At 30.9% G+C, this 144179-nt stretch overlaps 1 protein-coding gene, 1 long non-coding RNA gene and 1 pseudogene across 3 annotated transcripts; 1 reads left to right on the top strand and 2 right to left on the bottom strand.

Moving 5' to 3' along the window:
- Positions 1-54497: 54497 nt before the first annotated feature.
- Positions 54498-84244, top strand: LOC121118417 (uncharacterized). 2 transcript variants are annotated; one of them, XR_011780330.1, is made up of 3 exons: positions 54498-54676; positions 55945-56254; positions 83971-84244. It is a non-coding gene; the product is annotated as an uncharacterized lncRNA (long non-coding RNA). The 2 variants fall into 2 exon arrangements; XR_005864438.2 differs by lacking the exon at positions 83971-84244 and having other exon boundaries at positions 55945-56882.
- Positions 60515-63862, bottom strand: LOC121118416 (uncharacterized). The gene is made up of 2 exons (XM_040713000.2): positions 63488-63862; positions 60515-61428 (listed from the first exon to the last, which is right to left on the bottom strand). Exons 1-2 carry the CDS (start codon positions 63752-63754, stop codon positions 61045-61047), a joined length of 651 nt encoding a protein of 216 aa, XP_040568934.1. The 5' UTR covers positions 63755-63862; the 3' UTR covers positions 60515-61044.
- Positions 84245-88286: 4042 nt separating the features above from the next.
- LOC121117590 (eukaryotic peptide chain release factor subunit 1-like) lies at positions 88287-104055 on the bottom strand (annotated as a pseudogene).
- Between the last annotated feature and the right edge of the window lie 40124 nt (positions 104056-144179).

Raw genomic sequence — 144179 nt, 5'->3', positions numbered from 1 at the left:
TACATTTTTTTTAGGTAACTCTTTTAGATACCTAGTTGCAAAATATTAGACAAAATACCGGGTTTTGAACTTTTTGAGGACTTAAAAAACCAAAACGTGTATCAACTTACCTCACCTTCCCCTGCTTACAAAAAAATAAAGAAATGAAAGTTTTTATATTTTTTTACCTCTTTAAAGATGATTTTTTTTAATGGCTGATAAATCAAAGACATACTCGTGGGAGACTTATTTTGAGCCATTAGCACAGGATAGGCTCTTATCGGAATTGGAACTCTGCTGCTACTATGGCCTTGAGCCTGGGCCTGAAGGTTGTACACAACTTGACGACCTGGCCCTCGAACATAGTCGCCCAATGTGGAATGTATTGCGTCGACGCTGGGATGGGGGATAGCACATAGCCCAGATGCCATAGTCGAGAGGATTCATGTCAGGTTAGGACGGAGGCCACAAATCGTGTTTCCAGAAATCGGAAAAATTATATTCGAGCAGTTGTTTTGTGTGGTCCTGGTATTTTGCAGTTGAATGGAGTCCTGCTAGAACTCATAGTCTCCCTTTGGGTAGTTGTACTACAACCAGGGCAAGATCACCTCATACATGGCGTCATGGTACTCCTGGGCCCCGATTTTCAGTCCTTTCAAAAACAAATATGAGGCATCCTCTTCCTGTCTGATGCCACGACTCCCAGTGTCATCGCAGAGGCTGGGAACTTAGTCTGCTAAATTGGTGGAACCTCATTGGCCGCATAAGCGAGGTAGAGGTCGTTCCTGGAGTTTCCTTATTAGTCCACGGTCCAGTATTTCTTGTCTTTGTTGCTGTGCTGGGCGCTAATCAAAGCGGCTATATTTTGCGTTTTGGCTTCCATCTGGACAATAAAAGAACCGAGTTTAGTCAGTTGTAGTTCATTTAAGCGCTAATACGCACCGGATACTTGTGTTAAAAAATCTTGGAACCTAGTTCTCAAATGAAGCCTTCCTGACACTATAAAAGTGGAAGTCGCGGTTACCTCTCGTACAGTGTTTTACCATATGATCTGAACGCGGAACGGAAAAGAAATAATGCCTAAACGATTGACAAAAAAGATTTTTTTTTTGGACAGAACGCTGTACGGAATGCCAAAATAGCTGAACGGTTACAAGTCTAAAGTGAAAAACAATTTTTGTTTAAAATTGTTTTTAGATTGATGCAGCACATATATCATAAATGAAGGATTCATACTGAGTAAGTGTTAGTAAAAGGAATGTTTGAAATACCCTTCTAACACAATAATATTCTTAATATGTCAAAAAAAGTAGAATTTTTAATGAGATGTATCACTGTGTTACATATCTAACAGAAAATTGCACACTGTATTTTGTTTGTCAGCTATAAATGTTTCTGCTTATTTCCCCCTAATAGATTTTCTGAACGTTTATTGGGCGAATTAGAATTAACTCTTGCTAAGCTGTGAGTAATCCCCAAAAATTATGGAATTAGAATTCCACTCTTGGAAAGAGTTGATTAATTATTACCAACTGATTTTTGGACTTTTTTCCATTTCTTTTCGGAGAAAACGTTGAACAAAAGTGTCTGCAGGGGGTGGACTTGAGGAACTGTAGACCCATCTCCCCCAAATTAATGAATTTTTCATTTTTACTAGATTTTTTTGGTCACAATAAACAAATTTTGCAAGAATTTTTTTATTTTTTGTAAATAGCTGTAGATTTTGATTATTTTTTTTCAAAAAATTATATAATACAAATTAAATCTTTGAAATTTTTTTCATAAAATTTTATAATTAAAATTAAATTTTTGAATTTTATTTCAAAAAAATTAAATTTGTAGAAAAAGCTATTGACTTTGGAATTTTTTCCGTAAATTCAATTTTTGTGAATAGTATATTTTTGTATTTTTATCAAAAATTAAATTTTGTGTAAAAAGCTGTTGACTTTTGAAAGTCAGAATTAAAAAGTTTAATATTCTAAAAAATAATTTAAAAAAAAAAATCTGAATTGCCATAGATACGAAATATACAAATACAAAACCAAGTTCCATTATCAACTAATTTTATAATTAAATATAAAGGATGTACACTAATTAGTCCACCTTACCCAATCATGCGTGTTTTGCTCTAGAATGCACTTATGTTAGGTTCATATAATGTAATTTTGAATGTTGTTGGTTATTTTTCTGCTTCTCCCTCTTTGAAGTTGCTGTAAAAGAAAGTTTGTATTTTTTATATTTTTTTTACATGTATGTACTCTGTCCTTGAAAATGTCCTTTTTGATTGTTGTACAAATAATTATATATTTAAAGGTTTCAACATGAAAATAATATATACACTCATACGTACATAAATATGTATCTATTTCAAATAAATATATAAAAAATTAAGGTCAGTCTGCATTAAAATCTTGACTCAAAAACAACATGTTGTTATAAAAAAACGCCATTGGTTTTCTGCACGTTCAGGTCTCTCTTTTATTTATGGGCTACGTCAACATAAAGTCAATATTGAACAAAATCAAGAAAAGGAGAAAATCAAAATATACTTTGTTACTTTATAGTTACATAAATACAAACAAATATATCATAGACCTTTTTGAGTCAATTATAGGCTTATTAGTCAAATTTGAGAGATGCGCTACGAGACTCAAAATTTTTGTGTATAGTTTAGAAACTTTTTTGGAAAATAGGGGCTTGTATTTGTCTCAATATGGACCCTTTCAAATAAAATATATCAATTTCTAATTTCTGTATCTGTTGACCTTTTATTTATTAGTCACCTACGGTAACTATTATGGATCAACTTATATCTAACTTGGTACGAAGATTATATATGGCCATAGTAAACAGCTGTTAAATTTTATGGGGTCAAGGTAGCACAAAATGTTCAAAATATACAATCGACAATAACTTTGGAAAGTATTGCAGAGCTCAGAGGCGTCCACAAAATTTTATTTTAGGGAGGGCTTGGTTTTTGGATTTAAAAAATTTAATTTCTTATATTTTAATATGTTTAAAAAATTCAAATATTAGATTTTTCGAAAAAAAAAACATTCAAACATCCATAGTTATTCACGTAAAATTTCAAAAATTAAATATTAAATTTTTTGAAAAAAAATTTCAAAACATCGACAACTTTTTAACAAAATATAAAATATTTTATAAATAAATTTTAAAAACTTAATTTCAAATATAAAAATCACAAATTTTTTGGAAAAAAAAATATCAAAAAGTAAATTTCAAATATGAAATTTTTTGGAAAAAATATTTCAAAAATCCACAGATTTTCACAAAGTTTTGAAAAGTTAATTATTAAATTTTTTGGAAAAAATTTCAAAAATCTACAACTATTTCAATATAGAAAAGTTGTGTTTGTGTTCTTCAATGTGCCCATTTTAGTTACTTCCACCAACAAAGTTTTTTAGCAACCGGATTACGGTAAAAGTTGCAGTGCAATTTTTACCAAATTTGGTATGATATATAGTCACCGTAGGAGGCCATTAAGTTTTGAGAGGTCAAAGGTAAAGATAACAGAAAACCTAAAAAAATGCATAATCGACCATCTCTTTGGAACAAATTCAGATACATAACTCAATTTGATTTTAGGTGGAAGTTTTGCACTCTACCGAGTGCTAATTCTAGTTTATACTGTGACAATCAATTTGGGCTACTTTAAGTGCAACTTGCAGCACACCCAAACAGTTAATTAAAATTATTTATTGGTATTAATTGACAATAATTCATATAAATGCAATCCAATTACAATATAAACAAAAATGATTATAGTTTATATTTTTAGTTGATGGCCACATATGTGTATATAAAAAAAATATATGAATAATTTTTGATCGACATATAATGGTAATGACAGATCAATTAATATTTATGGATAAGGGAAAGAGAAGCCTGATTTTTTGTTTTTGTTCCTACGTCATTTAACCGCAAATTATTATTTTGTAAAATTATCTTTTTACTTTAAAAACAACCTTGATAAAAAATGGCTAATTGATTTGAAAAGAAATACAAAATAATACCACGGCTACTACATGGATAGTACATAGTGCCATACTTCAAACCAAGAAACCAAGGGAAGGAAAAAAAATTATGATGCATTCATGAATATTATAAAATTACTTGACCATACCTTAATGAAAGTTATACCTAGCTAGATAGATAGATACTTATGTATGTTCAATAGTATTATTCTTGTAGCTATTACATATCTATATATTAGTGTTGATACTCGGTCCGAGATCCAAAATTTCCCGGGTTCAGTCTGAACTGATTTTTTTTCTAGACTGAAATATACCGAGTTTTCGGTCCAGACCGCGATATTAGACTGTAGACCGAAATTTAATCGTTTTTGGACGGATGTTTTCGGTCTCAATCTAAAGACTGATTTTCAATGAGTTGAACAAATATGAGACAAATTACCTCACTAAAAAAAAAATGAGTGTGTTGTGTTGTCGGCTGTCACTTTTTCTGCTTCTTTTTACCTAATCAACCTTCTAAACGTTGATTAGGTATATCAGAATTAGCTCCTTTAATCTTTGAACAATGATTAGATAAAAATTTCATAGTTAGGGACAATTGCTATCTACCATCTGATTTTGGGCTTTTTTTTTCTTCAAAAGAATGGGTGCGTGATAGAATAAAGGTATGATGATTTGTGCAACACATTACACGCTTGGAAGAGATTTAGATAGAGTTTTTCTGTGAGGCCGGTCCAGACCGAGTTATTTGCATGTAATAAAACTATACCGGTCTCAGGCTGGTCTAAATTTCAGACCAAAACACAACACTATTATAAATATACAATGTACTTGTACTACGAATCACAGGTCTGACTAGGTTTGCAAATTGCTAAACTGAGAAAATCAGGTTACTTGCAAAACTCCGGTTACAACTACGTTCGCTGTGAATATTGAGTTTGTAGTAAAAAATAAAAAGAATGAACCATGACGCTTAATTCTCAGTGTAAAAAATCCGGTGTATTTTTTAGGTACCCCGTTTTTTTTTGGTTTTTTTTTGTAATTGGTAATCTATAGAATTAATTTTCTATATCCTAGTAGTTGTCATTCCTGAGCATTGAACATCCTTTCTTAAATAGATTCAATTATATCAAAAACCTGATAGAAAGGCGTGTGTACTCATAAAAGACGGAGCTGATGATTAGTTGCGGAGTTATAATTGTAAATCCATGTTGGACTCAGAGTAGAATTGAAGATAGCAAATGCCTTTGTTTAAATCATTTTATCCTTCCTCCCTTGTCAGAGCTGATTGTAGTTGTGACAAATGGAACGACCAGGGCATTATTTATTCTCCGTTTCAAAACATTCTTCACGTGACAAGGGTTTAGCTTCGGTCAATTTTTTTAAAATCCCCATTCTACACTGGTTTTTTTATCTCTGGTCATGCTTCATCAAGTGCGTGCTCTTCTTCATTAAAACAATAGAGTACCACCTCAAGCGGCCCGCATTTTTGGCCCCCTAGGCAATAAATAAAATTTACCTTATATAAAAAATGAACAAAATTTTTGCTATCCCTCAAGAACCCCGTAACTCATATATAAATAGGAACGCCCTGCATTTACTACTTTCTGTTCATCCCTGGTATATAACGGGTAGGGTAGGAGGGTGGTACAGAAAATCAGTTAAGAAAGAACTGGATCTCTAACCTAATCGAGAAATCAGTTTTGATGATGATCTGTTAAAAACCAGGGAAGATTTAGAGCAAGGACTACATATAACCTGAAACTGCAATTTAAGGATCTGTTCCATCACTAATATATTGTACATACATACATATAGCAAGAATACTCCTGTCATATTGAACAATTTAAAATAATGATCTGATTATTATTAGCTATGGATTGGTCCCTATTTATTGACTTTTTTACATTTCAAATTTCTCTTTTTTTTGCAAGGAAATGATTTAAGAAGTCCATTAAGTCAATGAGAAAGTCAAAAAATAAAGTTGGTCTCACTGATTTTGTACAACGTTGTCAAAAAGGCTAACAATGCATTTTGTTGCATAACTAGATATGTAGAGTTGTAAATTCTAAGCAATTAAAGACCGAAAAATGGCATGCCTTCTTTCTTTTTTTTTATTTCAAAATTCTACAGCTGTTTACAAAACATTAAATTTTTACCCTTTATGTCGTGTAAAATTTTGCCAAATACAAAAACTCGGATCCTAAAAAATGCATGGGAGATACAACTCTAGTTATTAAGACTCAAATACCTACCTGATCAATGATGTAAATCCGGTGTGCCTTTTAGCGGGCCTTTTAATTTTTATTGATAGAATAAAGAAGGAATTTTGTTTTCCTTGGCAGTTGTAGATATTATTTAATTCCTGAATATTGAACATCCTTTCCTAAATAGATTCAGTTATATTCAAAACCAGTTTGAATGTTCGTGTGAGCTCATAAAAGGAGGACCGTAACCGTGAGTATTTTTGCGGCATTATGATTGAAAGTCCTTTTTGGACGTAAAGTAGAATTGGGGATCGACATCAGGGTAATTCTTGCAAATGTCATTGTTTATATCTTTTTCTCCTTCCTTTCTTGTCACAGCTGATTTTAAATTGTTTTTCAATAAGAGGTATTATTTGGATATTCAAAGAAAAATGACATTTTCTGAGGTAAATGATCGGGTGTTTATTTCAATGTAAAGAGAAAAGTACGCCATTAATAATGGAAAACAATATAGGCCAAATAGCAAAGTGGGTGTTGTATGCCCTCAATAGCTTCACGAATGCAATCTTTGAGATCTTGAATCGAGGTTGTTGAAAAGCTTCTCCATCTGATTCATTCAGGTAAATCTGGACTACCTTTAACTGCATCCTGATCAATAAATTGAGCAAGTAGATGAATTAGTAAGTAAATTCTATTAATACAACCGAAAAAAATCATTGAATCTGTTTGTCATTCCATCGCTCGATACATGAACTAAAGGGAATTACATGCCTTGACCACGGCTGTGGGAGAGACTTTGTTCCAATACTTGATGATGGAGGCCTTTAAGGAGTCGATACTGTTGCTTAACCTTCCTCTTTGACTCCTCCAAAAAGAAGTAATCAATGGGATTCGCATAGGGTGACATAAAAGGCCAAGTGTGAGGTGTCAAAATGAAAACTTCTCTAATTTTAACCAGTTTTGGGTCTTGCAAGCATTTTGAGAGGGTGTCACGTCTTGTTGAAACAGGAACTCCACACCATTGGCCTCAGCTTTCATCCAAGGTATCATTTGATCACAAAGGAGTTCACAGTACCTGTAGGTAACAACCTTCCTTTTTGGCCCAAAAGAGGATGGCACTACTGTTGCTCCAAATGACCCCACAGATTATGAAGCTGGCTGGAAACTTGGTTTTAAAGACGTGGAGGAAATTAGCCTACCATATGTCGTTCTGGATTTTGTGAAATATGTCGAAAGTTCATTGTTCCTCAACCGAATAAATGATGATTCAGTTTTCATATGGGACTTCAAATCTTTCAAAAGTTTCTTCCGTTTACAATTCGGTTGGCCTTTATTTTGTCTGTAAGGATATATCTTTAGTAGAAGCGGTATGAGTTCATCCTTAGGTCAGTGTTTATGGTCCTGGAGACAGTTGCACGGCTTACTTGGCGCTTTTTGTCAAAAGTGTTAATCGGAGTCCCAGGAGATGAGTTTCAGGAATGTTTTAGGTCTTCGTGGAATATTGGAGTGCATTTTTTATCACTTAGAGACTTGTACGCTTTTTTCCTATATGTATCTCCTCCTTCCAGTGGTTGTATCTTTGCATCTTCTTCATGTACACTGGGATAAGCCCTCATGGTGTTCCTTCGGGTCTCCTACATTTTAAATACTTGCTAAGGCTCAACCTCTCACTTTAAAATTGAAATAACCGGGCTAAATGTTTTCCTTATTGTTCAGGATGTAGTTAAAGATGGTACGGATTTTCCTGAACTACCCGGTAAATACAAATCCTACTGTGTATCCAGCAAGGACATAGGCAAGAATTATTCATATGTAGATTCTCATTTCTAATTAAAATCCAACAAAGACATAACTTTATATCTCTCTAACAAATTATCAATACTACTTTTCGCCTTTCATGGGTACATGCACTTACTTCTTAAATGTTCCCTCCTCAAGAATAACAATAGGCACCTTTTAAAAAGAAAAAAAAGAAAAACATTGTTAAAATTGCTTAGTTTTTTATATAAAAGAAATATATATCATTTACTACAAATAACGTTTAAGGTCATACTTTTTACAATTCTACCTATATGTAACAAATTAGGTGTTCACCTTGCGCACCTTTATCTATCTCACTATTTAATGGGATTATTGATTAAATAATTTTAATATGTATATTCCATTAACATAAAATCTCTTTACGTAATCTACGTCTGAATTATAATAATTCAAGCTAATTAAAAACACATAAATAATTAATTACACAATCACTCGATGTCTAATTATTTAATGATGATTTTGATTACTATTTTTGGAATAAAAATAAAAGTTTATGTTTATTGGTCCATGATACAATTTTCACTTTAGTCTTATATTGTTTGAATTTGACAAATATTTCCGTGCAATCAAGGTGTGTGGCCTTCATGCTTTTAAATGGAAATTATTTTTGAGGAGTACACTCATCTCATATGTATGTATGTACATACCTAGATGGTTTAATATTAAAGGGGAAATTGCTGAAAACGGTAGCCTTGTGGTTCAATGAATGATTTTTGTGTCCTTCTTTCAAGCCAATGAGGTTAATTTTTTTTTATTTTTTTCTTTGAAAACCAAAAGTTTCATAAATCAGTGAACAAATTTAATTTGCTTAAGAAATCCTTCATTGAATTTATTATATTCTACCTATATATAAATCTTGAAATATTTAAAAAAATTTAATATGTGGCTGTCAACACAAAAACAAGCTAGAAAAACTTTCTCATAATAGAGTGTGGATAGCATGTGTATTCTTCGAATAATTATCTGCAATTCCTATCCACACATTATTCTGACTAACCGTTTAAGTGTCTTGCAAATTGCAATTAAAGTAGCCAAAAGGGATTTTTGCAATAAAATATTGATAAATTTATATACAATCATCTATCACCACACTTTTTAAAAGTGTCGTCATAGAGTATAACTGATACAGAGCATAGCTATATATCACCTTCCTTGACTGTTATTGCTAGAGTACCGCTGTTATACTCTATGATACTGTACATCAAATTAGTAAATTCTAGAAGCCCCAATTACATGATGATTTAACCTTGTAACCTATTAACATTGGGACAACGAAATTTTTAGTATAAAATTAAAATATGGATTTATCACGTTTTTATGTTATTATAAGTTTTTTTCAAGGGGCAATCATGATAAGTATCTAATTGATAAAAATATGGGGTATCCACTTGAGGTGGGCTGGAGGGACTGTAGCCCCTCCCCCAAATTAAGGATTTTTTAATATTTACTAGATTTTTTTAAAAAGCAAAACATACCTGAGCTGTCTAGTTAACGTTCAAGTCTAGAAAATGATACTTGAACGTGTTCGACAAATTTTCATTTGCGCTATCCAAATAGTTGGGCGTCTCCAGGTCCAGCCCTTGCGCCGTCAGCAAGTCTGAAGTGTTTGAGAAGAGGAAGGGCTCTCTCAAAAAAGCCAAAGTGGACCTGGAGGGGTATAGAAAACAGCCCACCACCTATTGTGGGCATGTCAAGTGGAAGGCCTGCATCGAAACACAGTGGGCCTCAAAGCAATGGGACGCCATGACAGAGGAGAAATCCGCTGCGGGTGTCAGGTCTTCCACCGCCGCCTGGAAGCCATCATTGCCACAAAGGGCGGCTACATTAATTATTAACAGAGCTTGGACACCCAATGATTTACAGTATTTATTTGTTGTTATAGTTTAGAATTGGATCCCTCGCTATAATATATGAAGTTAACAAATAAATAAGGATTTTCTCTTTTTTTTTGTTCAAGATTGTTTTTATGTTGACCCATCATATACAAAGTAGTACGAAATCACTCATATAAACATCCATTCCTTCATCTGTAGAAGAAGAATTGCAAATTAACTTTTAAATTATGGAATGACTAATTAGGAGAGGAAATGATTTATTGATTCATCATCTTATGATTGTAGAATGTAAACCCATTGTCTGAATAAGAAAAAGATCCATGAAATACAATGGGAGCTTCATGGTTAAATCATCATCGATTATAACTTTATGTTTCCTTTGTGTAGAAGACTCTTGTTATGACTTTGATTGTCCAATCATAACTACTCAATACTCATAGTACAGTGCGTTTAAGGTATCTTGCCTTTGGGTACCAGTATCATCGGAGTAAGACCACAAGAGCCAAAAATAGTGTAATTAGTAGAATTGGATAGTTTTCCCTCTTAACTAAAGCTTCGACCGGGTAGATATTAGTATGTGGTTAGAGTTAACTACAAAACTGATTTTGGGCCTTTTTTTTAAATTTCTTTTGGTATGAAAAGTTGTGCGATACAAAAAGTTAACGATGTGCTAAGGTGGCTCTAAGGAAAGGGTCAACATGCTGGTTTAAAAATAATAAATCAAAAAACATGTACCTCAAATGTATTCACTCATTCACACACCCCCGCTCAAAAAAAGACTAGAGTGCGAGGAAACTAAAACTGTAATACTTTATACAAAAATCCTATCCTAACAATAAGGCGAGTGAAAAAAAGTTGTTAGAGTTTGTAGACAACTTTATACCTATCAGCAGTGTTGTATAAAATATGTCCTGCCGGTATGTAAAATATAATAAATTGAAAATGAACCTAATAATCCTGACAATTTAAAGATTTTTTATGAAGGGAACAACTTAGCTGTTATAACATTTTATCATATCAGCTGCATGCAGCCTTTAGACGAAGGAAATGAATACAAATCCTACTCGGCATATAGCATGGACATATACCCCGGAATTACTCCGATGTCGATCCTCAATTATGCTCTCAGTCCAGCAAGGATCGCTTCAGACTCCAAAGTCCAAGAATGGTGCATATAGTAGTAGATGATACCTTTCCTTCCACAATAAAGTTTCAGCCGGATAGAACCAAGTATCTGCTGCCAACATACAATAGAATTTTAAATCTGCTTAATAAAAATCCACTTTGTGCTGATCTCCTTTGGGTCAACCAGAAGTTGGATTCCGACTAATTTAACATCACTTGAAACATATATTTATGTTCTTTTTGAACTATGAATTGGACCTGTAAGTCCTAGGGTTTTTATAAAAATGCCCAATTTTCGTGGGTGAGTGAATTTTTCACTTTTTTTTAAAGTGCACTATAGTCTTTGAAGTGTTATGACGTCAATTATTGCAATTTAATTCGTGGGAGAAATTTGAATATTTTTTTATTATTGTCATTTCGTTTTATTTTTGTTCACTCCATTGTAAGGTTAATCAATTTTGATATAATACATAATGTGTACAATGTTCATAGGTCATGGGTTCGTCATTTAACGGATGAAAAGAGAATATTGAATTATATATTTTTCCTCCATAATTCTACATGGAATATGTGAAATGTTCCCTAAATATCAAAATTCTTCTTCAAAGGTCAGTTCACCGATTCAATTGTTCTAATATGGCCAGGTCAATAACAACTACTTTCTTATTGACTTTACTACAACTTTAACCAATATGTTTAATCTGAAAGGATTTAATTTATTTATCATGTCGTTATCTTTATTCTATCACAGAACCTTTCCTCGGATAAGAAACTGAAATAAGATCCAAAATCTGTTGGTCGTTAGCCAAAACTTATCAATTGTAGAAGACCTAATTTGAAATCAACCAATTCACATTTAGAACACTCATATGGAAAAAAGAAGCTAAAAAATTGGCAGCTGGCAATAAAATACACTGTATATTTTTCTGTTAGCTAGGTAACTCCGTGTTTTGAATAATATAGAGACATAGTTTGGATCTGGAAATCATCTTAGATCCGACTGAGACAAATATAACTTTTGTTGGGGCAAATTTATGCGGTACTATAAAGAAGTTTTGTCTGAATCAGTCACAATAGAAAATTTTCTCTATATTGGCCTCATTGATTTCTCGGTTCAAATTGATTATGTTGGTAATGTCTTATGTATTGATGTAAATCGTCTGTATTTTATAGCTGGTCTACTTTTTTTTGGAATTGAAGAATGAATTTTCTATTCTTGAGCTGTTCATTATTATTTAACTCCAGGATGGCCAACTTCCTTTTTCTACTACATTCAATTTTATTCGAAACCTGATTGAACATTCATTTGTTCTCACTAATAACTGAGAGTAACTTTGAGAATTAGTTATGGGACTATGATTATAAGTCCTTGTCGGACTCAGAGTAGAATTGAAGATCAACATCGGAGTAATTCTTGTTTATTTCCTTCTTCCCCTCCTCCCTTGTCACAGCTGATTGTAGCTGATCAAATAATACGTCATCACAGCTAAGATGCTCTACTCCGAGGTATTCTTCAAATTGTCAGGGTTACCATCTTAATTGTCGGTTTATTTGTTTTTTTTTTTTTATGCCGAAAAACACACCATTCTTATCACTCTTCATATGAGCTTCTAAATTGTGAACATAGGTACAATGACGTGCAAGGTTGTACCCTTATCTGTCTAACAGTTATAGCGGTTCCCGTTCTTGAACCGCTACAACAAGAACCGACAAAGTTGAACGAAGGCCGCAATATATTGCTTATCGGTATCGGTATTGTGCTTTTGTTCCTATATAGAATATAAAAAGAAAATACATGCCTAACTCCCTAGCCTCCCTCACGACCCCATATTGAAACCCATTCTCTTAGGCAATCATAGTTTTTAAGTTTCCGCTGGAACTTGGGGCACTACTGACTCAGCCGTCCTGTTTGTATCTGTGGGCCCAAATTTCCCTGCAACTCTCCTTGTTATAATTGCCTATCACAAAATTGAGCCTGTATAAAAAAGAACTAAGACCGAAGACTGGAACCGAGACTGAAACTGTTGAATTAAAAGAAACGAGACCAGGACCAATAGAACCGCGGAATTAGAACTGGGCACAACCTTGATGATGTCATATTATGTTTAACCTGTTTCATAAGTGTAAAGATTGCATAAATGGGTAGAAGAGAAAAATGGTACATGAATTGAAACCGAATTTCTTCTTTTCCACGTTTAAAACGATTAATAACTTTCTGTACACGTTCTAAGATCGCGTGTTGTCTGGACCAAAATATCAGTACAAATCTGTCTAGAAAAATCAATTATGAATAGTGTTGCATTCAATTATTAGTCGAACTAAAAAAATCCATATTACTCAAGGTCACAATGTCCTGAAATCGTCTGAAATATTTGTTGGAAAATTAGACTTTATTAAACTCGAGTAATTATCAAAATTCGTAACAGTCCCCTTGTCAAATAAATTTCTATTATCACTCTAAAGGACAGGAAAAAACTACTACAGATTCTCCTTTACTCATCGATATCTTATCAAAAAGAAGAAACCACATTACGAATTATGTGGAAATTCTAAAAAAGTCAAACTCGCAGATTTTGAATTGAATCCACACACTGCATAAGACCGAATCGAAAAAAATCAATCTCGGAGCGAGTTCCAACACTAATATACACATCTATATGTACATAGATCAGATGTACCTATACATAACAAGTTGTACATACTTGTCGTCTTGGAGGTTATCTGACATTATTAATTTGGTGCTTATAATATCCAAATACAAATAAAATACTTGACATTCCATGTTCCAATTCATTTTCATCTCCTCCTCCTCCCAAAATAGGTAAGAAGAATAATGTGATAATACTAATGATAATAACATCTCCAGACAAAATGATCTCATATTACTCAGGATAAAAGCCCACCCAGTCAAACAACCTGCATACCAAAACAAAACAAAACAACACAACAAAATACCATTTATGATTTATGAATATTTTCTCCCTGGTTTTAAATAGATTAAATGTCTTGGAATAGCAGGTACATCATTCAAAAAAAAATTGTCATAATATTAAGAGTGGTGTCTTCTGTACAAGAAGGTTATACATATATACACTATACACGAAGAAATTTCAGTAATATATAATACTTATAATCATTTATCATATTTATATATAAATAAACCTTATAAGCTAATAGATGAAACAATTGACCAAGGAATAATAACCTATACTTGGAACAAGAACTCTTTTTTTCTTTCCATTTTTAACCTTTTTAGTCTTAGTTAAAACTAGTGTTGGGTGGGTCCTTCTTTAGGACTGAAGACGGTAGTCCTGTCCAGTTCAGTCTCGGTCCGGTTCAGTTCAGTAGTGGATATACGTGGTAAAATTGAAAAAAAAGTGCTTTAAAAAAAATTAACAAATCGTGCAAGTTACTTGAGAAAATACATACATAGTCGTAGTCAGTAGCGCAGGTACCATAGGGGATAAGGGGTGATTACTACCCCTCCCCGCAACACTTTTGAGGAGTGTTTTTTGCAATAGTAATTTTTTTTTTAAATTGTCTTACCTAAATAATTTTTAATATCAAAATTTTCGAATATTTATTAAGTTTATTTATTATATATCCTTAATGAAAGAGGGGTTTTCATTCCAATTACTCTGAAAAACTTGAAAACAAAAAGATTTAGTCAAAATTGTCACCCGCCCCCGCCCCCCCCAAAGAAAAAAAAATCTGAGTCATTGCCCCCTCCTGAATGCACTTCTGACGACATCATCATTATTATTGACCTACCCTCATGTATATATTTTTCCAGTGTCGGTGGTCAAAATTATATCTATTCTCATGCAAGAGGTTGCATTTTATGATAGCACAAATGACGTCACTATATCATTTTCTGTCCTTTTCTCTTACCTCTTTTAATTCAGTTAAAAAAGTGTGTTATTTTTGGGGTTATATTCCTTCTAGCGGACAAAAAAAAAGTGTTGCCACGACTACTACTTTGTACGAATATTCATCACGCGGTCTTCGTTTTTAAAGGTTTAGTCTTATAAGGATATATTGGGTCGAATTACTCCAATGTCATTTTTCCATTCTATTCCGAGTTCCACAAGTCTGAACCATAGCCTTATCGTTTCTCTTCGTCTTTCATAAGCACATGAACTAGTTATTAATTGATACTTAAATGTTCCTATCTCAAAAAATTAATGGATTATGATAATAGACCCGATTCACAGTCCAGATGAAGTGGACTCTATTTTTCCATCTAAGCTCATCTTTCGTTGTTAAAGAACAGATCTTCGATATTCTTTTAGGAAATGAAAGTTTACAGAAACAAGTCCCTACAGAAGTATGTGCAGTCTTATACGATGACAATTATTGTGAAGGACAGGAATTGTGAATTCCAGAGGGTTATACGAAGCTAGGCAGTAGTTATGGTATTGATGCTGAAGCTGGGGTTGTTAAAAAGGGGCATACCCTTACGGAATGGAGTTATGCTGGAGAAAAGGAGTCTGAACATGGTGAAAAGGTAACTTTTGATGGACACAAGTTTGACCAATCCTACAATTATTGGAAGAACATGGACCGTAAATGTACAAGTTCGTCCACTGGAGGTTTAAAGACTTGGTCAACTATTTCATTTGGTGAAACGGACCCCAATTCGAATTTAGGCGCAGGAATTTGCCCGCCAGTTTCCGAAACCACTTGTGCTGTCTTTTATGACGATAAAAATTGTGAAGATAATGATTTTAAGGGTCTCGTTATCAATCTCAGTTAGGAAAGATCATTAAATCATTTACTATTTTGAGGTCTCCATTAAATTTTAGATATAAGAATGTAATTAAATGATTTTCTGTTAGGGATGGATATACACTTGAAGCTTACAAAGACTCAAACTTCTCAGATGATTGAATCAGAGCTACAGCTCGTAATGGGGATCTAATTGTCAACCCCAATGATTATCATAATGATAAATATGAAGAATTTAATGGTGAAATCGATTCTGTACGTTTTTATTGTTAAACTATATATTTAGAAATTGTGAAAATGTATTGTGTTTTTATATTTCTTGACATACCTTTAACGACATAAATATAAATGCTAATTTATTCAATACCTTTATTCCTGATAAGGAATAATTAAAAAAAAAAAAAAAAAAATGAATAATAATGATAGCAGTTTGAGAAAATAAAAAATCATGTCCAGGTTGCAACTACAAAAAATCACTCCCTCTTCCTAGGACAAATTTTACACACCTCTACCTTTTTTTTTTTTCAAGGTGACATTTATTTTCCATTTATATGTCTGTCGCCTCTTTTCCAAGAGTATCTTTAAGTTGATTTAAATAAAGGAATTTTGTAAATTAGAAAACAATCGTGTAATAAATGTCTTAAAAAGATAAAGGATTTGTTTTGGTTGATCGATATATTTTATGTCTTCAGAATAATAATAAGCGAAACATTTCTTTTAATTTCTTAAAACATTCATTACAAGATTGCTTCAATTCAATTTTATATTTCATTTCATAACTATTCCAATAGTAGAAAAAAAAAAAAGAATGCATGCTACTTGAATAAGAATTAAAAAAAGAATTATCATACATATATCAATAATTAATTTAATTTGAACTTCTGGGTTATATTTGGATATTCAACTTTGTATAATATATTTCTGAGACATAAGATACACAAAACTATTAAGCGACACATTTCCTAATTATTTTAATGATCTCACTTTTTAGTCAAATGTAATGAAAAGGGCGTCCACTGGGGGTGGGCTGAAGGAGCTGTAGCCCTTCACCCAAAATAAGAAATGTTTGCCTTTTACTAGAATTTTTTTCCCTAAAAAATTAATTTTTTTGTCAATAGCTTTAGATTTCTGAATTTTCTTTCAAAAAATTTAATTAGATGTGAAAAACTGTGGAATTTTGACTTTTTTTCCGAAAAAATATTATTTAAATTTTGTTTACGAAAATCTAAAATTTGACAATGTGTTTCCTAGAATTTTAATTTTCTATAAAAAGCTTTGGGTTTTTAATTTTTTTTTTGAGAAAATTTAATATTTGATATTTTTTTCAAAAAAAAAAAAAATTGTGTGAACAAAGATGGATTTTTGAACAAAAAAAAGATCCAAAAAAATTATTATTTAAAAATATTTTTAAAGTTTTTTTTCATAATTTTTGGTGAATGACTATGAATTTAAAAAAAAAAATTCAAAAACATTTATAAAACCAAGCCCCACCTAAAAATAAATATATATAATCCTACGGATGCCCCTGAATTAATGTACGGATTTATTTCAAAACAGAGTTTTGAAGTAAATTGATTTAATCTTAGTTACGCTTTCAGGTTGGACACTAGCAATTTTTTACACATTTAGAAAGACCAAACATTTTGTAATCAGTTGACTTTTATTATTTTAAAAAAATAACAATAAAATAGCAATAAAATAAATGTATTCAAATAAAAAATAAACCGTCATCAAATAATTGTCTTTTATGTAAACACATCAAAATAAAAAGTTTTTACATGTAACAAAATCGTAATTTGTATTGAATTTGTTATTCATATTCGGGTAAAATTGAAATCGTCTCCCTAAAAAATTATAATCTCCACAACCTAGGGTTGAATGGCGTAAAAGAGCCTCAACAAATGGTAAAAATATATATATTTATCACTATTTCAGAAGGAATAGTGTCAAAACCATCTTATCCGAGATCAAGAATATTCTACTTTGAGGGTACGAAACTAAGTATAGTCAATTTTTAGAATCGAGACTAACAAGTCAAGACCAAGAGAATTTTTATTTATTTTTAGAGAATAACATTTCTTAATGTATTTGCTTTGACAACGAATAAAGACTTTCAGGCGATTTGACCAAAATACGAAGTCGAAAACAAGAAAATACATAAACTGTTCGTTAAAACAACATCACTAATGTTGTAAATCAATCATTTTTTGGCCTACAACTTCTGTTGTTTTTGTATGTTAACCTAAAGAGTATTTTTATTTTATTAGGGAGTATTGTACATATTCTTTTACTTTTCGCCCACAACAGTTGTGAGTGCGAGGGTGAAGGGTTTGTGATATGATAAATATCGCGTTGCAGATATATTAATATATATATGCATACATGTAAATCCGGTGTGTGTTTTTAGCTGGCCCGTTAATTTGTAATTGGTAGTATAAAGAAGGAATTTTATATTCCTTGGCAGTTGTCATTATTATTTAATTCCTGAGTAGTGAACATCCTTTCCTAAATAGATTCAATTATATTCAAAACCTGTTTGAACGTACGTGTGTGCTCATAAAAGACGGAGCGTAACCCTGAGGATTTGTTGCGGAGTTATGGTTGTAAGTCCTTGTTGGACTCAGAGTGGAATTGGGGATCGACATTGGAGTAATTCTAGCAAATGTCCTTGTTTATATCTTTTTTCCTTCCTCTCTTGTTACAGCTGATTGTAGCTTATCTAAGCAAATGTCATGAGCGTTATTCTTTCTCTCATCCATAACATTTTCAAATTTTTAGGGTTACCATGTTAATTTTCGGTTTCTTTTTTTTACATGACTTTTTCACACTGGATTTTCACCTGTGTATGCATGTATATAAAATTGTGTTGGAATTGAAATAATTTAATCAACACTTTCAAACTATATATAATCATTGAAAGTTGTAAATACTGATTCTAATAATTAAATTGTGTTATGTGCCCCACCCAAAAACCATACATAAATGTATATTTGTATTTTATTCACCATGTTCATAAATACCAAATGTTAATTATATATTTATTATTGTATGAGGTATAGTATTTTATAAATAAATCATTGGGGGGAGGGAATTTTGAGATGCGTATTCTCTGAAGTTTCAGCACTAAAATAAGTCGTTTTTTTAATTACCTCAGTTATCCATTGGTGTAGAACCCAACTTAGCCTCAGTCGGTGTTAGCTGATCTAATGAAACGTCGTCATGTCAGCTAACATGCTCGTTTAACAAAAACATTTTTCCAATTGTCAGGGTTACCATTTTGATTTTCGGTTTCTTTTTTTCTTTACAGAGTGGGACCTGTGTTTAATTCTTTCATCTTACATCTGGAGGCAGCTAACTTAATGAAACGTCATGACAGTAAGCTGTACTGGCAGGTGTACACAAGGGGTGGCCCTTCTCCTATCCGCAAGTAAGGAATTTTTGTCTATATCACACCCCAAAAAATCGACTTGGCAGAATGGGAAAATAAATTTTCCAAAAAGATTAAGCCCCTGCCTCTCCTCTAGATTTTTTAAAATTGCTAGGCTTTTGCTGTTCATTGCTTTTTTTACATACCGAAAATGTTACAATTTACAACACTACACATGGCATTGGAGGAGCATAGTTAATGCTGTTTACGAGTCTTTAACTTTCATTTACTCCATTGGATACAAGACAAGTATGGATGGGTCTCGTGCACTACATAGTTCAACGATTTTCTCCTCCTTCTTTTAGGATCCCTTGTTCTCACTCCAATCCGTCATGATACTGATCAAAATCTACGGTTGCATTCCTTCATGTTAATCAAAAGTATTTCCATCTTGTTTTGATTTCCTGGACTGAAGGGCGTTACTCTTACTTTACAAAAATAGGTAAATAGAGGGTTCCTATTGTACCCCAAATCTGTCTAATCCAGTTACATAACAGAAAATATCGCCATATGGCGATATTTTATAATCTTTTAAAGCCCCCAATCCTTGTTATCATATTAAACCACTCAATTTTCGACACTTTCTTTTCAAGCATCATAGGTAAACATAAGTATTTCGAATATTTAATCTTTTTAATGCGACCATTTTCTATGTAAAACCACATTAACTCACACTTTATCACTCATAGAATCTATCATTATAGGAATCAGGCAATATTTCATAAAAGAAGAAAACGACATCATCTTAAATAAGTACGCATTTTCCATTCTTCTTTCCCATTTGACCTTTCCTTTTCTTGTGTGTACCTATGTAAGTTATGTTTTAAATTGATAATATTTTGATGTTTTATTATACCGAAAACAGGGTTTTTTGGCTACCAAAAAAGAGGGATTTATGTTGTAAGGTTTGATAAAGTAACATGAAGTCCTTCATAAAGGTTTATTGACTATTCTTCTTTTTAATATTATTTACAAAATAGGAATGCCATGGCTCTTATCGGACACTCTCTCCCAATAAAGAACCATTTAAGTAGTTAAGAATATATTGAGTAATACTTAGGGGACATTAGTATACTACGTAGTTACTTAAGAGAGAGGAAGTAAGGCTTAAAACCACGTCTATCCTCGTTTGGTGTGAATCTAAAACGATGTAGACTTGATTTTACTAAGTCAAAATGGCATGAATGCCATCGTAGGGAACAGAGGACAGCATTACAAATGTGTCATTTAATTTTTTTTCTACGAAATCTTATCTCTCTAACACCATTTAGTGTAAACCAGTTGCACTTAGACAAGGTTCGATACACAAGACTAAATTCAAAAGTAATTGATCTCTTTTTACTGCACCTATAGTATTTATCCCTTTAATACTACTAATTGTCAAAATACAATATTTACATATATATATTTTCAAATAAAGAAACAGAGAGTGACACCGACTTGTGGCAAAATAATCCAACACCCAGAATGATAATATTATCTGTATGTATATATATATATAAAGAGATTGTGTGCGTGTGTGCCTTTTAAAGGTACACCATAGAACCTAGGAGGCTGAAATTTTGAATGGGTGCCTCATTTGAACCTGGTTAGAAAATGTAATTGGCGTCTCAAAAAACAACTGTACGAATAAAAATGTTTTTTAAATTAATATTCATAATCCAAAAAGTCATAGGCAAAAAAAGAAATAATTAAAAAGTCCAGTTTCGTCTTTTTATGTGCAAAAACTGGATTTCCAATGAAACATTGGATTCGTAGATAAAATAAAGATTGTATAAATTTGTCTGAAGATTAGTTTCTATATAAATATGACGTATAATAATTTAGGTTTAACTGAAATATGTGTCATTTTCAGAATAATTTTTCAATTTTTTCTCTTTTTTTCATCAAACGTCAATTTGACATTTTAAAGAAGATATTTTTTTATACGATGTATTTTGGAAATAAACTTAAACACTATACCAATACTATCTGTATTTCTAATTTTCGTAACTTCATAATTATTGCAATATTTGCAAAAATAAACCAGTAAACTTGGGTTATTTTTTCGATGACACTATTTTATATACATTTTTTTATTTTTGTATGTACGAAAAAAATCTTGGTTGGTTTGCGTTTCTCTTTACAATGCCAATAAATGCTATTAATTACTGATTTTGAAAAATTAATGTTTTTGGAAAAAATTTTTACGAATTTCGATTTGGTAATTTTTCGACAAAAATAAAAGATAAACTTATCATCTAGACAAATTTTTCATGCATATATGTTGGTATGCTATTTGAAGTTTATACCATTTTTTATAATGATATATAGATATATATATTATAAAGGTACCATGTTAAAATGCTCATCCGCAACAAAAGTGTCTAAACATTAATAAGAAGAGTGGGATCGACATAGCACATTAACTACGCGTTTGGGAGATACTCTCTTGAACTTCTATTTTAACTTTGAAATCGTAATTAGTACCTTAAAATAAAATATAGAGTAATCCAAGGTTAATAGAAATATCCGGTTAGACCATCATGTAATAGGTCTTGCTAGAAATTTCAATCTGATGTATTGTACCGACTACTGGTCAACACAGGCAGATTTTGACAAAACACACAACCACTCATAGTCTATGACGTCACTATTTCTAGAATTTTTAATTTAATGTATCGCACAGACTTTGACAAAACATGCAACCACTCATTCACTATGACGTCAATATTAAAAGCGTGGTGGAAGTCAAACATCAGTCGTACACGCGTTATGCTATAACCTTGTATTTCTTTTAGCCTTGGGCTAATCTAAGAGCTGTTACAGATAGTGGAAAGCCCACTAGGATGCCTGTTGGCATTCCAAGGGTATTGAGCAACAGATAATGCCTTGTCTTGCCGAGTTTTCTCGGGCCCAGTGTTTACATGCACTGGTACAAAACTAAAATTAGTGTTAAGGGTTTGGACTACGTAGGTTCGCTCCCCAGTAATTTATTAAAGAAAGAAATATACGATTTGTATATAGACTTAACACAAGATTCCTAGGTTATTTTACTTGTATTTAATCAGTGCAACCCTATCTATCCAATTAAAAAAATATAAAAAAAATTACATTGTCAATGTGTCAATTCCTGCTTCTTCTTGGCCCAAGTAATTTGGGGTATCCCTTTGTTAGTTTAGCATAAAATATAGGTGTACGTGTATGTAACCTGGAGGAAGGGAGTTGTGAAAGCATGTTTTCAGCATGCGACCTTTTGTTAAACAACAAGCAACAGACTGTCACACAACCTTGCGGAGAATATATATTTTTTAGTTTGCTCATGTCATATTAATTATCTGACAAAGAAGTAAAAGGCAATACACCAAGGAATTATAAATATTAAGAATTACAGTAAATGTTTATATTAATCTTATTTCATATTAAGCTCTGTAAAATTTTGTAATAGTAAAAAGATATTAACATAAAATGATTTAATATTTGACCTTTGCTTCAAATGGCTCCGGAGCTAAATTTCTAATCAAAGTGGCCCCATTTTTAAATGGGAGTTTATTGTTATTTTTCAGGAATTATAGGGCGGAAAAACGTCACGATAAATTCAAATTCATACGTTTTGTTTTACTTATGTAAAAATTATACGTCGATGCAAATTTTGATGTAAATCAATCGAATCGTTTGACTGTCATTTGCTAACGAACTGAATTGAAGGCTGTTTTCTTTCAAAAAAAAGGTCTAAAAGTGAACTCCTCCTGAATGTTAATATTATGTGATATAGGTTTGGGCAGACTGTTAATTAATGTTAATCTTTTCATTAATATAAGAAGGTTTAGTAATTGTTTTTTGACATTTCGGTTCAGCCATCATTTTTGTACTATATAAATTATATTCGATTTGGTAATGGATTTGGACATACCCGATGAAAAATTTCGTCCTCTCGTCATCATGAGTGAAAAAAAAAGCCACAAGACAGCGCATGTCAGATCTCCTAGATACTGAAATGAGTTGACGAGGATTATGGACATTATGAAGTGTCCAGGAGCCTGGTTTTTATGGTGGCCAAGATAAGAAATGATGGAGAAGTCCTCTTTAGGAAAGCAGAAAGTGGGGGGGGGATACAATTTAAGAGGGATGCGGAGGTCCTGTGGAGCTAGGAGAAGAAGATCAAGGAAGACCCCTCCACATCTATAAATCCTCTCACCAACTACTTCTCGTAGCTATTAGGATCATCAGGAGGACTGTGAAAGGCTCGAAATTCTAGGGTTTTACTGCCCAACCCGCTATAAAATATATGTGTGACGCTGTGATAATTTTTCTAAGTATGTGAAAATTTTTAAAGACAACAAGCTACAGGCTGTCACACTAACTTGCAAAAATACGGGTTTTTTTTTTTGTACTAGGAAAACTGCCCTGGGGAAAATTTCCCGCGGAAGATTGCCTTGGAGAAAATTGTCATGCAGGAAAAGTGCCCGTATTTATTTCAAACTTCATGATGAATAATAACACATTATAAATTACCTTCAAGTGTAAGTAATATTATTGCAATATAGGAGTAATGGGGAGGAATAAATAGCTTGGAGCCTCTTAAAATATGGTTGAATACCCTGTGACCCCACCCATTCCTCCAACACATCCAAGGAACTCCTCAAATACCAAAAAATAGTTCCAATCCCTTGGGTTGCTCGGGATACTTAGGGGTACCACAGTATCCTTAAAAACCACCGCCAATTCATCCAATACATCTAAGGAATCCCTCTTCCTTGAGTAAGACAGCATTCTCAAACCCAAATGTCAAAGGGGAAGGAAAAATTTAAAAAAAAAAAACATATTTGTTATTAGCTTTCTGAATTTTATTGTTGTCAACTGCTAATTATTATTTAAGACAACTCCTATGTCATACCTTTTTTGATTTCATAATACACAAGTGAATTAGTGGAGCTGAAATGAGACCAATAAATGAAAGGACCTAACCCTTACTGTCTATCAAAATTATATCGCTCTATTACATAGTTCTATTATATATTTTCAAATACAAATGTAATAAAAATATGTTACTACATCGCTCTACGATCTTAGTCGTATGTTGAAGATGAAAGTTAATTATAAAAATGGACTGAATAAGATATTTTTCTCTAATTATCATATTTTTCTCTTCCCTAATCAATAAAAAAAAAGTACAGATTTAGATATTTTATAAGGATTTTCTTTATATATTACTTTGAGTATTTTTAAATATCACAGTTTATCATTGGAATCACATGGGGTTAAATTGGTGTATTTTTGGATTTGGAGGCCTGTCACAAGAACTGGGATGAAAACTGAATAAAATAAAATAAATATTATTTTTCAATATAATCCCCTTTTGCCTCAATAACGGCATCGATTCGACCTTAAAAACGGGAGCGGATCTTGATGACATCCCTTTTGGTGGATTCCGGAAATCCTCTCAGATACTGGACACCAGATAATTTTTCATTGCAGGAGAATCTATTGATGTGTCCTTAAACTGCACCCGACACAAAGAAGTCCATCGGGTTGAGGTCCTGTGAGCTTAGATGACACACACTGTGTGAAACAAATAAAAAAAAATGACAACCTGGTAAACACTTCCTTTGCAATGTGGCATGGAACAGAGTTATAATCACCACCAGACTCTTTCAGTTCCTTCCTGACCCTCCAGACAAGGAAAAGTTAACAATCCCAAAATTGTCTCGTCAAACGGGGATCGCAACAAGGGCACTCTGCCTTTACCACAATTTTGAAAATAATAAATTTTTGATCGATGCCGTTTTTTAACTGACACCAAACACTTCTGGCTAGCCTCCAAGACAACATCCTACCTGCTCTTACGTAGCTGTTGCAGGAACTCAAATTTGTTTGATAAATGAAAGCTGCACGCTGTATTAGAGTAAAGGGTGTGTAACCATTTTTGAGGCACACCACATATATAATATATATTTAAATTATTTTACTGAAATATTACCCCTGTTTGACCCCGTGTTATAAAAAGTGATTTTTATGTGTTAAATTCGTGTAGATAAGGAAAAATCTGTATAGTTCCTTAAACTTGATACTTAGATGGATTAAATGAACATATCCAAAAAGTTTTACATATATATATATATATTTTTTTAGTTTCAGGAACTTGAACTTGGTTGATTTTTATACAAATTTGATAAAATTTACACTGTTCGTTAGCCAATAGTACGGACTACATTTAATTATTTAAATAACATTTGATAATTTTTGAAACTGAAGAGTTAAGACCCAAAATCTAAAATACACACATTAGACCTCACCCTACCGGAGTATTCAATGAATATATGAAGTCTTTTTTTATTCATAGAGACAGTTTAATGACAGATATGTGTCTCTTTTATGAAGAATGAATATCAACGTTGAACTCCCAAATGTCGTCCTCTTCAATAATGATGCAATTTATGACGTCAGTGAAAATGCTCCATTAATATGAAATTGCAACATTAAGCATTTGACAATTAAAAAAAAATATTTTATTTACTAATTGTAACTATTGTTACGAAAAATTAAAAAAATATGTTTTTGTTTTCATCTAGATTTTCTGTGCTTTTTCTGTGATTTCTAAAGTCTAACATACGAGGAGTACATATGTATATACTTAGGAAATAATATTTTAATTTATGCAGCTAGGAAGGTTTTTTTATTCTATTCATTTTCGCGGTTTTTAATAAATAAAGTTGTTTTTTCCATCTCTCAAATTACACACAAATTCTCACGATTTCTTTTTACATGCTTAAAAGAATTTTAAACATAAAAGGAAGAGGAAAAAAAATATATACTGAGGGATTTCAATTAATTCTATGAAATTATTGAATGTAATTATAAGTTTAGTAATTTTAGAAGCTTTTTAGAGGTGATTGATTCATTTGTATATAGATATTTACTACTAAAATGAGTGAATATTAGAGTTGGATGGAGTATTACTATAGCTAGAAAAAAACTCTACAATTTGTTTTACTCTAACTCGCACAAAATATTATTAAAAAAACACCCTCAATTCGAACTTGAACAATGAAAACTCGAAATATTCAACATATATTACTCTCATGCAAAAATCAAATTTATAAACAGGGTGGGGATTTTAAATCCGGAAAATTTAAGAATTATGTATATTACAATAATTTTCCCAAAATTTATCATCAATTCAGATTTTTTTACTCTAACATGGAGGGTTCCATAGTTCAGTTAATCTCTCAAACAACCCCCTCCAGCTTCAACCACAGCCTCCAACCTGGCATAGGCCTTGATGAGGAACCCCTTGTCCATGTTAGCCACTACCTCGAGAATGGAAATCCACAAGGAGTCCTCAGTGTTATGTGCACATTTATTGGACTTTCTCTCCAAAGGTTTGGGATTGGCGTGCTATGAGGCCCCATTTCCTTTGCCCAAAAAATAAAGGTCTTAAAAACGTTGGTTTTTCCAGAATAATTCCTGTTTCAATTACGCAATTTGGACAAACTGCACCAATTTAAAATTCTACGATGACACTAAATCTATTTAAATAAAACTATATATCTAGCATCATTATCTATGGAGTTATTTGAGTCCTTTGGGCGTGCACCCGGCCCGGAGGTACACACTAAAGGCCTCACGGCGTTCGTATTTTGTTATAAGTGTGTTTTGTATAATGTTTTGTTAGATGAATCTGAGGGTTGCCAAGATATGGAGATCTAAATTTGTTCTGGACTTAAAATCCCCAAAGTTTTTTATTTTTGTTTCATAGTCATATTAGATAGGTGACGGGACGTCACCTATTGAATCAACTGTTGAATAATTCGAATTTTGGTATTTAAATATCCAGTCATTTTTTTCATTTTTCTAAAAATAACTTTTAATTTATCGGTTTTAAAGTGGCAGGTTTTTTTCATAAGATGCAACAATTTACTGGCAAGATATCTTAATTTATAAACATTTATAATTAGTAATTTGTAATTCAGCAAAGATATTAAAAAATTGGATTTCCGGAATAAATCCGGTTTCAATTACCTAATTTGAACAAATGTAGAATTTTTGTATAACACCAACTCTGGCAACACCAGTTTTAGCTCTCTAGAATTATTATCAGTGGAATTATTTGCGTTCAAAGATTTTTTTCAAATTTCAAATTAGGAAAATATATGGAGAAAATATCATTTTTTGTATTAGGAAATTAAACCAATAAACTGATTTTCATAAATTGCACCAATGAAAGTCAGGATCTAAATTGCACTTAGTTTAATTTTATAAAATATTCCGTTAAACCATCTTTTGGAAATATTTATTTTCGACGGCTAACGTACGTTCCTCATTACACCAACACATACTAAATGTATTTCTAAAAAAAAATACAACTTTAGAATCTCGCTTCTATAATAAAACCATGCCTATTGCTACTTCTACAGCTTCACTGTCATGCATTATAATAAAGGAAGTTATATTGTTGTAATTTGTTTTAAAGAAACAAAATTGGTAGTGATCATTCAGGTCAAAATATTATTCAAATTGGGTGAGCGTAAAAAAACAAACAGAGAGAATGTCAAAAAGAAAGAGAATAAAAGCTTTAGTTAACTTAAAGATTTAATGGGAACAGTGAACTATATGGGAACAACCAATCAAACCACTTTTTCCATAAAGACTATATGCAGACAGTTTAAGACACAAGTGTTTGCTAAGTGCCGAACAACCTACATATCCGACAAATTATTGTTACAATAACAATGTTACGATAATGTGAATTAAAATTCTTTAAAGTAAGGGATTTCCATCCATCTTTGAACAAAATAAGTAGAAATAGTAGTAAAAACTTTACTAAATTTAAAGTAAACTGATCCTAAAAATATTGATAAATTTGCTAGTTCGAACCGAAACTTTTTCTAAAAAGGAAGAATTGCGTTAATCTGCAAGAAAAAAGAAAGAGAAAAAAAGGCAGACAGGAAGAAAACTTCCCTTTGGGAAGAAAGAGAAAATAATCAAAGCAATAAATATGCTTATAGGGCGTTGCATTATGCTAATATTATTAAGAGTTCAAACTAGTCGAGGTATTTCTATAATCTGCTGTCTCCATATAGTCCCTTTTCGGACTATATGGAGGTAGCAAATGTATAGATACAAAACTGTACCCATAAAGTCGAGGAACCAACATAAAGGGACAATATAACTGCTGACAGAGATCCAGTGATGGGCAGTTAGCTTATCTATTTAACTAGTTAAGTTAATCTTAATTATAATTTCATTTTTTAATTAGCAGTTGAGTTAAAGTTAATGTCGATTTCTATGAAAATTAACCAGTTAAGTTAAAGATAAAATTCGAGTTTAATTTTTGAAACAAGTTAAGTTTCAGTTAATTAACTATAAAGTATCTTATGTTAAATTTAATCACCCAGCCTTGGTTACGTCAAAATTAATTTCCATATTAAAAAATAACTATTTAAGTTTGTCCATTGAGAGATTTATCATGGTTTTATAATAAAAATTATTCTGACGGTCTCTATGACTGGGATTTTCTCTGCTTTTAATTGAACGATCAAGAAAAAAAACCAAATTCAAACTCCCAACAATTTCAGTTTCGAAACAAAAGTTGCAATGCAAGAGAAATTAACTAATTAAATGAAGGACAAAGAAAGCTAAAATTTTAGATTCTTGAATTTGTATGTAATTTTAAACTATATGTAAAATTATAAAAAATTTCGGAGATAATATAAAACAATTTTGTGTGGAAATGAACAGTTTCAAAGTTCAGTAAAACAGATAGTGTCGACACAATGTTTAACTAAATTATCGGAGAACTAACGGTTATTGGAAGGAAGTTTTTTAGTTTTTCAACTGAGAATAAAAAATTAATTTAATTTTAACTAATTAACTTAATCAAGATCAGTTAAAGTTAAGATAATGCAGTTTAAAAAATTAATTAATAAACTGAAAAGTTAATTTTGATAAAAAAAACAACTAGTTAAGTTAAAGTTAATATAATGATGTTTAAATAATTAACCAGTTAAGTTGAAAGTTATTAAACTTAACTTATTAAAGATATGTTAAGTTGTATTTACTTGCCCAACTCTGCAGAGATCACTATAAACTGTGGGTTTCCTTGGTATTATGGGTATAATGTTCAAAATAGAGATGAATAATTATAAAAAGCATTGCTTTTACCAACATATACTTTTTAATTTTAATTTAGGCCCAAACCAATTTAGAAAATATTAACATCCCTGTAATTAACTAGGATTGTTAATCCTATTTATTTTCTTGTGGACGAATTTTTGTTATTCGTAACCTGAACAGTGTTTTTTAAGGCTGTTAGCATTCTTCTTTCATTTAAGTTTAAATTGCAAGTGGCTATGAAAGAGGGAGAGTAATATTGATGAATTTTTGTTGAGTTATAAGTTTAAGTCCTTGTTAGACTCTCAGTAGAATTAAAGATCGCCATCAAAGTCAAACCTAACTTTGCCCTTGCTTTAATTCGAGTGCGACTTTTGCTTATTTCGTTCCTCTGAGAATTGATTAAAGGTATTCACCGATTTATAGCCCTATTAATAACTATATATATATGGGAACCTAAATTAATTTAATTTATGTTTGTTGTGATACAACTCTTGTAAATAATTTCTTGTTATGCAAATAAATATTTTCTAAAATTACCTGATTAATAACTAATTAGTAATAATTGACTGCCATATGTAGTGAATGAAACACACATAATTATTTATCTTAGGTATTGTCAAGCTCAACACGACTCAATGCTCAAAAATCAAACTCAATGCGACTTTATATTCAAATGCTCGAACTTTATAAATATAACACGAATCCAACACTACTTACTATTAAATGTAAATAAATAACTATCTATAAAATTGATATAAGCACATTAAATTATTTAATGATATTATTATTAGTATTAAATATAATACTAGAATGTTTATCACAATTACATATTACGTTATGCAATTTGTATTTTAATGAAATCAAGACATGAGGTTTTTTCCTTATGAGGAAATAATACCTTCATTTTATTACACATAATAGTAGATTTTTATATGTAATTTGCTTCCTTTCTTTTAGTGTAGGATGTTTTTCAGACTTTAAATAGCCTGTCAAAGACCTAAAGTAAAACACATATAAGAAAATAACAATAACCTCGAAAGAGTGAAGTGAAATTACTTGAGGAGGTTTAGTTAACTTTTAAAAATGTTGCGAGGATTAATCAAAATTTCTCCGCCAAGTGATTATTCATTTTGGCCTATGTATGTATGTAAGTTTTTGGGTATTTAAGTACACCCCCTGTTCGCATTTGGTACTCATAATGTATGTACCATATTATAGCTTGTGTTTGCAATTTCAAACCCCCTCTCTCTCTCCAACCTACGTAAGTACTTTGAATTAAGCTCTTTAGAAATAATAACATTAATATATATTTTGGGCTCACACATTGTAAAAGTGTCAAAAGTCACTTTTAAAATCAAATTTGTAAAAAACCACAAACACAAAATTGAAGATTAATTAAAAATGACAAAATTGGAGTTAAGAGTTGTTATCTTTAAGATTTTTTTTTTTTTTTGAATTTTTTTTTGTAGGATCTTTTCCCAATATATTTTATACTTGTCAAAAAAGAGATTTTCATCTAAAATTAATCTACACCATGTTATAATTATCCATATTCAACAAGTTGTGGGCTTAGAAGAAAAATGTAGCAAATGGGAAAACCAAAATAAAATATATTAATGAAGAAATTTTTTACATACAACCAATATAACTTATTATGAAGATAAAAGAATATAATCTTTTTTCTTCGAAAATCCGTTCTGCTAAAAACATAGTTCTGGAATATCTTCGTTTAAAATGCAAAGGCTAAATTACTTACAGTAATTTAATGATTACTGATCCCATCAAATAAGAAAATCTTAGAGCAATAATGATTGAAGCAAGATATGCATAATTCTTTATTAAGATTCTTAAGATTGGTTCCACTTTTTGGAGCCATGCTTGTGATCTAGTAAAATATTATCTCTCTTGTTCGGTTAGAAGTTTAATGTTTCTGTATCCTTTGGTTCGTAATTTTAGAAAGATTTAAAATAAATATATCTCACATAGTTAGGGTTATTGTTGTACAATTATTTTTTCCAATAGTTTTTTAGATGCTTGATTAATTTCAAAATATAGTTATATTCAGTTTCAAAGTCTTGAAATGAATTTATATATATATTACTCATGATATTTTATTAGTCTCAAATGTAATAAGTGTTTAAAGGGTATAACTTAATTCTTTAAAGACATAATTGTAATTTCTCTAGAATGAATCAGCTTATAAAATAATCGAAGTAATAAGTTTTTTATACTTATGCTCTGTAGTCAAAGAGACAGGAATACAATTTCTTGTTAATTCCTCGTAGTATATATGTATGTATTGGTCTTCTTAGTATTTATATAAATAAATTTTGGCTATTTTATATAAATACAAATGTAATCCTAGTAATATTATAATACAGTATGGAAAAAAAATACTATTTAGAATTATATATTGTGAAATATGTATATGCAATTCATTTGAAAAATGTTGCATAAATAATATTCAAATGATAATCTGGGAGTACTTGGGAGATAAATAGCAGCTGGTATGATTGACTTATTTGGCTAACTACCAGATTTCGGCCCTTTCCCTGTTTCTAATTGGAGGAAAGGTTGCGTGATACAATAAGTGAACGACGTGCTAAGGGGGGAAAAAATCATTCTTCAGATTGCCAATTCCGAAAAAAAGTGTCAGCTAAAAAATACTAACAATTTACATCACTAGAGATACTAAATTTATTTTAACAGACTCATTCTTGCAAGAAGAAAGAACTCCTAAATTGATAAAACATCTGGAGTCCAAAATTACAAGTCCACTGTTCTTCTTCTAATCTCTAGCAATTCGAAATTACTGAACTTGCTCATTCTCCACAAGTACAGGGTAGGGCAGCAAACCATAGACTCGAGAGATTTTAGAAATACATCAATAATTTTATATTTTCAATAATAGGCAAAAAAATAATGTTAACAAATATGTAAACAATGTTTTTGGAAATATAGAAAAGTCCAGTGGATTCAAATCTGGTGAGGACGGGGGCCATATCTCTTTGTACCAAAATCGATACATGTTATCTGCGTAAAAGTATTATTACTTGACCGGCGTGTGAGAGGGGGTGCCTTCCTGAGTCCACACGTTGTTACCTTTCGGGTCACTGGTCTACAGCTATGGGCAATAAGTACCTTACAGTAGGCCTCCTGCCCAATTTTTTGTCCAGCCTTGAAAAGGACGGATACATCTTCTTTCCATCAGAGGCCACAACGCCATGCACTTGTTTGGGTCTGATATTTGGTATAGTAAACCCCCTGTTTCTACAAGCCAGCAGTCGTACCTGAAGTTGTGAAATTGATCTACTCTGAAAATCTTCTTGTGCGAGATAACTTTCTCAATTGACCCATTTTTCTTCATCCATGTGAGGATTTTCTTGCATCTCTCGAGTCTTTTGAACTTCATTCCCCCAGTCAGAAGGTGGTGTGGGATCATTGTGAAGGAAACTAATCCTAAGTTGTGCATTATAGCGCTCCTGATGGTCCTGGGAGTCACAGAAAAAATGTTGGCAAGGCTATTCGTCTCCAAACATAACAAGAACTTCGTATCCCTCTTTAAATTAGGCCTTACACTTCCTGATATCCTGGAGAGGTCTTCTCCATTTTTTTTTGTCAACTTGACCGACATAATAAAAACAGGCTCCTAGAACACTTAACAATGTCCCTAATTTTCATCACATAAACTCCACAATCTTGGCAATTTGAGATGAGCTGCCTTTTTGCTTGCTGATCGCTCGTGATGATGAAATGACTAAATGATTAGTATAGCTTGTTCATGTAAAAAGGACGACGGAAACAGAATATCAAAAATAATCACAAAACCTTTTCATAGTAATGAGAAAATAAACATTAATTAACAGTCCACGTTTTGCGGCCCTACCTTGTATATTTTTTTATATACCTTAAACTTCAAACATGCATTAGATTCACTCACTTTCACTAGTGTAATTGCTTCAATTAACCAATGCTTGCCTTCAACAGTTATGTAAACAGACATTATAATCAATAAAAATCAAAGTCAATTTATAGTAACCATCAATTACGACAATTCCTTTCTGAATTATTAGACTAATATGTTGTAGCAAGTGGCATAGTAATGAGTAATTTACACGGCAAACATTTCAGAAACATATTCTTAAAACATTGCTTTAGGAAGTCTCATTTCCCTTGAAACTAGACTTGCACAGAAAAAAATGTATCCATGAAGAACAATCAAAACTTCATAACAACTTTCTTTGATTAATAAAATTACTACATAGGATCTTTTGATTCTGATCCCACGAAATACTCACGGAAAATATTCCATATTTTAATTAGTAAAAATATCTTTACAAAAATATAAAATATATATTATTTGGTTTTGAATATGTTTATTTTAAAAACTTCATAGGTGACATATCAAAATAATAAAGGTTGATTAGCACACTGTTATTAAAACAAAGTAAGACAACAAGAAAATCGTAGCGCAAACAAAACAGATTTATTAATTAACTCTCTCTTTTCTTTTAATATTTAAGTCATTGGGCGCATTTGTATGGGTAAATGTAATACATAAAAAGTAAAGAAATTAGTAATTTAATTTTTTTTCCCTTTGATTCCTTATTTATTAATTCTATATTTAGGTTTTACAATTATTCAATGAGACGTCGCCCGTTATGTTATTGAATTTTGAGTGAGAACTGAAAATTCTTGGTGACTAACCTTTTTATAATAACATTGGATCTACTTATCTATCATGCTTGTACACGTACATAATTTTGGAACAGACCAATAGACAATTTTTTTAAAGAATTTACACATTATTATCTTCAGACCTCAACAATTCTCTCTTTTTTTTTTTTTTTTTTTTTTTTTAAATTAAATTGCTTTAAAATATGTCTTACGAGGGGGGTCTGAAAAGTGTACGATCTCAGCATGAAGATGGAAGCACCCGTAAATAAAAGCTTCATACATCTGTTCAGCATCTGTTGACGGTTACTCACCAAAGTTTCACCCATTTTGGACAAGCAGTTGTCATGTAACAGTCATATGAGTGCGTTGTCACATGTGTGTGACTTTGTGAAAATGGGCAAAATTGAGTATTTAGCAGTCATTAACTATATATATATATATATTGAAAGTGTAACCTTATATATTCAAACAATAACAGACATAGAAAGGGGTGTTGCGTCAGAAAAACGGATCCAACTCAATAAAATTTGGAGTAATCAAGCCAAAAAAAGTGTCTTGTGAACAATTAATTTGTAGAGAAAAATGCCGAAAACCATTTTGACAGGTTAAAAAGATGGGAACATCGTAGAGAGAAAGTTGTGTAGAGCTACAATGACAGTGAATTAAAAAAAAAAAAAAATGGAAAAAATGTATTTTATCTATGTTAGGTCGGAAACTTTTCAGACCCTCCTCGTATAAATTCAATTTTGGAAGTTCAAAAATTGCTAACAGGGCATTTAAATCAGGGCCCTCTTTTCTTTTTGAAATGGAGTTTTTTTCTATTAATATATTCAGGGGCGTCCGCAGGATTACATTTTTTTGGGGGAAGTCTTGGTTTTTGGAATTATTTTGTAAAAAATCCAGGAATTAATGTTTTTTGATTTTTTGTTTCCTTATAAAAAGTTGCATTTTTTGTATTAAATTTCTAATATTAAATTACATTTTCTAAAAAAAAAATCTAAAAACTATGGACAGGAAGTTTGGGAAAATTAAACTTTTTACATTAATTTTTTCAAAATTTAATTGCTCAAACAAAATTTTCTTTTTTTGTGAAAAATATTTCACAAATTAAATTTCAAATATAATTTTTTTAGAAAAAAAATAGAAAAAATAACATTTTTGGAAATTTTTTTCACAAATTATATTTCAAATATTGCATTTTTTGCTCAACTGCATATTTGCCCAAGAGATATTTTTTAAGAAAATAAGTCTTTCAAAAATAAATATTGACCCTTGTTTTTGCTAACTTTTTTTATCCGGACCAAAAAAATTATCGTAAAAAGAAAAAAAAACACTTCATTTTTTTGGGTGGGGGCGGGGCTAACCCTTCCACCTTACCCCTGCAGACGGCTTGATATTTGCCCCCTCTTTCCTTACAGGTTTTTTACATGTGATAACCCACCTGAAGACTGCACCTTAATGCTGAGCCCTGGAATAGTTTTCTTGCAATCTATTTAATTGATGAAATATTAACTCTGTAATTGAACACATATAATAATTATTTATTTTGTAGGATTGTTTATTACATCTGTGGAATATTTTTAATATTTTATATACTCATTAGCATCATGTTTAATAGCCCTAATTAAATGATGTATGAAATACATCGTTCACTAAAAACTCCGTATTATATTTCTAATAATATTTTTCAAAGTCATGTAAATTAATTCATTGATGACTTTTGTCACGAATGCCTTTAACGCCTCTTTTTATGTTTTGTATATAATGAGTTACAGGGTCGATCAGATACATCCAGACCATCTTTAACTACATCCTGAACAATAAAGAAAGCGTTAAACTCGGTTATTTAAATTTTAAAGTGAGATGCTGAGCGTTAGCTCTAAGTTAATAGCATAAATTTTAATTTAAAAAAGTATTTACGATTTACGATGTAAAAATTGTCGAAATCTTCGTTTGTGTAAATCTAATGAAAATTATACGACGGCAACTTTGATAGACGTACCTTGCATTTAAATTATCAAAGTAAGGATAAATGCAGGGGCGTCCCCTGGATGATATTTTTTTGGGGTGGGGATTGGATTTTAGAATTTTTTGGAAAAAAAAAAAATGAAAAATTAAATTTTTTTGGAAATGGATTAAAAAATCCAAAGCTATACACAAAAATTAAAAAAAATTTGTAGAATATTTCAAAAAATGAATTTCAAATATTAATTTTTTGAAATTTAATCGGAAAATTATTATTTTTTTTGAAAATTTACAAAAATCCACAACTTTTCACCAAAATTAAAATTTTGAAAAAAAATTTAAAATATTAAATTTTTTGGAAAAAAATAATTATATTTAAAAGAAACCATTCCTTAATTCGAGGGGAGACTACAGCCCCCATTTCCTGTTGATGGGCCTGAAATAATTATTAATAAGAGCAATATATTTAGCAGACCAGACTTTAAAGAACTAATTATGCACACAACAAAACAGAGTGTAAATTTTTGTGTGACGGAAGTTACGCTGTGGTATATGATGTGAATCAAATTAGTGATTAATAATTTCGGGCAAAATTGAAATCGTCCCCTACAAAATTATCATTTCCTACGCCTATGACTGGGTCTTAAATAACTTTTTTCATGGGCTTATCAAGGCACAATATGTCTTATGCATCAGGGGCCTACAGGGGGTGGACTATAGGGATATATCCCCCCCCCCTAATTAAGGAATTTTTAGTTTATCCTATTAATATTTTTGTTATTCGGGAAAATTATTCAGAAAAGAAAAAATTCCATTTTTTGTAAATAGCTGTGGTTTTTTTTTACCATTTGAAATTTCATGTTTCAAATTTTTTTTACAATAAAAATTAATTTTTTGTGAGTAACTATTGATTTTTGGAAATGCCCCCCTCAAATATAATCCTGTGCATATTATTCTCATAATTCATAAATTCTTTTGAAAGCAATAAGCTTATATAATTTGTATCAACCAATGTTATTCAGATTTGAAAGTTTTTATACATTTCTTTTAATGAAGAGCGAATTTCAATCCAGCTACCATTATTAATAAAAGTTACAAATAATATGACATAATGTAGTAAGGTGTTTTAATAATTTATTTTTTGGAAAGGCAAATTTATTTCGTAATACATTGTAATGTTCCCCCATATTTCCATTCATCCATATTTCCAAGATAATAAGGCCAACTGCTTTAATGTATAAAATATATTGATTGACCTAAGTAGGTACTATGAATGATCAAAAAACTAAACTCAATTTTTTATCAAAATAAAATTCAGTGGATAGAAAATATAATAACTTTGAGAATATGAACTAATTAATTACGCTATTAAATATATTATAAACAATAAAAATATATTTTAGCATCTTTTGGTTTCTAACATATGCATCATCATATGATACATGAAGTCATGAATTAAGACAATGTAAGCATCTGAAAAGTTTAACAAATATACATGTTTAACAGTATTAAGAATGAATATGATGTTTGGATCCATTATTGCCAGGGGCATCCGCAGGGGGTGGCCTTGAGGGGCTGTAGTCTGAGCCCCCAAATATCCAACAATAATAATTTTTCAATTTTTGGTTAACAGCTGTGGATTTTTGAATCTTTAATCCAGAAAAATTAATATTTGACAGTTCATTTTTGAAATTTTGTTCTAAAAAAATTAATATTTGATTTTTTTTCATCAATAGCTACGTATTAAAGTATTTTATTTCAAAGAATAACTTCTAAAATAAGTGTAATTCTTGATTAGTGGTTCCGAACCTTTTTGCTACCGTGAATTCTTGATAACATTTACCGAGTTGCGTTGACTCCAAAAAAAAAAAAATTAGTTGAGTTGATCCTACTTCACTGCATTTTTGGAGCTAACTAGTTCCAGTCTTCTTACACAAGGATATTGTATTCAATTTGTTAACATATTCAGCTCAAAAAATAGCTCCAACAATGTATATGTAGCAGCAAATCCTCAACAATGATGAGAGGTTTCTTGGCTTTGGCGATTCTACAGGCTACCAAATTTTGAAGCTTCAATTGCTACCATACTTTTTTGTTAATATTTGCCTCCAAAATTAAGCCTGTTTTATTTTTTGATGCAATCAGCCTGTTCTTCAAATACCTGACTTCTGTGCTTACAAATTTAGGATATTTAGCGTCAAAATGGCGTTTCATCTTGTTGGGCTCACATAATTTTATTGCAAATAACCCATTGTGGCTTTTCAATTCCTACTTCAACTATGACAGTAAATTCATACTTTAAAAATTCCTCACTATATTCATTAGAGTCCTAATACTTGTTTTTCGATTTAGCATGGGCAATCTGAAATTTTACATAATAAATTTTATTTTAGTGTGATATTATAGTTAGAGAATAATGATATTAACACGAGAATGTAAGACAAGGACATTCGGTATCATACAACATTTTTTTGAAAGGTCATTAAAACGCAACCCCTCAGAAATTGTCGGGCGACCCGATTTGAGGTTAGCGACCCAAAGGTTGGGAATCATTGTTCTTGATTATGACAATTTATATGCATATTAATAAAACAAAGTTTGTCTGACTGAATGCGGGGTGGACATTATATTTAGTACTCCTCTGGATATTAAATATGAGAACTTTGGTAGAAGTGGTACCACCCATTTATACATTAAAAACTATGCTAATTATCAATTCTGTAATGTGATGTTTACATGCAAACGGTCATAACTTTTTATGAAGCATTTTCTCTCTAAAAAAAAGTTCAGCTTTTCTACAAGTGTTTGAGCTAATAGTATCAAAACACATAACATTCATATTCTGTGCTACTCCTCAATCTTGAACGGCTTCAAAAATTGCAGTAGCTTGCGCTTCACCTGTACCAGGTGGAAGCTTGGAAACACAAAGTAATTTGGGAATTCCTCTTACAGATATTATTATTGGGAGATGATCGACCATATCTTTTCTAATTAGATTGGACATCATTTTACCATCCCAGGGGAATGTTATATTGGAAATTTTTCTTAATATTTTTTAATCCATATTCAATTTTCTTACTAGGAATAGTACTTTGGTTAAGAGCAAACTCACTAATTTTTTTGGCCATACTCTTGACAGATTCTGCTAATATTATAAAAACAGCTTTTTGATTTGACACTTTTCTGCAATCAATAGCTGATACAACTTCTGGAGGACTTTTTAAAATTTGATTGAGTAGACCCTAGTTCTTCTCCTTCCTTAATATTTTTGTTGCATAAATATAATACGAGTAGAGTTTCTTGACAAATGGTTGTAAATTGTAAAAAAAGGTACAACAGAGAGCTTCATAGAGTGTGCTGTGTTATTTAGGACACTTTTGCAGGAGTGATATATGTGACTAATTTAACATCAAATTAAGTACAAATACAAATAAAACAAAGAATCAGGATTTGCAGAAGGAAAATAGTAAAAATGTAAAACGCTCAAGAAGTTGTATATGTATTACTTATCTCTTCAACTATTTAGCATTATAATTCATATTATAGATATTTTTCTCAAAATGACATAAATATGTCTTAAAGTAAATTACGTCATCTTAAAAAAATTATATACATAAAAAGTTGTATTGTGAACTATTTTCAAGATAATCGATGAAGAAGTAACTTTTTTTTTTTAAATTGGCAATTTTCAAAACTTTGCAGCCGTTGAGACACCTCTAAATATTTTTCAATTTTGATGAAACTCTGCCAACTGTATTTTTTATCAATAGGAACGTATTTTGACCCGGTCACCCGGACATTTAAATAATAAGAGACATCCTAATATATAGGTGGGGAATTTTAAATGCAGAAAATTTAAGGAACATATATTAAAATTTTTTCCCAAAATTTATTAACCATTTTACAAATATTTTGCTTTTACATGTAGGGAGCCATAGTGAAGTCAATCACTCAAACCAACCAGCCTCCAACTTCAACCACAGCCTCCATCCTGGTCTTGAACCTGGCACCGGTCTTGAGGTTCATGTTGGCCACTACCCCGAACGTTTATAGAACTCTTCCTCCAAGGCAGCCTAAAACTAGTAGCTCAATGGGTTCAGATCCAGCGAGGTAAGAGCCCGCATTTCCTTACACAAAACATAGAGGTCTTAAAAATGTTAGTTTTTCTGGAATAAATCCTGTTCCAATTATACGATTTGGACAAACCACACTATTTTAAAATTCTAGTGTAACACTGAATTTTTTTATCATAAATTTCAGCTCTCTTGTATAATTTTCTACAGATGATTTTATGTCCTTGAGGGTGTCCAAGGCATGGAGAGACACAATAATGGCCACACGGCATCTGTATTCAATGAACATGCCAAGGATATGTATTTTTCTTATACAATTTTGTCAGTTTCATCTGATAAACACATTTTAATAAACATAGATTCAAAGGTTGTTAAGATATTGAGGGCTAAACTTGTTCCGGATTTAAAAAACCCAACTTGTAAATGTATATTACACATACAGTAAATTTACATATTAATTTCTCATTTTCTACTTTTCTACAAGGAGAACAAATGGATATAATATTTTTCAAATGAATTCTGTAAAATTATTCAATACTTTTTCAGGATTTTTCGTTCAAACTGCATGAAATATCAATTCTAAGTATAACAATTTATGAGTTTTCAGAGTAAATATTTAAATATTGCACTGTAATTGGAGTTACCTATTAATATCCTTCAGTCTTAATAACAAATATCCGAACTTAACTATAGTTTCATATGTAAATATTAGTGTTTTTAAATATCATCAGTTTTAACGGTCTTCAATTCAGTTTAAAATAAATCAATTGATAAACAAGATCGTCAAAAAAGGAGAACTTTTTCAAATTTGTTCTCTTATAATAATGATTTTTGTGTTGGTCATTATTTAGGACCTCGGTTTAGTTTAGTCCAGTTCCATCCAGTAGAGTCAAGTCCCACTTGTCGTTCCTTAAGGAATGTAAATTGATCCCTCGTGACGTCAATGAGGGTGTTTTTCCTTTTTTTTATTATTAACTAATATAATATAATAAATTAGTAAACTAATTCACAATTATTCATAGTATACATAATAATTATGTTTGTATTATGTAAATATTTTTTACATGATATGTGCAAATGGGCAATAAATAATCTTAGAACATATTTCATGTATATTGTTTATTCCAAATATTTCCAAGGACCAACAGTTAAGGACCGGTCCTTAAGACCAATGGTCCTAAGAATCGGACCCAAGGATAGAAAGTCATTAAGACCAATAGGACCGATCCTAAGACTAGATTGGACTGATTTGAATAAGTAAGGACAGACACAACACTAAATTTAAATGACAGACTACAATTTGAACACAAATATACTTCATAGATAATAAATTGAATCATCAGTAATTATTGGGATTTTGAAGAAGACGTAAAGAAGGCGAGAGCGAGACTGGACATGGTTTTCTTAATTAATAAATATTAATTCTTTTTTTATTATCCAGGTTAAAATTTGCTTTCTTTTATATATGTTGAGTACAATTTGCAATTTTTATACAAGTTGTAACTTGTATAAAAAATTGCACAAAAAAAATGAAATAATAATTTTAAATGCCGGTTTTACAGTGCCTGGTAATAAGATTCATGGAAAAATTGAATATTCCATGGATGATCGAGATAATATTCGTCTTATTTTTGACTTTTTTAATAAAAATTACTAAAATATAAGTATTCTGTGGCATATCATATAATTCAAATGTTATATTACCCTAATAATTTATTGATTATTCATCTGTTTAGACTGTATTAGAGAAATTGGGAACCATTATTTTCAATGTAATTCTTCAACACGTCTGTAGTTGCTAATCTTTCATAAGACTAAAGATATTTCAGAAATAATAAATTAAATTTAGATGAATACTTTTAAAATTTATAATAACTCATGTTCTGTTTCATTTATTTCAAAGTAATTTTAATTTTTTTTGATATAAAATAACGCAACAATTTAAATAATTTCATCAACTTTGTTAATTGTGAAATTCTCTAAGTAATTAAATACTTTTTTAAATATCAATCTTTACATAGCTCTTTTGTTGACCCCTTATTTTTTGTGATATAAACTTATCATTGAGCTTGATTTTTTCACTTTCATATCCTTTTCAGTCATAATTATCGATTCAAATCCTATGAGGGTTTCATCCGATACTAGCGCTGTGCATATGCAGACAAGTTGTGCCGGTCGTTAACCAATCCCTATAAGAGAAGAATTGAAAAAGAGAAGACAGTTAGAGTATTCAGGAGTTAATCATCCCAATAGTAGGGGATGGTATTAATTTATGAAAATGAACAAATTAAATATTAAGCATGCTAGAAAACAAATGTACAAGATACGTTCAAAAACCTAATTCCATAGTACAATACATTAAATTCTGACCTATTTTGTCTATACTTTTCTTTTAAAAGGATCCATATTTACCATTGGAAATAAATCGTTCAATATTAATAATGTCATGAAATGTAACACTTTGCACATGGTTCTGATACATTGATTGGTTCCAGTTGATTTTATTTATCTTTCAATGTTCAGGAGAAAGATAATCATATCAAATAAATAATGTTATTTCATTATAGTTTCAACTTTGTATGGCAATCACCATCATGGAATAGTATCTATTGATGCTCTGATTACTTTCTATAATAAATCATTAAATACATGTCTAAACTTTTTTGGTTAGATATGATCAATCAACAGTTTTTTCATCTTAAATACTAATTTTGTGTATTAAACATTTGTGGATGTTGCTAATCGGAAGAAAGTAGAGTGGTTCTGATCATTTGAGTATCGCAAGTATTTCGTTGCTCTACAATTTATTTTTCTTCAAAATGAAAAATAAGGATTATATTCTTATATATCAGTTGAGAAAAGGGAGTTTAATGAAAAAATTAATTAACCGATATAATTTTGAAAATGAAACTTCTGAAATTCAGCCATATAACTTTCAAGTTCAAACATCTGAATCCCTTTACAAATGGAAAATAGTGTGAAAAAACTTCATTAAAATATAATAGAAGATCGAATTAACTAATCAACCTAAAAATTGGGCACCCTAGTACACGCACCAAAATATTTTTTTTTTAGAAGCTGACCATATTGACCTTTAAACTGTACTTTTAACATCAAAATGTTATATAATTATTTCTTTAAGCATAAAAAGGCTTTAATGATCACGACATTCCCAAGTTTCTTCTTATTACTTTGAAAATAGATTAAAAATACGTATTCATGGGTAAAAAAAGTAATTTATGGTGTAGGGGTTTTTTTTGGCCCAAAAATTAAAAAGTATTTTTTTCAAAGTGCTTAAAAAATGTTCTTGCATCCAAATATATGGGCTAAAATTGAATTGAATTTTAACACCCCCCCCCCTTCCCCACCTACCAAAAAGGAGTCCATTTTTTTCTTCCTTTTGGGATATTGTTTTGACCAATTAATTTATCAATTCTATGAACTCAACTGATCTGAAATAACCAATGAGTAAGTTTAACGTTAAATAGTCAAACTTTTTCTCCATACCAGGAACATTCCTATCGAATCTCTTTGTAGAGTAGCTGAATTATTCTACTCGAGGTTTATATTCAAAAAGACGTCTGTCTCCCACTCCCAACCTGTAACTTTATATATTTCTGTATCTATGTAATTTATAATGATAAAATTTAATCAAGATAATGTTCTTCAAGGATTTTCAACCTTCTTACTTACTCATATCAAAATGAATCTAACTAATATGTAACAAATCTCATAAGGTTGTCATATCTTGATACATAAAGATTTACTTTTCTTCAATATAGGACTTCAGAACATTTTGCCACCCTCATATAATTAAACATTTCCTTTCATATCACCATTTTTAAATAGATTTTACTCGGCTTGGGATCTTCAATTTCAGGAATTTTGTGATATGACATTAATCTCTTACATCTAAAAAATATATTGAACCATTCTATATAATTATTATTATAGAATAAAAAAATTAGTTATCAGTTTATTCATATATTTCGAATTGGAAGATTTTATCGGTACAAGTGATTTGTTGGAGTATAATTCAAATGAATAAGAACTATATAATATAAGTAGGTCTGGAAATACTAAATACATTTATTTGAATATTCCTTGTACCTGTAGGTAGGTTTAAAGAGACAAACATTGAACGAGGCAAAAATCATCACTTTGAATTCTGAAAAAAAAATTGTCTACTTCCGCTCTGTTCATCTTTAGACTGGTGTCATTATTAGGAATGGGATTTTTGTAGATAAACCTTACATTTTTATTTCCCTTCGTGCTCTGTAAAAGTCATATTCACATTCCATAGTCCTTTTTGAGCAAATGTGTTTTTCGTTGTATTATTATTTCAACTCTTGTTTCCTCTTCCCTTTGAGTTTCTTTAGATAGGGCTACTTGTTATATTTAATTAAAAAATTGAATAATAAATTTACTTAGTCATTAAGCCACCGAGCAAAGTCTATCGGAAAACATTATCAAAATGCTCACTAAACTATATAACTAGTTAATAATTAGTAATTTTAGCTATAAGATTAATCAATCACAATTCAGTCAAGTGACTATATTTTGTAGTCATTTAATGTATAATATATGATAAACACATAGACAATATAGTTAGATATATAAATTATGAGCTTCAGAGTTCTTGTAACGAGCTTATATTTCCAATTGTAACCTCGACTATCAAAAGAAAAGGGAAATAAACGACAAACACTGCTAATAGCTATGTTAAGTTTTGGCATACTAAGTACTTACTAATCTTGAGACTCGGTTTTTTTTAGACCAATTTGTACCAATTTTTCGGTCCAGACTACAGTCTCAGACCGTGGATCGATTGTTTTCGGTTTCACTTTATGAACCGATTTTTTTTGGCCTCATATATTATGAGAGACCCAATTTCTTTTTTTTCTAGATCAATCGTAATTGATTTTTTCAAAAAAATATCAAAAGTACATTATATTTTCTAGATCAAATACTGTATACCTATAATATAAATCTATTCATTCCATTATACAAACAAACCAGTTGAGTAATACTTAATGAGTCTTATGATAATAATTTTATATGTGGACTTTTATGTTCTCCAAGAGTAAAGACCAAAGGAAGATAGTAAGAATCGAAGGAAAGACTTCTAACTTGATCATCTATCTCAAGGGATGCTCAATTCAGAATTCCGTATTCCACGAGAGACGGTGATATTAAAATTCATCTGAACTATCTATGTTTAAACTTTGTATGACGTCATTGTACTTGAAAATACTATTTTTTGTTTGGGCGAAGAAAAAATATAACGGTCCCAGACTGGTATAATATTGGCATAGCAAAGATAGATTCATAGTCTTTATCATTTATAAATAAATAACCTTCTTTAACTCAGAAAGAGTCTACTCACGACAACAGCTGAATAGAGAATACATCATATCTTTGTTTATCCCAAAAATCGATTTGTGTATATGAACTAAGAACGTCATTTATTGACTAAACATACTATTCTAATATAAGCATAAAAATATGAAATTACCTTTCAACTGTCAAGTGGTACATGTCAAATACTATATGTTATCTCTTAATGTGTTTTTTATGACATTCTTATATTTCTTACACTCACCGAAATTTATACTGTATTATTAAAGCAAAGTTTTCCCGTCATTTTGTCTGTTTATCACCGCTTAATAACTCCGACCAATATCGGGTACTTCTGCTAATTAAAATAATTATGCTATTATTATAATATAATCTCTTTTTTATCGAGGAAGGCATCATGTAATTCTTAAATTAATCACAAAACTACTTAAGTAATTATAACTTTAATTATTGGCACATTAAAAAAAAATACAAAAATTATACATTTTTGTAAAAAATTGAGGACTGAATCGTTAAATCAGCAGTTTTACAATGATTTGATTATTCAAATCTTTCGAGCTCTACAGAAAAGCTTTGAATAATTTTGCTTTAAATTAAATAAAATGCAATAAAATGTATTTACTTGAGTTGTAAAAATGCCTATACTTGGGATTGGCTTAGTTTATGAAGGGTTGGTTAAAAATGTCAAAATCTTGGGTTTGGTTGGATAAATAAGTTGAAAAGCTTGGTAAATAAAGTTAGGGCTTGGGTCTTTAAAATAGAGGTTTGTTTTTGTAATTTATTTTGAATTATAGCATTAATTCGTACTGTTACCAAATGCTCCGTATTTAGAGGTGTGTTCTGGGTGTACATGCCCCCAGAAATGCACAGCATTCTGTGGCATAGTCAGACTTATATATTTAGTGATGAAAATCGTGTGAATTTGGGAATGTTGAAAAAAGAAACCAAAAATCAACATTTGAATAATGTTTTGAAAGAGAGCAGTTTAGCTGTCATGACGTTTCCTGACATCAGCTACAATCAGCTGTGATGACAGAGGAGGAGGAGAAAAAAATAAACAAGTAAATTTGCAAGATTTACTCCGTATCAATCCTCAATTCTACTCTGAGCACAACATAGACTTATAATTATAACTCGACAAAAATCCTAAAAGTTACTCTCTGTCTTTTATGAGCACACACGAATGTTCAATTAGGCTTAGAATGTATTGAATGTAGAAGGAAAATTAGTTCACAACCCAGGTGTTAAATAATAACGACTATAGATAATGAAAAGAAAATTCATTCTTCATATTACCAATTCCACAAAAGTGGACCAGCTAAAAAATACACAGGATTTACATCAGTATATATATATATCTCAGTCTTTTACGTCAATAATGACGTCATGTAGTAAGCAATTCTTATTAATAGTGTTTATTGATCCTAGCTAGCTTGTTCCACATCAAGTCACATTGGTTTCGATGTGACAAGAGCTAAGGCAATGGTAGTATCTTAGGGCTTACTTAAAAGTTCCTATAATTTGGAAGATTTGACATCATTTCTGGCGTATCGAATCATCAACTTTAATTCTTTATAAGCATACTCATGAGAAAATGTAATAAATGACTTCGGAAAACATTCAAGTCTTCGAACATCTAACCTTTATGAGTATTTTGGAACAAGAATAGTTTACTATGTTCAAATATTGAATATGTATTATTATTGGCTTGGTAAATTGCTATCAAACTGAAAGATTGTGCTTGTTTGAGCTTGTTAAAGGCCGGATTATTTACATCATTAATATTTACGACTGTTTGTATGAGTATAAAAAGTTTGGTCTAATAAGTTCTAAGAAATATTTACATCCCTGAAAAATACTGTTGAATCACTTTTTTATAGTAATTCATAAACAAAAGTCACTGAAACAAAATTATATGGCTAAGCATAGTTAATAAGGTGTTAAGAAATCCTTAAAACCTAATAATTCTATTAAAATGGAACCAGAACATCATAAAATAATTTCCAAATAACAGCTACTAATAAACTAAATATTGTAAAATTCACTTACAATTTGATCAAGCATGTATTCAATGATCATAATAATCTATTGGCAGCATAATTTTTGTTTCAACTTTCAATTGTTGTATGCACCAGGGTTTCTGTCCTGGGATTTATGTGGGTTTTACATTTACAAGAAACCCCACATTTACTTATTTCATAGTACCTATAAGTTTCATTTAAATATATCTAACTCATTAAACGAAACGTCAAATCCTACATAATGAAGAATTAGTTAGTTTTTAATTATTAACATTTTATGCTTAGCAAAGGATGCGGTACATGTATTGATAATAAGTGATGCCCAACGAAGTATCAACATATAATACTTCGTTGGGATCTTTCTAGAACAGGAGTATCGTATTTATATGTCTCTAGTCCTTTTTTTATTCCCCATACATAATCTGTACAATGTATGTTACGGGCAATGTGCAAAATGTCCGGACAATCTATAAAATTTCCAACAGAGTGGTCATTTAAAGTTAATTTATATTGGCAAGTAAAATAATTGTGTGTAATTTGATTATTGAACAACTATTACAAGCAAATTGATGATTAAGGATTTGATTATAATACAATCTCATGCAAACAATTTGATAATCTAGTGTATTTTGATTGGAATTTATATTGTATTTAGACAATCAAACTATTGTATGATAAGAAATTGTCAAGATTGACTCCATTCTATTATGTAAAATCTACCCCGACCATCAGGTTGTGCAGGGAGACAGCTGGTCACTATGGGTTATTAAAACATATTGCCACCACTGTATGAATATCAACCATCCTTTCTAATATATTATAATACACCCCGCCCCACGGGTTACACATAGAGGATCAAAACCTATCGCCTTCGCTAGCCTGAGTACCATGGACCCCATCTAATGTACTATGATACAACCCGACCCACGGGTTGTGCAAGTGAACCACTGGTCCGAAAGGGGGATCATTACCCACCGCCACAGTTTCCCTGACCCGTGTTATCAAGGAACTACGTTATTCACACAACTCAAGGGCTTGAACTTACAATAAGATGATGTAATATTTAGTGTTGTTTCGGTCCTTATTTATTCGGTGCAGTCCCGTCTTAGAACCGTCAGTCCCAAAGACTGTTCCTTAGGACTTTCGTTGCTTGTGAAGACCGGTTCTTAACCATCGGTCCTCGGAATTTTTCATTCAATTTAGATTGTTTATTAAGACAAATAATGTATATAAAGTATGTATTAAGATTATAGCACATATCTTGCAAAAAATATTATTTTTTGCACTAGAATACTATATAATACGAACATGTCCTATTATTATTTAGTGATATAATTTATCCTATTATATAAAATAATTATTTAAAAAAGGAAAAACACACACATTGACGTCACGAAGACCGAGACCAAGAAATGGGACTGTGGTCCTTGGTCCTAAATAAGGACCCACACAGTAATATTGGATGTGTAGAGAAAATAAAGTTTGTAGAAATTTGTAAAATTAACGTTTAACTGAAATATCTGTCATTTTCTGAATAATTTTCCATTTTTTTTTCCTCCAAATTTTGGAAATCCAATATGCATTTTGAACGTAAAATTATATACCTTCATAATTTTGTATTTTCAATTTCCGGAACACTTTAATACATAATTTTTGCAATATTTGCAAAAATGAACCATTTATCAGGGGTTATTTTTTCGACGATATTATAACTTATTGGTGGTAGTTTTGTGTTCCTTTCTACGATGCAATTAAATGCTATTTCCTAATCTTTTTTTTTTGCAAAATTAGTACAAAATGTTTTTTGCATATTTTTTTTTTACGCATTTCGATTTGGTAACTTTTTGACATAAATAAAAGATGGACTTCTCATCTAGACAAACTTTTTCATATAATATACAAGCGCTATATTATAATACAGTATGGAATACCTTAATGCTTTCCAGCACCGAAGGGTCTAAACATTAAGGAAATTATATTGACCATTGTCAATGTGATTTCTAGATCCTTCCTTGGCCCTAACAATACCAAGTAACCCTTTGCTAAATGTCCGTAATAGAATATGGCCTACCGCTATGTAAAATTTAAAGAAACCCATAAATGACATGGTAACCCTGAAATATTGGAAGAAAGTTTGGGAGAAGAGCAAATTTGCTGTCAAGACGTTATGTTATATTATCTGTGAGCAGCTTTGAAAACTATAGAAAAAGTGGGTGGGAAGAGCCTTGTGAGGGTGGAGAAGCCCCTTTTGACAACAGCAATAAAAGAAACCATTCTCTTTTGTTGCAAGACTCTTTTGAATGAGTCCTTTGATTTCTTTTTTGACACTTTTGGCCCCCTACAGCTCTGATGCTAAACCCTCGACTATACCTTTAGGATGCATGTCGAGATCAAGGCTGACACCAATGCCCTCAAAGCCACTGTCAGACAGTATCCGGAAATCCGGAAGCAATGACAGAGGACAACATCCGCAGTGGGTGCCAGGCCTTCCACCGCTGCCTGGAATCCATTATTGCCGCTAAGGACGGCTACATTATTGATTAAGTGAGCTCAGACGCACATCTATTTATTTACTTAATTTTGTTGAAATTCTATTCTTAATCAATAAATTATTTCTTGTTGAAGTTTAAAATTGAAAGTGCTCAGATTTTAATGGGCCAATTGGTTAAAATTGCGTGAAGGTCATACTTGATACAACTCCCCCAACAATATCCAAGTATCCTAGGAAATAATTTGAAAAGGTTCTTCAAATTCACATATACTATTGATATTTAAGTCGAGAACACGATAATACCCATTAAAACCTTCATCTGTATTAGGTTTGACATTGAAAGCTGCTTCGTAGAAATCACGTTCTTAGAGTACAGTTACAATTTAAAGGCATATTTCGAAATAAAATAAATATATATATGAAAATTAAGTTTAATAATAGTTGATAAAAAACGTTATATCATTCTTAAAATAAATTATTTTTAAAATTATCTTGAATACAGTTCTTAAAAAAATGTGGCTATCATACAAAATTCAAGTAAAATAAAGGATCATGTTTCGAAGGTAATATTTTTTAAATTATTATTAAGGCTCATAAACACTTTTAATATAAAATACGAAGTTGGAGGAATTGAATTATAGGTAACATAAATAAATACTTTAGTTTAAAATTATTCCCCTTCTGAAGAACTTTTCAGGACGTGCTGATTCACAGCAATAAAAAAAATCAGGCAATAAAGTAAAACATGATCAGATCTACTAAAACAAATAAAAATAGAATGTGACAAGTAAAACGAGCATTAATAATGAAACATTTTAAACAAAAACTAAGAGCCGAGTCAAAAGTCTAAAATTCAAATTCAAAACAATTACTTCCCAAAAGTTTGATAAGATTAAATAATTCCTTCCAAAGTGTTTAAATATTTTGCTGATATTTTCGGACCAAATCTGATCTACATATATTGTCATCCAGAACCCAACAAAGGAATTTGGAATCCTCAAGGAGAAGGCGGCCAAGTATCGCGCTGTAGCAAATGTAAAAAGTATCTGTAATTCTTCAGTCTCCAGTGGTTGATAAGCACAAAACTGGTTCAAATAAGGCCTTTAACATTAGACAAAGAAAAATCCAATGCCTTAATATTATCCGAAGAAGTTGTACTATTTGATACTCCAGACAATATCATCATTTTGGTTAAATTCGATTCGATATTTTCTTGTCTATTGGCATTCAATGATATGGCTCCCTTTAAAATCTGAACATGAAGACAATCAACAAAGACATGAAAGGTAAAATGAAAAGTTATCCCTACAGTCTTTTCATAGAGCGTCGTAAAAATAAGATTATTCGATATTTGAAGTTGTGCTGTGAACCCCTTGTCATTGTTTATGTGGAGCAACGAGTCTTAGATTTTCTTGTGCCAGGTTCAAAGTAAGTCTAAAAGATTCAAATAGTCGTATAGCTTATTAACACCACTTCGTAGCTGTTGCTTATAACACATTTACTAATGTCAGAGAGACGGAGGAATGTGGTATTTCGCATATATTTTCGGAGGAGAACTAAATTTCTCTCGTACTAAGACTGAGGAGGGTTGATTATCAAGATATTGATTTATTATAATATCATTACGTAAGGTTAGATCCTCCAGGAAACCGGGTCCCTCTATATTTTGGAAGAAATATTTTTTTGATGTGTTGTGGTGAAGGATGTCTAACGTTGTATTGGACTCATATATAAGTGCTCCAGACCAAAGGATACGATGAATATCACCTCATGATGTGGATATTTTCCCAATAGCTTCATTAGATAGAATAGTTCCCATCTTAAAAATAGGTAGAGAGCTGTATTTGAGATAATTGCTCTCCTTTCCAATTACGGTTTATGAGTTTATCCATAAATACTTTTGGATACATTTTAGGAATTATGGTAGACAACAAAGTATTTTCCAAACGCATTCAAAAGAATTTCAATTCTCCTGATCAGTAGTCTTTCTGAGTTTGCTTCAACAAATAGCGTAATGTCATTGGCGTCCACATCCAATAAATCGTTAATTGTGTTAAAGAAATTACAAAGCCTCCATACTTTCTTTGTGGACCTTACAAAATTCTTCGATCGCCCGAGTTCCCATTTCTAAGTCCTTTTAGACTACCATTCTTAAAGACACTTACCTCGTTGACGATAGTTCCATAATTTTCAAAAACAAGATCTCTCTCATCTTCCTTCACATCCTCACGTGGAGAATGGATTATGATTCTGTTGTCATATATCATTTGATTCCCGGATGCATCCTTCCTTGAGCTTTTAGGTTCCAACAGTTCATTTTAATCCATTGAAATTTTCGCCCGTCTTTCTAATAATAAATTTATTTTTGACATGAGAGATACCCACTCCGATATCAAGATCTTTATTTAGCACAATAATGACAATACTTCGAGAGCCTGGGAATCCTCAAGTTTGAGAGCTTCAAAAATTATATTTACTACTTTTATGTCAGTAGGTTGCAAATAGGAAACGATCTCCAACAATTGACTTAACATCAACTATGATTTTACTCTTTATTGCTCTAACACCAAGATGTTTTTAGAGCATTAAAATAGTTAAATTGTAAATTGTTCCCATTTGAAGATTCGTTCATTATTATATTATAAAAGAAAAAAAAAGACAAACGCTGCTTTTTAATGTTCATTTTTATGTCTTGTGTTCTGCACTCGTTACCTTTATTTGATCACACAACCTTTCATAAGAAAAGAAACAGAAAGAAGGTCCGAAATCATCTGGTAGTTAGCCAAATACGTCAATAATACTAATTGCTATATATCTCTTATGTACTACCAGACTATCGCCGTCATATTATTTTTTCATCATGCTTAGAATGGATTGTCATGAAGGGGTGTGTTATAGGATGTTAGTAGGGATCCTTAATTTTCAGAATAGCGGCGGGATGGATTCTGATCCTCCTTGTGAGCAAGCGGGTAACCAGTGTAACCTGAGGGCTGGGGTTTATTAAAATATATTCGAATATAAGGACATATAAGCTAAACTGGCAACCGTATCTGATAAAGTATCAGAAAATATGAGATACGTCAAATATTTTTTAATGTTTGTACATATTATAAGCGTTCTAATCGTTTTAATGATATGGCGACAATTTTGCTAAGAATAGTGGGACACTCGTAAATATTTGGCGGTCTATAATGTTGCCTGCGATCTACACGTTGGACATCCCTGCATTATATTATGCAATTGCTTGCAATGAAATTGTATCTTCATCAAATACTTAATGCATAAAATGTATAATATTCAAATTACTCACAATCGTTTTACCTGTAAATGAGCATAAAATGACCTCTCCATTAGAAATTTTATAGATTTTGCACATTGGCTGGGTATCTTGCAAAATGGCAGATTTTCCACATTGCCCGTAACATATATTTTATAAAGTACGAGGAATCATCAAGGAATTCCTGTTCTTTTGGAAGTGGAGCATAAGCATAAACTCCCTTATCACTTTGTTTATTTAACAAAATACATTATGAACAATAATGTAAATCCGGTTTATTTTTAGCTGGCCCGTTGATTTGTAATTGGTAGTATAATGAATGAATTTTATTTTCCTTATGTGTTCTCATTATTATTTAATTTCTGAGCAGTGAACATTCTTTCCTAAATAGATTCAATTATGTTCAAAATCTGTTTAAACGTTCGTGTGTGCTCATAAAGGACGGAGCATAACCCTGAAGATTAGTTGCAGGGCTATAATTGTAAGTCCTTGTTGGACTCCGAGTAGAATTGGGGATCGACATCGGAGTAATCCTAGGAAATGTCCTTGGTTATATCCTTTTTTACTTCTTCTCTTGTCATAGCTGATTGTAATTGACCTAATGAAACGTCATGAACATTATTCTTTCTCTCCTTGAAAACATTCTTCAAATTTTCAGGGTTACCATGTTGATTTTCGTTTTTGTTTTTATTAACATGCCCATTCTAAACTGAATTTCCATCATTGGTTACGACTTATCCACGACGTATCAAGCGATATGAGTGAATCGACAGCTGACAACAAATTACATAGTGTATTTTTGTGTAAGCGAGGTAACGCCGTGGATCAGATGATAGATGCTTAAGGCAGAAGGAGAGCGGGTCAAGAAAAACATGGAGAAATAAAGAAAGAAGAAGGAAAAACGTCCTTAATGGACGATCCTCAGAGGATGAAAAAAAATAATTCATCACTAGGGTCAGCACATAATACTTATATCAGACACTCAAACAAACACTTTTGGTTTCACTAAGGAGACGGTTTTTAATATTAAAAATGAAATCTATATCTTTATCAATGTTAGAGCTAAAACTTTAGAATAAACCTTATCCTACTACTTAAAAAAATTTACTGTAAATAAAAGGTCGATTTTAATTGATTTTTTAGGTTTAATTTTTAATCGGCATATGGAATATTTACTAAATATAAGCAATTTAAAAGTTTGTGTGAAAATATCCCGAAATTATTAAGTCGATTAGATAAATTAAATACTAATCAAATATATTTTATATCAAGCATACTAAAATAAGGGTTGATCTCCTTGCATCTAAAATAGTAATTACTTTTCAAATTAGTCTAATAAGCGACTTAATCATATTTAATTTCGGAACATTTTTTCACGCAACCTTACATAGCTTATTTTTTAATTATTTTTCTCCCTAAATCATATAACATTTAGCTGATATTAACAGGGGTCTTACTCAATGGAGTAATATTACCTTTTCCTCACCCTTTTAGTAAATTCATTTCATCGATAACTATAGATTGCTTAAAGGCGTTGTCGTCGCAGTATTTCATGTCAGCTATTATCGGAGGTAGTAAATCAATCAAATTTATTATTATAAGGTAAGAAAACATGAAATGATCATACAATACCTTATACTTATATAATAACACAATAACTTTATGTATGACGTACATATGAGTTATGACGTGTTATAATTTTGAATGAAGAGATCGTGGCGGCAATTATCATTTATGTTTGCTATTATTATCTATTCAATATTTAATTTTGTATTGCCCAGATATTATAAATATAAGAAGTCCTTTATCCATCTGTGATTGAATTAAATAATTCAAATTAGTACCCAAATTGGCTCAAAGTTGATACTCTTTTGGTTTTTTTTTTTTAAATAAGGGTGATATTTTTCAAGGTTAAAATAACTAATAAGTATAAAATTTAACTTTTTTTATTATATTTTTTTTAAAACATAAAAATCTCAACAAAAATATTTCATGTATCATTTGACGAAATTTTATAAAAGTACCATTAACCATCTATGCAATATTTAATCCTTTATTTCTATGGACTTAATAATAGCATCTTTTTCATTCAAACAAATTTTAAATTGTTGTCTACGACTGAGTAAAAATATTTTTTTTATTTTAAGTTGTAGTTTTATGTATGTGCTACAACTTTAAAAAATTTTTTTTAACTTTTAATTTTATTTTCTATGTATTTTTTTAAAAACAAAAATAAATAATATTATGTAATTATTATTCAATTCTCAAATAACCATATTCATTCTCGGAACCGTACTTTTAACGCTTGTTTGAAACGTAAATTATTCAACAAAAATATTTTATATATCATTGGTCAAAATGGCATAAGCATGGGATTAACCATTCATGCGATATCTAAACATTTTAATTGTTACTGATAACTAATAAGTGATAAATATTAATAGCTAACAAGATTCAATTTCATAACATAACTGTGTTCCCGATAACAGCTGACACATAATCCACTACTGCAGCACCATCAAATAAAACTTTGTCACTCTATATATTCTCTGTGCCCTTATGTTTATGATTAATGTACATTGACTTATATATCTAATTGGTCTTTTATTACAGAATCTAAATAAATTTAAAGTCAACTAAAAAAATCAATCAATATCAATTTCTTTTACAACAATATCTTAATATTGTAATATAAAGTTTATTCTTAAGTTTTAGCTATAATACCAAGTGGTCCATTAAAATCCAAACACATTGAATCTTAAACTTCAACAAGAAATAATTTATTAATTAACAATAGAATTTCAACAAAATTAATACTATAAATCCATGGGTGTTTGAGCTCTTTTAATAATTAATCTATCACCCTTTAGATGCAATGAGTGCTTCCATGTAGCGGTGAAAGGCCTAGGACTCGCTGTGGATGTAGTCCTCTGTCATGGCGTCCCAGTACTGGCTGACAGTGGCTTTGAAGATCGCATTGTTTGGAAGACTGCCATTAAGGGATTGACATCAAGGCTGTAGGCGACCAAAAGTGCAAGAAAAAAAGTCTAGTTTGGCTCTTGTGACAGAGCCCTTCTTCCTTTCCGGCATTTCGGATTTGCTGACGGCGTAGACACCCAACTTCTTAAAGTACGCTAATACAAATTCGTCGATGAAGTTCAAGTGTCATTTTCTTGACTTGTACGTAAGCTAGAAAGCCCATGTTTGTTTAGTTTTGTGACTGATTGTTTATGTTTTAATATATCGAAATATGAATTAATTTCAATCACTAGCAATTAATGGTTATATTTTAGTTTTATGTCTTTTTTGGTATTCAATGGTGTTTTTTATCCATACTTTATGTCCAAAAACTACACAAAATCATCAAAAAAGCCATTTTGAATCAACTTTAAGGCTGTTGAGGCAGTGTGTAGATCTCTAAAAAAATGATTTTTGAGCTTCTCACATCTTATGGCTTGGGAAAAAATGCGGATACATATCAAAGTTAAAAAAAGTATATTTTTGAATAGGTATATGACTGATATATTATGTATCTTTTACCCAAACCTATAATTTTGCCATGACCATTTTTCCTCTTGGAGATTTTGCCATATGCGATATTTTATATGCTTTTTTATTTATTACGTTATATGTTCCAACTTTACATTTAGTCTTACTGAACTGTATCTCATTAAAGATGTATAAGATATCTCATGTTAGCATAAAAACTACCAAAATAAACGTTGTAATCCAGAAGAATGTTTCAGAGGAGAACACCTTAGCTGTCACAACGTTTTATTAGATCAGCTACACACAGCGATGAGATGAAGGAAATAAACAAAAATCCCACTCCTTATATAGCAAGTACTTATAGGCTGGAATTACTCCGATGTCAATCCTCAATTCTACTCCAAATCCAACAAAGATTGACTCTCGAGCAAACCCTCATCGTTACTATTCGTCTTTCATGAGCACGTGCACCGTTATGACTTAAGATATTCCCTTCTTAAGAATTAAATAATAATAATAACAGCTCTAGAATATAATATATTATGTTCAAGTTGCAACTACAAAAGTCGCTCTCGCTTTCTTGGATATATTTTATACAACTCTAATCTCAGTTATAGATCAAAAAAAAAAAAAAAAAAAAGGAAGAAAAAAGAAAATAGTTTGAAAATATGGAAGGAACAGTGTTTACAAGGACGAAGAAGTAATGAACTCTGAATCATTAATCATTTCTAAAGGACTCATTGACTATTGGCACTTTATCAGGGGTGTTCACAAGGGACAGACTGGAGGGCTATATACCCCCCCCAAAAAAAAAAAAAAAAAATTTTTTTTAGTTGTTTACTTGAAAATTTAATATTTGATTTTTTTCTTTTAAAAAATGTAATATTATGAGAACAGCTGGGGATTTTTCAAGTTTTTTATTAAAAAAAAAAATAATTTCAAACTTTTTCCCTAAAAATTTTAATTTTTCGATTTTTTTTTCTTCAAAAAAACCAAGACGCCCACTGATAAAATTATAACATTGCTAAGTACATGAAAAGTTCATTATTTTTATGTGTATAAGAGTTTTTATATAGTACTATAATTCTTACTTGTACTGATCAGCTGAAGAAAAATTTGAAAATAACCCACTTATTAACTATTTACTATAATTTACTTATTCAAACTCATGATCTTACGAAATTTAAGAAACTCGATATAAAATTTTCAATAGTAAATACAGAAATTAAAGATCGAACTTTTAATATAAAAACATAAAACGGTACAATGCAAAAAAATTATAGAGGTGTTCGCGGAAAATTATCTAGAACCTTATTTTGTAGCTTGCCAAAGAACTTCTATGAAGAGTTATAAATCTGATTCTGGTGAAGTTTCTACATTGATATAGTTTTAAATATATTTTTATATTAGAGCAGTGGTTCTCAAATGGTTCTTGGGGTAACTGGAAGCACTTTAACGAGTACTTGAGATTTTAAAAGAATATTTTACGAGTGGTACATAACTCAAGGGCGTCCGCAGGAGCTGGGCTGGAGGACCTGTAGCCCCCTAAATTAAGGAATGTTTTTTTTAAACAAAAATTTAATTTAATGGTTGATTTTTTTTTTCATAAAAAAATCTAACCATTAAATTTTGGTAAATTTTTTTGGAAATTGAATTTCCAAAAAGTTTTAATTTTTGGCTTTGACTCCCCTGTCACTGAAGCTAAAAATACTTTGTGCTGGTATGGGGGTACTCGGGTTGTAGATAAAAATTAAATATATTAACGGAATTAATATGATATTTTTCTCTAATTAATCTACTTTTCTCGTCTTAAATCGATCAAAAAAATAAATGTAAAGACTTTTTCTCGACATTTCATAGGGATATCAGTACATACTAATTTAATTCAAATATCACTCTTTATTATTTGCACAAAGTAAGATTAGATGAACGCGTTAAGTGTTTTTTTATTCTTAATGCCCTTGGATGGAGTCTAATCACGATATTTGAGCCCCAAAGATGTCATTTTCTTTAAAATTATGATTTAATTTATCAAGTTAGTGAAAAGGCTCTGGGCAGCAAAACGTGGCCTGTTAATTAATATTTATTTTCTCATTAATATAGGAATTTTTAGCGACTATTTATTCACATTCTGCTGAATCCATATTTTGTGCATAAAAAAACTATAATAAACCTTTCTTTATCATAAGTGAGCAAGAAGCCAAAAGGTAGCGTATCTCAGATCTCCTAGATGCTAAAGCTGAGTTGGCGAGGATTATGGGCTATATAAAGTGCTCCAGGAGCCAGGTTTTTAAGGTGGGCATGATGAAAAATGATGGAGAAGACCTCTTAAAGAATGTAAGAAGTGGAGGGGACAATTTAAAGAACGATCCGGAATTCCTGTCCAGCTTGGAGAAGAAGATCAAGGAGGGTCCAACCTAATCGGTGAATCGCCTCGCCAACGACATCTATGTGGCTGCAGATTACATCAAGAGTACTGTGAAGGGTGAATTGGGATTTTCCTCATATACGAATAAACCACACTACCTTCTCACGTTGGTCAAAAAGGCCAGGAGGCTCGAGCGTCCACGTTTTGCTGCACAACCCTGTATATCTCTATTTAAATTCCTGATTTTCGAACAAAAGTATATTGTATTTTTTTTTTTTTTTCAATATTTAACATATTTTCAAACCAAAATGCATCAATAAAGGACCCTTTTTGTCATATCAATAAATGATCATTTTATTGTTTAGATGAATAAAATCCAAAATAATAAAATATTTTGTGATACTAAATTACAAATTTTTGTCATTATAGTATACTTTATACATTTTGATTCTATTTTTCAACATTTCCTTATGATGGCGTAAACTTACGAATACAAAAATATTCATTGTATTTTTTGGTCAACAGTGAATTTTTTTGCTTCTTTTCCTCTTATTCGTTTTCTGAACGTTGATGGGTTGAATTACAATTTACTCTTGTTGAGATACTGTGAACAATTCTCGATAATTATTGAATAATAGTTCCATAGATGGGAAGAGTTGGCTAACTACTAAATGATTTTAGACCCTCTTTCGTTTCGGAGTAAGGACAATGATATAGAATATAGGTATCAAAGTGTGATACACATTGCAACAATAAATACATAATTATTAATAATCAATGTGTCTATGGAAAACGTCAGAAAAGGCAATTTGTCTTTTTAAAGTTTTTATTCAATAAATTCATTAATCTGCACAAACGTGTACATTGGAGCAGTTTCATTTTCAGGATTTTTTTTACTAGTGGGGAAAAGTTGTCATATGGTATGAAAATTAACATTGAAAAATTGCATTGTCCTACAAGGTCATCATCATCTTTAGGTCGCACATCTTGTTCAAATTATGAAAAAAAGGTAAAACTCTTTATTTAGTGAATATAGAAACTAAAATGACCATTTTATTTATTTTGCATTAAATAATTTTGATAAACATTTTGTTAACCTATAAAAAATATTAAAATGCATTTTTCTTAAGTTGTCACAGGGTAAAAAAAAAAAAATAAACAGTGAGGAAAATTTGATAATTCGTGTATAGCACGCATCTTTTTTTTTTTTTTTTGTTACATTTTTAGAAAGGAAAGGTCAATATTTTCTTATGTTATCCCCTTTATTTTCTCCATGGCGTTACTTAAGAAACAAATTTCATTAATATTTTTTATAGGTTAGAATAATGTCTACCATAATTAAAATTTGCAAAATAATGATTAAAGTTGTATTTTAATCTTTATTCACGAAATATATAACTTTTGTATCCTTTCAAACTTTAAACTTGATGTGCTTCTAAAATATTACATCGTAGGAAAATTAAATTTGCAATGTTTATTTTTTTACCACATGACAACTGTTCCAAACTAGCCGTAATCGAAATTCGAAATAAGTTGAAAGGCAAACCACGCTAGTATTCATTGTGCAAGTATAAACTACATAATTGTACTATTTTTCTACAGAAAAAACTATTTATTATATATTTCAATTTTTTTAATAACTGTTTAACAAATTCACATAAAGTATGATAATTATTTTTACACACCTTACAAATCAACATTTATTTTGAGAAGAATTCATCAAACTGAAAGCTAAAGAACAATATTTAAAAAAAATACTAAATACGTACACATGTATATCTTTGACAATAGATGAGTGAGTTTAAAAGTCCTTTCATTTTAAAATAAGAAAAAGTGAGTAACTAAGTCATGAAAGGTACTATAAAAAACAATACAATAGAACAGAAATGGATTTTACGTCATTCAAACGTAAGCAGCACATTAGATTTAGGAACGATTTGATAACGAGAAGATTAACAATATTTTTGAATAAATAAAATTAGCCTTCCTTTTTTTTTAAAAGACATAATTCAAATTTAAAGCAAGGTGTATCCGTCTATTGAGCTGATTAATAAACATACGTCATACAAAAATAATTTTGATCATTGATGTAAAGAACTGAGGGGGAAGTGAGTTAATTTCGATTTTTGGAAGAATTCACTACTTTCCGAAGTATTTTTCTGATGACATACACATTATCTTTTCCTCTGGGATCATTTGCACTCCCTCCATTGTAAGGATACAAGTGACGTTTAGTCAGAGTATTGTCCGGTTCCGTTTGGTAATTATCCGTAAAGGATTTCATAAAATCGTTGTACTCATTGTTGGAGAGGGATTTCCCATGATTATTGTAGTTGTATTGACCGGCAAGATTATAACTTGGCGAGGGAGCGGATCTTCCCGAAAATCCAGAGACTGAGGTTAAACCCCCTATCACGAACCATGCAAGTGATGATGAAACGAAATTAACTGCATTTTGTATAACGTGGATAGCGATGTTATCAGGTTTCAAGACGCCCTAGAAATAAGATTAAGATATTCTGTTAATATTTCCGTGTTTCCCCCTTCAAATATCTTTTTCCGACAAGAGATGATAAATATCTGATTATAATCATGATTTAGTTTTCATATACAACATAAATAAATATTGTTAAGAATCTATAAATGTACACAATTTCCGCAATTTATATAATCAAACGAAACATTTTTAAAAGTAAAAACGCGCAACCTTCGCTTAACTGATTATCATACAATATCGTGATTATCAGTAAAGATGTGAAGATTATACATAAATATAAATAGATTATTTTACCTCCTTGTATTTTAAAGATTTACAACACACTTTTCTGCTATTGATCCATAGAGAAATAAATAGAGTATGGTTTACAAATTTGCAAGTACGTCATATTTTTTCTTTCTAAACTGAAATTGGTTGACAGTGTAAGCAGAAAGTAGAAATTCTTTTCATAATAAGGAAAGGACTTTGCTAAGAGAATTATATATTTTTAGAATAAGAAGAGAGAGATCTCAACTCTTTCGAGTTATCTAGACAATTACCACTTTGGAGGATCTTGAGAGTAGATGAAGGTCTAATTATAAGCAGAAGTTGTGAGGACGTCCCCTATGGAGCAGGAGTATCGGTGGGTACTCGGGGTCGAACCCTGGACTGAGGGATGAACCAAGAGATATCATCTCATTATGTAAGGAACATCAACTTTTTCTTGAACCTACCATGAATCATGATAGTATCATTATTTTCATCCCCTCATATCATCTGTCATCCCTCAGTCCACGGTTTCACTCCAAAACCAGCCCCCCAATACTCCATAAAAGAAACAAACTCACAACTTCACAACTCCTAAACATAACGAGACTTTTCCATTTACTTTACAAGATACTTCAAAGTGGCAAAGTTATAAACCAAAGAGGTGGACGTATTTTTGAATATAAAGCTCGGATAAAAGAAATCCGCTGCTATAAAAATGGAATGGGTAGAGCTGTATCTGGGCGGAAGAACAAGTTTGAACTATTCAACGTTAACACTACTTGTTGTTATTTTAGATCAGCTGAGTTAATTGAATTGATTAAATTATTGGCCAAAACACTATGTCAAAAGGAACAAAAGAATTAGCATCTTATGGGGGTGGGGGGTGAATAACTCGTTAATACTGTTAATACTTTTCCCACTCTTCTCTAACAACTACATCCCTGTTTGTTATCAGCTGAGATTTAGATAAATCTTATTTCCAACTTGTCGGCTCTATGTAAATACATTTATTTCTATTGATAACTCATAAATATTCATTTCCTAACGTCTAAAAATAAAAATCAGCCTCTTTATGCTGTTTTGTAAATTTATGGCGTCTAAATGTGGGTTTTGTGTGTAAAAATTACTTTTATGAATAAATAATGAATTAAAAAATGTATTGATTGAATCCTTGTTCGGTAATGTATTTATACAGTAAATGATTTTACATGCATGGCATTGGATGCCAGAAAACAATTTCATTTATCATTAAAAAAATAGGTCTTTCCTACCTTGAAATTAAAGTCACATCATTTATAGGACTCTATGTACACGTTGTTGGGATGTCATAATAGGATTGAGGAGGGAAGCTTTTCACATCAAAATTAGTATAATCTTATTTTTAAACAGATAAAAATCTTAGAATATCCAAAATTCTTTATTTGTATAATGTATTTTATATTGTCAGTGATACAATTAAATGGATTTGACTGAAACATCATTTTATTGATGTAAATGTTTTCGTTCATTAAGTCGGCTATAAATTTAATTTCTACTCCCGTTGTGGAGTTAAAATTAACTTGATACAATTAGAACATCTAGCTAACCAACCAATCGAATCCGTATTATCCACAAAAAAAAAAAAACATAATATCTTTGCTTCATCCATTAGAAAATGGTAACATTTAATAATAGATTTAACAATAAATTTCACGCTTTAAAAAGTCCTTCAAAATAATTTTTTAGCCATCAAGCAAGCATGTTGTACATTGTTACAAGGAACAAAGTATGTTTTCCTATCCTTTTAAATGTTAAATCTGTTATCTCTTACCTCAGATACGGCGTCCATATCCAAACCAAAGTTCTTTGATTTAGCAGGTCCTGATAAAGAGGAAGGTGATGCCGGGAATCCAAGGCGGCTCCCAAAAAGGAATTTGGCCATACGTCTTGCACCATCCTTTAAAATATTATCATCATGGATTTCATTGGAGACATAGTTGCTATTCTCATCAGCATATGTATCAGGCGAGGACGGCCTCCCTTCCGTCATTAGAACACATGACATTAAAAGTAAGAGGTATACAACTACACGATTCATGCCGATTTATTTTTATGTATGTCTATATATATTATTATTATTTATTTAAAAAAGCCAAGTTATAATCAACTACTATTCGATATAATCACTCTAATAGAACTGAGATTTTAACGTCCTTAACTTTATTTATATGGTATACGTAAAGTAGGAGAAACAGGGGATTCGCGTGCAGTGGTAGTAGAGTCCCTAACGTGCAGTTGAGTGTCATTTTTACCGACCCTGTTTCCTCTTTTTACGTTATTTTTTTAAAGTGTATATACTTATACCTACAGACATAGTAGTTTCATACAAAGTACATAAGATGCATACACGTACATGTTATAAACGATGTGATTGACTACATGTGGTTCATCAACACAAAAGCAAGCTAGAAGGATTTTACTCAAAAGAGATATGTTTGTACTCTTATGAGAATTATCCTCAATTTCTATGAATAAATTATTCTTTTTAACCCTTGGTGAGTGTCACAAATTACTCTTAAAGCAGCAGCAAAAATTGATCATCACAATAAAGTAATGAGTAATTGACAGCTTTGATATAAAACCCCATATCGGGGTCAATCTAGGAGTCAATATCAATCTCTTAAATCTAATAAAGTTTCTAAACTATAGGTAAAAGTGTGAACTTTTTGATTACCAATAAATAGATAAACTGTTGCTGGAATGAAAATGAGTACAACATTGAGGCTTTATCACATACATTTTTATTGATATATCTTTCGATTTTTCAAAATGACTTCCTATACTATTTTCTTCAACCTGGGCCTAAAGGTACTTGAGCACATTGGATAAAATTTTGGTGATGGGTAGTACAGGATCTCTTCTCGACTACACCCCAAATTGCATTGTCGAAGGGGGAAAAGTCTTGGAAAGAATGTGGTCAGGTCAACCATCATGCTTTAACAAAGTCAACAAATTCTGGCCTCTCTTGATCTTGATTGTTTATGAAAGTAGATGCTGTTATTGTTGGAGATAAGAGACCTTCCCCAGATCCTTAACATACCTCCTCATAGTCCAATCACCACTGACATTGAGAGTATTGGCATCCTGCCTAATCGACTTGGCCAGAGTTCTGGTGATTGCGGTATCTATGTCCACCATGATCCTGTCTTCTGTCATCTACGGCTACCAGGAGACTCCTCTAGGCTCTAACCTGAAGCCACCATACTTTTAATCTTGTAAACAGGACTACAAGAGTATCGCACGACCTTCATAAACTCCTCGATCATGTACATTTTTTTTTTTTTTTTTTTTTTTGCATTTGAAAACTAGAATAACTTCATTTTCTCTTATCACTTTATCTCAATATATGTGGTAGGTGTACATAAAACCAATCTTGAACAAGAATGAAGTAAACGAAAAATCCTAATTTAAAAAAAGATTAATATACAACCTAATATTACATAGACATATTTGAGTTAACTATAGATTTTGTATTCAAATTTAGATCCTTTATTTGATTGAAGAGACATATAATACGCCCAAAATGGCCCCATGCAAATAAAATATATCCGTTACTCATTCTTTGTATGTGACAATCAACTTTGAATACTTGAAGTGCCATTTTCCAGACTTGAAGTAAATATCATTCTAGCTTGCTTTTGTATTGACAAGTCACAAATGACTAAGTACATGTTAGTGTTGTCATGCAGTATTAACATTTTTGTACTCGTGACATTATAACAATAAGAATTGGTATTTCAGCACTTTTCGACACTTTTTTTACTGAAAATATAAAAAAAAAAATAATCAGGATGGTGATTACGATTCAATTCGTGTAAAAATTCCCAATGCCGATTCCTTTATATTCTAAATAATAGTTAAAAAATGCAATTTTCTTACAGGGGCAGCCACAGGACTATATTTTGGGAGTCCTTGGTTTTGGATTTTTCGTAAAAAATCCAAAAATGATTTTTTTTTTGAAAAAAATTTGAAAAAATTAATTTTTTGGAAAATTATTTCAAATATTTAATTTTATATTTCAAAATCTACATCTATTACTAAAAATTAAATTTTTTGCAGGAAATTTCCAAAATCCATAGCTACTCTCAAAAGATAAATTTTTTTGAAAAGATAAATTTTTTTTTAAAAAAATTCGGAAATTAAATTTTTTGGAAAAAATACAAAATTTTAAGTTTTCTTGTAAAAAGCAAAAATTTCTTACTTTGGGAGTTTTTTAAATTTTTTGATAACTTATTTCCCTGATGCAGATTCCATAAAAAAATCGCAATTCTCCGATTCTAATTAATCATCCCATTACTAATTTTGAATGACGTCATAATTAAAGGAGACGCTGTCTTGGGAATTGAAAGTTGATATTTTTACTACATAAACTGCACAAATCCCCATATAATATTAATGGAACTCCATTCTATAGCATTAAGAATAAAAAAGACCTTCGTCGAATATTACTTGTTGCAAATAATAAACGGTAATATTTGAATTAAATCAAAGTAATCGCTTTGAAATGTCTAAATTTTACAATTTTTTTATTATCGATTACTGACGAGAAAAGTAAGATTTTTAGAGAAAAATATAATATTTATTATATTCGGATAATTAATACATTTAGGAGGTGTGTTCAAAAAGTAAGGGGACTTTGTATGTTTTTAGCAAGAAATATTTATTTATTCATCAATATTTATATTGTACCCTTTCAAAGTAATGCCCCTCAGATACAATACATTTATGCCAATGTTTTTTCTAATCCTCGAAGCAATATAAATAATAAACACTTTTCGGTATAGCCTTGAGCTCTTCCAGCGATGCAGTTTTTATCTCATCAATCGTTGCGAATATCCGTCCTTCCATAGGTCTCTTCACTTGTCATTTTTTTTTCATTACTCAGAACAGTTTCATGTCACTCTCAACATTTTAAGTGTTTTGGAGCACTTCATTATATTCTATAAAAAAAATCTGAAGCAAATTCTTTCATCCAAATTTTTCAATAGCAAAAAACAACAAACACGCACAATACTTCAAACTGTTTGGCCTGTTACAAACAAATTAAGCGTATTATATAGCTGAAACATTAAATATATGTTCGTGGCGACTGTTCTACCTATAGAAAAATAAAAAAATCGATCATACCAAATGTACCTTACCCACAAAATTTAAAAAGTCATTTTACTTTTTGAACACAGTTTATATATTATAAAACTAGTCATTATGAGAATACACTTTTGATAGACAGTAGGATTTCAGTCCTTTTATCTTTTAGTCCCGTTTTGACATACAAAATTTGACTTTTTTTTTATTATTAATGAAGAAAGGATTTAATTATTTTTTTTTATAAAACTTGGTTGTTTAGCCCTCTAATATGGCCCACATCAACAAAGACAAGAAAAATAATGAACATAAATAATTAAATGCATGTTGTGGAACTAGATTATTGATCTCATTTAATTGTTATTACTTATTTAAACGTATAATATGTAAGAGACTTTGTTGCTATTCCAATCAAAGGAAGTACATAGTCATTTTTCTTAATACTAATGCAAAGAAAATATTCATTAAGCGCCTAAAAACAGTTGTTTAGACTCCCAAAATGGACAATATCAACAATGCTGACGTTATATGAAAACGATATATAAAGGACAAATTGATATACAAAAATAGCCAATAAAGCGCTCGCCCTCTATCCAATCAAAACCTTACAGGATTTCAAATTTTAAACACTAAGAGGAAGTCGAATTTCTGTCGAAAAGTTTTAATTACTCCATAGCATCATTTTCTTATGATATAAATTTTACTTTGAGCGTGGATTTTTTACATTTCGTAATGCATTCCGTGAGATTTTGCTTAGATACAAGCACTTCACATCTGCAGAGAAGTAGTACCCGTCGTTCGAAACAGTCCCTATGGGACAATTTAGTTGGATAAAGCATAAATTTAACAGGTTACGTCACAAACAGGGCCGCACTTACCTTATACACAGACACAGTATTGCCCCCTCCCAAGTTCCAGCAGGGGCCCCGAAAACTGAGGGTGCTTAAGACAATGGTTTTCAAAGTGGGTCCATGAGAGGAGGCTAGGGCGGGGAGCAGGAAAGTGTGGAATTGAGGATCTACACGTACATAGTACACATGTTTCGTAAAAAAGGGGCCTCAGCTAAAAATGTGTTAGTGTAGGGGCCCTTGAAAAAGTATATTTCGAGAAACTCTGTGTTAAGAAATACTATATTTATCACATTATAGGGCCCGACAAGCTTAGTAGCGGACCTGGACCAATAATCTACCCCACCCCTTCCCTCTTTTATTTACACCGTCTTGTGCCTAAAACCACTGTTTTTGATTTTTTCTTAGCTATTTGGAACTCAGATACAAATTTATCAACATGGCGACGTAGAAAAATCATTCAAAAATGCTGCTGCAACTGCACAAATAAACTCAGAAAATTCACTTATTGATTAAATAATATACATATATTCCAATTTCTATATAGGAACAAAAGTATATGAACTGAGACCGATAAGTAATATATAAAAGTATCAGTTAGACTTTGTCGGTGTCAGTTCCAGCGAATCAAGAAACGGAAACGCTTGAACTGCTAGAACCGGTATACCAAGAAGGGCATAACCTTAGGTGGTTGTAACTGACGAGTATAACTACTCTGGATAGCGACCTTGATTAGAAAAATATTTTAATATTATCCATATTTATCAAATTTATACGTTGATTTCCTTTTCTTTTTTTGAAAGTAGTTAGGAAGAGCAAAAAACATCATCAAAACTCCTCAACATAATCCCTCTAAACTCTTTTCATATATACCTAGGAACAAAAAAGTAGTTTATGATGTTTCAAAATATGCCTTAATCCCCAAATACATACATTTTCCTTGAAATCTTTTTTTAGTAATTCCTAGTTCAATGATCCTTCTTAAAAGATGATTCCGGTAGAGACTCATCTTCAGTATGACTAGGGATGAGCATTTTGTAGAGTACAAAGAAAAGGCGGGAGCGATACTTATACTACTATGGATTTAAGACCCTTTTGCACAATAGCTGCCTATTATATCATTTTGGGGTGAGAAAATGTACTCCTGCTATAGAGAAGAGACCTTTTGACATTTATATAAGCGTTAGTGAGGGAAAATATGTGATGTGTCAACATAAAAACAATCTTGAATAAAAATCAAGAAAAGGAAAAAATCCTCAATTGATTTTTTTACTTTATTTATACATATATCCCAATATTTCATGGACATATTTGAGTTAAGTATAGGTTTGTTATTTAAATTCGTGGGATGAGTTACGATACCCAAGAATTTGAGCAATAATGTAAAATAGGGTTGTTCTATCCGTGGCTTGCAGGCTGCATTGCAGGCCGCTTAATGTTTATGTGCGACCCACAACTCATTCTAGCTTTAATTAGTATTTTTTAAAGAAAAATTGTCACAATATTATTGAAACGCGTAGAATGCGCAGAATAATTTTTGTAATTGTTAAAAATTATTTCTCTGGAAGAAAAGGTTTTAATGAGGAAACGGACGGAAATATTTTTTTTAAATTTATCTTCTAGAAAGAAATATGGACAAAAAAAAATTATAATCCTACGAATATCCTGACCAGGTTTGCCAGATTGGCTTTTTTGAAGCATTTTGCCCTTGAAAATTAGATTTGGTCCCAAAGTTGAAATAAATATAAATTTAATAGCTTTTTTGAAAAGTTATTCTTCATTAAACTTAATTTGATAGGTTCTGTGGCTTATTGAAATATTTGAAGTGGCAATGTGGCCCATTACATTAAAATTGTTGGACATCCCTGGTGTAGAACCTCTATTCGATTTACAAGATTTTTATTAGCCCCGATATGGTCTATGAAACATAATCAATCAATGTATCCTTCTTTTAATGTAAAAATCAATTTTTTCTACTTTGAGTGCAATTTGCAAAACACACAAAGGGTTCATAAGTATAATTTGTTAACACAAATTGACAATAGTTCGGGGAAAAATACAAATCTAATTGACAAATAATTTTGCAAAAAATTATTCTAGTTTGCCTTTGCGTTAACATATTATAAAACTATATTTAAAGATATATATTTGTATACATTTAAAAAAAAACTATTAGTAGGTGGGGATTGATGAGAGAGAGAGATGCTAAAACTACGAGGATCTATTAAAGAATGAACAAAGAAGAATGATAACATGAACTATTTTTTCTTTTATAATCCTCAATATGTTATTTTTCTAGACATTTTGCCCATCCCGGGGTAAGACTATTAACTCAATAAAATATTTATAAATAAATATACATATTTGCATTTTGTATATTTTACATCATGAATATGTACATAGAGAAGCAAGATAATAAATACCTAGTTATTTAAAAAAATGTGTAGGTTAGTACGGTTTGTTTATTAACTTTTTTCGAATTTCGATTACGACTAGTGCAGAAAAGTTGTCATCTAGTAAAAAAAGAACAGAAGCAAAATTTCTGTTATGTCATCTTTAGATTGTAGATTTCGATCAAGCTATATAAAAAAAGCATTTTTCTATCCTATAAAAAATAAAAATAGGGTCACACTTATGAGCAAATCAGAAAATAATGCAAGGAAATTAGGAACATATGTGACCCGACAACATAAAAGCAAGATAGAATCATCTTTATCACAATTAAGTATGGATTAGATTTGTATTCTTGTACGAATTATCGTCAGTTTATTTAAACATAATATTGTCAAATACCCTTTTGGGTGTGTTGCAAAGTGCACTCAAAATACAAAATGGGAACCCAAAACTTGGATTAAGCATTTCTAATTTAGGAATAAAAGTGATATGTTATAAACTATATTTAGCCATTTTGTATTCAATATGTCCTCCTTCCCAAGCAATAACAGCCTCGACACGCTGCTAAATACATTAATACATTAGTAGCTCTCGAGACTGAAAAGTCGTGGCCATGACAAACCACGGTATCATAATGGTATCTCGGAGCAAACCAAATTAGATTGAGATGTATGGCAGACAACTTTCTCCAATTTGTCCCAAACTGCAAATTACAAGGGGTTAAGGTGAGGGCTGGAGGAAGGATACGTGGAGTCAGCCATATTATTGTTCTATCACTTTTGGTTGTCTATGGCTGTATGGCAATGTAATGGCTTCTTGTTAATGTAAGTAATCCAGGAGGAGATGCCAATGGTCTCTGCAGCCTTCACGATACTGACACCGCTGTATAGGAGCTCACATACGCGTTGCCTTTTTTGTTGTTAGACTTATACACATGGGAAGAAAACCAAACTTGTTCATTTTTATTTCAGCTATCGTTTGGTTACGTAATGTAACCATGTAATTAAAAATAACAAGAATAAAATCTACTACAAATTTTGGATCCCACTCTGTATCCTAAAATTAGTCGTCACAGTACAAAAATTTTATTTGAAAGGGGACTTTATAATATCCTATCTAGTGGTACACATTTCATTAATTTATATCCGGAATGACATTGGCGCAAAATCACGGAGGGGGACCTCTTATCTCTGAACAGAGCAAGCTGCGACAGTTAGAAAGAGCAAAGAAGATTCTAAATTTTCTGCAGGCCAACAAAAATTTGGAAAAAAGTTTTGTTCCTTTCTGATGATTTTTTTTTCCACTTTTGATGCCACTGTGAATAAGCTGAGGAGCTTCTACATCACAACCAAAAATCCAGACAATGGAGAGTTCACATCTATTCAGAAAATACATATACGTAGGTTGACGTAAGCAATCAACTTTAGTATATCTACGTGCATAGCATTCAAAACTGCTTGATTTGATAAAAGATGATGGGTAATAATCTAATATATTATTAAAGAAGTTCAATCCTCGGATTATGCTTTTTTGTGAACCAGGACTTACTCACGAAGAAATGGAGTAACTCATATCGTTTTGTATCGTGATTTTTAAAGTCTCACTTGAATGAATATAATATAGACTTTAATCAATTCATGAATTAGTTGTTGACCTTAGAGTGATACTGATGGATGATGACGTAAAGGGAGTTTCAATAAAGTCTCAACTAAATAATAATTGTTTCCTCCATTTAAGGATTTGTGTAAGGATTATGGGTTTATTATTAGTTAAAAAAAATTTTTTTATAGAACTATTCAATTAGAGAATAATAATCACATTACCTACAAAAAATTGTATTTAATATGTGTATTTCAAAATACTGACCCATTTAAAATCATACTTAAATTATTATAATACTTTTTATTTCACCCTATTATTTTAATATATTTATTTCATATACATATATGTAACTGTAAGAAGCTAAATAAATATTCAATTTCAATTTGATTTAAGCTTCTAATTTTGGGGTATTTTTTGAAAAGACGTGCACTCTCCATATAAATAGTGCCACAGACTAAGGTCAAGTGAAATGAATCCAAGAAAATAGATTCACTTTGTGAGTTATTTAATCTCGTTGATAGTAAAAGTAGATACGGTAGAGAAATACGAGGCTACCCACAATCTTTGGACAAGAGCTATGGTTCCTCAATAAATATTCCTATGCTTCCATCGATGAAGCCTTTTTCATTTTCTTGAAGTATAAAATAAGGCCACGGCTATGATTAATTAACAAGTCAATGAGTCCCTTTGAAATAGATTCAGCATCCCAGATCCGTGATTCCTTACTCCATATAGTATTAAATGTATAAACAGCACAAGATTACAGATTACTTCTTTATCATTATTCTTTTTTTTTTTTCTCCTAGCTATATTCTATAATAATATAATTAATGTGATCAAAATACAACATTAAAGTTCGAACCAATAAAAGAAAAACATGAAAAGTCGGCTAAGATGTCATGCGACAAAATCTCCTCGAAAAAAAATTACAAGCGGAAAAAATGTAGGAGGCAAAAACGTTAGCAACAAAAATATCAGTCAGTGAGAATTACACTTGTAATCGTTTATATAGGTTAAAAGTATTCCTATCAAAAAAAAAATTATCCAAAGCAAAGAATATTGTTTTACTTTCAGTTTATTGGCTAAATGAAATATATTATAGTTTCTTCCAAATTTGCAACCTAAAGATGACATTGCAGAATAATGAATTTTTGTATAAGTTATTTTCTTTTTAAATTAAAATATTTTTGGACATGTCCTTTTCAAAATTAAAAAAGAAAAGAAAAACAAACCACCTTAACGATAACATATGGAACAGCGAGTATGAATCCAAGAATCTTATGTTTCAATATCTAGATAATGTTAACATTTGAAGGATATTAGATCTTTGTAGTATTCAGGGCTTTCTTGTATACATAATACAAATGAAAAACATTGAACATAATTGTAGCGAAGCACATTTGAAGATAAGTTATATAAGGTACAAAAATTATCAACGAAACGATCATATGAGTATATCTCAGAAAAAGATACTTTTTTCAGAAAGTAAGTAATTCTTAGATATGAAAATTTGAGATTCATTGATCCATGTACACATTATATTTTTCATTTTGACAAAGGAGAGAAAAACAAATTTATTAATCTATTCTCTCTTTTTGCTCCATAGGGTTGGATTAGAAAAATATTTTTATAGGTTAGAATAATGTCTATCATAATTAATTAATGCAAAATACTGATAAATGCTCTTTACTGACAAAAATAAAAACTTTTATATCCTTTCAAACTTTGAACAAGATGTTCTACCTAAAGATAATGTCGCAGGAAATGAAATTTTGTCTAGGTTATTTTTTCTTGTGCTCCAAATACAATTTTTTCTTTTTTAATGTTCTGTAATTAGTTGCACTGATCAAGTATAAGTAAACATTATAGTAATACAATTACTCCATCTAACCTAGGAATAATACAATTTTGAATTTGAATTTACAAAAAATAAATAACTTAAAGAATATTATCATTCACAAGGCGACACCAGTCTCGATCGCTTTGTAAAAGATTAATATACCCGGTTTATATGGAAATCTGAACACTTACTAATTCAATAATTAATTAACGTTGAGTTTGAAGTTAATTCATATTTGGAATTATTAAAACAATAGCAATTAGTTACAAAGAAAAAAAAATCTGAGCTCTCTTGCTTACGTACAAGTTAAGAAAAGGACACTTGAACGTGATTTACGAATTTTACAATAGACTGTCTAGAGATATATCAAAATAATAGGTAAAAAGGGTGCGTGAACAAAACGTCGACCGTCAAAACGTCAACTGACAGATCGTTGACCGACAAACCGTCTAATAGATTAAACGTTAAATAGACAAAACGTCGAGTGACAGAAGGTCGACCGTAGAATATAAAATAAAAGGCTACTCCAAATGGTGTTCCAAAATACCCCATTCAGACATTTCCTGCCTGAAACATAACTTAGTAGCACCATATCTATATAAACTACCAGTAAGGGCCCTCCCCTTTTAAATTTTGGCGGAGTTTTCAGTCACCTCTGTGTCCCAAAATGGGCAGAAAACCACTACTATTTAAGCAACCACTAAGAGCCCCTCACAACCGGTATGTAATGTTTGAGCTGTTAGCGGGTTCAGCCTTGCCCCAAAATGGGATGAAACTCACTGCCACTATTTAAATTTACCCCACCTCCATTTAAACCCGAAAGGGCCCCCGAAATTTGAGACTATTTCGGGTTTCATCTCATTTTAAGACCCTGCGGTACCCGAAATAGTCCCAAATTTCGAAGTTTAATGATGGCTTTGTGAGTTGATGTAGGGGCGGTGGGGTAAATATCTCGGCTGGAAATGTCTGGAATGAAATGTTTAGAAATAGTTTTTCATATTTTGAAATGTAATATTTTCCGGTCCAAGTTTTATCTACTCGACGTTTTGTTCATTCGATATTTTGTCGGTCGACGTTTTGTCTGTCGAAGTTTTGACCTACTACCGGTAAAAAGAGCCTTGTGAGAGTGGAGAAGCAACTTTTGACACCAGCAAAAAAAGAAACCATCTCCTCCGTTGCATTACGGTTTTGAATAAGTATTTTGAACTTTTTTTGTAGACTTTAGGTTCCCCTACAGACTTGATGTCAACCTTCTCTACTACATCTTTCAGATGGATGTCATAAGGAAGGCCTGCAGTATCTGTCATCTAAACACCGAGGTCCTCAAAGTCACTGTCACTTACTTGGAGGCAATTACAGAGGAATAAGTCAGCAGTGGGTACCAGGCCATCTCCCCCCTGGAAGCCATCATTGCCGCTAAGAGCGCCTACATGTATGATTAAGAGAGGTCAGATGTACATCTATTTATAGTATTAATTTTGTTGAAATTCTATTGTTAAATTAAATTAATAAATCTTATCTTGTTAAAGCTTAAAGTTCAAAGTGCTCAGATTTTAATGGACAACTAATTAAGTAAGCAACGCTGATGACCCATTAAATGTTGGATTTCAGTTCTGGATCCTGTTTATAACTATATGGGTCATTCCATGGAAAATTTAGACTTGATTTTATTTTTTCATTCGATTTGAATCAAATTTGGTATTGCAAAGCCACCACCTAATATTAAGAAAATTAAGTTGATAATTTCAGATCTGTAACTCAATCTAGATCTGTGTTCAGAGCTCCTTTTATTATGAGTTTGATAAAAAAGTTCTTTTTGTTATGTTATAGATTAGTATGGTTGACCTAAGCCATATTTTTTAAGCTAAATTATCTGAAGCATCAGATCCTCTGCTTTTAATAAAAACATTGTCAGAACAAGATAAACCAATATTTTGTTGTTAAAAAAAAGCTTAGAGTTGAGGTTCTATGAGCTTGAACGATATGAAAGATTTAATTTGTTCATATATCAAATTATATTTTGAAGGTGTAATGCTTTTAGAGTTAAATAATTATATTGCGGTTTTAAACCAATTCAAGGCTAATATTCATTCGCATAAATGTATATTGTTATAATTTATTCTTTAGTTTAACCATTTGTTTAACTAAATCATTGCTTATTTTGATAAGACAAAATAATAAACGATGAAACTAAGTTGGCATCTTAATAAATAATAAATTAATGGAGTATAAATTGAAAATTGAAGTTGCTTTATAATTAACATAAGAGCTTTGATTTTTTCAAATAATTTTTATTTATTTACATTTAAAGGTTTCTTCTGTATATAATAAGATTGAGTTTGTGTGTCCTTTATAGTTACCCACCCCGTTTGACCTACGAGACTAAAACTTTGCATGGGAGCCTCTTATAAACGGGGTTGGGGAGGGGGGCATAAATGCAGGGCTTATTCTATACCCGAAAAACTAAAATTGTTCTTTGACACTCAAGGAGACAAGATAGGGTGTTAAGTTATAAATCAAAAAGTGATTGCCGTCTTAAAAAACAACTATATTAAAAAAAACGTTTCCTAAATTTATTCAAAATCAAAAAAGTTATGCGTAAAAAAAGTCATCGCTGAAAATTGCAATTTCATTTTCTTCAGGTGCAAAAAAAAAAGAACTTTCAATGAAATATTGGAATTGTAAATAAAAGAAAGTTTGTAAAAATTTGTCTGGAAATTCGTATGCATACATATTTAACGAATACAAATTTATATTTTTTAAATATTTTTTCATTTTTTGACTCGTCTTTTTTTATCAAATGTCAATTTTTACTTTTTAAGAAGAAATGCCACAAAACGATGTATTTTGGACATTTATTATAGTTTCTAACATTATAATAATAAAGAATTTTCAACTTCTGGTACATTTATGAATTATCTAGTTATTGCGTATTATTTTTTCGTGAACATAATTCTGCATATTTTTTATTTTGTTTTTGCAAGTACTAAAAACATATTGGTAGGCTTGTGTTTCTATTTACAATGCCAATAAATTATGTATGATACTTTTTTGCAAAATTAATGTAAAAAAGTTTTTTTAAATTACTTACCGAATTTCGATTTTTTGACAAAAAATTCAAGATAAATTTACCATCTAAACAATTTTTTTTATTTACTATTTGGTTGTATGCTATTTGAAGTTAATAAAACTTTTTTATTTACTTTAAATTCATAATAATACATATATGGTTTAGTTAAACCATTGGTTTTGTTTGATAAATAAATTATAATAATATCCATTAATGAGAATGAATATTACACGTGAATTGTTTTCCCAATAACATATAGTTTGACAAACCAAATTTTATATTAAATTTATAATAAAAACATAATCGGTTTAAATTTTCATAGAAATAGCCATACATGGATAATGAAAAAAAGATTGAGGCCAATCCTATTTTATATATATATATATATATGGATAGAAAAGGTTTGGCTCATTTGAGTGACAATATCCTGATTACGGAAAAAGAGGGAAAATGGCTGTTTTCAGTCTTGTGTCTAGGAAATTTATATATATGACGTGTCAGCATAACAGGAAATAAGAATTGAAAGTCGATAAGTAAGTTAAACTTATTAAATAAGTTTGTTCTTTAAATTATGTTAACATTTTATTTAATTAATTTGATAGAAATCGACGTTTTCAACTGTTTTATTACGTGTGACCAAAAATATGCAATATTAAACATGGTGCAATATAATTTTGCCTTAAGGCCAATTTGTCTCTAGAATATATATTATTATCATGTTGGAGGATTGGCCTTGAACCTTTTTGCCTTTTACGTTTTTGCCTTGTACATATTCGCCTTGTGACGCTTTCCCCTTGATGTGTTTTCGGCTTGTACTGCTTTGCCTTGCCACGTTTTCGGCTTGTACTGTTTTGCTTTGGATAATCATAGGGGGAATATTATTTATTCTTAGTTATACATTTGTTTTAATTTTTTTACCGTTGAATTCCAGGTTTGAGAAATTAGAAACAAAAATGTAAACGAGCTAGAAAATAAAAATTCCTCAAAACTTAATTACATATAAATAATACGCAGGTTTCAAAGCATTGGGAAGAAATCACAGAATGCTACTACTGCGTTCTGAACAAAAAATCCTTAGCATTCATGTGCAGTCCATTTCTTCATCAAAATACCATCAAGAGATATTGAAATCTCTACTTACATAAAGGATTGTACAAGAGTTGTAGATCAAGATTGGTACTTCGTCCATGAAAGTCTACATATATTTGTGAATATGATATACCTATTTATATTATATATCAACATACTTCATTAACTTATCAGTTATCACAATTATAGATTTTTCTGTTCCTGCTTCGACCGTTCACTTGTGTTTCCCTCGATGTGCCTCGGGAGTAAATTATCTTGCAATCTTGTGTGTTTATATCTTATGCATATTTTGTGATTCTATGGGACAATTAACTTTCTTCCTATTACTGTGAAGATTTTTGATCTTAACAAATGGAAGAAAGACATAGTTTCATGACCTTTCGGATATAAAGCACCCTTTCTAGTGGTTGATAAATAGTAAATACAAGAGCCTGATGGATTTGTAGAGTTGCCCAAACAAATTAGAAATTTTGGAGAGCGTCGCAAGAAATTTACATTCTTTTTGGATTTATTTAATTTGGAGATTTAAATATATTTTTATTGCAGAAAATTAGTATTCTGTCTATATCTTCGTATATATGTATAATAAAATCAGGTGTGCACGTCTCAAAACTGAACACTCCTTCAAATTTTACGCCATGGACATATTCGTGATTTTATTGAGTTGAAACCGGTTTATACTTCGAGACAAAGGTATTGACTAATTATAAACAAAACCACAGCAAAATCTAAATAGCAACAGTGAAACAACAGCCGATAATATGGAGAGACGTCGAGTTGCAATTTTGGAACTTTCCGCGAGGGGAAAAACTCCCACTGAAATTGCCAAGGTTCTGAACTGCAACCGCGCCACTGTTTACAGCGTGGTAGCCAAAGGGAATCCTCAGGTGACCACAAGATCTAAGTCAAGGCCTCGAAGGTCGGTCGAAATGGTTACTTCGGTGAAAAAGTATGTCAAGGATAAGAGAGGCAAGGTCACCGTCTGCAGCCTCTCCAGGGAGTTCAACGTCAGCAGAAGGACCATGGACCGGCTAGTTAAGAAAGATCTTGGCCTTAAGGTCTACAAGAAAACCCCTCGTCAATCCCTCAAGCCTGTAGACAAGGAAAAACGCCTCGCAATGTCGAAGATTCTTCTCATCAAGCTTAAGAAAAAGCCACCCAATGTCGTCGGTTTGTTCAGTTTGACTTCGCAGTGTTTGGGCGTTTAAAGGGGATGCTGTTGGGAGTTCAGTACAAGTCCAAGGACCAGCTGAAGTCTGCCCTCAAGAATGTCTGCGCCAACCTCGACCGGAGCTTCATCCAAGTCATGTAGCAAGCTCCGACCCAGGCTGGAGTTGGTAGTGGAGAACATGGGCGGCCATATTGAATAGACATGTGTCTAAGGCTCTCATCCTTCATGTTAAATAAATCAATTCGTTGACCACTATAAAAATTACAGAATTATTTAACTATCTTAAAAAATTTCAGAGTGTTCAGTTTTAGACGCGCACACATGTCTTGCCCATCTACCTTTATATTAGGATAAGTTTTTGTAAATATAAATTATGAAATTAGAAGAGTCAAGATTTTGTATAATTATCTTAACGTCTATACTAGAATGGTTAATTTTGTAGGATTAATTATCTGCTAATTTGATTTTCTGTGATGTATTCATGAAAAAAATAGGGTTGAAAAGTTGTATGACCTATATGACCTATTATGAGGCCATTTTGAATTTTAAAGTTATAATACTTAATTTTAAAAGTTTCCTCAAAGTTCCTTTCCTCAAGGGATATAGATGAATAAAATAATCAATTTTTATTTTGAAGAAAGACAAATTGTTGCTTCTATGAACTATTTCAGATACTCAAACAATCCCAAACACTGTACTGTCCTCCAAATCGCATAAAATGAGTAATTGTGATGGTGTACAAGATATATAGATAGGGATTCAGAAACCCCTTTCAATTGGATAGTACAATAAATTGTGATATATTTAATCTTTACTTCTCTACTAAAAGAAACCGTGTTCAATCATTTAAGGTATATCAATCAATATTGACAATTTCATTTAATATATTACTTGGGGTATGATTCCGAAGAATCTATTGGTTCCAGTTTATTTATATTCAACTCTCAATATATAGGAGAAAGATTTAAAAAAAGCAGTTGTCAATTTCATGAGAGTTTCCTTAACATAACCATTAAGGGTCCTTGAAATTGTATTTCATGATCATTTGTCTAAGGAATCATTTAATACATCTATGAACTTATTTTGGTTAGATATAATTTGCTATTCACATCAAATCTTCAGACACATACCATGTGTCGAAAAAATCCTTCTGTTAGTTAGATAATAACCGGAGCAAGGACTTTTACAATTCTGTATGAATTAATTGGAAGGTTGACTAGGAAGTATGTAAAAGATCTCTAGGATTTTTCGTGTAATAGAAGATCTTGTTTGATAATTATTTATTATAGTGACTCTGGTAAGTAATTATCCTGTTTGAAGACGGATCCTCGCGTACTGTACGAAAGCGTAGTAATTGTTTTTTCAAGTATTAATGACTATAACAATCCTAAGTTAAGTTATTTAAGATGTAATTTATATTTCAAAAATTGAATGTAACTGTTTAAAAAAAACTTAGCAGAGAGTATATTTTTTATGCACTCAATTAATAATTCTATTTCGGCCATTGTACCCCGCAATTTTTGCATGAAGAAGGTGATATGAATGACCGTGCCCCTACCCTAAGAAAACTTTTATTGATATTTTAAAGATGTTCATAAATATAACTTAGTAGAACCCACAAACATAGACTTCTATGCCTAAAAAAAGCCTAGTATTTTTAAAAAATTGTATGTTTGTTAACGTTTTAATAGCTTTATATAGTCGAGTAATTGTATTTGATCTACTAAAATAACAAATACAGAAGGGAAATATATTCAATTCACTAATGATACATTACAATGATTTCATGAAAAAAATTATTTGAAAGAATTATATATATGTATACTGGATTCGAGTACTTTAACTTAACAAAACATTCAACTTAATAAATTAATAATTAAAAAGGTTTTCCGTGATGTATCTGCAGTCCATCTAAAAATATCAAGAACTATAGACAAATAAGATATCTTGTGCAATATAGTAATAAATATAATTATTATTATATAACTACAGATCCCCAGTTTTGATATTTAGTTTAGTAAGTCGCCCTTCTCTCTATTTGAAGGAACTTAGTGAAACAGCTGGAAAGATTTAGGTGCCAGATTATATTTATTGTCCGACTCAAATTTATAAATTATTACCCATCAGAGATATCTCCGGTTCTAGCATCCTGTGGAGAAGATTCTATTGATGTGTTAGGAAGATTTTCTCAAGTTCCTTAGAACTTTATAGTCACAGATCTCCAATGTCCAATACTAGGGCTGGAATCTCTGAATATTTATGAGTTTGATATTGACTGTGAAATAATAATTATATTTAGTATTATATTAGTAAATTATATTCCAACTTTAAACCTCAAACTATGAAGATCTCCTTATCCTATTCAATCCTCAAAGCTCCACAACTCTACAAATCTATCGGGCTCATATATTTACTTTTTATCAACCACTAAAAATGATACTTTATATCGGTAGGGTCATGAAACTATGCTTTTATTCCATTCGTAGGATCCAAAATCCTCACAGTAATAGAAAGATGGTTAATTGCCAAATAGAATCACAAAATATGCATAAGATATAAGCACACAAGATTGCAAGATAATTTACTCCCAAGGGAAGCACAAGTGAAGGGTCGAAGCGTCCGTTTCAACCAAAAATAAACAATAACGATGTCAAGACAAAATATTGATAAAGAAAAATGGTTGAAAGGGTAACTGTTCTAAGACAAAATGGTATATGCAAAATTTTCGGAGGGAAAAATAGTTGCAGGCAAAATTACCAAGCACCGTTAAATATACATACAAATAAATTTTCGTTCATTAAAAAACTGTGACCTCAAATAATGAAAAGCATCTTAAAAAATCTCAAAGCTTTACCTACAATGCCCCCATACTAAAAAATAATTTGTACAAGCCTATTCACGACTTTTTTAAGATTTTATAATTGACTAAATTTTGAATGTTTATTAAGGTGATGCAGTTCCCCCAAAATTAGAAATCCATGTCGGAATCACCGGAACATAATTTTGGTACAGCTAATAGGTTATTAGAACCTAATAATTTTTTTGAGCAAATTTGGTTAATGTTTACCTCTGGCACAATTACAATTTCTAAACACGTATGAAGCAAAAAAAAAAAAAAACTGGGCCTTATTTTAAAAACATGTCCTACAATAAAATATTTATATGAACAAAAAAGACTATAATGTTTTATAAAAAAATTTGTGTTTATATTCTAACAGGAAAAATGACCACATTTATAGTGTTCCAATTATAAATCATTGTCATAATCAGATGTCGCTTTCTATAGTATTGCAATAATGTTAGTTGAACACATAAACAGATACAGTTTACAGTTACTAGTATATTTACGGTATAGTGCGTAATTATTCATTTATTTATTTCAAGTAGGAATTACTGATTTACAAATTTGCATGCAAAGGGCACGCTTTGTTCATTAGTAACATTGTTCAATATTTGAATGTTGGGTTAAACTATTCTTTAGCCTAAGTCATTATTTTATTCTGATATCAAGGACCTCAATTATTCATCTCTGGACAATAGACTAGAAGAGAATAAGAAAATATCCTTTAGCTTTGCAAAACGTTGTCCACTAAGACTTTTGTTAGAGGGGGATTGTAAAAAATGGGCAATGCTGGTAATTCTCTACACAAGTGAGTGAAAGGATAAAGGTTTTGTTCATCTAACCTGGTGTCATACTCAAAGCAAGGTGAATGTTTATGCTTCTTTATGCTGCTATTAAGATCGATCTGCTCAGCAAAAATGTAGCTCAAGAATTAATTTAAAGGGTATTAGTGAATGGACAGCAGGAGAAACTAAATTCCCTTGTACGCTTCTTTATTTTTGGTTACCTGTCTTTGTGGTTTACAGCTCCACTTCCTTAAGCAGCAACTTTGAATGATCTCATACCAGTCAATAAATAAAAAGGAAAAACTATTATTATTTTTCTTCTTCTTTTCTTAACTAAAGTTTAATAATGTTTTCTTTATTTAATAAACGGCCTAGGTGCGATCACTTATTGCTTGATACAATCAAGGAAAGTGAAGTCACAAAAAAACTATAATACGTTATAATCATTATTAGATTATAGACATATATTAATGTACAACATGTTTTTTCATAAAACCCATACTAAAAAAGTTTTGCTTCATACACATTTAGAATCTACAATTGTGCTAGAGGTAAAGGTTAACCAAATTTGCAAAATTTTTGTATTTGTGCTCCACTTACCTAGTTGCAGTACTAAAATTAGGTTATGCTGAGTTTGATAATGCTGGAGCAACTGGATCATCCCAATGTTCATTCAATATAAGGATATACGGAGTGGAGATCTTAAATTCAGGAAATTCAAAGAAAATATTATTACAATTTGTTTTCCAAAATTAATTCAGAAAATTCAAGGATAATATTATTACAATTTATTTCCAAAATTAATTCAGCAAATCACAAATCATTGTTCTTACATTTAGGGGCCCATAGTGAATTCAATCACTCATACCAACACATTAACATTAACTCTAAGATTATTATGTATGGAGTTATTCGTGTCCTTGGCCGTGCACCTGGCACAGACACACTGCACACAGCCTTCGTATTCTCAAAGATTTTACCTATTTTCTTATGCAGTTTTGTCTGATCTAAACCTGTTTTGGATTTAAAATCCCTACTCTGTATATATATTAGGGTGTACCGTAATCCCAAAAGTTGGGAATTTGGTATTGCCAGATATTTTTTTATTTTGCATTTTATTCCTTTAAACAAGAAAATAACCATCAAACGTTCAAAAAAAAATGGCCCGTCATGCATGTGTTTTGATTTGAAAATCGGTAAAATGTCGAAAAAAAAGGAAATTTTGATGTTTTTTCTTTATAATTATCGATTTAAATCCAATTACAAGATTTTCATTTTATTTAGTATTATAGAATTAACATATATTTTGCAGCAATATTTTAACAATATTTCTTTAACTTATCTCAAAGGGTGAGTATTTTAGTTCTAAGTATGCTGCCAATAAATTAATATTCTCTTTTGGTACCACATACACGAGCATAACGAGCATTTATTTAGAAGTTTATCTTCATTCTTACTACTCAAATCTCATTTTTGATACCAAATGTCTCGTAAATTATTATTAAATATACTTTCGTTTTTTATTTAGGTACGCCAAAGAAGACACCTTATTTTACCAATTTATAATTTTGGACTACAAAAACTGTCAATCAAACTCTTAAAAATACGACCTTATTTATTATTCATTAATTTCTAAGCTTGATTTGTTGTTTTGAAGTATATTTATATTTTTATATTCTATAAGTTTGATGTTTTTCATTTATTATGAATATTTAACTCCTGTTTTTTTAGATCATCTTTCAAAAAAAACTATGAATCAATAATTGCTACTAATTATTTTTTGATTCATTAATAGATAAAATAAAACTAAATTTTAATTTAGCTCTGATTTAGCTCTTGTCTACAAATTTGAGCTGAAGTATTGGTTACTTCTTTTACTGCACGTTCACAACTTTGTGTGTGGTATGGTATTTTGAGAAGTCGGAGAGATGAAGATTCAAAACTAATAAGTTGACTTTGAGAAATGACTACTGTGATAAAAAGTAGAGAAACCTTGTTCCAATCCTGGATGTTAATAATTGAAGTAGCATCCGGATTGTGGTTAATTGAACAGTATGACCCTACACTGATATCCCCCAAATCACTTCCATCTCTTATATCCCTTATTTTTGATATCCTGAATTGTGGTTATTTATTCCTTAGTTAATAGGTTGTCGTGGTCTTAACTTCTCCTCTGAAGTAAGCATTTTCACCTATCTTTGTTGTAAATTATTTTATTTATGTACTATATAAACTGATGAATTACGCTTATGTCTACGATTCAAATAAGTTAAACAAATTTTTAGATTAATTTGTCGACCATAAATTAGGAAAAAAACAATTGTGTGGTCATCAGTACCTTATATTAAATGTGTTATCGTCTTTCTGATATACTAGTATTATTTTTATTACAAGATGATTTTATATGTACATATATAATATATTCCATAACAAATACAGAGTCTTCTAGAGAACTAAAAAAAATTTTAAATGACAAGTTTTACTAATTCTTTAAAAAATATGATTTTTTTTAATGTTGAGTTTTTAGAAACTCAAAAATACTCATGTAGTATAATTCAGCTCGCGGCACATCACTAAGGAAAACGAAAAAATTGAGGGTTTTCTCGAACAAGAGTGTCATCAAGGGTATAGATTATAATAAATAATTTGCTATGGATAATTCAAAAAGATCAATGCTTATTAAAAAATGTATACATTATAATACAAGACATAAAATACTTATTGAGAGCAGCACATCAAGTTCTTTCAGTTATATAATAAAATTAAACTCTAGCTTAGAATTGTATTTAAAACTACAATGGGAGCTCGGTAAAGCGCAAAACCTCCCCTTACAACCAAATTCCAAAGATATTGTATTTTTACGTTTTTGCTACCTTGACCCTTACAAAATTTAATGGCCTCCTACTTAGACAATATTTAATCTTTGTACTAAATTTGATCAAAATTATTTGTAACTTTTGACGTAATCCTGGTGACTAACAAGAAAACAAAATAACAAATAGAGGCAAAAACATAACCTCTGTTCAACTTTGTTGACGGAGTTAATCAATGATAAATAGAGAATACGAGTTATTTACTTATATTAGTTTGTAAACAAAGAGATATATATTGGCGCCATCTTGCGGCAAAATAATGCAACTCCCTGAATAATACTAATATTTTATATAATATATGGGTCATATAGAGGGCTATAAGAAAAGCTTTCTCACTATAGGCCATGTTTTAAATAATTGTTTTAAACTAGGGGTGTGGAGTCGAAGTTTTTCTCACCCCAACTCCGACTCAATTTTTGTCAATTGTTCGACTCCAACTCAAATTTCGACTACGACTCTCTGAAATTATTCGACTCAAATACCAACTATTTGAAATAATTGCGCATTCCGGGTTCCCCCATCTTTTTGTTTGATCTATTATTGTATATTTCTTGGCTCTTCTTTTAATAATAATAATGTCCTTTTTGGGAGTGTATGTGACGCCATAAAATACTAAAATAGTAGACGGAATTTGTTCCTCTTTTTTAACTTAGGCCCCTTTAACTATTTAGAATTATGCAACTCCAACCTTTTAAAATTCTACAAATCTGACATCTATCAAAAATATACGACAACAATGACTCTAGAACCCTGTCTTAAACAATAGATGGAGGCTGTCTCCTTGTGGAATATATGTATTTTTTTTAGTCTGTTCATGTCCTATTAAATATGTATTACTTAACTAACGGTAGTACCCGGAGTTGCTTGGAGTTATAAGGGCCGACGAACATACAAATTGTGTTCTAAAATTATAGAAGACAGCTCTTCAAGAAATCCTTTGTATTACTTTTTGTTTCTCATGAGCACATGTAGCTACTCCCTCAATACTTAAACGTGATCTTCTTAAGAATAAAAACATAATAATAATAGGTTTGCGCGAACAAAATATATTTAAGATAGACAATAAAAAATTAAAAAGATTTCATTTAGATTATTTAGTTTGTTTATGTTAAAATTGTAAACTAAAACGATCTACAATAAACAATAATTATGTAATGGTAAATTTCTAATGTACAACATCCTTGTATATAATATTTCTGGTTGTTTTCTGTCCATTTGATGTTAATATAATGAAACCTGCACCTACTTTTGACACTCTTGAAAATGCAACATATAATTGACCATGTGAAAATACTGATTTTGGTAAATATAAAAGAATTTTTTCAAATATTTGACCTTGTTATTTATTTACTGTCATTGCCATTACTAACCTGCCATCTTCCTTCTTCAACCATAATGAATATTGAAGATACATACTCAGATTCACTCGCTAATCCTTTTCTTCGTTCATTTAACTAATTTTGTTTTTTTAATTCGTATTTAACATACGTTCTCCCTTTTTACGTTTGTACAATAATTTTTTCTTTAGATTTTTAATTTTTTTGGTGAATTTTAGAATCGACTACCCATACCTTAAAAAAGTTTGGGACATGGGGAATTGATCTTAGTTTATGAAAAAAAAATCAACTGATTACCAAAAAAAACAAAAAAAAAAACTCGCTTCTTAAGCACAAGAATCTTATCTGATCAGAATTAAACATAGTACGTAACTCTAAATTTGAATACATTTGATTTTTTCTAAAGTCTGTATCTTTCTCCGTTTTCGAAATAAATGCGTTTTTATCGTTGTTATTCTAAGCAAGACGTACATCACACACACAACCACATAAATTATTTCAATACTTTGTAGGATTGAGAGAAAAATGTATGATATTTTGAGCCAGGGAGTACTTAAGCTCTTTGCTAAACCTCCTCTAAAGTGACATTCATTTTCTGAAATTTTATAAAAAGTACTTCCTTTTTTTTTTTTTTTTTTTTCAATATGAGTTGCGAGATTTTATCCAGTGCTCCCCGTAAATAATTTTTCTTTTTACTGTATTGGTATTTAATATACATCAAGAAGCACTGTATACAGTACACTTTGGTTCTGTTTTTAATATATTCAGACAGATACACTTTGCTGTATTAATATAAATATGCTATTTTTATAATTCAACATGTTTCATTTGTAGATTATTTTTGGAACATATTGAGTTTTTTTTTATATAATATAAAAGTATATAATAAATCCAACAGAGGATATTGATGGATATTTTTCTATACAAAAATGTAAAATATTAACTAATTACTAGACTTTTAAAGCGACAAGTTTATAACATAAATAGAAGTAATTAAGTATATTTTTTCTATCCAGTGGAAGAAAAAAACATGCGCGCGCACCTATTTTGTCCATCCCTCTGTACTATATATTTCCTTTCATTCATAGTTACATCTTATTATCAGTAATTATTTTTTGAATAATAAGACGTAATATACATTTATTGCATATGCAGTTACTTATATTTATTTTTTTATGGAGGTACAGGATAAATCCTTTTACCAAGTCTATAAACACCATCATTTTTAAACAAATTTAGTACTTGTAATTGATCCTTGAGCGTCATAATAATCAAATCCTTCTTTTCTGAAAATATGTCAAATTGTACATATTACATTACAATCATTCAATATGTACCAATCAATAAATACATTTTTTAATGACACGAAGGTCAAATATGGACAATGGACATAATTATATATTGGGTCTATATATATCTTCCTATAACATTAAATTTAAATTAAAGGAATTTAATTATGTAAGTATAGTATATATACCACGAGTTAATTAAAAGTTGACTTTGAAAAGTAAATTTATCATTATATTATATGCAATGTACTTGCATGAGGAAGGATATTGTCAATATTATTTAATAGAATATTTTGCCACTTAATTATTTTAAAATGTTGTTAATAGACTTAGAATTTACTAGCGTTACCTCAATTCCTTACAAAATTGAATAAATTTAACGTTAGCCAAGGACTCAGTAGCAAGTTCAATAGCCTGATTGAATACGTTTTCATCTCCATAGGAGATATCTACCAACTGTATTACTTTAGCTGGAAGACGGGATCAAACATATCAAACTGACTCAACTCCGTTTTAAAGTAAGTAGATCCAGCAAGAGTTAGTCCAGATATATTAGCTCTATCATTGGATATAAAAAGAGTTACAGCAGTTTCAGCAACTTCTAGGACGTAATTATGGCGTTTTTCCATATGTAAACGAGCAAAACGAAGAGCAGACTGACCTCCACGGCCGTGCTTCTTGTGCAAATCGACGGTAAACTTATGAAGAACATCCCTCGTATTACCGTGAAAAGTACCAAAGAATACAACATTTCCATCCATAACCATAAAGCCAAAGTGGTTATCATCAGCAAGAAGAGGCGTTCAGGCTTCCGTTTTAAATTTGTTGTCGCAGAGATAGAGGGAGGTGTTAATGGGTTTGAAGGGTTCAAAGTCGATGTTTACTTTCTTTTCATTTCCTTCTTCAGTAATGATGGTTCCGCAGTAGACCACCAATCCATTCGGAGGAATGCGGGTGTATAATTTGAGTCCTAATAAAGTCCTTCTTATTTGACAATATTTTGATTTTAATCTTTATTTAGCTTATTTTCATAAGAAATCCAAATTACTTTTTTTTTCTTTTAATATAAATTTGACGCTTATTTAAATTTAATAAGCAGTTGTATTTCGAATTTTGACAAAAAAGAAAAGGCATCTGTTGTTAAATATTAAAAACTTCGACTACATCATCTCCGTTTTTGACAAATTTATTAAAAGGTAGTCAACAAACTTTTGTGTCATGATGGGTTGGGGTATACTCCTTCTACAACACCTTTCCAGGGTTAATAGTGTTTACCCCCCCCCCCTCTTCAGATCTTGGGTTTTAGCTAAGAAAATGTATATAATCTTAGGTTTTTCTTATATAATAAGCTAATTACAAACCATTATAATATTATTTCATTTATTTATTTGATTCAAAACTATTTAGATACACGTTTGCAATCGTTTGAAGTATGTTTTAATCCATAACATTGCAAGTGGAATTTTCAAAACGTTAAGGGATTGTAGAACCAAACCCATTTTTACAATTTCTGGAGTAAGTGTTGCAAAAGGTAAACAAGCTTAATATTGAATTTTAGTCAGCGTATTTTAAGCTACATGTTTTGTAGATGATAATATCATCAGGGTACAAAAAAATGTGGAGTTTCTTTGTTAAAGATCAAATACTGTTGTAAGCTCAACTGTCAGAAATTGATACGAATAATTAATCAAAACAAACACGAAATATTAATAATCCGTTTGATAAAATTACTAATGGACAATTTAAACATGATTTTTAAGGTTCTTAATAGACCTATGTAATCAAATATTAAAGATATTTAATTTTGATAAAAATAGGACAATTGCAAAGCGAACGTTACTAGATACTAAATTATTCAAAAAAACCCAGCATTTCAGCACCATCTATTATTTCATTAGCTGTACATGTCTCTTTATTTGGATCGAAAAATACATAAAACTATTTTGATAATCAATTTATCTGCATCTTACCATTTGCAAATATCAACAGAAATTTCTTGAATAAACATAAAAAAATAAATAATAATATTAAATTCTTGCTGCCTTGTTTTTTTGTTTTTTTAATCTTTGGTTTTAAATGGCTACATTTGGGGTTTTGTTGTAAAGTTCACTGGGAGCCCTGTACTCTACGCGTATCTCCCCCACTCCGTTTATCAGCCGAATGAAACATTAAGTTATTTTTAAATAGACTTAATAACGTCATATAACACTAGGGTCCATATTCTTCTACGTCTAATTATGTATTTAACACTAATTTTGATAACAACTCAATTTTTAAAAGAAAAAATAGCTAATTTTATACCCACAAGCAAAAAGAGCAATATTTTCCTACAACATCTTCAAATGATCTCACCTCACATTTTGAGAAAAAAAAGAAATTGTTTAAATCTAAACACTTTTTACTTTAAAAAAAAACACAATCAATACAGATGATCATTGACATTATGAAAGAATGTAATTTTTGAAGGTCACACTCCACCCTATTTATCTTTATGAAAATCTCTATCTACATAAACGACCATTTGGTTCTTAATAAGAAAAGGGATCTTTGTCATATGTAACCGAAAACTCTCTCAACGTTTCAATTCAAGCAAAATTGATTACTGTTTTTGAAATCTATTTTAACAAAAAAAAAAAAAAAAAAAAAAGGGTAAGACATTAAAAAGAAAAAAAACCGCTGTACAGGGTGGTCCTGATACATTGGGAAAATGTTTAAAGGCTTATAACGTGTGTTACTAGATGGGTTAAACCCCTATTTTTTTAAATTATTTGAAGGCTATTGAATTATATTCAATTTTTTAAAAAGATATCTGCTTCTCATGATAACCTCGGCCACACGGTGTAGAAGCTTTTGTAGGCCCGGCGACCTCATGCAGTTCTAGCTTTTCTATTATAATGGTAATGGACTTCTTTAAGGCCTCAACAGACGAATAATACCTGGCACAGGTATCATACTCGACTCTTCCTAGAGATTGAAGCGCATGGGTTCAGGTCCGGGATTTTGCAGGCCATAAAAACACTCTACAAAAGTAAGAGCATTTTATGGCCAAAACATCGCACACTTTTTTGGTGTTTTGGGCAGGTGCAATGTCTTGTGGGAAGGTGTAAAGAGTTTTGAACGAGTTGAAAACGACTAGAAACAAGTAGTAAACTCTTAACGCTTTAGATAAACAAAGTTAATTAATTTAATCAAATGAAAGGAATCAATTATTGTTGCATATATAAAATCACAAGATTTCAACATTTTGATAAAAATCTCCCTAACGTAACGTCAATATCCCAAGGAGTAGCCTCTTTGGTCACATCAGAACCAAGACACTTAGAACAAAACTAAATAGGATCCATATGCATTAATGGGAAGAATTCTGTAACTCATTACGTCATAATTAGTCTAAAAGACTGATCAATAAGGTTGGCTATGCCACTGAATGTCGGGACATTTCCGGTCTGAAAATTATTGGGTTTCACATATAGACGGTACTACTTTTTTTTTTTTTTCATTCACCTCATTTTCAGTAAGTATCAACCTTCGAAATTCAGCTGACAATCTGTTCTTTAGTTTGTGATTTATAGAACTATTTGTGATGCTAATTCTTTTATTTCCAAAATAATAGATCAAAAACAATTTCGTGCTTTAATTTTACATAGCTCATTGACAGGAAAAAACAACCTTCAATCTAAGCAAGGACTTGAAAAGCGTTAAAGGGACTCCACTTCATAAACGAATAATAGAAAATAACAGTAATAACTTTAGAAAAGGCAATTTTCAAAAAAAAAAAAAAAAACTTTTGAACCCATACGTTATAGTCGGGAAACACCTCCAAAAACGGAGACGTTTGGTTATCCTAGTATAAAATATTATTAATCAAATTAAATTTCAAAATCAACCTATATTTTGAAGAAAAAAACCACTGTTTTTAAAGATTTTTAACAAACCCTTCAGGAAACAAGCATATGCTTATTCACCACTCTATAAAAAGTTAATAAGTAGAAATTGTCACAATTAAACATGAGCTATGCAAATAATTTTATGTGCTGGAATACCTTTCATTAGATAGGCATGAAGATATGTACATATACTATGCAATATCAATTCAGTAATATCTTAATCAATGGTTTACTATAATGATAAGCTTATAGAGAGTTATGATCAACTGGTCACTTCCCTTCTTAACTAGTGCATACACTTACGAATTTAAAAAAAACAAACAACATATTATCATGTACTAACGATAGTACCAGAATTGCTCGTAGTTATTAAGAGTAAACGAACATACACAACTTGCTTAAATAATATAAAATAGTGAATTCCTACGAGCAATACTCGTAAATTGGTACTCGAGTTTAATGAAGTAAATAAAAAAGACAAAAAAAAACCTCAGATTGGAAGCATGAAACGCACAGTATAACTTGGAACTCGTCAAAACTTGGGATTCTTATTCTTCTTTTTCAAGCCCATTATAACATGTAAATCTTCCTAGACTTTCTTGTTTCATTACAAAGTTTAGAATTTATGTTTTCCCACAGGTAGAAATATGTTAACTTTTTTGCAATTTGTACTCATAATACCAGTTCGTTTTAAAAATAATATTTTTGATTTATTTAAAAATAACAGGAGTACTCAACATTGCTTGGAAACTTTTATTTTTCTATAAAAATTCCTTGAGTATTTTTTTAGAAACTTGAAAATACTCATGTAGTATAATTCGAATCTTATGTGATTCTCCTCCCTTTTCATGAAAACATCAAAACAGCTACACCCATAGAATTGTATGGCAAAATGCAAACTATTGTGCAAAAAAAAATATAGCTTTTGTCTACTCTTCTTCTAGATATTAGATAATAACTCTTTTTAAGCCCCGGAATGGGTTTTTTGAAGATCAATATTTTTATAGTAATGCAAAGATTTATAATTTGATATTTTTCCTGTAATTGATATCACTTGAATAATTGATTATTTATCTAACAATTTGAGATATATTAACCCTCAGTTGCAACAAGTGTAGCAATTCCCCACATATTGTTTAATTGGTTAATATGCTTTACCATTTTAACTAATTACACAGTCATCAAGCATATTTTTAAGGTAGAGCGGGGCTATTGGAGTAAAATTATCCGATCTTTAACATAAATCTTATTATATCTTAATCTTCTATTGAAATTTAATAACTATATAGTCTAGACTAGTCAATTTGTTGTTTTTCTTTGGAAATATTGAGCTTTTATAGGATAAAAAAATATATTTGGGGCATAAAAGGAAGACCGAGATATTTTTAACAATTATGAAAAGGTGTAAAGAGGTGGAGAGATCAAAATTTTTGTCTTCTACTTTTGATATCTTGCAACCACAAGCAGATATGGTTAAATGTATTTTTATAACTTTTTTTGCATGAGTAAATTATCTTTCAAAATATTAATATTACTTTGTTCTTAAATAAGTTTCTTTTATTTTCAACAGAACAAAAGTGAAGAATGATTTTTTAACCTATACCCTAGAGCGCGCATTATATCTATCTTTAAAAAAAATCAAACAGACAAATATTTAAGGTAAAACTACACAATATTAAGAAAGGGACATTGATGTTTTATTTAAAGCTGGTATTGGATTATTGAAAAATAACCATGACATTCATGGAAATAGTACTTTTTGCATATTATCCTGTTAAAAATGCAGCTATTTATTTTTTATTATTATTTGTTATATATCTACTTAACATATTCATAAGTGTTAAATTTAAAAAAAAAACACACACAAAAGTAATGTCAGAATCGACAAGGAGTCCAACCAATGATTTCTTGTTACTTAAATACCAAGAAACCTACATAACTGGTGTAAAGTTACCATCAAGAAAGCAGGTTTTCCTTCTTTGTTTGTTTCGTATCATCATGTAACATTGAAAAAAATCATTTATGATAGTGCTTCAAAAGAGATTTTGGATGTTCTTTTTTTGGGGGGTAAAGCTGGAAATCCAGTTTGTCTTAAACATTATGTCATTATACAAGTAGAAAAGCTTTCAATTGTGAGAGTGGCAGAAGCTTAAAAAGCATACAAAATAAAACATTTAAGACTCTTCTATCAGATATGCCTCTGAGAGTAAACTAGAAGATTTGCTTGATATTTTACATAAAGATGCACTCATTTTTATTAAAAATCAAAAAGATAGAAACTTTATATTGGCGTAGAGAGAGAAAGGACGTCGATCGGTATAGAAAATAGAGCCTATTTCAAGAAAGTTACGAAAACAGAGGGTGCCCAAGATACGAAATTCAAAAGACTACAAAATAACCATTACATGCACTTAAGTAAAAAATTGATTGTTCACCTTTTAAGTGACGAAGAATGTGGATTAGAAAATAGTGATAATTATTAGTGATGGGACAATTCAAAAAACAAATCCCCATGCCAATTCTTTAATATTTTAAATAATAGTTAAAAATATATCAGAGGTGTACACAAGATTATATAACTATATCTACAGCTGCTCTCAAAAAAATAATTTAGAAAAAAATTCTAATATGTTTTATAAATTAAGAGTTATTCACGAAAATTACTATTGTTTTATTTTTTTTAAATTCCGATTATAGAAAGAACACGCGATTCTCCGATTCTAATTCATAGTTCCATCACTAATAATGATTATAGAATGTATTACACATAAAAAAATAAGAGAATAAAAAGTATTTTAAGCCTTGTATTGTCTGGATCGATAGATTGAGAAAAACTATCTAATCAAAATGGAACCTTTTAACTTACATCAGCTGTTAAAAGTATTAACAACAACGTTAAAGACTTCAAATCCAGTAGATCTTCGATACAAAGGGCATGCATACATGAGAGAGAGGAAAATATACAACAACTTGAAGCGATGGCAAATTGTTCAAAGACCTGACAAAAAAAAAGTCGATGAAGTACGTAATTACATCTGGATTCGGTACTAGTCAACTTCCCAGTATTCCTAAGTTAGTGCCTAGAACTGGTAAGACCAGAGGAAAAAATTATAAGGATTAGTTCTATTACTCTCAAAAAGTAATTCAACTTCTTAATTACTAATCATAAAGAGAAGAAACAGTATTTATTACAAGTAGTGTAGGACCATCAAAAGAGATTTCCCGATTTAAAAAAAAGTAAATTAAGTAGATAAGACTGTTAGAAATTGTTTCTATATTAACAACATTCCTTTTATTTTAGTAATATTTAATTTTATCAATTTTTTGTTTCATTTTTCAAAATAAAAAATAGAAGCTCTGAGTAATAGGTAAAAAAAATATCCTTCATTCATATCCCGTTTAAAATCAAAGAACAAAGTAATGTAAATATTTTTTTTAAATAATTTACTTATAATAAAAAAAAGTTATAAAATACATTGAATCATATCTGCTAGTGGTTGGAAGATATCAAAATAAAAGACAAAATTTTTGAAAAAAAAGTCAACTTTCAAAATTTGAAGGACGTTGGGCGACCTTTAAAACTTTTTTTAATATACTAAAAATTTGTCAGTCATAGTTTTTAACCCCAATGTATATTATAACTCTATGAGAACTTCACATTTCTATGAAAAATTAGAAATTGGCGTAGTCTATGAGCTATTTAGTCAACAAAACATATTTATTTGTAAATTTGTTTAAATTTAAAAACTTAAATTGCTACGAGGAGAGCTTCCACATTGAATTTGTTAAAAAACTATGCGTCCTTAACTTTTAGAAACATTTTGAGGTGCTTGAAACAATTCAATAAAGGCCTAACGACGCCATTGTGATATTAGCACCAACAAGGTAGACAGTACAACGGTTCAAAGTCTAAAAAAGTATTGAACAAACTAATTTAAAATTAGGTACATCTTTATAAAAATATGATACATTATAACCCATTTATAATTTTTTTTTGAAATTTGTCAACTTCCAATCAATATTATGAATTTATATAGTTCAGTTTTATTTAGAAAGTCTATTTAACTCATAAAATATTTTTAAGATAAAAAACCTTTGTATAAAATTGACTAAATTTCCGGAGAAAAGTAACCTAACATTAAAATCCCACACTGAGATCTACAATAAAAAACAGTAGCCTGATTTTTAGCACAGTGATACCCCTATATTTGTAGAAGCTGTTTGTCAAAGCTTTATAATCATATTAAGTGGAAATTTTATTTATTTCTGATCTAGTACTTGAGAGTGTTTTGCAGATTTTTTTATTTTTAAAACAAAATTGAGGTCATAAGAAATTTAATTATTCTTCTTTTGACTTCCTTTTTTGAAATTATCACACTTAAACGTAGTCGAGCAACAAATTTCAAGAGGTAAGCTCTTTTGCATAAAAAAATATACAAAAAACAGTAATGTGTCCATTGATGATACATTAGAGTAATGTTGAAGATTTTGATTAAATATTTGGCTGGGACGGGTATCTATATTTCAGGAACGACTAAGAATTATCTGTTGAAATTTAGACCACTTAATATATTTATGAATTTGAGCTTGTGCGCCTAAAGCCACTTAAACTGAGAGGGTTGGGATACATACCCTTGTCGATTTGACAAATATATTCAAACAATAGCAGATCTAATTATTAAAATTTGGCGAATCTTTGTCTAACCAACTTGGGGTAATTGAGACTAAAAACAAAAAAAAAAGTGATGCAACTCTCTCTGATCTCCGTTATATGATACTTTACTATTAAACAAAATTTACTTTAAATTTTGGACTTTTTAAAAAAAATAAGATCATATAAAAATACAATAAAAAATAGCATTATATCCCATCCCGTATAGACGATAGCACTGGTTACTCCTAGAATTTGCAGCGCCCCTCTTTGGATATAGGTCTAATTACTGGACTACTTATATGCTAAAATAATTTACAACTGATCACTGTTCTAAAACTCCATAACTTCCAGAAACTAAAATTATTTTTTTTCATGAAAAAAAAATAATTTCTTCCCTTATTACTCAGATAGAGTTGCACCAATTATATATAAGAATACATTGTAATACAATAGGGACTGACTAACGTCTCGCAAGACTTGTCTGCAGATGAACGACACTAGCATCACAACAAAGCAATTTCAAACAATAATTATGTCAGGAAAAATTATGAAGTGTGAAAAATTCAAGGTCAAAGCAAAATTTATATCCCATGAAATTGATGACACGGAGTAATTTGAGTATTTTGATAGAATTTTGAGTTTCTCGTAGTGTTTTAAATTTGAGTTCTTTCAGGGTTTGATAAGATAGTGATTCTTGTACATCAAACAGTTCATATAGTTAATCCATCTTACTCTTACAAGAAGAAAAATATAGAGATGGCAAGATATGCAAATGACTATTCAATTGTCTACATCTGCTTTGGTATCCTTTAGAAATAGTATTTTGACGAAACAACCATAAACGTAATAGGCAGAAACTCCCTCCCCTCCGGAGTTTAACATAGTATATAACAGTAAACCAGCTGTATGAAACTTCTTTACGATCATAATATGTGTTCTCTGTCTGCCTATCTAATCCCAGGCAGCCATGTAAAAATCCTTGCCGCTCTATATTTTTCTTTCTACATGATCTGATATAAGAAATAAAAGTCAATTACCGTGTTTATAAAAATTCCCTTCGCTAGAAGTGACGGGGACTTAAACTCACACACACTGATTTACAAAGATAACTTTTGGGGTTTCTACTGAGCTAATTCTAGTCAAGACTCTCGCCTCTTTTCGAAATTAGAGTGTTTCTCCTTGGATATAGGTCTAGTTATAGAAATTTTAATATTCCTATATAATTTACATGAGACTATTATTATAGAAAACTCTTCAAATACTAAAGAAGTTCCGCCCCCACCCCACCTAAAATAAACTTATAATAATCATACCCAGTATAATCCATATCAATGTGTTCACATAATATGTTTATATCTTATGTGATTAAAATCTTGTCCGTCTATACATAACATAATTCGTGGCTTAGATTGAAATTGGATACATATGTATATATGATATTTTAAGAACTATCTTAAAATTACATCTTCTGTCCAAAAAAAAATTATTAATTTAATATATATAATTTGTCCATTGATGTACATATCTAAAACAAACAATACATTTAGGTATTATGAAGCGTAGAAAAAATTGATTGATAACAATAGAACGGTTTTTTTTTCTTCAAATCACTATTCTTATAAACTATTTTTAGGAACAGTCTATCGTTTTTATTTTTACTTTAACCTTGAATTACCATTACTGATGCTTCCATCAACGCTATTGTATCTTCTTCGAGAGAAAAAAAATCTTGGAGGCAGACAAAAAAAAAAGAAATTTCTTCCCTTGAAAAGAAACAAAACGTTTTTTTTTCTTTTTCTTTTTGTTGCTTTTTTTGGAAAATTGGTCAATAAATCTATGTATTTATTGAAAGTAACCCCACCACTTCTTACCTTGAACTTCGAAGATATCTCCATTAGAGCTTTTTACGTATTTTTACTAGCGATATAACGATCTTATCATTTAAAAACACACAAGGAACCTTCATATTGGGGAACTTCAATGAAAAAAATAGAAAAATATTACCTGCAAAAACTGGTATTCTGTGGGTAGTTTAAAAAAGAATTCGGATCCTTGTGTAAGGGTGGTTACCCGTTTTGACCCTAGTATTTGTTATACATTTATAGGGATGAACATTTTGAAAAGTTTGAAGAGAAAGCGGGAGTGAGTACTATTGAATTAGGACTCTAGTTAATATCAATTGCATGTTATATGATTTTGATTTATCAAAATGAATTATTGTTAAAAAGAGGGGAACCTTCTACGTGTAAAAATGTATTCATGATGAAAAATATTGTAAGATTATATCTAAGCATATATGCCATTATTTGATTATGCATTACAGATGGGAGACCCACAACTTGAAAAACGGGATTTTTATAGAACCAAGAAAACACAACTCAAAAATCCATTTGTGATATATTGAAATACTATATTTAGCTGCATTTTATATTTAATATCTCATACTTCACATGCAATAACAGCCTCAACACGCCGGCGAATCGATCGGCAGCTCTTTATAATGAAACCCGTCCCTATGACGTATGTACTACACTGTTTTGTTAGTAGCTCTGAGTGAATATTTGGATGTGAAGTCCACCAGAAGTTCTTCTCCAAGGTGTTCCAAACTGCAAAGTCCCAGGGGATTGAGATCAGGGCTGGAGGAGGATCACATGGAGATAGGCCAAAAGTCTGGTTTTTCTTGGTTACATGGATCTCTGATTAACTTCTTGATGTTTTAAGAAGTCAGTTTGGAGAAGCCAACGGTATTTGCTACCTTCTCGGTACTGACACTAGTACAGAGGTTGATCACACAAGAGTTGCCTTTTTTATTTTTACTCCGACATTTTTATACTTAAAAACATTGCATATTTTCCTTTCGTTTTCATTAGGTTGTATAATTAAAGATGGAGAAAATAAAATTGTACTAAAATACTATTGTAAATTTTGGGCACCCACTTTGTTTGGGGATAGCTTATGGTTTAATAATTTAGGGATTGAATTAAGACCCTAAATGATATATATAACCACACAATTGTCATAGTTGAATCATTTATTTCAGTCCAAGTTCGACGGTGAGGCTTGTATTTGGGTGAAGAGATCATTTGCAGACGTCACAAGATGAATAAACAAAGTAATATAAATTGGCCGAAGTTATTGGTATTTCAATGGAAATGGATAAGAATTCATAAAAATTGGAAGACGCTCATATTTATTCACTGAAATGGCCACAAAAAATAAGGGTTCGCAGATTTGTACTTATGGCACCAATGTACACAAGGAGTTAAAGTTCATTAAGACCGAAGTGTAGATGGTCTAAATGGCTATTTATACAACATTAAACATGTATTAAATCATGAACATTTAATTAATTTGAACTTTAGATTTTGCTAAGGACACTCATGTTAGTCGAGATACATTAGAAAAATAAAAAAATGGATGTATGTACAAATTTTGAGACTCGTAAATTCAATTTCTATTTAAAAAAAAATATCATTTCGATATGAAAGAGGCTCTTTTTGGACAATAACTAGAATAGATTTAGAATTTTAGGCATACCTTTTGCATTTAAATACTTAATTGCCAAGTAATAGTCGAAGATTATATTTGAAAATTTGAGACTTACAGATTCATTTTTCATTTAAAAAAATTATCATTTCAAAAGAAGGAGCTGTTCAAATTTAGTCATAATCGGTTAATGTCTGCATACGGCTTGTAAACTTAGCTGTATTTAAAAGAATTAGTAATATGTCGTTGAAGTGAACGACGGGAGCTGGCTCACCCGAAATGATGGATTTGTCCCCATTTTATGTTATAATTTTTTTTCTCGTCAGGATGAAGTTTGAAACGAAAATAGGTGGAATATTTTTTTTTTTTTTTTTTTTTTTGGGGGGATTTATTTTCTTGAAAAAGGTCATTCGGGCAATTATGCAGCAGAGTTTTAAAAGAAAACTACCTGAAGAACCGTTCGGGAAACGAAAGAGTCGGCTTTTTTTTTTGGTGAGCCAAGATGAAAGAGCTGGTTCTCTAAAAAGAGCAGGAATTCCCATCACTACAGAGAATTTTGTTATTTAAATACAGCTAGGCGCCACCATAGATTCCTGCGTCCTCCCTTTTACATTGTGAGAACAGGATAATGTAACAGAATAGAAGTACTGCCTAAAGCAGAGGTTGGGTACCTTTTTTTAGCGTTACCCAAATGAACTTGAAGTTAAATTAATTTAACCCAAACTTTAAACCAATCTATTTGAAGAATTCATCAGCTTCCATCACCCTAAAATTTTCGAAATTATCCCATTTGGGGTAATTTACCCCCTGTTCCCCATCACTGGTCTAGACTTTATGTCTCTTTTCATTGTAAAAAAAACAATTTGTAGTTTGTTCCCAATTTTAATGAAATGTTTAGCAATTTGAATTACAAATGAATAAACGTAGTTAGTTAAATATAATCACTCATGTGTGGACCTCAGGCAAAGCCAGTTGAAAAATCAAAAAAGTCGGGAGTGGATGATATTTTACACTTCTAACGACTCTTGCTTCTTGTATTTAGAAATTTCATTTGTATAGTATTGTGATCAGATATGCACACAAATAGGGTCAATCCGAATCATGTTGACGCCTTATGCAAGATATTAACCCATAATTACACTCTCACAAAAAAACTAATCATACTTGTATTATTTGCCTTAGACATTTATTGTATTCTGAGATAAAAACCTCTAATAACATAATAAATAATATGAAAAAAACCAAAATTAATTGCCAAAGCAAAATTTAATGTGAAACTATGCACAAAACGAAAAACTGTAGAAAAGTGTTACAAAATCAATTATAAATATTACAACTCAACAATTGTACGAGTAAGTAGTACATTAATATGCACTTATTTTTTTCATACAAGGGAATGTAGTTCTTAACTGGTCGGGAAAGTGCATTCAGGTCGGTTGGTAGACAAGTGATTCGGGACTGATTTTATCCTTCACACGGCAAGCACTCCTCAACCCAAAGTCTTGCATTAATGTATCTAACAAAACAACAAAACAGAACCCACTTGTCTGGAGAGGTTCATACTATAGACAAACTAAGACCATTGTGGGTATATGGGAGATGAGCGGACATGATAAATTTATTGTATTTTGAAAAATCAGCAAGCCATTAAAAACCAATGAGAGGTCTATCCAAAACAAATAATCCAGAAAATAAACAAAATGAAACAAGAGTGCCCCTTACAATTAAAATTAAATCCTCACCCATCCCAATTGTTATGGACGCAACATGGCCCAACTATCTTGTAAAAATTGAGCCTGACTCGAAATTTCAGTTAGGTTCAAGCTCACTTTTTGTTTCTTTTTACCCATTATGGCAACCCCTGAATGAATGACAGCCATTGCATTTAACACTTTTCGAGAATGCTTTAAAAATGCCTGGAAACAATTTTTAGGCTGTTCAAAAAAACAATTTGAATAAATTGGACACTTTTTTATGAAAAAATTGAGAGCATCATTTTTATCAGTATATTAATGCCCTGTACATTTCATGACCTCTGGGATTGTCTGTCTTGCTTTTAGTAAGCAACGCCTTTGAGGCTCGTTTTTATGTATTGAGAAACAAAAAGGCCTTATGTATCAAAGAGTATTTTATAGGTTGGACTTTTTTTAATAGATATATATTAAATGAATAAATAAACACTTTCAAAATGAACGATTGAACGGAAAAATAAACGAATGAACGGAAAAAGGGTGCACGGGTACAAGTCTTTTTTTAAAGTAGGCAGGAATTCATCATAGAGAAAGAATTGTTAACAGTTGGAACGTCAATCAAAGATTTAAAAAAAAACCTTTTTCTTTATATAATCTCAAAAAATTCTCTACATTATGCAAAAAACAAACTGGAATTCTTCTCTTTTTGAATGAGGACTTATGCACAAAAGGGATGACTGAGACAACAAAGGACATCGAGTTTTTTGTGACGTCATCATCTGTTTTTTCTAAATCAGCAAGAACCTTTCGAAAAATTCTTCAAATTCTCAGGAGTACTATTTTGATTTATTTTTATACGCTCAAAATGCTAGGGACTGGCTGTGTGAAACATTGAAATCTGCACACTTACTAATTAATTAAGGTTGGGGTTGAAATAAACTCATATTTCGATATATTACAAATTATTTACAAAATAGAACAAACCTGAGCTTTCTAGCTCAGGTACAAGTCGAGAAAAATTACATTTGAACGCGAACGACGAATTTCCATTTGCGCTCTCCAAGCAGTTGGGTGGCTCCATGACCCCCAACGACGCCGTCAGAAAGCCTGACACGTTGGAGAAGAAGAAGGGGATCAGTGAAACAGACCAAACTGGACCTGGAGGAGTTAAAGTAAACATTCAAACCCGTTCCCTCAGGTCCATGAGGGCCCATACAAGTGATCTCGGGATTTCACAGCAGACTGTCCAGAGAGCTATCAAAAAAGACTCTCGAATAAGGAGTTGATTTATAAATAAAAATGTGACTGGGATCTTATAAAGTAACCTACAAATAAAAACTATTTCTAAATTTATTCAAAATCAAAAAAGTTATGGGTAAAAAAGAAATTGCAGAAAATTGCATTTTCGTTTAGCCAGGAATAAAAAATAGATTTCCAATAGTATTGGATTCGTAGATTGAATAAAGTTTGTAGAAATTTGTCTGGAAATCATTTTGCACATAAACATGATAGATAAAAATTTATGTTTAACTAAAATATCTTTCATTTTTTGAATAACTTTTCAATATTTTTTCTCTTTTATTTTCATTAAACGTCAATTTTCAATTTTTAAGAAGAAATGACACAAAACGATGCATTTTGTACATAAAATTTTAAACTACACTGTTTCAATTTTCAATTTCAGGAACCATTTATTAAATAATTTTTGCGATATTGGCAAGGGGGATTTTCTTACATTTTAATTAGTTAAATAATTTCTTACTGTTTAACATATACATACACTATAATAAAACAACACAAGAATAAGAGAATGAACACGACCACAGAGAGGTATATATTAAAGTTTTTTTCAATAATTTGTCTCATCATCATACATTTAATAAATTATAAAATACGAGGTTTTTCGTCTTCTTTTTGCATTGGTTGATATCTCACATATGATAGTGTAGGACATCTATTGATGAAGGGATTTGCAGATTATGGCTCATCAAAACACACATTCTACGTTACAATTGTGTTCTTCCATTGGTTGAGGTGGGCCAAAAAAGGCCTGTGACCAGTGGTAGCTTGAACCATTATTCTCATGCTTTCACGTCCAATTTTGATAGCCTTCGATTTTGGATCTTTTAGCACAGCATTTGTATATTTTATGCCTTGATCTTTTTTTAAATATTTATTGTACCAAACATCATTGAAGAAGTCATGAATTTTCTGCTTCGCGTAGCTTGAAGCACTCCTACACACTTACGATTTTTACACTCAATACCACTCTTTGCAAGGTAATCTGCAAATGCATTCCCTGTAATATCATAATGACCTTTGCACCAATAAAGATATATATTTTTGTCACTCTTCCCTTTCTTCAAGATTTCTATATACTTTCTGACTTCCTCCATGGTAGTAAGCAGGTTAAGGATAGGCGCGAGTGCTGATTGAGAGTCTGATCGAATTATCAAATTTTTGATAGTTTCTCTTACTTGATGAGAGCCTCCACTGGTTTGTGATTGCAAAAACCTCTACTTGAAACACAGATGTCTCATTTTTCAATGAAATCAATTGTAGATTGATATATCACCTCGAGTGATCCGGCACTAGTGTTTCCAGGAACTTTTAATTTGTTTTGCAATAGTAGTAATGGTTTAAATACGATATTTGTAGACTTGAACATAACTTAAATTAATTTTATTTACGTAAGTGCCAATTGCTTTGATCAATGCTTACGTTATTTCGGTCCTATGACTGAAACATTATTCCTGACGGCAAACTCAACAACGTTGGGATTTTTAAGAACATAATGCAGCCAGAAACATGTAGCTCCAGATTTAATCATTCGACGATGTTTTGGATCTCGGCACATAGTTGAGGCGTAAAAAAATATGACAAAGAGAAAACAAAAAACAAGGGATTGTTTTTTTTTTTTTTTTTTGTGGAATAACACTGATTGAAAATAAAAATGTGCCAACGTTACATATTCGCCAATTTTTATGAAATTCTAGATTTAACCTCAAAGTATTAAAGCTCAAAACTATACAAATGGCCAGCAAGATCGAAAGAGGTTTGGGGAGAGCAATCACCCTAACGGGTATAGCTATTGAAATTAGTGGTGTGTCAACTTGACATCGACTTTGAAACGATAAATCATAAAAAATAGAAGAAGTGGAAATCCAAAAAAAGTTCAATGCCTAAAGATGCTTATAAGTAGCTAAAGTACGGGTGAATAACTATAGATTTTTGAAATTTTTTTCCTAAAAATTTATTTTTTTCCGAACAAATTAATATTTTGGAATTTCTTTTCCAAAAAAAATTTAAAAAAATCGGTGAATTACTATGATTTTTGGAAATTAATTTCCAAAACTATCCCCCCCCCACCCCAAAAAAAAAAAAAAATATTAATAATATATGTTACGGGCAGTGTGGAAAGTGCCCATACAAACTATAAAATTTCCAATAAAGTGGTCAAAGGGTAATTTTAACTTAATTTACATTGTCCGGTGAAATTATTGTGGGTAATTTGATTATTAAACAATTCATTGCAAGCAATTTGATCATTAGGGATTTGATTAAGATACAATTTTATTGCAAGCAATTTGATAATATGATGAAGAGATGTCCAATCTGTGGATCGCGTGACGCATTGTGGCTTACCTAATGTTAAGGTGTGGCCCACTACTCAATCTCACTTCATATAGTATTTTTTTAACAAAATTGTTGCAATATCATCAATGCGCCTAGAACACTCATAATACGTACAAGCAATAAAAAGTAATTTACGACATCTCATGTTTTCTGAGACTCTAACAGGGTTGTTAGATTAACCTTTTTAAGCAGTTTGGCCTTAAAACATTAGATTTGGCCTTTTTTTATATTTGGTCTCAAATTGATATAAATATGTAGATAATAGTTTTGTTTGATATATACTTTTTTCAAGAGATTTAACTTCATAGGTTCTGCGGCCCATTAAAATATTTTAAGAATTAGTGCGGCCCATGATATTAAAAGGTTAGACATCCCTGATCTAGTATATTTTCATTGAAATTGATATTGTATTAATACAAACTATAGTATGATAAAAAATAGTCACAAGAGACTCCATTTCATTTTGCAAAATATACCTCTGTCAACAGGTTGTGCAGCTAAACAGCTGGTCCTTAAGGTGGATCAAAGCCTATCACTACCACTATCTTCAGTATTAAGGAGCGTTCAAAAAATTTATATTATGCCCCGGCCCTTGAGTTAGGCTGGTGAACCGTTTGTCAACAAAGGAGATCAAAATCTATCGCCGCTACTTTCCTGACCATCAAAGACTCCTTCTAATATCGTATGATACACCCCAAACCACGGGTTGTGCAAGTGAACCACTAACTAATAGTTGGATCATTACCCACCGTAACCTCTTCCTTGAGCATCAAATAACCCTTTTAATATCCTATAATACTATGGGAGTGCAAGAGAACTGCTGGTCGAAAGGTGGGTCATTAGTCACTGCTGCATTGAACATTAAGAACCCCATTTAATAATCTATAATGGACATCAGCCTATGGGTTTTCCAAGTGAACTTGTGCATAAAAAATCCCCATATGTTCAAAAAGAGGATTTTTTGAAATTATTACCTCTGATGGTGAAAATTATATTTAAATAAATTTATTGTTTATGTCTATTTTGAAGAAAGTGATAAAATGAATCTGAAATATACAACTGTGTTGTTCGAATATTATTAAATAGGATCAACAATTTTAATGTAAATTTTTATCAAATCTTCACTTGTTGCTGTAGTATTCCTGATAAACCCACTTTTTATCAGAATCATTCAATTTATTCACCTTTTTCGCTTACCTTTTAGTATTAAAAAACACTTGAACCCTCCGGTTGCAGAGGAGCCGCATGACGGTCATAAATCCCCACCAAAGTTACACATACCTTTACAGAGACCACCAAGTATAATACTAAAAAAAGTTCAATCCCTTAAGTTCTGAGAATAACGAAGGTTCTTGATGCTCAATGAAGCAGTGGCGGTATCTAATGACCCACCTTTTCGACCAGCGGTTCACTTGCACAACCCATAGGCTGGGTGTATTATAGGATATTGAAAGGGGTATTTGATTCTTAGGGAAGTGGTTTCAATGGGTAATAATCCACCTTTTCTTCCAGTTGTTCACTTCCACAACTCGTAGGTTGGGTGTATCATACGATATTAGAAGGGGTCCTTGATGCTCAGGATAGTAGCGGCGATAGGTTTTGCTCCCCCTTATGGACAAGTGGTTCAATTATGTAACCCGTGTGTGAGTGTCTTATAAGATATCAAAAGGGATCATTGATGCTGTGGGAATCGGTGACGGTGAGTAATGATCCACCTTTTGGACCATAATTTTTTATCATACAATAGTTTTATTGTGCGATACAATATAAATTTCAATGAAAATAAAATAGAGTATCGAATGGTTCAAGATGAATTATATCATAATCAAATCCTTAATGATCAAATTGCTTGCAATGAATTGTTTAGTAGTCAAATTACCCAAAATCAATTCACCTGACAATATCAATGATGTTAAAATGACCATCTATCAGTCTATTGGAAATTTTAAAGGTTGCCTGGGTATTTTGCAAAATTCCCAATTTTCCACATTGCCCCTAACATATATTTATATTATCCTTGAGATGCCTCAGTACTTGATAAAAAAAGCTGATTTGTGAGAGACAAATTTATTGGAATAAAAATGTCTGAGTTAAAAGTCATACATTAATTTAATCCCTGTGTAAATAAATATTAGGAAAATGGCCGTTCAAAAAAATAAGCTCGATTTCAATGGAATATAAACTTTACAACCCATTGTAATGAATATCTATCTTATCTTGGATTTTTTACCTAATGACTTGAGAGGTAAACTTTCTGTCCCACTCTTTTTGAAAGTACATAAGTCAGTAGGGATGCATTCATTCATTCCTCTAAGTGTGAGTACTCTGCGTATTAAGAATTATCTGGTTACAAAAATAGAACAACCTTTTTTTTAATTCCCTTCTTTTTTGTAAAAGATTGTATCATATAAAATATACTACTAGGAGCAGGTATGGGAACTTCTTACAATTTTCTCCAATACCGTTACGATGCAGATATGGATATTTTACCAGATATATCAATTTTCCAATTTCGATGATCCAACATAACAGCCAACATTATAAAGTATGCTGAGCTTTTGGAAGATAGTTTATTAATATCTACTTGCTATATAAAAACTCTGAATACAAAAATACTAAATGTAAAAATGACTGTTAAATTCGAGTCTTAATTTTTGTGTTTGATCGTTTTGATCCTTTGAGAATTTTCATAAAATACACAATGGGGGTTTCTCCATTCAAATATTTCTACTCTTCTTGAGAAAAACTCGAAATTTGATTAATCATTGCTAGAATGTTTTTTTATTTTTTTATTATTCGAGTTCAAATACTATCGAATTTTCAAAAAATATTCCAGCAATTAACAGTAATTTTTATAAAATTATTACATTAAGTAAAGTCGATTTTTTTTTTCAAGTTCGAGAATACTCTAATACAGTGTTTCTCAAAGTAGGGCCGTGGCACATTGGGGTTCCTGCTGACCTTGTCAGGGGTACCGCTAAAAATTATTTATTATGATATATATTTTTAAAAAACTGACATTTTATATGTAATTATATTTAAATACATTCTTTTAACAAATGAAAGGATAACATTCTTAACTCATTTTAGATAAATAAATATATAAAATCAACCTTCAAAATATGTCTGAAGTACCCATTCTCTATGTCATGTCAACCACCCATTCATTTTGGCTCCAAAAGTTGCAAGGGTAGATACTATTAAGGCTAAAAAGAAGATATACAACGATAATTACATCAAATGTGGGTTCATCAGTACTGGGGATGATACATGCATCTTTTGTGTGAGAAACATACTGCATAAAATTGACAAACTAAGAGATGTTTCCGACCAAATTTGAGCTTACCGGGTAGTCCTTTGAAATCTGACCACCTACTAATTCAATAACTGATGAAGGTTGAACGAATTAAAATAATTTATATATCAATATATTAAAGAATAAACAAAATAATTACAAAACAAAAACAAACTTGAACTCTCTATCTTACGGTCAAGTCGAGAAAATGACACTTGAACATGATCGACAAATTTCATTCGCGCACTCCTAGGAGTTGGGTGTCTCCAGGACCACCGTCTACCGTCAGCAAGTCTGAAACGTTGGAGAGGAAGAAGGGATCTGTCGAAAAGGCCAATCTGGATCCGGTGAAGTTAATAAAACAGCCCAGGCATGTGTGCATGCAAGAGATCTAGAGATATCGGAGTTTCACATCATACTATCCAGAGAGCTATCTCACAAGTGAGTGGTCCTCGTGAGGGTGGAGAGGCCACTTTTGACACCAACAATGAAAGAACTCTATCGCAAGACTATTTTGATTCAACATCAAAGCCACTTTCACTACATCCGCAGCGGGTGCCAGGGCTTTTGCCTCCTCCTGGAAGATAAAATTGCCGCTAAGGGCAACTAAATTATTGATTAAGAGAGCTATTTACAGAAATAATTCTGTTGAAATTATATTTCTAATTAATAAATTATATTTTTTGATGTTGAAAATTCAAAGTGGTCAGATTTTAATTGACCACTCTGTATTATTATTTTTAGTTTGTATTATTCTCTGTTCATTACTGTCTCGTCTAAATATCAATAAGTTTGCATTTTGCCTCTACTGTGTCATTTTTAATTATATTTTATAATGGGTTGCCTTAAGATTTTGTGTACTTTTAAAAGGTACCCTGACTTTAAAAAGTTTGAGAAACACTACTCTAATCCAACAACCGTAGTATAATAATAAAAAAATCTAAATTGGATTTCGTTAGTATAAGGAAAGTAGAGACACATAGTTTCTATTTTTTAACTCATGGCTCAATAATTGTTTCCATATATCTTAATTCTAAAAAAGCTACAAAACATACTAGTGTATATCTTATAGAACTTTGCCATCTAATTATGTTAAACTATTATATGTCAAGGAAATTTGTTATTTGAGAAGGAATATGCAGTAGGGGGAGCTTATTTATTGAATGTTCGAAATATCAGGTCCTTAGGGTTTCAAAATATTATTTTATTCTTTAGATATTATTGGCTAACTTTGAAGTTATGTATTAAGAGGTACAAAAACGGGTCAAGAGTTTTTAAATTTACACTTTTTTTTTTTTTAAATGTGTTTAAGTTTTGTATCATTTATTTCGTACAGACTCCAGGTTTTTCTGAAATATAAAAAATTTGGATTTAAAAAATTTATATCAACAATATTTTACAAATTTTTATGAGATTTCCGTATCTATATTTCCAAATAACAATAAGTGTAGCCACATGAATTGTTGCTTTCCCCCTATTTGTCTGTTTTTTTAGTATCAGAGCCAAAAAATTCAACTGATACCTACCAAAATTTGCAAGTACACATATTGTTTACTTAGATAAACAAAAAAGTGCAAATTTGGATTACCTTGACCTTGGTGACCTTTATCTGAGGGAAAATATATAAGCAACTAAATTTTATACAACGAGTCAGAAATATTTGTAAAATAAAAAGCTTTTACAAAATCCATTTTGTAGGAGTCACTTGTATATAAAGATGGGTACCCTAACCCGTGGACTCCCACCTGTAACATCAATGAAAAATATACCCTCATTTTACTCGTACAAAGGGGTACTCGGCGGGTAAATACTCTCCACGGGTAATATTTGATCAAAAGAATACGTGTATTCCTTTTCTGAGGGGGGTTCCCGTTTCACTCCATTTATGTTTGAAAACTGTAGCATATCCTACTATAGACAACAAAAGGAGAGCTTTTTGAATAGAAAATAACGCAATCTCGCATATTTTATAAAGTTTATTATATGATTACAACTCTTAGGTTTGTAGATTTTTTGTTATACTAATCGAAATATTTATATCCATGTATTTTCATTTAAACAATAAAAATAAGCTTTGTTTAGGTATATTTTATTTCCTTAGATTAACTTGAAGTGTGATCCTTTTTCGACTTGGTTAGGCGTGGACCTGGATATACCTGGGAGTAGTATGGAAGGATTATTTGATCATTATGAATGGAGTCTAGACGATGATTTTAGTGTGTAAAACTATAGATGAGCCGTCAACTACTTAGAACAAAGGGAGTTTTTTTTCTTGAGAAGTATTCAGAATCCTTAATTGTGTAGAGATTTTTTACAAAAACCAAGATGGACAAAAAGGTGGTTTGTAATGTATGCAAAAAAAAAAAATATATGTTACAGATTTTGGAGCAGTACCTCTAATACGATGAAACATATAATGACTCTTTACTTGGGAGTTGAATAAAGATCTAATAAGGTTACTAGTATATCTTACTACATATGCCGTGTCACAAAGTCATCCAATCCTCGAAAAAGAAATTAAACAATCTTGTCTTGGAAATTATTATCAAAGTTCTACGGTCTTTCTATTGTTTGATGAAAATTTTGGATTCCAAAATTTGGTCGCCAATCTTGATCCAGGATATATTTTGCATAATAGAAAGACACTTAGTAAAAAATGACTCCATCTTAAGTTCGACAGAATGAAGACTGATCTTAACTGTGAATTAGCTAATGCAGAACAGAATTCTCTCACTACAGATATTTTGACTTCCTGTAACAATACCAGCTATATTAGTTTGACCACACATTTCATCAATCGTATGCAAAACTCAGATCAAAGTCTGTCTTGTCTTCAGACGAGATTTCCTTGCTTGCCATTAATTTATAACCGCCCATATTGCATATAATATTTAATCTTTCATTGAAAATCCGATCCACGAGCTATCCATCAAGGAAAAAGTTATTGCTATTACGACAGACAATGATATTATAATTCGGCTGTTAAAAATACCAACGTCAAGGATGTTAGCTGCTTTGCCCACTCTCTGAATTTGGTTGCTCAAGAGGGGATGGAGAATAATAATACACCTTAGGAATAAAGTTAAGTCAATTGTAATATTGGCAAGACGAAGCAATAATGCGAAGCGACTTCTTTATGAAGCTCAACCCGAGTTGCACATGGAAAATTTGGTTCTTGTTCTGGATTACCAAACGTGCTGGAACATTACTTTTGCGATGTAACATCGCTTTTTGGAATTTAAACGAGTGATTCTACTTTTTTTTTGAAAAAATGATATTAAAAAAAATCAAACGGATTTCTTTTGAGGAATGGGTCACCATGGAAAAGTCATTTTAACTCTTGCAGCCCCTTAATTATGCCACTTTTTAGATAAGCTCGTATGAAGTTGTCACTAGTAGTAAAGATATTCCTATCTTTACTACTGCTTTATTTTTTATATACAAACATCTGTACTGATCTCTCTCTCTTCAATACATTCCAATGGCCTTTAAAATGGCTGAGCAATTTAGACATTGAGGATTTGCAGATGGCCCTTCCTTCATAGTCCGAAAAGAAGGACAGTTATAAGGTTTATCAACTATTTTTTCTAAGGGTGCATCAAATTTGTGGAGTATTTTATGTAAATCTTGTTATAGAAGGGTTTGAACTCCTTGTGTTCTTGGCGGGGTAATCCATGTAATTGGAACATTATCCATAATTCTTAATCTAGTTTTCATCGAATGTCTTCTAATACTGAAGTGTGTAAAGGTTCCATAGTAAAAATATTCTCCATTGCTTGTTTTTGTTGTTGATTGCATTGCTCTACACATCAAGAGACAGGCTAGTCTATTGACTCTTCTAAACTTAGTGATGTACCCTTGTTTTTCTATGATCCAAGGTGCCCACATTCCTGCCCCTATAACATAGCACGTATTCCAAGCATGCCTCTCGAATTCATTTGACGTATATAGAGCAAATTTAGGAAAACCTGATCACACAATTCTTGTCTATAGAAAAAAAATATAATTTACTTCCTTACGCTACAATTTTGGATCCTCGTTATAAAAAATCAACATTTCGTGAAGAAAACAATGTAAATTTTTCTCTTGAGGTGTTGAAAGCGGAAATGATAGACTTGCATAAAGAGGATAAAAACAACGAAGGAAAATCTTTTTCATTTCCTTCTTCAACTATTACCACCTCTACAGGTACAGACCAGGGATCTTTGGTCTCGCAGAAGAGGATACGTAAGTTTTTTTCAAGGCTGTCTCATTTTTATGAACAACAAGGAGTAAATAAAAATTGTAAAGATCATATCTGTTTTAATAAATTTATATCAAATGTATTTAAATAACATATAATGTAAATATGACAAAAATCATATAATAAAATGTTAATTTATTTTTTTCTTTTATTAGGCAAGCTCATCCAACGACGTTTTCAATAAGAAAGTCGAGAGGAATTAAAATTTTATCTTCTTGATGAAGGACCTTCTAAAGATGTTAACCCACTCCATTTGCGGGACGACAAGAAGTTTCAATATCATTTTCTTTATAGATTGAGTCAAAAATATTTATTTATTCAAAGAAGCTGAGTTCCAAGCGAGGATTTTTTTCACAGCTGGTTTGGTCATCACACAAAAGAAGAATTAAATTGAAAGATCAAAATACTGATTTGCTAATAATTTTAGATACTAGCATGCGTGGTTTCTGGTCAGTCTGAATTATAATATGTAATTTTATTTCCTCTTGGTTCTTGTAAGAAATGTCTATTTTTATGTAAGGACAATGTATGAATCTTTTGTATAATTGTTTATTTTATGATTAAATAGATGTAAAATACATAATAATATAATGTTATAATACTTTTTCAATGATTACCCGCTGGTAAAAAAAAATACTCGCCTATCAATGATACTCTTTTAATTACTCGAATTATTACCCGAGCTTACTCGGCTCCAAAGATTCATTGCCTACAATTACCTGTTCGCCAAAAAATACCCGAAACCCATCCCTACTTGTTTATAAATATGACCTCCGTGGTCAGTTGAGGCTGATAGCAAAGACAAGTTAAACAATATATATCATTTTATACTACTAACTACCAAACTCCAGCAGAGATAATCAGTATGTCAAGAAATTGTTGTCCTGTTATTTAAGTTGAGCTTCTCTAAAAAGAAGTTCAAAAAAAGAACAGGGGAAAAAATAAAAACCAAAGCAGGTGGACTTAGAGACACTTAAAAATCGGTATCGATTCAAATTTAAGGTAAAGAAACAACTTTTAATTTTTTTTTTTTTTTAATTGAAATTTACACATGACTATAAAAAAATACGATGTCACAGAATGGTGAAGAAGCACTCCTTAAGCAACTGTGAGAGGAAAAATTGGTCAATAAATGACTGGAAAATAGTGTTTTTAAATAACTGTTTAACTATCCCAATCGTCAAACTGACTGCGTTTGGGCTCGGAAGAAGGAAGATGTTGTGCCAACTCTGAAGTAAAGTTTCGCATGAAAATTCACATCTGGGGTATTATAAGCTACCGGTCTCTTAGTGAGCTTCATTTTATACCTCGAGGACAAACTGTGACGTCTTCATACTATGTAGAGATCATAATCAAGAAGCATCTCACAACTGCAATGCAAAGGAGCTGAGAAAACGGATCGATTCTGACACAGAAAATGTTACCAGACATGTCAAGAGCCATTTTCTAACAGGACGGAGCTCCTGCGCTTAACTCTCGCGTGGCTCAAGCATAGTTTCGGACTTGACTCCGATAGAAAATCTATGAGCCATTGTCCAAAATAAGATCAATAAATTACCGCCCGCAACCAATGAAGAAACTCTCGTCCAAATTGTAAAATTTTCATGTTCGCAAATTTTAGAAAAGACTTTGGATAATTTAACTGCTGGTAGGCCTGAACTTATTAAAAAAAATGTATAAAACTTAATGGGAAATATATTGGTAAATAAAATTTTGCAACAATACTAAATTTACTTTCATTAATGAGTGTTTGACAAAGAAGGCATCAATTTCTTGACATACTGTATACAAAACAATTAATATAATATTTAATATTTATTTCTTTGAATGCCATATCATTTTTTATTGTTAGTCAATAATTGTATAATTACCATTTGGATAGAGTATGTGTCCTAGAATTGGGTTACAAACATCTATGATCTTCGGCTTCTTGCAGCAGTGATTCTTTGGATGTACATAAATCACTATATTCTTGAGTTAGACCCAATCAACACACGGGTAGATTATTAACAACTTTTAATTACTCAAAAGTATATTTCTAATCATTTTTGCCACTCCATATCTTTGAATGGGCCAAAATAAATGTGTGAAAAGGTTTCAACTCAAGAGAAGATTTTGGTCACTTACAGGATTGAAAAATTGAGTCAATTATAAGTTTCATCATATTGTGTCTATACAGAGGGTACATGATTATTTTCTTATTTTTTAAAGATGAATACAGGCTCCAGTATTCTTACCTGTATTTGAATTTGTTGTGTCATAACACATGACTTCAACAGTGTTACATATGCCCCAGTTTTTAATGGGCTCATATACAAAATTAACTTAAGCCTCACATTTTCGAGATGAAAGCTTTACAACATTAACTAATTCAGATTTTTTTTCTTTAATATCGATATGATCAGTTGCAATATTTTATAACTCTTATGAATTACTCACTCAAAGTTACTTTGGAAATATGTCTTTCTTTTATTAGCTTTTACTGCATTCTACGTTTTCATTAATTGAGTCTACATTAAGATCATATTGTTTAATGTTCTGGTTCATGACTTTACCTGTATCGGCTAAAATAAACACAACTTTTTGATCTGAATATAATAGTAAAATAATAAATTTATATTAGTCCGTCGTTGCTCTTGACCTCAAATGACCTAGATTATCATTTTTAAGTCAATAGGATTTCTTTTAAGTCTTTTTTTGTAAGACTTTTATATATATTAAAACTTCTAACTTTTCTTTTAAAATTTAGTTATATAATGATATTTTTATTCAAATAAAGATAACAAACGTCAAAGTCGCCCAAATATGCAATTTTTTTGTTTCTCCAAGTAGACAATATAAGTATTTGCAAATTTTCGTATATATCAGTTGAATAGTTTGGCTGTGATACGTTAAAGAATAGACAGATAGGCGGAAAACTACCGTGTATCTCAATACACTTATTATTCTTTTGGAAATGTAGATATGGAATTCTTATAAAAATTTATGAAAAACAATTGATATAATTTTATTTAAATCTAAATTTGCTATTCCTCATAAAAAGCTGTAATCTGTAATAATAAAGGATATTAAAACACAAACACAATTTTTGCTAAGAAAGGGTAAAATTTCAAAACTTTACAGGCGTTGAACTACATCTAATTATTTTTCAAAAAACAATCAAAGTTAGTGAATAATATTTACAGTTGTAAAAAAAAAACAGTTTGATACCCTAAGGACTTTAAATTTTGAAGATTTAAAAAATAAGCTCCACCCTAATATGCAGTCACACATACCATTTATAATTTAATAGTTTAAAATAGTGATGTGCTGCGAGCTGAATTTTGCTCTATGAGTTTTTTCGAGTTTTTAAAAATACATTTGAGGAATTATGAGCTTTATTTATTACACACTTGAATTATCGTTAATCCCCTAACCCTTCTGCTCGCTAAAAAACTCTCCAAACAAAAAAAACAACCATTTTTTACAAGAACTATTAAAAAGTGTAATTTAAAAATTGTTTTCGTAATTTATTTTCCAAGATTAACTTAAAAATTAGTTTAGTTTAACTTTTTTGAATCAGGGTCATAAGCGTAATTCAACAGTTTGTATAGTCTTCCCATCAATAATATTTTACTATAGTCTGGTTATATCTTATAACCATTATGCTTTAGTGGTACTAATGCTTATTGATATGAACGCATATGTAGAAAAATGAAAATTTTTAGACAGCTAATATTTATGTTGTACATATTCATCCTTAAGGAGGGAAAACTGATTTATAAAAAATAATAATTATCGATTACGAAAGTATATATTAAAATTTTAACCAGTAAATTCACTTCAAGTTGTAACTTTTATTTAAACAAAGAAAATAATGATAATACCAAAGACCCTAGCACTGAAATGCTGCAATTGCTAGAGGAATAGGGATTATGTTTAAGCTTAAATCTCAAGGGATATACCAAATGAATTAGTAGTTGGTAGATTTAAAATCAAATTTGACAATTCAAATTTATGTTTAACAGCGGCCCTTCCCTCATGCATTTAGAAATATTAATTAATCAATAATCTATATTAATTAAGAAAAGTTTGTCATATATCTATTGGTCTGAGGATGACTTTTGTGTGTTAACAACGTAATTCCTAGCAATGTCGATTACTACCGCTAGTCTAAAAAACATTTAACAAAGATAACCTTTCAAACAAACTGGGATTAAGAGTACACATTTCACAAAATTCAAGGTAGTATTGCCTCTGGAAAAACATAAATTCTAAATTGTTATAGAGAAAGGAAGTCAGTCTAAGAAGATTTACATGTTATACCTAATTGGCTCGAAAAAGAATAAGAGATCATCCTGAATTTAAACGAGTTCTGAGCTCTTGTCGAGTTCCTAGCTTTTGACGAGTTCGGAGCAAGTCTCGGCTTTTTATGGCTACAAGTCGAGTTGTTGTTGTTTTTCTTGTCTTTTTATATTTACTTCATAAGACTCAAGTAACAATTTACAAGTTTTGCTCGAAGCACATCATGAGCTTGAACACAACAAGACTTGGATTTGTAATGTTTATGTGGACACTTTAATATTGCGTTCAAATGTTAAAGAGTTGACTAAGATCCCTGAGTTATTGTTATATCAATATTGTAGAAGCTGTGGTCAATAAAATGAAACATACTTGGGTATACTGTTGTGTCAGTCATACTTTTGTATTCCAGCCCAGTATAGTCTTTGGGATTAGTTCTTAAGATCGGTGGTCCTTTGGACTGTCAGTACTAGAACCGGTTTTTAAAAAAAAGTTGGTGGAAGTAATCAAGGATCCAACTTTATTAGTTTTAAGACTGGTATTCAGAACTACACTGGACCGTATTTAGACTGAACTTGACGAGACTGGAGTCTTCAGTACTAAATAAGAGGACTAAATTTCTTGTACATGATAACAAAGACTTACTCCAGATAGTCTTGTATAGCCAACTTGTGTTATCAATTAACACAGTATGCATACTTTCATATTTATAAATTGACTAAATATTTACGATTTTAACAAAAAATATCCGATATATCATATATAGAGGTGTAAAATTTATCGAAATCCTCGTGAGCATAATGTAAAATAAGTATTTGCAAGTAATTGTATCTGTCCTTATTTAGTATCGCAGTTCAGTTCAATTCAATCCCATCTAGTTCAACCCACTTGTTCGTCCCTAAAGAAGTTCAAATTGATCTATCATGACGTAATTAAAGGTGTTTTTTTATTATTCGGTTATATAATAGAATAAATGATATAACTAGGTAAAAATATAATCTGTTCGTTTCATATTGCATTATGTATAATCAAAACAGGAATATTTTTTAAGGATATATGCAGCGTTCTTAATACTTATATAATATATCTTATGGGGCTTTATAAATCATTGACAGTTAAGGACAGTTCCTAAGACTAAATTGGACTAAATAAATAAGGCACGACATAACCAGTGATGAAAAACAGGTGCTCTTTTGGGGTAATTATATATTTTAAAGCACAAATGCTTGAGGAACCATTATTGTTTGTTTGGGTTAGTGGAAATATTATCGCCTCACTCGTCCAAATTGTGTCTATTATTTATTGACTAGTTAAAACATTGAAAAAATGCTTCAAAGAAAGTAGAGAGAAAAATACTACCAACAAAAACATAGTTTGAAATAGTGATATTTCCGGTACAAAAAAAAACCATGAAATTTGAATTGTTGTCTTATTCGCATTTTAGAATTATCTACATAAATAATTTTCAATGTTTGGAAAACTTATATTTCAATGGGGGTCTCTGGTTCCCCTCTCTATAGTTATGACAATGATTTCCCCATTAGCAGCTGTATATTAGATATATTAGTAGTATAAAAAAAACTTTGTATAAAAAACAAAATATAATAATGTCTTATATTTAAGGTATATAATTTTTCTATTTATGGACAAGGATATAGAGATTAAATGTATGATTTGTATATCATATTGTATATATGATTGTATGATGTTATTTTTTTCTTCAATTATTGCCTTGAGCATTCTTTATAAGGGACTATCTGTAAGAGATTGGAACATTTTGAATTGAAATTCTTTTTTTTTATTATTATTTATTAGCAATAAGTATTTTATACTTGTATATACCAAAATTTGGATTCAAGAAAATAAAGGAAATGCAAATGCGCGATGGATTTTCTTTGGCACTCTCTAAAAATTTTAATATAAATAATTATTCAGACAACTATATGTCATTTTTTTAAATTTTAATAACTAATAAATTTAGCATCAAATACATTTACAATTAAAGAATTGGAAGAAAATTATCAACTTAGCTTGAGTCGACGATTTTTCTAATCGATTTTCAAAGTTAACTTCATATTTTTTGAGTAGACTTCATTTTTATCATTAAACCAAATCAAATTTTTGAGTTTCGTGTCAATATCCCTAAGTGATTATCTAATCAATCACCATTTGCAATGAAGTTTTTCGTATTATCTCTAAGAAGATGGACTAGACATAAACCATAGTTTTGTATACAATTAAACAATCTCATACTTACTAAAAAAATATCCCTTCATTATTGCTAAAAAAACAAAAATAAATTCACCAAAATAGTAATTAATAAGGTGGCATTTAATATCTAGTCAGTTGCACGCAAAATATATTCGACTCAAGTCGACACAACAAAAACTTCAAATGGTTTTTCTAAATAAAAAGTGCAGTAATTACAGGATAGGGCACTTGAGGACTGTGGCTCTTCAAAGATATGCTTTTGTTCCCTCAATTGAAATATAAATATACATTTATCAAGCAAAGTTTGTCTTCCTGTTTGTTTATTTGTGAGGGAGGGAGGTCTCATTTTTACTGAACGTAGTTACTTAAAAACATTAGAAAAAATAAATTATGTAACTTTTAATGGGATTTAAAAAGGAGCGTGTGTAGGCTCGGCGCGTCATACTAAAAAAGAAAATATAGGGGAGTACATTTAAATTTGCCAGTTAATCGTGAGTATTTTTTTGAGTACAAGTTTTGTTGTATTTGGTAATCTGAACAATGTTATATACATTTAAAGCTGTTATCATTATTCTTTCATTCTTGAGGAGAGAACATTTAAGTAATTAGTAACTATGTTTGAGTGAGCTTATGAAAAAGGGAGAGTAACAATAATTATTTTTTGGTTATCTTTATATTAGTAAATCAAAGTTTTTCTGTTGATCAAACACCTAATAATTCCTGTTACTTTCTTTTGTATATACCGAGTGATCCATTAAAATCTGTGCACTTTGAATTTTAAACTTCAGCAAGATATATTTAATTAGTTAAAAATAAATTTTGTTATAAATTTTTCTATTGGACTCGGCATTACCTCACTAACTCAAAAATAACCTATGTATTTTGTTGTCAGCTGTCGATTACCTCCATTCGCTTGATACGTGATGGATATTTCATAATGTATTCTTTTGGATAAATAATCAAAGTAAATCAGCTATTTTCTACTTATGCTCTGTAAAATTAATTATCTAATTTTATATTAAATTTTGAAATTTTTTCCGGAAAATTTAATTTTCCAAATTTTACTGCAAAAGGAGGATAGTTTTTGAATTTTTTTCAAAAAAAATCCAAAAATAAAGTATAGTATTTTTTAAGTATTACTAAGAATATTGAAGAAGCTGAATCAGCAAGGGGAATTTTTGTAGAATAGCTTCAGAAGGGGGTTTTTCACTAGTGATATCCATCCCTTGGTTTGATAATTTCATGTTACATTTTCTCCCACTAAGGGAGTGGCCATGCTACATCCCCACTAATGATGAAGTAAAATTTTAGGTAATTGTCGTTGAATGTCCTCTTTTTAGCCTTACTAGTATATACATTTAGTGCCAAATCAGAGCCTGGAGAACGAAGACTCGCATACAGTAGGATGAGGCTTCATTTAACAGTCAATCATGTCCTGTTCTTGAGGAGCTTTCTTTTTTACAAAACGGTCCATGACGAGTTTGCTTGTTTATTGCTCTTAGTGAATATATTTTGGCAGTTAAATTATAACACAATATGTTCCACACACTACAGTCGTGCAAAACATGATGCGTTATAGTTAACTTGTACTTGAAACATATTTTTACAGTCAACTTTAAATATTTATTTATCAAAAATATTCGAGCAGGAGTACTCGGTTATTAGGCATCGATTAACGTTGCTTTGATGATATAGATGACTACTCCCCTTTTTATTTTATTTTTTAAATTGACACGCTGAGCTTTAACTACAGACACCCATTGTTAAAAAGGAGTCATCCACAAACAGACAAACTTTGCTTTATTAATATATATATATACATAAATTGTAACTGAGATTAAAATGAATAAAATAACCATCTTTCATATCAGAGTATGATCAACTTTTGATAAAATGGACATCAACATTGAGCACTAATCTTTAAAACTAAAAGCATTTCTTTGTAAGTTTCTATTTATTTTTATATTTTGACTATTAATTAACTAATGGCAATTACGTAATAGGGCAGCCATCATATAATATTAGGGTTTTTTCTTCTCTTTTTGTATTTAGGTACTATAAAAGTTGGAGAAATACAATCAATATTTCATTGTGTGATCATAATATGTAATATACTAAAATAAGATGGATAAATAAGAATTAAAAACATATATGAGTCATCATAACACACAAAGCTAATGCAGTAAATATATCATCATATACATCTTTTTTTCTAAATTTGGAAACTTTTAACACTTGTAAAGAAATCAGACAAATAATAAGGTCTGGAATAATCTGTAACAGATAAATAGGGGGAAAGCAAATAGGAAAACAACATTGATAGGCAGGATTTGTCCCATCCTTAACATAGTAATGATTTACAATCCAGCATTTAATTTCATCGGCGTCCGCAGGATTATATATAAATATGTATATTAAATTGCAAAAATATATTTTTGGGAAAAAAACTTCAAAAATCTTAAGCTAATAAAAATTAGTAGGTCAAAACGTTTTTTAACGACCAGTATTTCAAAAATTACCAAAATATGTTTTTCTACGACAACTTTTTTGGCCAGATATAGCTGTATAAGGAACCCTTTTTTATACCTTGAAATTTGTGGGTATTTCGGTGGACAAAATGAGATAAAAAACAAAAGTCTTAAATCGAATAGATAAATACGTCGACCAGACAAACCGTAGACTGACTCCACAGCTTTAATTTAAAAAGTTTCAAAAATATTTAGCCTCAGTGAAATTATATTTTTTGAAACAAATTTTAAAAATTAAAGTAAATGATAATTTTATAGTAACAAACATTAATTTATTTTGAGGGGACCTCACAGGTGAAGGTTCGCAAAAGTTTCAGCATGGACATTTGCTTGTGAAATTATATTGGAAAATTGCAAAATTAAGTAGTGAAGGAGGAATAGCCCAATATGTGTAAAGAGGGATTGGGGAGGGCACAACATAGAATATAGAATACACGTAAAATACTGGTTTAGGCTACGTTTTGTCGATCTGAAATTTGTGTCAAATGGAAAAATTACATGATAAAGTTTCAAAAATATTGACCCATTCATACATTTTTTTGGAAACAAATTTAACATTAAAGTAAATGATAAACTCAGTAACAAACATTAATTTATTTTGAGGGAAAGGGCTCAGTGGCACCAATTTTGTATATAAAATTGATACCCTGTAAGGTGTACTCCCAATTTCTTACAAATAATTGGGAACCTTTTTGTCCCAAAATTTATGGGATGACAAATCATTTTCCCTAAATGATCACTACTTTGAAAGGAAAGTAATAAGATTTGCAAATTTTTATTTGATATTATATTTATTACATCTACGCGTCGCATTTAAATTTACACTTAATGAAATGTTTGCAACTCGAGTTTTGTTATGAACTTTTAGAAAAATGAGATTGTGTTAAATTTTGGTAATCATTTGTAATTGTTGTTATTTATAAATGTTGGCTGTATCTTCAAAGGCATCAAAATGGAAGCCAAAAGAATTCTTATGCTGGAAATACACGCGTGCCAGAAAACCCAACTGAGATTATCAATTACCTCAGGATCAGCCGTGTAAGGCATTAAAAAGCAACTTGAAACCCAAGAAGCAGTCCCCAGAAAGTCTGGGGAAGGTCAGAAACGACCAGTAAGAAGAAAGTCCATGATTATACGTGTCAAACCCCGGCTTAAGGAAGAGAGGTTTTGAGGCTGAGGGAGGTCATATGGAATTAAAATACGTCCATTTTATTTATAATGAATTGGAAATCAACTTAATTTTGCTCATACTGTCTTCAAGAACTAGTTTTTAATAAAGTTTGAAAAACAATCTTCACTGTAAACTTAGAAATGATGCATGGGGTATATCTAACATTTCTGATTGTGTAGAGAGGCCACCCATTTCTATTATATAGCTAAAGTAATTCAGCATGTGATAATCCTTGGTATTTGAAGGATAAGTCCCATTGGCATTCTCACAAAAATAAAGATCTAAATCTTAATAAATGTCGAGAGTGAAACAGCTCTTTAAAATAATATATTAACATACACAATCATATTATATTTATGAAAGTAAGTTTATATTTAGTTATACTTAAAGGAAATGGTATGATAACTAATGTATAATACGCAAAAAATATTTTCTTTGTGTAATCCATGGATAATGAGCAAGTATTACAAATTTTTCAAATGTTTTTTATGCTTTCATATTTGATAGGAGATAATTCATAAATGCTATAACTTTTTACATCATAAATTTATTTAACATGTATATTTATTAGGGATTTAAAAGAAATGTCATCCTTAAAGTACGTAACAATAGCTTGATAAGATTCAGTTGTAATTTTATCTAACCCTTTTTTAACTTAAGTTTTCTTTCCTCAAATTTTTAAGTAATTTTAATACAATAAAAAATCTAAATCAACAATTAAACTCATGGAGTAACCTCAAATGCTCACTAATGTGATGGCAGAAGATTATATGAATTAAAAACAGTTTCAAATGCATTTTGATGAGAAAAAAAAAACATGTCTTGAAAGCGTTGAATAAGTAATACACATTATATAGTCATTATATAATAATGACAAGATTAGTTAACATGTATTGTATATAGGTAACAGAAGCAAGCTCTACAACCTGGAAAACCACAAAATCATCATCCTATAATTTCAGTATTTCTTATTATTAAAATCAAACATTATGCTGGAAATCTTTTTTTTTTTTTTTAAATTATCAAATTAAGAGTTATTTATAAACATCTGATATGTCAACTTCACACCTTTTTCTACGTATTTTAATTTATAAAAATGACCATAATTTTTTTTACAGGGCAATGTGAACCGAAATGTGGTACTCGCCAGTGAGGGGTCAAATTAAAGAGTGTGTCCCAGAGAATAGTGAACGAATTTTCCCTAGTTCAACTTTATTAAGATTAGAAGAATGACAAGTAGTATGGCATGGAGACTTTATATTTTGATTTGATTTTAAATAAATCATAGCATAAATCTCTAAGTTACCACACTTGGCCGACACCATAACCTCATTCCTAGGGCTGAATGCTTTGCAGGTCTTCTTCACGTATTCCTTCGACATATCAGCCCGCCCACTCTTTCTCCACGAGAGCCTTTAGGCATTCATATACAACTGAATGGCAGCCAGATCCCATAGTCAAGAGAGTTTCAGTCTGAGAACGACGGAGGACACACTGAACAGGATCCGAAATTCGCCAAAACATCATTTAATGACTACTGAGTTTTTTTCGCCTTGTGGCTTCAGACTTCTTCTCAAGACACTTGTTATTGTCTTCCAGGTTTTTAATTTTGGTAATGAGGGCCTTGCAGCAGGGAACGATGCAGAAAATCTCGTCATAACTCATTCCTGCGTCTAGAAGCACTGAAACATGATTTTTGATTTTTACCTCCATCTCTGTTGTGATTAGTCTGATGAAGAAATTTGTTTCCCAGGAATTGTTTGTTTTTATAACTTGTGAGGTCATTGTTTAGAAAGATTAACACATGTATGTATATAATATTAGAATGTACCTTTGTATAGAATGTATTTATACCAGTATCAATAGAATCGTCTAATAGTATAAACGTTCGTAAGTTGGTAACTCAAGATGGCGTAGACGACGGTTAAATGGCCTTATCCACGAATCAAGGGGAATGTAACTCGTCAAGAGGCAGCATTTAAGAACTTTATGGGAGAAGTGGAGTCCTTACCATGGGAGGAAAGAACCGGGGATATGATGGTGAAAATTCAATTCCTCATGTCAAAAGTCAAGGATGCCTTACAAGAAATGGAGATGGATTCTACTCAAGGTAGAAATGAGAAGAAAAGGAGGCCAAGACTAAGGAGATTATTCTTCAATATGTATCTGAAACAGTCGAAAAATTAAGCCTATTAATCCTAAAACTATCAAAAAATTCCATAAAACCAAAAGAAAGAAAATCCCCTCCCATTCAAGAAGTCAAAACTGCACAAAATAAACATCCATTTGAAGCCAGAGAGACTCACGACAGACTCGATACTGGCGGAATTTAGATCATGGTGGACAAGTAACGACCTCTACTATTCCACAAACAAGATGGGGCAAATAAGCAAAGCAGAGCAATAGGGATATTTAAAAAGTTGTATAGATTTAAAATTACAATGTGTAATATCATTCACAACAACTCCAGATACTCCAATAATGGGCATCGGATGATATTTGGATGATATATAAATAAATTTTTTTCAGACAATTCCCCTCCTAACGCGATGGTATGACCTCTTTCAATGTCATCAAAAGCAGGGAGAAAAGTTCTAAGACTGGAATATCCGTCTTAGACTACAAGGACAAGAACCAGACCTCAGCACTATAGATGAAGACTATTTGTGCATCATATGCTTGATCACAGATACAAATAAAAGACGTCTACGCAAAGAGTTTCTCTGTCAAAGTGAGCCAAAACATGAAAGGCTAATCCAGATAGCCATGGCCTGGGAATCAGCTTATTCTACTATAGAGGGAAAATATATAATGAAAACCAGCAGATATTGCAGCTCTACCTACTTTCGAAAATCGACAACGACAACAACAAAATCAGAACACAAACAAGAAGCTTCATCATCCACCGGAACTTAAACTGAAATGCTATAGATGTGGTAAAGTCAAATACATCACATCAACCTTTTAAATGTCCTGCTAAAAATGAGACGCTTAAAAAATACAAAAAGAAGGGTCATTTAGAGAAAATTTGCTTACTTGATGCTAAATCTTCAGTGCAGAGTAAGACCAGCCAATCAAAACGTCGACAATCTGAGTGAAAACTTATCCATCGATCACGTCCCTCCATATCTCGTGGCTGAAATGTATCCAGGTCAGACAACCTTATGCAATGAAAGCTCTGCCTGATACAGGAGCTACTGAGTCTCTTATTACTCACGACTTGGTAATGTAGTACAACATCGAAATAGACTCAACTAAAAGACTCTCCATCACAGCAGCGAACTATTCAAGCTAGAGATGCATTGTTTCATGACATGGTCTACAAAAACTGAGGACTATACCTGAATCTTTTCCTCAAGTCAGTCAAGTATCTCCAAATGAATCAATCATCCGGCAGACAGTATCGCCAACGGGGGATACATCTTTCCAAAGTATAAAAAGGGAAGTGAAGGAAATTGTCAAATGAAATTGAGCAATTGATATCAAGTTGCAATTAATGCAAAGAGCTCTGCTCTTCATTGCCGCTAGAATCACTCGAACAATTTTCAGTGTCAAGGCCCTTCGAATCTGTGTCTTCCGACCTAATGGAGGTCAACGGAAAAACATATCTCGTCGTCACTGATATCATGTTGACGTTGGTTGAGGATTGGGGGCTTCCAATGCATTTTCGAACGGACGGTTGATCACAATTACAGAATGAATTCGGGGAACTTTTCAAAGATTTAGACATCCAACATGAGCTCAAATCCTTACTTATTCCAATACAACGGCATGCAGAGGTTGCCCTCAAATCAATAAAGATGATCCTCAAAAATCTAATGAATAGGCTTCATTTCGTTCATCACTCCTGGAATGGAGAAAATACACCCAGATCTGACGGACTCCGTCCAGCCCAATGTGTATTTGGCTACTCACAAAGAACCCAAGTCTTAGCATTGTTCATTTTCTACACTCACCTATCGTCATCCGACTTTGAGAGGTCAGAGGAGAAGAAGAGAGAAAAAGACCTCTCATCCAAAAAATACTATGATCGCACTTTTACAAATTGAAACCCTTTGATTCCTGGAGATAACGTTAGGATTCCAAATACAAAGATGTGGGACACACGTGGAGTAATAAAAAAACACTCGGGAAGATCAAAGATCCTACCTTGTTGATATGGAAGTAAAGATAATTATACGAAATAGACGCTACCTAAAAACATAACCACTGGAATTTCCTTAAACACGACATGTAATATTAGTATTAGGTACTTATTCATCATTTTTGTATATTAATGTTTTGCTAAGTGTATAAATATTATGTGTTAATATATTATGGTATTGGTTGTTTTGGGGGGAGATGTGAGGTCATTGTTTAGAAAGATTAACACTTGTATGTATATAATATTAGAATGTACCTTTGTATAGAATGTATTTATATCAGTAACAATAGAATCGTCTAATAGTATAAACGTTCGTAAGTTGGTAAATCAACATTACTCTACCAGTTCAAATTAGAGGATAAAATTGATTAATTATTTAGTAAGTAAATGAAACCTTCCCAAAATTTCATTCACGATTCGTTGAGACACACTGTATAATGGTGACATCATTAGAGGCGTCCACAGTATTTGCAGGGGTTGTTATACTTTTTCGACAAAAAAAAGTAAAAGTTTCATATCCACTTAGATATTTTCTCGTATTACAAGTCAAAGTGAGGTTTTTAATATTCAAAACCATGTTAAATATATGGAAAGTTTAAAAAAGTCAAAGTAAAATGATTTTTATTAATAAAATGAATAATATGTCAAATATGACAAAAAACTATTTTTCTTCCAAAATGAGGACATTAATTTTTTTTAAATAAGACGTTTTTGTTTTTTGTTGCAATAGCTATAAAATTTTACAATGTGGGAAAACCAATTGTATCCTGGCTCTTCTGGTTCTAACATCACTGTTATGGACCTTTAAATTAGCAAAACATTATTTTTTATTATGAGCATATTATAGGTAAGACTTTTACAAAAAATACAACCACAAGATTTATGTCTTGGAGAGGTGTAATAATTAATTTAATTTTTTTTATAGAGTTGAATGACACATAATGTTATAATTAAAGCTGTCCTTAATATTGATTAATCTAAAATTAATGGTGATTCTACGTGAGCTTAAAGTGAGCCATAAAGTACAGTGAAAAAATGGGGAGTTTTACCAAGAAAGCTAAAGTGATTATAGGAAAAATAATTTGAGAGCTTGGTTTATAAAGAATGGTAAAAATTGACTTAAAAATAAATAATTAAAAGTAGAAAGGATAATTAAAATTCCTTCTTGTTGGTAGGAGTAACTGAGGTATTTATGAGAGGCTCGCTCTGATATATATATTAGTTGTTTTTTTGTTGTTGTTTTTTTGCACTTTATTAGTGAATTAAATTTAATTTGGAAATAAAGACAAAGTAGTAAACATAGAATACAATCTGGAAAATTATGTGGTAATAAGCACTAGTTTCTAAAATGATAGATTTTGTATTAACATACAGAAATATGTATATGAAATGGCTCAGTGGGGAAATATGAGACACACTATTTGATGTAAGCTTTGTGGATGTTTCTGATATCGCAAAAGGCTTCCTAATCTTTAATTTGTTAGAGGTACATCCGTAGCTGGCACAACTTTTATTTGTAGTTAAATAAAAACAATTTAGTCTCATTTATATTAATGCAACTTTGCCTTGAACCATTTTGTCTTAAAGTTTGTAGATGGTTATTGCTTATTTTTGGTTGAAATCAAAACATGCAATGTTTATTACAATCAAATGCATTAAATATTTTTTTTCTTTTGGAATATTGATAGAATAATATTCTTGTCTCAAATTATCCTTGTTTGTCAATCCATGGGTCTTTTCTTGTATAAATAATCCATAAATTACTCACAGAGAAATGATTACCAATTATTCTATTCGAATTTTTATTCGAACATTCTATTTAGTTATTATATTAATTTTATTACCTATTTTGTGTTTGGGTTGAATTCATTACATAGTGAGATTTTGTTGATGTATGTATGGAATTTTTGGGGCCTAATTCCATCATTTTTTCAGCAGAAAACAACGATTTAATGCTTTTTATCGCAATTACCAGTTACCCCTACACCCTACATAAAATAATTAAAAAGATAGAAATAAGATGTAGTCTAACTTTTTAATGATGTTCCTGATTTGTAATTTAAGACCTTAAAAGTTGCAATTTTTTATATTAAAGCTAATCTATTTCTATGTTTAATATTGTACATATAATTAATTTGGTTACACGTAATAAATCAATCAATAACTGCGGCTTCTCCAAGCCAAATAAAAAAATTGTTAATATAATTTAAAGAACATAATTTAATTGATTATTTTATGATGTCAGAAGTACGTGGGTCATTTCATATCAAATTGCTCAAAGACTTTCACCACAACAACTCATCATTTATTAAACTTAGTATACATTAGTTTTGAGACCCGCTCCAAGACCGATTTTTCTTTTATTTTCGGTCTGAAGTGATTTTTTCTATTACGATATTTTGATCCCGACTACGATCTCATACCTGAAATCAATAGTTCTCAGCCTTTGTGATGCCGTCACCTCTTAATAAGATTTACCAAGTTGCAGTTGATTTTCCTTCACAGTATTTTTGGAGCTAACTATTGACGAGACAAGGATATTATACTCAATTTGTAAAGATATTGAGTTTGAAGCAAAACTCGAATAATATGTTTTGTTTGATTGCAGCAGTAACTCCTCGGCAGTGGTACCATAATTTCCTGTTGGTTTTTGTGACCAAAAGAAAACCTCACGTTCGTTCTTAAAATACTGTGTAACCCATGCACATAAAATTATGATGTTTAGCGACAAAATGACGTTTCATTTAGTTTGTTTTTTTTAAATAACATATTGTGGTTTTTCAATTCCTCCATTACTATAAAAATTAATCCATAATATAAAAATTCCAAACTATATTTTCTTTTTCTTAATTCATTACGGGTAAATTTTTTAGTTTAGTTAACTGTTGTAATTAGAGAATATTAACACGAGAATACTAAACAAGGACATTCGGTATCATAGCAACTTTTTGGAAGACCTTAGGTGACTCCACGAAAATTGTCAGGAGATCCCATATGGGGTCATAACCCACAGGTTGGGAACCACTGCCGTAGACCGAAATTATATTTTTTTAAATTGTGAGCCAATTTTCTTGCCCTCAGATTTTCTCACCTTTCCTGATTTATGATCTATACGAATTTATGCAAACATTTAACTTTATATGAGGGTAAATTTTCATATTTAACGTAAATTTGAATCACATATGACGGCATCAACAATTCATCTATTAAATTTAGTCTAGACCGAATTTTACATGAGAACGACTTTATCAATTTTTTTGTATGACCAATCCAACCCTTTTTAACTCTGTGGTGCCAATGGATGAACTTTGAAATAAAAATGATTGAAGTAAACTTTATTTATTTCACCTTGTTTTAATAGTCAAATTCAGAATCTTTTGAAGGTATGTACATAAATACCTTAGAAAAATTAGTTTGCCTCAATATTGTCATTCAATGGTTGGATCTTTATTATTGAAGGTCATGGATTATAATCTTTTAGTATGAAAAAATGTCAAGCAAACTTTATGAAACGATAAAAATTTTTTGAATAATAATAATTGATATCTTCATATTTTATAAATTCCTACAATAAATTTATAGTAATATTTTTTAAAGACCTAAAATAGATGCAAATTATATGATAAGTCTTTTGCAAATACATTAATAATATTAAGCACATTTATAATGTGTTATTATTCATCATGAAGTTTGAAAAAAATACGAGCAATTTTCCTCCATGGCCTCCAGGGCAATCTTCCACAGGAAATTTTCTCCGGGCAGTTTTCCGTGCACGGTGAATATGTGAAGCTATGTATATATATTAGTTGGCGATTGTTTGATTTTTTTAAATAGTAGGAAATGAATTTTTATCTAGAATGTTTTTAAACAAATGCAATTTTCTTTTTATGTATTTATTTTTATACATTCAATAATTATAAATAAAGATTGTTGAGAAATATATATATATACCATAAACTATTGAAAATATGTTCAATCTATAGAATGTATCATATGACGTCAGTACTGTTGATTTCAGCTATCTTGAAGGCCTGAGTCTATCAATTCATAATCTAAAATTGTAGTAGGAGAAAATAATATTAAACTTTATAAATTTTATAGGATAGTCGATTACTCTATATAACAGTATTTTGCCCGTTGCCTTAACTCAAAATTTATTCATGGTATTTAAGTCATAGAATACAAAAAGAACCATTAAAACCTTCAACCAACATCTTGTTGCCTTAGAACCTTTTGAATAAAAATCACGTTTTAAGTATAATTTTGATTCAGAGTCATATTTTGACGTGAAAAAACTATCTACAGGGTTGATCTTATATACATAGTGGTACACATTTCCTATTTTTCAATGGTAAAATTTAAAAGAGAAGTTTTGTGTGTACATTTATTTAACGAAATCATCTGAAAATAGTCCTTGGTACAACTTTTATTCAATATGGGAGCTCTCATCTCTGATAATAGTCTCAATACGAGACCTCTGGTAGACATTTACTATGTAGTCAGACTCGAACTTGGTCCACTACTACTCGATGGTAGCCTCTGAATACTCCTGTAAGGAGTAGCACAAATCTTTTTTCTAGCTACCCCGAATAAAGTAGTCCACCGGGTTCGCGTCTGGAGAGGAAGGCGGCCACATGTTGAGGTCCCAAAAGTCTGTAAAGTTGTATCTCAGGAAATCCTGGATCTTAGAGGCCCAATGACACGGAGCTCCGTCTTGAGTTAAACAAAGTTGTCCGCGAACTTTTCTCTGGCCATGGGGAGCACTTTTTATCCAGAAGTTCGAAGTAAGTATCTGGATTGAGCCGCTCCTTTCTCTCCACAAAAAAAGTGAGGGTAAACTTAAACTGTGCTGGTCACTGGACTTTTTGTTGTCTGAAGATGAGACATTTTCTTGATGTTTGGTTGTTATGAAGCGGTTTTTCTGCTTATTTGCAGAGGTATCAAAAATGAAAAAAAAAAAAATAATCATAAGAAAACAGAAAAACTTTGCCCAAATTTTTGTTGGCCTTGAGAAAATTTCGAATCTTTTTTGCCTTTTCCAACCGTCTCAGCTTGCTCAACTCAGAGGTTAGAGGTCTTGTTGTCCTCCTCCGTGATTTTGTATCAATGTTATTCTGGATTGAAAATAATAAAATGTGCGCAATTAGATAGGATCAACTCTGTAAATGAAAATAAAAATTTAAAAGAGATTAAAAATATTACAGCATATGATAGATTAATGATTGATTATGTTATCTTGATTACAATTCCTAAAAATAATTAAGTATAATAATACAAAAATGATCATATTTTATTCATATATTTTTTAATTACTTTTAATTCTGCCTAAAACTAAAGAAAAAACTGATATTACAAATAAAAAAGAATCACTGCCTAAAAAATTGACTTATACTTAGATGGCAAATATTTTTTACTTTGTAATACTTTGGTTTCAGCTATAATATAAGACAATTAAAATAAAATATGAAAAAAATATTAGTTTCTGAATAAGATCCTTCCTTTTAATTGATTTTTGTATTATTAGACTTGATTTTTTTAAAAGGCTCTATAGGCCAAATCAATAACGTTTGAAGTTTTTAATGGCCATTTTCGCATTATATAACTTAAATAACAATAGTAAAATTAGGTTTTAGCCGGCGGGCAAAAATCCTCCTACATTTTTTAAGATAAGATCCATAGTGTTTAGGCTTTTTTTGAACTCCATATAAACTAGTTTTTGTGTCCAAGTCGAGTTGCGAGTCTAACCTATCGATTTCAAGTTATGTTTTTTTATTGTGATATTAAGTCGAGTCGCAATTCTTCAAAATATGAACTCAATTCCAAGTCGAGCTGTTAGTCTCGGTTCCATTTCCCTACCTCAGGAATTCGGTCATTTGAAAATTACAATTTCCTTAATGCAGATCTTCCATTAAAAATACTGCTTTATTTAAGTTATTTGATAAAGTTTTGCTAGCTTTTAGAAAATTGTATAGTTTTGGAATATCGGAATTGGATATTTTATCTTCCCCCAACCCCCTAATGGTATGATTAAAATAGTATAAGAAGCAAATGAATATAACTCGATGCTTAAAAGATTTTTTTTTTGACATATCATCATTTATTTTATAGACAGAATAAGTAGGAAAAAATTCTTTTACTGCTACAAAAAGAAATGAATTTCTGAATTATGTTCCTTCATTTTGAAATTCGTAACTACCATTTGAAACAATAAATTAGATTTAAAAGCTTATTTTTCCTTAATGATCTTATACAACAATGTTTTTTTTCTCTAAATGACAGATTGCAATTAATAATAATTCCCCCAAGGCTATTCATAAAAATAGACTACAAATTTGGTGTAGCTACTTTAAGGTAATTTTTATTAATTTCATGACATTTTTACGTTCTTATTTTTATATGACAAAAATATGTTATTAATTAGTTATTGTTTTTTCAAGGTCATTATTGAATTAGGCCCTTGTTTCAATACAATGAAAAAAATAGTATATGTTTCATATATATATACTATTAAAATATTATAAATCAACTATTATAATATTTTACAGCAAACCGATTTCAACACATTTTTACAAGGAAGAGATTAAAGGACGACATTGTTGTAATGAAGTCATTTGAAGTAACACAATATATATTCGTCTAATTATGTTATCTAATAAATTTACGTTATGCTTTATAATCATTGTTACATGTAGTAGAACCTAGAATGTTTTTTCATATGCTTTATTTATGATTACATTTGACTTATTTGACGAATTTATATTGTCAATCTCTATCAAGCAATTCTTCTGATTAATCCTTTGAAAGTACCACAAATTGCATTTAATCTCTTATAATTCAAAAAACGCCCATTGTTAACACTCGTGGGTAGTGTTACAGCAACGATATTCATTCCGTCCAGTCTAATCCAGTCTTAGGAACGGTCATATCTTTAGGATAGTTCATTAAGACTGTCGGTCCTTCCGACTGTTAGTAACTCAGGGACGTCTACTACAGGTGGACTGGAGGGGCTGTAGGCCCCTCCAAATTAAGGATTTTTTTATTAGAAAATGGAGTAGAGTAAGGTACACATTGTTGTACGTTTTAAATTGTCAGACACTTAACGGTTAAGTCGCAACAGTTTTTTAGTTCTTCAACCAAAGATATTAAAAGAGATTATAATGTAATCTTCACACATTTCTAAATAATCCTCTAAAATTTCGAATCGATTGATGATATGGTTTTTGAGGCACAAAAGTTTAAAGTTCGAGGTCTTAAATATTGGTAGTTAAAATTCAACACTTCTTTGCAAAAGATATATTGACTGATGGAAGGTATCATTGTGTGGAAGAAGTTGTGAATTTGACTCTTAAGGAGAACTCGGAGGAGGGAAGGGGGTACGCTCTTTCGGAGGCCATCAGTTGACAGAGGGATGAGGCCGTAGGAGATTATATCTTATTGTGTAAGCCCATACGACTTTTTATTATATCTACCATGAATCATAACAGTAGAACTACTTTCAGGAATACTTTGCACGGGAATTGTAGTGTACAAATTCGTACTGGCGTTTTTTTTTTCTTGGAGATCGATGAACTTGGATAAGAGTGAATTCAAAGCCTAAATTAAGTATTTTTACCCTTAGTTTACAGTCTCTAATTATGGTCCTTATTCAATCTTAATTGTTTATTACCTAATAATAAGTAATACCATATTCCATTAACCCTTTCGCATCAACGACACACTGGTGTCCCATATTTTGATTCATTCGTCATTGCTTTATTTTTCATAATATTTAAGATATTTTCAAGTTATTAGAAATAAAAATAGTAGTCTTTAAAATTTATACAAAACGTTTTATCATAAGACTTTATATTTATACTTTATAATTCTTGAAACTATGTCATTTTATGGAATTCGATAAAATAACATTCTACCTATCAAATGCTTTTAATGTATGGATAATTTAAACTCTTTTATTTCTTTTTTAATGTTTGTCTAGTATAAGGAGTAATTGTTTAAAACTGTGCAATGTTTTGATGAAAAATGTAAATGTTATGGCAGTTTAAAATTGTGTGGACGCTAATGACCCTCTGGGTTTGAAAGGGTTTTTTTTTCTTTTTATTTGATTTTAAATTTGTTCAGAATGAGACATGTATCTTCGGTTTTTGCCATTTCAGAGTATTCATATCAAAGTACTCTTTATTAGTAGATAGATTATCAACTAATACATGTACATACCAATATTTTTTTGAATACTATATTAGTAAAATCTTTAACCTTTTTAGCAGCACTATTAGTGACTAAATTTATAGAATTTTAGACAAAATAAACAGTGCTGAGGAAGAGAAAATTGACAATTTATTATATGATTCTGATACTTAAGTTATAGCTGATGAAGAGATTACTACAGAAAAGAATGCATAATACACCTCATTGACTCCTGAAGCCAACATTCAAGTTGTTATTATGATACTTTGAAATTTTCACTTTGATGATAATTTCAAGGATGATTAGAGTGATAAAGCATATAAAGTAAAACCACTGAAAGTCACTTGAATGAAAGATTCACAATTTTTTTGTTCTACAAATGTAAAGTTCTACAACAAAGATATGGGAAAGTTGATCTCACGTGGATCTGCTTCATACCACTAAGATTCAGATATCAACACAATTTTTATCTAAGAATCTTCTTCGATCTTCTAGATATAGTATGTGTAAATAGCTATATTGTTTATAAAATTAAATATTCAAATAAATTATCGCTTCTTCACTTTAAAGTTGTAATTGACAAGAGTCTGATTAAATATTATGAAAGGTATAAGAAGGTAATCCAATCATCTAAACTAAGAAAAGGAAAAACGCATATCTTATAATGGACAGTCATTGTGCACATTTTCCAGAGTTGGAACGAAAAGAAAAAGGATGTGCTTACTGTTCGAGAAAAAATATAGAAAATCGACCTTTGGTCTTTTGTATGACTTGTAATCTTGCTTTATGCTTGGTAAGAGATAGAAATTAATTCGTTATGTTTGACATGTAAAACAGTTATTATTTTAATATTTATCTTTTTTCGATTATAGAATTATTACTTCATTGAATGAAAAATTAAAATAATTCATAAATGTTAAGAATTTCACTCCAAAGCATAACTTTAGTATTTTGTATTGTTCCCAAACAGAGGGACACCAGTGGCCCATCAAATTCTGGCGAGCCTATTGAAGTTATTTAAAAAAAATCTAATTAGTTCTATTATGATCAAAGAGATCGACTATAATTTTCTTTTCGATTCCCTGTGGGTCTGAAAGGGTTAATTATCATTTGATTTTGTGATGATTTTATCATTCATAATTGTTGGAATAAATTTACATTTAGGATTATACACTCATAAAAGCTTTTACTGTATATTTCGATACCTTACAACTGTACAATGATAGTAAATAAGCAATAATTAAAAAATAAACACGTCTATTATTAACAATTTAATTGAAATTAAGTTACTTATTGAAAAGGTATGAACCAATCAAATTTTATCATACTGACGCTGAGTTTACAGTCTATAATTATGTCCCTGTTCAATCTTAATTATTTGTTTGTTACCTAAATGAAGTCTTAATATATAGTATAATTAAGTATCATTGAATTGTGTTATAATTTTATGGATCACAATTGTTCGAATAAGTTTTTACGTTTTAGCAAAAACAACTGTAAAGATTAGGCAGCCTATTACATTCTTAGGAATGAGTTAGATATGGGAGACTTTACCGTTGTGCATAAATATAACTTTTTGGATCATTTAACTGGAGCTCAAACTCAAACGATTGAGTCTTTGTGGGATCATTTCAATGGTATGCTCAGACGGTGAGGAGTAATGGATACTTCTAGAGAGCGTTTTCAGACATGTCTCAAGGAGTATATGTGGAGGAAGTGTGTCACGGATATTAGTCCTTTTTATAGAATTCTTGATTACATTATGAGCCCATATCCGATATGAGGTTCTTTCATAGTTTTCATTTATTTTTTTAAAGTTCATTTATGCTCCATTATTTCTTCTGTTTCCTGACTAAATGGATTTGATGGCATATATGTTCTTCGCAATGATAGCATTGGATCAAAAGATTTATTTTTATAAGGAGTGCGAATTAAACGAATTAGAAATTTGGACTATTTTAATTTAATGTTTTTAAGTGTTTTTAAAATGCATCTTTGTTTTATCTAAGAATACCCTTCCATATATCTACTTTTGTGACCTTTCGAAGTACTAATTATCCAAATAACTCGGAAAAAGATGAGATTCTTCTTTTTCTCCTCAGTCAACATATTATTCCCTTCACTTTGGGTCCCTACGCTTGACGTACCGAAGTTATTTCCTTATATTAAAAGGTTGGAAGAATTGAATTTCAACTATCGTTGTCTCCGATTTCGACAGGACCTTTACTGCGTAAGTATTCATTTTTTTGTTGCTTCAAGTAGGTATTACTGATTGACAAATTTGTATTCATAGGGCACCCTTTTTCCAATAGTGGCATTGGTCAATATTTGAGTGTTGGGTCAAACTATTCTTTACTTAATCATTATTTTGTTCTGATATCAATGACTTCGATTATCCAATTCTCTACATAAGTGAGGGAAAGAATATAGGTTTTGACAGTTCATCTGACCTAGTGCCTTACACAGAGCAAGGTCTAAGCTTCTTTATGATATAAAGATCGATCTGCTCAGCAAAAGTTTATTTCAAGAATTACCCAAGGGGATTGTATTTGTGAGTGGACAGCAACAGAAACTAAATTGCTTTGTACGCTTTTTTTTTTTTTGGTTACATGTCTTGCTGGTTTAAAGCTCCACTTCCTTAAGCATGCACCTTTGAAGGATTTCATAACAGTCAATAACTTGATCAGTTATATGAAGATCTATATAACTTGTGTAGATGCAGCAACCAAGGCATTTTTGGTATATTTGTGGTACCTAACTGAAGAACTCGTACCATTAGCATTATTTTATGATCAAGTTAGAAACTACATTAAGTCATACATGGTATCAAAATTACTGGCTTTAAAAGGAAGACTCTGCAGCAAAAGGTATGGTTCAAGATATTTCCTTCCATAGTTTTTTGTCTAAAAATTGACGAATGATCTGTGTATTTATATGTGTAAAGTAGTTGTGGGATCACTTATTCGTTGATACAATGAAGAAAGTCAAGTGACAAAAAAAATTATGAAACAAGACAATCTTTATTTGGTTATAGAAATATGTTACTATTCAAGTTGTTTTTATAAACCTCATAAAAAAACATTTGCTTCATACAAGTTTAGAAATTGTAATTGTGCTACAGGTAAACGTTAACCAAATTTGCTAAAATTTTGTAGTTTTGTTTTACTTACCTTGCTTAGTACCAAAAATAGGTTTTGTTGATTCCGATAATGTTGGGACAACTGCATACCCTAATATGTATAGAAAAGAACGATTGATTTTTTCATAATGATATCAACCAATTAATTATTTAAAGCATCAACAACTCCTATGTGCCCTTTTGGAGACTTTGTTTCAAATATCAATCTTCAAGACTGATTCGTTGGTTATGCCATCCCCTTCCTATAAAAAATTAAACAACACGGAACTAATCGTATTAAAAGCTCTACCTATCCTCTACGCCGCACTTTCAAATAACTCCATGAATCCTACATGCTTCAATAAGTTGGTCGGAAAAGAACTTCATATTCTCGGAGAAGTTTGGGGAAAATGGAGTCCTTGTTTTGTCTACGAAGAGAATCAATTATAAGCCTGATGTATAGTCCTTGCTTCAACTTAGGGTCAAAAGTTTTAGCTGGTTTTTATGTAATACCGGGTGGTCCGAAATCTGAATACTTACTAATTCAATCATTTATTAAGGTTGAGTGATTGAAATTAATTTATATTTTGATATATTAAAGCATACACAATAAGGTACAAAACAAAACAAACATAAGCTCTTTAGCTTACGTACAAGTCGAGAAAATGACACTTAAACACTTTCCATTCGCGCACTCCAAGGAGTTGGGTTGTCCCCAGGATCCCCACATACGCCATTTACCAATCTGTAACGTAGGAAAGGAAGTAGACTCTATCAAAAAGGACAAATGGATGCGGAAACAGCCCAGGCCAATCCCCTGAAATCCATGAGAGGTCATGCAAAAGATCCTGGGGTTTCACACCAGACTGTCTAGAGAGCTATAAAAAAAGGGATGGAAATAGCCTTGTTAGGGCGGAGAGGTCACTTTTGACCCCCAGCAATGAAAGAATCCCATCTCCTCCGTTGCAAGAAACAATCATTGCCTCTAAGGGCGGCTAAATTAATTATTAAGAGAGCTCAGACACACATCTATAAAACTTTGTTGAAATTATACTATTAATTAATAAATTATATCTTATTGAAATTTAAAATTTAGAGTGTTCAGATTTTCATGGACTACTCAGTATCTACAACATATCAAGTTCTCATTATACAGTACTAGCTAAGGATTACCCAGCGTTGCTCGGGCTAAGGAGGGAGAGGGAAATCACATTGAAAATTGTCAAATTAATTGAGAAAATAATTATATATTTGTTTCGTTGTTGTCGAAAAAGATACTGATAATTCTAATTTCGGATTCTTCTCTCTATATCAATCCGGTAAAGTAAGGTAATCTACAACACCCCCCCCCCCCCAAAAAAAGAAGAAGGAATTACTCTATTTATTGCCTCTTGTAACCTTATCAGTATTATTATGAATATTAAAAAAATAATGCGTTATAAACGATAAATAACATACCAACATATATGCATCTAAAAAATTGTCTAGATGAGAAGTCAATTTGTGATGTACTTCACAAAACTCCGAAATCAACATTCACTAAGAAAATTGCAATAAACTTTTTTGCACTAATTTTGCAAAAAATAATGAATAACATTCATTGGAATTGTAAAAGAAAGACAAACCTACCAATATTTCCTTCGTACTTGTAAAAACAAGAAAGTTATGAAGAATAATGTTGTCGAAAAATTAACACTCCATAACTGGTTCATCTTTGCCAATATTGCAAAAATTATATAATAAAATGTTCTGGAAATTGAAAATACACGATATATGTTAAGTTGTTTCACCATTTTTATGCGCAAAAAGCAATGATGTTTGATGAAAAAAAAAGGAGAGAAAAATCACAAAAAAAAAAAAAAAATTATTCAGAAAATGACAGATATTCCAGTTAAACATCAATTTTTATTTGGCAAACTTATATGCAAATGAATCTCCAGACAAATTTCCAAAAACTTTATTCCATTTACAAATCCCATATTCAATTGGAAGTTCATTTTTTTGCACCTGAAATAAACGAAATTGCAATTTTCACCGATTTCTTTTTTGATTTTGAATAAATTTAGAAAATATAGCTGCTTTCGAAACACCAATCACTTATTGATAAATAACTCAACCAGCTATCTAGTCTCCTTGAGCTACAAAGAACGGTTTTTGTGTATAGTATAAGCCCCCTTATATGACCTCCCCAAAAATCGACACCCCGTCTTAGCCTGTCCCAGCTCAAAAGAGTGGGCCATGCAAAATTTCAGCCTCCTAGGTTCTATAGTGTGGGTACGTATAAAGGACATCTACAGACACACATTTTTTAAAAGAAATGATGTTGAGTGGTGTGTTTTTATGATGCTATAAAATATATACATAAATAGCCATAAAACGATTTGAAATATTTTTCTTCTCCTATTTACCTCAAAGAGTAAATGTAAACAGCCAGTTATCATAACAGTACCTCTAAATGCAACAGAATAAAAGTCTCTTAAACTTCTAACGTCCAGATCTAAACTTAACCACCTAATTTTTATCTGGCAGGGATTTGTATGTATTTTGGAAGGTAAAAATATGCATTTTTAGTTTAATCATTATTGGTTTTAATAGTTGGCGTAGTCTTTAGAGTTGTTAGCCTAAAAAGTACATTTTTTACTTAATTAGGTTACTTAATAAAAATTAGACAAGCTATCCCAATTTTCTAAGGAAACAGGTTGTAGGAAGGAGAGTAAAGCTGGCTAATTCCTTTTTAAATTTATACTATAGCAAGTATTTTAGATTAGGGGTGAGCAAGTAATATTATTCAATAAAGGCAATACTAGTTTTTTACGAAATAGTGTTAATAATGTTTTCCCTAAGATTTTTATTTCTCTTTCCGCTTATTATTGTTATGTTTTGTGTCAAAGACCATAATTAATTTCGTGGTTAATTTATTTTGCAATACATTCCTTGAATGAGTTAAGGACATAAAATTATATCTATACATGCAATTAATATATTAGTAAATCCCCTAAACTTTACGTTAATCCCTAATTACTAAATTACATTCTCCATACATATATATACATATTAACTAAAGAATGGTTTAGATACTCAAAAAGGGTAGCAAGAAGGGATGATCTTTCGTCTATGGTATTTCCTTTATTAGGAAAATTCCTAGAAAAATGATTAATGACATTCAGAGTTTTCAAGTTAACACTATAACAACGGTGGTATAGCTAGAGATGGGATTTGTGTATGAGTGCGAGGAGAAGGCCGGAACAAGACGTATGGTATTAGCAAATGAGTACTCTTGTTAATTTTAGTTGCTTGTTATACGATTTTGGGGAGGGAAAATGAATTAACTGCTATTAAGAGGAGAACCTTCTACATTAAAAATAATAGTAGTGTGGGGAAAATATCATAAGTATATATTAATTTATATTTATTTATTTTTAAATCAATTTACACCGAAGATTGGCGAGCACATGCATCAACATTTTCCCTTTTCTAAAAGCTATATTCAGTTTTTTTCTTTACACACATCCCTTCTTTAAGTATAGCAGCTGCCTTCACAGATTGTTCGTATCAACAATAATCCCATCAAAGTTTCAAAACTATGCTGTCCAACGAAAGAATGATGTTTGAGCCTGTTTTAATAAATTTAGGTATGATAAAAGTGTTAAAATGCAGCAAAACAAAAAAAAAAGAATGAATTTCCATTTGTCTGAGTATATGCTTAAACAAGTGAAAATCCGTGGGTGCAAAAATAATTCAACTGTCTCCAGAAGTAATAAAAGCTCTTTTAAGATAATTAAAAAGACTGTAGCTTCAAAACTTTGTCTAGATGTTAGTGTTTACTTCTATACAAATAAAACAAAGTTTATCTGCATGTTTGCAGAGCCCTCATTTTTGAGCGTTACTACTTGATCTAAGAAATATCTATGTTGCAACAATGGTGTAGGAGTTTTTGTTTTTGTTTGCAACCTGAACAATGTTTTATTTTCTAAAACTGTTATGAATAATTAGTTTAATTTTGAATCTAAGTATTGAGTAACTACGGGTGACGTGCTCATAAAAAACGGATAGTAACACTTAAAGGACTCTAAGCAAAGAGGTAGGGTTTTGTAGTTCTCAATTTCGATTGGTTTAAAATTAGAAGCTGATACATGTTCCTCCAGCTAGGAACCCAGCCAGTGTGGGAGGAGTGAAGGTGTGTGTCTCCCTCTAGTGGAAAGATAAGAATACGTTAGGTTATTTTTAGATTGATTTGTTTGTTTTTTCCTTTACCTCTCTTTCCCTAGAGGCCTTTAGTAACAAAAAGGATTTTGTTGGGGAGTTATTTTCTATATTAATATAGTAAATCTACATTATTATGCAAAGTTTACCAAAGGATTAAAAGAGAGATGAGGGGCTAAATTGTTTTGTTTACCTAGATATATCATTTCCTATAGTAATTTGGTTCTAGAGGGTTAAATTTTTTTTTCTCACTAGACTAAACTCCAGCTATAATCATCCCTTTACTTCTCATTTTTAAAATAGAGTGTTGTACAAAAATGTTATAATATTTGAAAAAATATATTGAAAAATTGAATTAAATTTCAAATAGCTAATTTTCATGTAAAAAGCAAAAATTATCTTATCTGAGTGAGTTCAGTTCCTCCAACCACCTCCCCGTAGACTCCCCTAATGATATAAATTTATTCTTAAAAATCAGCGTATATTTCAGTCTCATTTTTAGTATACACATTTCTTATTGGAATAAATTAAAGATTAATTGTATTATGATGCAAACTTGAAATTGTTTCAAAAAATACAAAAAAGTGGGACTAGATTTTGCAGAAAAAATGTCCTTTAAAAAAGAGTGGGCTCTCTATATATCTGGTACTCCTTAGTGTGTCTTTTTGTTAATGCCTAATAACTCTGAGCAATGCCGTTTACTACCGCTATTATGTAATAAAATAAAGGCTTTTTTAGAAGGCTAGGGCTTGACACACTTGGTAATATTTTACAGCAAAGTCAAAATGCTATCAAAAGTGATAACACCGTTGTTCTAGTGTTATGACCAGCGGCGTTGGCAGGGAGGGGCTGGAGAAGCTGTAGCCCCCCCCCCAAAAAAAAAAAATATATATATGCAGATTATAAAAAATTTGATTTTTTGTGAAAAGATAATGATTTTTGAAATAATCCTAAAGTTTAATATTTGATTTTTTTTAAATAATTCAAAAATAAAGCCCTTTCCAAAAAAAAAAAAAAAAAATCCTATGTACGCCCCAGAACCCATGTATGTTATTAACTATATTAGGCTTACCTCGATCTGTACAATCCATTTCATTAGAAATTAAATTAGTAGTTACAAAAAAGTACACTCTGTGGAAAGGAATTTTCTTTTTTTATTCTACACGAATTAACCTTGAAATTATTATTTGTATTTTGTGATTCCAAGTATTGAAGTAAAATTAGTTATATTTACTTGGATTAAGAAGTGATGCTACATAGATCATTGATTTGTAGCGTCGTTGTCTACAATCATAATACTTTTACCTATGTAGAAATATTATAAATATATATATATTGTATAAATCTTAAGTCGGCTATAGCTTTTGTAAATTGAAAATTTACACATCAAAAAGTAATGTAATCCTTAGACAACGCACTGGGTCAGTGGTCCCGAAATCATAAGGTTGAAAATACATTGTCTCTAAGTTTTTATAAGGGCTGTCGATTCGAAAATGCATCAAAAAA

The sequence above is a fragment of the Lepeophtheirus salmonis genome, chromosome 5, assembly GCF_016086655.4.
Source record: "Lepeophtheirus salmonis chromosome 5, UVic_Lsal_1.4, whole genome shotgun sequence".
NCBI lineage: Eukaryota > Metazoa > Arthropoda > Copepoda > Siphonostomatoida > Caligidae > Lepeophtheirus > Lepeophtheirus salmonis.
Note: the sequence above shows the minus strand (reverse complement) of the source record. Positions and strands in the feature narration are given on the sequence as shown.

Bases quoted from the DNA above. Each gene is read 5' to 3' on its own strand.
- LOC121118416 (XM_040713000.2), bottom strand. From the start codon at position 63,754: ATGAATCGTGTAGTTGTATACCTCTTACTTTTAATGTCATGTGTTCTA. The intron at 61,429-63,487 runs GTAAGAGATAAC...TCTTATTTCTAG, and splicing joins ATATGGACGCCGTATCTGAG to GGCGTCTTGAAACCTGATAA.